The sequence below is a fragment of the Diabrotica virgifera genome, chromosome 3 (assembly GCF_917563875.1).
Source record: "Diabrotica virgifera virgifera chromosome 3, PGI_DIABVI_V3a".
NCBI classification, from domain to species: domain Eukaryota; kingdom Metazoa; phylum Arthropoda; class Insecta; order Coleoptera; family Chrysomelidae; genus Diabrotica; species Diabrotica virgifera.
In genome coordinates this window covers 167,653,033-167,797,211 of record NC_065445.1, presented here as the reverse complement: position 1 = coordinate 167,797,211, position 144,179 = coordinate 167,653,033, and the positions used below count along the sequence as shown (strand labels likewise).

Here is a 144,179-nt window from a genome sequence, read left to right as displayed (position 1 = left end):
GATCAAAATAGTCAAAAGAAAAAAAAAACCTCTTAAAAATTACTAAAAGACATTACTATAAATAGGGAAAAGGAGGGAAAATAAACAATTGGGTAAAAAAAAGGTTAACGAGATTGGCTAAAATTGATTACAGACATACATTTGTACTATGTATAAATTTGATTAGACAATCATATACTCTTTTGTCATTAGTAGCCAATAGGTTATTTATTTGGTACGGAGGAAATATTTGCAGCGTTTGCAAGCTGCTTAAAAGAGTTCCTGTATGCTGAATATATTTGGAACAGTTAAAAAAGATATGATTAAGATCTCCTTGTTCTTGACATGTTTCACATAAGTCTGAATTGTAAATTTTGATTTTAGCAAGATGAGTAGGATAACAAGCATGACCAAATCTCAATCTTATTAAGGTTGTTATATATTTACGGATGTTACTAAATTTCTTAAACCATCTCGAATTTGGAATTTGTGGTTGTATATAAATATATTGTGTTGTTGAATGGTTACAAAAAGTTTGCCAATAAGTTTTCCAACGATCTATTTGATTTCTTTTAGAGATACAAAAAGTGTCAGGAATACAAATTCTCTCCTCTGGTACAATTTCAGCTGAAGAGGTTATTGCAGCTTTAGCTAAAGAATCAACATGCTCATTATATTTTATACCAACATGAGCTTTTACCCAAATAAAATTAGTAGTTTTATTTTTATTTTTAAGCTTGACAAGCATGTTCTTAATTTGGTAAATGAAAGGATTAGAATTATAATTGGGTAATTTTGAATTTTTGAGAGATAATAAAACTGACAATGAATCGGATATTATTAACACTGAATTATTGTTTAAACTATCGAAATATATCAAGGATTCAAGAATTGCAATTGCTTCTGCACTAAAAATTGAGCAATTAGAAGGTAATTTGAACATTTTTTCTGTTGACTTAGATGGAATGTAGAAAGCACATCCGGTCCCTTCCGATGTTTTGGATGCATCTGTATAGATTACAGTTGCTTTGGGCCATTTGTCTATACAGGAATTCAAGATGCATGAATCTAATAATGAACTATTATAATATGTAGGTATATGTATATCAGGTTCATAAAAAAATGCGAAATAGTCGTTAGTATCAAGGTTGTTGATATTGTTGATATACTTATTGTTGAACATGGTTCTAAAGGCTGTACACAGGGTTGGTGTATTTTTATGAGTCCAGTAACTGTTTGTTAGATCATCTGTGTTTAGTGAGCTTATGCTAGAATATAATGAATTATTGATACATGCAATTTTCACAACAAATTTTTCACTCAGATAATCTCTTCTAAAATTCAAGGGAGGTTCTAAAGCTTCAACATGCAATGGTGCTATTGGAGTAGACTTCATTGCTCCCATACAGATACGTAGAACAGTACGTTGAAATACATCAATTTTATTTAAAATTTGTTTACTTGCTGATCCATAAAGTATACATCCATAGTCCAGAATAGATCTGATGTAAGATTTGTAAAATAGTAAAGCTGTTTCTACATCAGCTCCCCACCAAGTTTTAGAAATGGATTTTAAAAAGTTTAGACCTTTATTGCTTTTGTCAAGCATATACTCGATGTGTAATTTCCAAGTTAGCTTTTGATCTAGAAACATGCCTAGATACTTTATTGACTTGCAGAAATTTAAAGTTTGGCCATTTAATAAAATAGTATTTGTGTTAGGAATATTATGTTGTGAAAAAATACACACATTAGATTTACTAGTGGATAAATTAAAACCATTTTCACAAAACCATTTTGAGAAATATTCATGTAATTTTCTTAAGATTGTAAGGGAGGGTTCATATTTTGTCCTTTCTGTATATATGAGGAAGTCATCCGCATATTGGATTGTTTTGTAAGTAATACTTGGTGCATTAAGGCTATGAAAATCAGCCGTATACAAATTAAAAAGAAAAGGGCTTAAGACTGATCCCTGAGGTAATCCCCAACTATTATAACGTGGTCCAAGAAGTTCATTTTTATGGTTTCTAACGTATAGGCGTCTATCAGTGTAGAAATTAAGAATAGTTTGTGCTAGTTTTATGGGTATTTGAAACTGATTGATCATTTTGTCTTTTAATCGAGGTAAACACACACTGTCATAAGCGCCTTCTATATCTAGTGATAAAGTAGGCAAATAATTATTTCTAGAAAAATTACCCTGTATGTCCGCTACAAGTGTAGCTAAAGCATCTAAAGCTCCACATCCTCGTCTGTATCCAAATTGATTGTTTGGTAGTAACTTTTTAGTATGGACCCACCATTCTAGTCTGTTTTTTAACATACGTTCCAAAGTTTTAAATACACACGAAAAAAGAGAAATGGGTCGATAAGATTCGGCTGAATTTGGATCTTTTGTAGGCTTTAGAATCGGAATAACAATTATGTCTTTAAAAATATTTACGTCAGAATTGTCTTGAACTATACGATTAAAAAGGTCCAATAGAAAATGTTTTGTTACTTCTGGAAGGTTTAAAAGCATGGAGTATTTGATATGATCGTATCCTGGACTATTATCTTTACGATTATTTATAGCGAAAATTAGTTCATTGTAAGTAAAAGGTTTTAAGAGAAAATGATTTTTATCAGCTGGGGTTGATGCTATGGAGCTGGGAATTATTTGAGGGTTCGCAGTTGGGGGTGCAACTTTAATAAGAAAGTCATCCATCCATTTCTGATCTAAAGATTTTATGTTTGATAGCGGTTTTCTGTAAAGTTTTTTAGCTTGATTCCAAAGAGTTGTAGCGGATGTATTTTTATTGAGCGAAGAGACCCATTCAATCCAATGCTTTTTGGCTATACTTTTTAATGTTTTTTTGGTTCTAGCTGCAATCTCCTGATATTGAACATAATTTTCAAAATTACTTTTTTTCTTGTAATTTATTAGAGCCAATTTTCGTTGTTTGATAATATTGTCACAATCAATATTCCACCAAGGGGGTGGGTGCCTTTTACATTTATAAGGTTTATATTGGGGTATAGCTGCTCCCGCAGCCGTATTTATATTATTTATGAAGAAGGAGTACTTATCAATTAGATTATCCGAGTGAAAATTGTTTGTATCGTGTAAATTTTGAATAGTAGAGGTATATAACGCCCAATTGGCTTTTTTAATATTCCATTTATTTTTAGGAGATATTTCATTTTCATTAATTGCAAAAAGAAGTTCTATAGATATGACATAGTGATTTGATCCTAGAGTGTCAGGAATGACATTCCAAGATGTCTTGTTAACCAATTCAGGTGAACAAAAAGTTACATCGACAGCCGAATCTTGTTGATCAGGACGTCTCAAAATTGTAGGTTCGCCATTATTTAAAACTGTTAAATTTAAATCATCTGCGACATTTATAAGTTGTGACCCTATGGTATCATTATTACGACAACCCCATATAGAGTGGTGTGCATTAAAGTCACCACCTATAATTAAAGGACCCTCAAATTGTTCAAAAATTTTAGTCCAATCGTCATATTTTGTTTGTATTTTTGGAGGTTTATAAATAGATAAAAAATTTAACAATAAAGTTCCATATTTAACTTGGATAGCACACACTAAAATATTTTCCTTGTAATTTATATTGATTTTATGTTCAACAAAACGAAGAGATTTGTGTACAAAAATTGCCACACCAGCGTAGCCATCGTTTCTGTCATTGCGGACTATATTGTAACCACTAAAACTATATTTTTGATTTCTTTTGAACCAAGTTTCACTTATAATAGCAATGTCAATATTTTTATCATAAAGAAATTGTACCAGACTATTTTTGTTAGCTATAGCAGAACGTGCATTCCATTGCATTATATTTAAATTGCGTGTTTTGGGCATTTTATTGGTTTTTCAAAGTATCCTCCAATACCTGTTCTATGCTACTTGTAATTAATTTAATATCAATAGGTTGTCTATTGTTACTTGAAAGAATTTTATTTAAAAAATCCACGATAAAAATGGATAGGTTGCTAGCTATACTACTCTTCTTGGTTTCCAAACAAGCGTAGTTTGGTTTATTTGAATTTATCGGCAAAGGTTGTGAAGGTCCAAAGGAGAATGGAAATAATGGTTCATGGATAGGTGACTGGATAGTGGGAGAGTTTGATTTTCTCTTCTTTTTCATTGGAGGACTAAAGCTTACAGGATTGGGTTGGGAAAGGAAATTATTTTGATTGCAATTGGTATTTTTAGGAATTTGATTAGGTTGTGATAATGACATACGATGGTTGTTAGGAAGAACAGGAAAATTTTGGTCATAATTTGTTAGCGGTGAAAAAGAGTTGTGATTTACTAGACTGGATAAGGAGTTTTCAGAAATTTCTTTAGCTTCTTTAAAGGAGGTTTTTTGCTGTATCATTATATTTTTAATTTTTTTTTGATTATCGTAAGAGGGACACTTTTTTGAGATAGAAACATGATCTTTGCTTTTACAGTGTATACAAAAAGTTAAATTTTTATCACAATTATGTTTATCGTCTTTAATTTCTCCACAATTGATACACTTTTCTTCAGTACTGTTACACTGCTTAGATACATGCCCAAATTTAAAACATTTGAAGCATTGGATCACTCTTCCTACAAATTGTTCGACAGGAAAAAAGACTCTATTAAAAGCTACTCGATCAGGTAAAATATTCCCCTCAAAAGTAACAACAATAGTTTTTTTTGGTACAAATTCAACTGTTCTGTCTTCTTTTTGGACTTTTCTATTTAATCTGTAGATATTAGTGACGCGTGAGTGTGATTCTATATTTTCCATAAGATAGTTGATATCGTAACGAGTATCAACATCTCTTACTAACCCTTTAATTTCAAGTAAGTGATTTGGAATAAATGCTTTTAAATTTTCTGACTTTAGGAGGGGATGTTTAACTAAATTATTTGCTTCTAATAATGATTTTAATAAAACCTTAATCCGGTTTCGGCCTATACTCTTAATTTCCAAAATATTATTAAGTTTAAATTTTTTAAAAAGGATATGGGCAACTGTCATTGCATGCAATTTTCCTACATTATTTTCAGTGCTTTCTATGTATACCCAAATATTTTGTACATTGTACTTATCTGAAAGAATATTGAAAGTTTTCGGTTCCAACTGCTTTGTTTTCTGGAGGTTACTATCACTTGGATTATTACTAGTAACACTTGAAATTAAAATACTGTTATCCATATCAGCATCTGTCGTCACAAAAGACGTCGGTTGTGTAGTTTTGTCCCCCATCGGGGACCGATATTTATTAGTTGTCAGAATACACTTGTCTTCTTAATTAACTTTTCACTAAAATTTTAAAGTTTACCTATATAAATAGGTATACAATTTTATTCACTGACAAAAACTGTTACTTTTTCAACTCGTATGAAAGTTTAAATAATACTTTTTGAGCTAAAAATGTTAATTTTTACTAAGAGTAGATTTTACTTCGTACTATCAGTTTGAAGTTTAAAACGTCAATGTTATTTCACGTTGAAATATATGATTTGAAATTTGGATTTGGAAAAACATATCTTTGGTTTTATGAGTCATAAAAATAACTTTTTTTAAAACATACTTTTTCAGACCTTTTCACATGGTGTATTTTGTTTTTATTTGTGAAGGTTAAAACAGAGTAGAATATTTACTTGTTAACAACCGAAAAAGGGTAATTCAGTTTGCACAAATTATTTATAAATGAACAATTATGAATGAAAATGGTTTTTTCAAAACATAAAACTATGATACCCTACGAAGAGAGTGGGATCAAAGCATCCCTTCTAAATATTGATAAAGCGCCTCTACTGCCATTTAAAAATGAGCTTTGTTCTCTGAAATGTGATAAACAAATATATAATTGTTTAAAAACTACTCGACAGATCTTTTGCGCGTATTATAGTATAGTATGTAACTACATAAAACTCATATTGTGAAATATGTTTAAAATATTTATATTGTTCACTTTAATAAGTATAAACAATTAAAAAATTCTTATTTTCGAGTTTAATTTTCAATAAGTTTATTGTTTATAAACATTTTTTAATTTAGAAAATTACATGTTAAAATAACTTCAAGAGAATCGTGTGTTTTGAACAATGCGTAGTTTTTTCACAATATTCAAATGAGTGAAAACCGTCACACTTTTTTGCTTAAATTTAATAAAAAGAAAGTGACGCAGTAAAAATTTCGGTACCCACGGGATGGTACGCCTTTTCTATTGACTTCTCCCAGATGTTCCATTTGAAAAATAGCGGCCAGTAATTTTTCGATTTTTAAATGCTTCGTTTCCTGTAGTATAATGAATTACTTTTACTAGCATAACCTCAAAGTTCATTTAGTTGAAATTAAATAACACAATTGTCGTATCATTAAAAAAAACTTGTCTAACAATAACAAGATTTTGGACTGTGAAGTGAGAGTAAACAATACAATATAATATTTATGTTATATATGTAGTAATGTCCCTATGAAATGGGAGTTAAACATCGTCGCCTCTTGATAATTCATACTATATCCGCAACACCTGAAGTTGGCGTTAACGTTTTCCCGTTGGCAAAAACTCTGGTGTTAACGTTGGCGTTGACGTTGCTTGGAGATAACAAAGGCAATGGCAATGGCGGTGGCAAAGAAAATATCTATGTTCTTGTCGTTGACCTTAACGATGACCTTCTCCCTGAAAGATTTAACACAAGGCCAGGCATTCTAAGACGGAAAATAGGTATTTTTGATAATAAATAAATATTTATTAATCCGGCACCTGCCACGTGGGGTGCTACCAGCACCCCATAACCTATTTTTATCAAATATTTGGTATTTCAAGTTTGCATACCGTGCTGTGCGTCATAGTAGCTTTCTATAATAGTATATAGCATAGATGTATTAGCGTTTGAAGTGGTTATTTAGTGTCATTCTGAAGTTCTAAAGTCGAAATGGGGTGTCATCATCTGGGTGTCATTTTTTTATTGAAATAACTGATTTAAATTATTAATATAGACTCTATACTCACTAAATCTTATTTTTTTTTAGATATTTTACTTCATTTCATTTATTATGGCTTGGTACTTGCTAATTTGCTTATAACACCTTTTTCATTTTATTTTTTAACTTTTATAACATATTAGTGGCTAATAAGTCAATAAAACATGTTTTTTTATATTCTTGTGTTACTCAACACATTATTGTGTTTTTTAAACAAGTAGATCATAGAAAATTTTTAAGGGGTGCTGTGAGCACCCCACGTGGCAGTTGACGCCTTGCAAGGCCACGTGACAGGTGCCGGGTTAATAAAGATTTTTGATGTAACTATGTTCTTAATTAAGGTTTTCTTACTAAACATAATCATATAATTAACAAACTTCGATTCCTAATTAGAAAGTCAACGAGTACACACGTTGTCGCTTTATCGTTTGCTGTAGGTAGATATTTCTGATATCTACGAGTTTTTTTTTTTCTTATTACTAGTTTGTACTAATTACCATGTAAACACAAAGAAATATGTGATATTTACGAACAATTCAGTGTTGTTTTTTAAAAAACTGTGCATCGTAAACTACATTAATTGAACAATCTGATTATCCAGTGGCGTAACATCATACCAGGTAACTGTTATTTTTTTTATCACTTTATCCACAGAGTCCTACTAGGACGTCTGTTGCATTAATAAAATTTACGTGTAGTGGTTTTGGCATCCAGGACCACTCACAAAAATGACCTCAAATAACTCTCAAATAAATTTACAAACTAACGTAACAATGAATAAGTCTTATGTCGCCGCAACCTTAACTAAACCTGCACCTCCATCGTTTCCTCATAAAAATCAAGCCCTTGTCTTACATGCACTTCCAAATGTCGTTCTGTTTGAGTATATAAAAGCTATAGGTGACATTGTTACCCCCAAGAATATTACCTTTGCATCTCGAATTTCTAATAATCGTATTTGTATTTATTTAACCTCCGTTGCAGTAGTCGACGAACTTCTGAGTACCCACCAAAGTATTACCATAAACTCAATAGTTGTCCCTATCAGACGACTTATTACTCCAGCTAAACGTATCCTCATATCAAATGTATCGCCCACAATACCGCACCTTATAATAGAAAAAGCACTTAAAGATATCGGATTACAAATAGCTTCTCCTGTATCATTCGTGAAATGTGGCTCACTTAGTGATGATTATGCCCACATAATGAGCTTCCGAAGAGTCTCTTATGTTATTCCTGATAACGAAAACTTTTCAATTCAAACCTCTATCTTAATAACTTACGACAACACGCCAAATAGAATATTTGTGTCTACTGACAAATTAGAATGCTTCTTATGCAAACAAGCTGGCCATACTGCTGACGCTTGTACAAATGCTCCAATCACAGTAACTCATACCGAACTTTCTACACCCGCTACCCCCGTATCTCTTCCCACCGATATATTATCTCCAACGGAAAGCAGTCATATTGAAACTAATTTACTAAATGCAACTTCTTCCGAAATTCCAAGTACTTCAACACAAACTGACATTACAGAGTCACCACCCCTCCTAACACACGGCCATAAAAGACCCATATCTACTGACAGCAATGCAAGCACCCCACTTCAAATTTCTCCGGTCGCTACACCGGATCTAACTAACAACCAAATGCCTCCACCCTTGCTTGTCAAAACTAATACTCCCTGTAAACGCAAAAAGAAAAAATCCAAAACAACAATAACAGAAGAACATAAACTAACAGTCAGTTCACTTAATGCAGTTCAAGGCATCTACAAAAATAATTCATCGGAACTAACTCTTACCGAAACTCAGTTTACAGCTTTCCTAGAAATTACATATGGCATCCCAGATCCACTTAAAGAAGCTCTTAATTTCACTTCTAACATTGAAGGATTACTAAACGATTTATCACTTCTCCATTCAAAATCAACTGAGAGGTCTTTTAAAAACCGCATTACTAGACTACAAAAAAAAATTAACCGACAACTTAATCCTGATGACAATGACAATATGAGTGCCTCGTCTGACTACCAAACTGAAGATGAAACCACCTTTCCTATTTCTGAACAAGCTCTTCCATCTTCACAGTTTTCTACCTCTCAATCTAACTAAAACTCGCTTTCAAAATAATTCAATGGAATTGCGATGGATTTTTTCCTCGCTTGGAAAGAATCCAGCAATTAGTTGCCGAAGAACAACCTGAAATCATATGTTTACAAGAAACTAATTCCAAATTATCCAAACTTCCTAAACTAAAAAATTTTGAAGACTATCACTATGTTCGAACTGACTGCAATAGAGCCAGTGGTGGAACCTCAATTTTTGTTTCCAGCGAACTATTTTCATCTCACTTCTCTCTCACCACCGAACTTGAGGCTATCGCCATAACCGTATGGTGTCCAAATAAGCTCACTATTTGTAGTGTATATATTCCACCCAACCACTCACTAAAGGAAATTGAACTTCTAGACCTTATTTATCAGCTTCCTACACCGTACATTCTAGTAGGCGATTTTAATGCTCATAATTCTATGTGGGGATCCAATCACACGTCAAATAAAGGCAAAACTATCGAGAATGTAATTAACTGTACAGGCTCTTGCATATTAAATACAGGTTCTAATACACATTTAAATTTTTCCTCTGGGACGTTTTCTTCGATAGATCTTAGCTTTAGTGATCCCAAATCTGCACCTTTACTAACTTGGAAAGTCTCTGATGACCTTTATGATAGCAATCATTATCCTATCCTTATATCATCCAATATTCCCAATACTGAACAAACTCTGCCCAGAAGCTACTGGCGACTTAAAAATGCTGACTGGACAAGTTATACATCCCAAACAGATATCGCATTTCCTTCTCTCATACTATCAGATAATATTGATAAGAACATATCATTAATCACAGACATCATACCTTCAGCTGCCAATTTGCACATTGGCAAAAGTACTATGTCACATAAACAAAAAAGAGTTCCTTGGTGGAATACCTCATGCCAAAGCTCTGTAGAACAACATAAAGTGGCACTAAAAAATTATCGAAAAAATAAAAACCCCGAAAATCTCACAACATTAAAAAAAGCTAGAGCCAAGTCACGGTTCATTATAAAACAAAGTAAAAAATCTTCTTGGAAAAACTATGTATCTTCTATTAACGAAAATACCAATCCTACTGATCTCTGGAAAAAAATACGCCAAATCCAAGGCATCAATACAAACACTAAAATCTCTAGTCTTATCTCAAATAATATTACTATCAGTGATAATCAAGAAATTGGCGAAACCCTAGCAAAACACTTCGATACAAAATTTAAAAGCAAAATAAATTCTTCTTTACTTGAGCCATTAGTCAACACCCTTCCTCCATGCTCTTCCGAAACAGTTAAGGATATTACTTATCTGAATTCGGCGTTCTCTTACGCAGAACTTACCTCGGTCATTAACACTTTCAAAAACACTGCTTCTGGCCCCGACGATATTCCCTATATCTTTATAAAAAAACTATCCAACTTAGGTCTCCTTAAACTTCTTGAAATGTTTAATTTAATCTGGTCATCCAACAAATTTCCCAACCAGTGGCGAACCTCAATTATAATACCCATTAAAAAACCTAACATAGCTCGCTCGTCACCCAGTGCTTATAGACCAATATCACTCACTTGCACCATGTGCAAAATCTTAGAAAAAATGATTAACAAAAGACTTATATGGTTCTTCAACAAATATAACATAATTCCCAAAGAACAGTCAGGTTTCCGACGAAATCGCTCGACTCAAGATAATCTAATACTTCTCCAAAGTCATATTTCTGATGCTTTCAACAAAAGTCAGGAAGTCGTCGCTGCTATATTTGATATCGAAGGCGCCTTTGATACTATTAGCAGGCAATCTATACTGAACAAACTAACCCTTTATAATATTAAGGGCAACATATTCAATTTTATACAAAATTTCTTATCACTTCGATCGTTTAGAGTGTCTGTCAATGGTATTTTTTCATCAGTTCACACTCAAACCGATGGGGTACCACAAGGATCAGTATTAAGCCCAACTCTTTTTAATCTAGCAATAAGTGATTTATGCTCTAATATACTTTCCCCCATTAGACATGTCTTATATGCAGACGATCTAATAATTTACTGCCACGGACGATCTATCTCTACAACTTCTAAGCTCATTCAATCCGCAGTAGATACCCTCATTAAGAAAACAAGCTCCATAGGCTTATCATTATCATATACAAAATCAAAAATAATAAAATTTAGTAGACGACCACCATCACCATCTCCTAGTATTACGATTGACAAAGCTTATCTTCCCTCTGTCAGAGAATGTAAAATACTCGGTTTAACGTTTGACTCACGACTTACCTGGAAGCAACATATATTAGAAATAAAAGGTGAAGCTCACAAAAGACTAAATATTATCAAAACTCTTTCACACTATCAATGGGGTGCAGATGAAAATTCTCTTCTGAAGATATATAGATCTGTTATTCGTTCCAAACTGGATTATGGTTCTTACATATACATCTCTGCTCCTAAAACATATCTTAACCTCCTAAATTCAATACATAACACAGCTCTCCGCATTTGTATAGGAGCTTTCCGATCTAGTCCCGTAGAGAACTTATATTGTGAAGCAAATGAACCCCCTCTTTGGATTAGACGGGAGCAGCTGCTGCTATCCTACGCAGTATCTGTTTCTTCAAATCCCTCTAACCCAGTATATCCTCTTTTTGTATCATCCGCGAATAAACTGCATGACCACTCTAAATTACCTTCGATAAAACCCGTCCCACTAATTTTGGCGCAGTTACTTGATGACATTTCTCTATCACAAATAATTCCACTTCTCTCAACCCCTTATCCTCCTTGGTCTATAGTCATTCCACATATTAACACATCACTCTCAAGATACGATAAATTTACAACTCCGAGGGAACTCATTAGGAACAGTTTTAAAGAAATAATCTCTACAAAGAAATACGACTTAGTTCTATATACTGACGCTTCAAAAAATGATACAGGGGTAGGCTGTTCTGTTACGTCACATAATCTTATCACGGCATCCCTTATCCCCCCTTTTTGTAGCGTTCATACTGGCGAATTATTCAGCATACTTCAAGCTATCAAAAACATTTCTCTATCAAATAAGCAAGTTGCTATATGCACAGACTCTCTAGCCTCAATCCAGCCTATCCAAAACATATTCACTGATCATCCTATCGTCCAAAAGATCCATGACCATTACCAACGTATCCTTTCCCAAAATATAACAGTTACTCTGATCTGGCTACCATCTCATATTGGGATAGAAGGTAATGAGCTTGCAGACCACCATGCCAAGATTGCCTCAACATCATCTGTTATCACCGATAACATCCAAATTAGCAAGGATTTAAAAGCTTACATTAAAAGAAGAACAAGAGTCCGATGGCAACAACACTGGGACACCAACTGCTCAGCTTTACATCAAATTCAACCGCTAATCGATAGTCCTCCTATTTTTGGACCTACAAGTTTGTCTAGAAGAGATCTTGTCGTGGCAAGACGACTCCGTATCGGGCATACAAAATTAACACATGGTTACCTAATGTCATCCAGCAACCGACCTAATTGTGAAAGCTGTCAATCAACTTCATGTAAGCGGAAACAAACATATAGACTACTTTTTTCCCAAAAAAACAGTGGAGTAAAAACTAAATAACGTAAAAGATAACACGGTAAAATATATAAATGATTTGGAAAAGAATCCACCAAATTACATAGTTTGCAAAATTCATAAAGAATTGGAATAAAAAGTATATCCCAGAGGAATGCCGACGAAATGAATTCACACGCTCAGAAATTGAAATATTTATCATTAAAAACAATATTGATGTTTTGCTAGTTGCACAATGCACAGACACACTTTACGGTTACTTTAAGATTATACAGCCCATGGGGGAACTGTATGTATAGTACGTAATGGTAAGTAGCATGATAAACTGGACGGTTATAATAAGAAATCTATTGCATCGATCGCATTAGAAAGTAATCAAAAAACACCGATAATAGTCGTAGTATATTTTTCTTTTTCTTCCTTTGCCATCAAAACTCTGGATAGGTCTTTGCCTGTCTGACTATGCCATATTTTCAGATTTCTCTTCTGCCCTTCTTCTCCATTGTCTTATGTTCTTGGTTTTCAGGTCGCTCTCCACGTCATCAAATCATCTCGTTCTGGGCTGTTTTTTTTTTGCCTTCCTATTGGCTTCAACTGTAATATTTTCTTTCTTATTTTTGCATGGTCTTGTCTCTGGATATGTCCCAGCCATGACAGTCTTTGACTTTTTACAAGTGTTACAATATCATACCTTCATTCAATGCATTAACCTCGTCGTTTATCCTGATTCTACATGTGCCGTCGTCCTTGTGCACTGGTCATACACTTTTATCAATATCCGTAATATATTGCCCAAGTAAATTCCACAATAAAAAAAATGAATACAAAAGCTATATCAAAACGCCCAGAAAAAAAAACCATAACCAGCGGAGAAATTTACCCCGAGAATTCACTGTGTGGTTCCTGATTGACAAACATAAAACCACAGAACTGATGCTCACTATCACCAATAACAGTATAAACTTGATAGCAACAAGTGAACCTGCATCATCATAATTAATTAGCCAATCTCGTCCACTGCGAACATAGATCTCCCTCAGTTCTCAGAAGATATATGTGTAGGAACAAGATCCATAGTCCAGGTCCAGATAATGGCCTATAAATAGCTAGGTCATGAGATTCGCATAGAAAAAAATAACCAAACCGTTGAGCTACCCCGTCCTATACGACTGACTTTGGCAGACTTCGGCAAGCTAAACCATATTTTCAAATCGTCTGATATATCTTCAAAGAAAAACCTTTAATCAGTGTGTTTTGCCAGTGTTGATTTACAGAGCGGAAATGTTAACAATGACAAAGAGAACAGTGCAAAATATTCCTGTGTCTCAAAGGGCGATGTAGCGTGCTATGTTGGGCATCTCACTACGAGACAAGATCCCAAACAGCCAGCTACTACATCTATCAGGAATGGCTGATGCAGTAGAGAGAATATGGTAGGGGAGCAAAGCAGGGAGAATATCGAGCGTTATGAAGACCTACTGGGTTGTGATTATTAGGTCCTAAAACCAAAAATAGTCAAGTAAAATTTTTCATTTTAGTAGGGACTTTTCATTTTTTAATTTAATTTTCCATTTCTAACAATCATTTTTTCCGATTATAGCGCCATCTATCCATAATTCGAAAAAATGTCTCGAATAAAGTTGCTTATTTTTACGTAAAGAATAGAAATCTGCAATAAAAATTTGGGGTCCCATTTAAGATTTTTAAGTAACCCCCCACCCCACCTCCTTGGGGGGTCGTGTTTGGTACCATTCGAAAGATTTTTCAAAAACATTTTGAAAGTATATTTTGCAGTTTTTCGATCTGATGTTCAATTTGCGAAATATCGCGGGGTTTGCATTAAAAATTTTAAATTTACCCCCACCCCTCTCCGTGGGGGGTCGTGTTTAGTACCATTCGATAGATTTTTGAAAAATATTGAAGACGTATTTTTTAGTTTTTCGATCTGACGTTCGTTTCGCGAAATATTCGTTTTTTTTTTGTGAAACTTTTTGACTCACCCATTTCCTTACGCCCCGCTCAAATCGTCAGATTTTTTAAATATACACTCTTTTGCATGTACTTAACCCACTTTATCTTAATCTGACAATTTCGAGCATTTTTAGGGATAGATTTTTTTTTCGGGCCCCCCTTAACGAACTTCCCTGTATTAAGAGCCAAATATGGTAGAGGTACATCTGCAGGGTACCAGGTTTCTCCCCATATGATAACCTGACGCGCTCGATTATCTGCAAAAATCCTCGCTTGGGCTCCCGTACTAATAGCAACACTGGAATGGAATTAGGCAGGTCACTTGGCTCGAATGTCAGATAACAGATGGACAAAGCGGATAGTGGAATGGAGACCTAGAGATGATGCCTACTGAGGCAGAGGTCGTCCACTAACATGTTGGATTGATGATTTAAAACCTTGTCATAGGAATTGGATGCAAGTGGCACCATATCGAAATAGATGAAAAATTATGAGGGAGATTTATGCCAAGCAGTGGACAAGCGAAGATTAAATCATGACTCAATTGCCAATTTAATTTTAAAACGTTAAATTACTTTCAGTAAAATAGTCATTTTTTTAGATATTTTATCACGAAGCAAAATTATTTATCAAGTCGTTAATTTCTTGTAATTTTAAAACATTCAAAGTTTGGCAGTCTCAATATAGACCAGGGCATTTAGCACTAAAAACACCCGAATAAATAAATTTTTAAATACAGCCCCTAGAGACTTGCAGTTTTTTGTGTTATGTTCAGGATGACGTCAGGAAAAAAGTCTAATATTCAAAAATGGGTGGAAATGCATAATTGCACTGAAAAGTGCATAAAATGCATCCAAAATTGCATAAATTTAAAAATAAAGTCAAAATCATTATACTGAGGAACAAAATTTATTATTTGGGGGGTTTTTGGGGTCACTGAATACGATTACGCCATCAGAACTGATCCCCGGATCACCTGGTGCCCAAGGTCACGGCAAGAGACGTCATCTTCTGGAGTTTCGATGGGTTTCGGCATTAAATCGATGCAAACGGATTACTCATGGGTTTTAGGGGTCGCTAAATGCGAATATGATATCAGAATTGACCTCCAGATTACCTGGTGCCCAGGGTCGCTACTAAGGCACGTCGTCTTAGGACAGACCTTAGGATCACCTGGTGCCCAAGGCCACTGTAAAGGACGTCATCTTTTGGAGTTTCGAGGGCTTTCGGTATCAAATTGATGCAAATGGATTACTGAGGGGTTCTTGAGGTCGTTAATACGAATATGCCATTAGAACCGAATCCCAGAGAACCTGGTGCCCAAGGTTATTGCTAGGGGCATCATCTTCTGGAGCTTCGAGAGTCTTCGGTACTAAATTGATTCAAACGGATTACTCATAGGTTTTTGGGTTTGCTGAACGCGAATAAGTCATCAGATCTCACCCTCGGAGTACCTGGTGCCTAATGCAGGTCATCTACTGTAGTTCCGAGGAATTTCGGCATTCAATTGATACAAACGGATTACTTACTAATCGGATTTTGGCGTTGTTGAACACGATTGCGTCATCAGAACAGACATCAGAGCACCTGGTACCTAGGGTACGTCATCTTCTGTAGTTTCGATGGTTTTCGGTACTAAATTAGTGCAAACGGATTACTCTTGAGTTTTTGGGGTTGCTGAATATGAATATGCCATCAGACCCAACCCACAAAGCATCTGGTGCTTAAGGCAGGTCAGCTTCTGGAGTGTTTTTGGTACTAAATTGATGAAAACGGATTACTCATGGGTTTCTCAAGTACCTGAACACGAAAACGCCATCAGAACAGACACCGAAGCACCTGGTGCCTAAAGCACGTTATTTTTTGGAGTCTCGAGAGTTTTAGGTACTAAATTGATGAAAAATGGATTACTTTTTGGTTTTGGGGTTGTTGAACACGAATATGGCTTACATGAGGAATTCTGGAGTATCTAGTGATTACTGTAATCACTAATAATGTCAACGCATAATAAAACTCATGTAAAAAAATTAAATAGATCAACATAGTAGAGTTCGTATTCCGTAAACCCAAAAACCCATGAGCAATTCATTTACATCAATTTAGTGCCAACATTTTTCTAAACTCCATAAGATGATATACCTTAGGCACCAGGTGCTCCGGTGTTTCTTCTGACGGCGTATTTGTCGTCAGTAACCCCAAAAACCCATGAGTAATCCGTTTGAATCTATTTAACCTTTAACTACACGCGCTGGCGTATTTTGTACGCCAGATATAAGAATTCTACTACAAAATATGTTTAAAAATTTAATTTTTGACCTTGTTTATCTCTCTAACCTATCACTCGAATGTGCTTTACAATTTGGTTTTAGTTTCGTTATAATCGGCGTTCTGGGAATATCGTAATTTACAGTTTATTGTTTGTTGTTTCCGGAGGTAGACAATATACGCCACGATTATATTAATATAAGTAGTAAGTAAGTACATATTTCCATTGTTTTTTAGTCATTGTGGCACAAAATATATTTTTCTTTATAAACAATACTTTTTCTCCTGTAAAAAATCACATTTCAAAAAATTTTTTATTAGTAATTTTATTTATTATGGAATCCAGTTATTCCATGATTCCAGTTATAAATCCCAATTGGCTTACTGAGAAGGAACTTCAAGTATTCACTGATGCCGAATAAGGTTTATAACAAACAACTAAGTGTATTTTTTCAAAAAAAAAATAAATATCCGCTGTTTTATGTGTATTTCCTTGTGGCGTATAAAGTACGCCACGCGTGTAGTTACGTTATAACTTGATGCGCGGGTAGTTAAAGGTTAATGCCGAAAATACTCGAAACTCCAGAGGATAACCTGTCTTAGGCCCAGATGCTCAGGTGTCACTTGTGATGGCTTATTTGTGTTAAGCAAACCCAAAAAACCCGTGAGTAATCTGTTTGCATCAATTGAGTACCTAAAACTTTCGAAACTCCAGAAGATGACGTGCCTTAGGCACCAAGTACTCCGGTGTTTGTTCTGATGGGGTATTCATGTTTAGCACCCCCAAAAACCTATAAGTAATCTGTTTTCATCAATATAGTACCAAAAACCTCGCCTAGTGGATGACGCCCCTTGCAGTGACCCTGGGCACCAGGTTCTACGATGGTCTGTTTTGATGGCATGTTAGTGTTTACCGACTTCAAAAATCCCCGAGTAATTTATTTTCATCAATTTATGCCGAAATTCCTTAAAACTTCAGAGGATGACGTCCCTTGGGCACCAGGTGCACAGGGATTGTTTGTAATGGTATATTCGTGTTTAGCGACCTCAAAAACCCTCCAGTAATCCATTTGCATCAATTAAATGTCGAAAGCCCTCGAAATCCCAGAAGATGATGTGCCCTAGTAGCGACCCTGAGCACCAGGTATTCCCAAGTTCAATTATGATGGCATATTCGTGTTTAGCGACCCAAAAAACCCGCAAGTAATCCGTTTGCATCAATTTAATACCGAAAGCACTCGAAACTCCAGAAAATGACGTCCAGAAGAGCGACCTTGGGCACCAGGTAATCCGGTGGTCTATTCTGATGGCATATTCGTGTTTGGCCACTTCAAAAACCCCCCGAGTAATCCCTTTGCGCCAATTTAATACCGAAAGCCCTCGACAGTCCCTAAGATAACCCTTGCAGTGATCTTGGGCACCAGGTGATCCAGAGGTCTGTTCTGATGGCATCTTCGTGTTTAACCACCTCAAAAACCCCCGAGTAGTCCAGTTACATCAATTTAGTGCCGAAATCCCTCGAAACTCCAGAAGATGACGTGCCTTAGTAGCGACCCTGGGCACCAGGTATTCCGGAGGTCAATTCTGATGGCATATCAGCACTTAGTGACTCCTAAAACCCGTGAGTAATCCGTTTGCATCGATTTAATGCCGAAAACAATCGAAACTCCAGAAGATGACGTCTCTTGCACTGACCTTGGGCACCAGGTGATCCGGGTGTCAGTTCTGATTGCGTAATCGTATTCAGTGACCCCAAAAACCTCCCAAATAATAAATTGTGTTCCTTAGTATACTGATTTTTACTTTATTTTTATATTTATGCAATTTTGGATGCATTTTATGCACTTTACATGCAATTACGCATTTCCACCCATTTTTGAATAGTAGACTTTTTTCCTGACATCATCCTGAACATAGTGCAAAAAACTGCAAATCTCTATGTGCTGTATTTAAAAATTTATTTATTTTGTGCTAAATGCCCTGGTCTAATAGGATTTCTGCTTCGTTATCAGTTAATATTGACCTTCAGATACTTTCTTTTACTTCTCAAGTAGTTACAAACTAAAAATAGACCTAGTTGGTTTGGTAGGTATGGTTTGTTCAACAGTAAATGGTTTGAGTTGAATTAGTGCGGTCGTAAATATTATTAAATTTATCTGACCTGGCCCATTGTTAAGACCCACCCGGAGCGATAAGCCACCGAGGTAGACAGAGTTGGTCTTTTGCAATTAACACTGACTAGACGGTACTCCCATAATAAAGCCTAAAATAAATTTTACCTGAAACCGGGCCTTTTATACTATTATCGGTTAACCCGGGCTGTTTATAGTGGTAACTAATTGAACTTAACCATTTACTGTTTAACATATCATAGCTTTTCTGATTTTATCGCTTAGTTTTCCGATCACATTTTTATTAATTGACTATACTAAAATCACAATCAAGATGCAGTAGAAATAAACAAACCCAGACACGTTAACTGTTACAAGGAGCACTCCTAAATCATAATTTACAATGTATAAAATTTGTAAATCATCATTTGTGATTTATAATGTATATACATAATACATTGTAAATCATGATTCAGGAGTGCTCCTTGTAACAGTTAACGAGTCTCGGTTTGTTTACTTCTACTGTATCTTGATTGTGAATGTAGTATAGCTTGAATTTGTAGAAAATTTGGATTATTAATTTGATTCATCTACTAAGATAAAGAAAATTTTTTTGGCGTATTCATTTGGTGTATTAAGATTCATAATTAATTATTATTTTGAATTTCGAAAGGCGTTTCATTTATTAGTTTAAAATTCGTTAATGTTATAGAAATATTTAAGATTAAATTGATTTATTTTTATTTATGGATTTAATTGTGTTTTCTAATTAAGGGCTGTTTAAAGAAAAACATTTTGGGTTCTAACTTTGAGTTCAGAAAACTGAACTACTTATAATACAGTGGTTATAAATATACAGATAATTACAGTTGGCAACCACCCAAAGTATTCAATTGCTGCAATTCACCATTAGGATCTACCATTTGACGCCTCCCGAAGGAGATCTTGAGTTGTAAATATACTTGGACAGCCCCGCAAGAGGCCTGAAGACTACCAGCTAAGTTTGTCAGCAGAGACAGATTATGTTTACATAAATAACTTCACAAATGCTAAAATGTAGGTCTTGAATTGTGACTAATAAAATGAGAAAAATCATTTATACCGAAGTTCATTCCTTTTAGTGATAGTGTACAGTATGCACAAGAGTGCAGAGAAGTAGAATATATACAACCAATCTCTTTATGCTCACGAAACAAATGTCTCATTTATCTGGCTCCCATCGCACATTGGCCTTGACGGTAACGAAACTGCTGATCACCATTCTAAAGAAGAGGTTACTTCATCAATTAGCCAAATAATCCAAACAATGATCCAACTAAGCAAAGACCTTAAAACTGAGTTTAAAAAGTAAATTCTAGAATCTCGGTAAACTCGTTGGGATAACTGTGACAGAGCCTTACACAGAGTTAGTCTTAATATCCTCACCCGCAACGAATCACGAGTAATAAGAAGACTAAGAGTTGGATACACAAGACTGACACATGGATACCTAATGTCCACCAATAATTAACGTCCGACATATCAAATAAGAGATCCTAAAAAAGCTCTTGAGGGTGAAATAGCTGGAATAAAGGTGAACGGAATTCCCATTAACAACATTAGAAATGCGGACGTCACTGTCATCTTAGCCGAAAATATTGAAGATCTTCAGAGACTGGTGAACAGAATAGCGATATATAACCAAGAATACGGTCTAACAATCAACATCAAAAAGACAAAATTTATAAGAATATGTAAAACTCAAAGACATAACGAGAATCTCCTCATAAACGGAACTAATGTCGAACGAATGGACCAATATGCATATCTTGGAACAATGAGCAACTCCACAAATTATTACTTCCAAGAGAATAAAATTGGAATAGAAAAGGCCAGAGCGAATTTTAATAAGATGAAAAAAGTGCTCTGCACAAGAGATCTAAAACTAGAGCTGAGAGTAAGGTTGGCTAGGTGCTACGTTTTCTCGACTTTGTTTTACGGAATGGAAGCTTGGACCTTGAATACGCCATCAGTGAAAAAACTGGAATCATTCGAGTTGTGAGTGTATAGAAGAATTCTGAAAATATCATGGACAGAACACGTCACAAACAAGGAGGTTCTGAGAAAGGTGAATAAAGAAATGGAAGTCTTAGATACAATAAAAACCAGAAAATTTGAATATCTCGGACACAGTACACATGGAGAGAGATCCAACTTGTTCCAAGTCATTATGCAGGGAAAGATTCAAGAAAGGAGAAGCATAGGGAGACGCAGAATATGGTGGCTGCGCAACCTGAGAGAATGGTACGGATGTACATAAAATGAACTTTTCAGAGCAGCCGTCTCCAAAGTCCGAATAGCTATGATGATTGCCGACCTCCGTCGCGGAGATGGCACTTAAAGAAGAACATGTCAAAAGTGCAATACAACCTCACAGTCAACCATTATTTTAACAGACTGCAAAATGTACACCAGATACGCCAGCAAACAAAACATGAAGACATCTCTTGACGATATCCTAAACGATACAACTGATTTCTCCAAAGTGCTACAATTCCTGAAAGATATTAATCTCTTTAATAAAATTTAATAGCTAATATCTAATTTGTAAAAAATTGTTATTTTGTAATCTGTAATAATTGTATAAATCAACTACTGTAACAAATGGCCTTAGTTGTCGAGGCATTTAAGCTAAATAAAAAAAGTTTAAAAGTTTGACATACATTGTAATTGGGCTTTGCCCCTTAATAAATAAATAAATTAATTAATTAATTTTATATGACTTATTCAAATTGACAATTCAGACATATTAAACATTTTAAAGTAGACGATTTTAAAATGATATTGCCAATATTGCCAATATCAGTTGCGTTCTTGGGACGACTTATTGGAAGATAGTTCATTCGATTACATGAAATCAGCTTTAACTTAAGGATATCCTTCAGAAAAATCATAGCATGTGATTTGTCTTTAAAACGACATGCAATAGTGACATAGGTCTGGATCCCGCATACCAAAAAAAGTTGATTAATAGCAAGCTGAAAATTTGTTAATAGCTTAAGCGTGTCTAGTCAGACAAACTTTGATGGACGGGAGCACTGGAACAGGGGAAGTTTTATTTGTGGAACAGGATAAAAATTTGGAACGTCAGATTACGAAAAGGTTCCATGTATTTTGTCGGACCGAACTTCCAATTGATTTGTTAGCCTTTCATTAAACTCATGCAAAAATTAGACTGTTATTTATTTATTTATCGTATGGCATAGATACAACAAGAACACATAATTTTAAAAAAAAGTATATAAAACACTACATGAAGTATCACAAACGAACATCTAATGTATTAATATACTGTAAAACATTTTCGGTCGCATTCAGGAACTCATCGAAAACTCCAGGGTATCGCCTTCGGGGGCATTCCTCAATAATGTGGCGGATGGTCTGCCGTTGCGCACCACAATCACACTCAGGAGTAAGGGCCTTTCCCCATCTATGCAAGCTGTCAGCACATCTACCGGTCCCTGTCCTTATTCTGTTCAGCGCCGTCCATGTATTGCGGGGCAGTTCAAAGCCTGGCGGTTTCTGATCGATACAGGCCATTTGGTGTGATTCCTGTGGTGAGTCGCTCTCCCATTGTCTTCTCCAAGCGTTGGTGAGGTCGAAATGTTCCTGATGTAGGGAGGTGGCCCTTAACAATGGGGGATATCTGGAGCGCAGTCTTTTCATTTCGATATCAAGCTTATCATGGTGGATGGGTAGTTGATGGTTAGCCTCGATTTTTCGATATTCTCTGAGAAGAGAATGACTTCTTCTTAGTTTAGGCGGTGGAATGTGACTCAGAATGGGAAGCCAATAGTTCGGTGTTGGTCGAATTGTACCTGAGATCATTCGCATTGTCTGGTTTAATTGGGTGTCAATGATCTTCGTGTGTTTGCTATTGAGCCATACCGGCGAAGCATATTCAGCCGCCGAGTATACGAGTCCGAGAGCGGATGATCTGAGTACGGAGGCTGAGGACCCCCATGTGGTGCCACATAGCTTTTGGATTATATTATTTCGCGTCTTCAGTTTTTCTGCCGTTCTTTGTAGGTGTTCCTTAAAACTTAAGGTTCTGTCAAGAGTCACTCCAAGATATTTTGGTGTTGAGTTATGAGCGAGTAGTCTGTTTTCAAAGTGAACGGAGAGTTTTTTGTTGGCTTGGGCATTATTAAGATGGAAACAGCACACTTCAGTTTTCGTTGCATTGGGCCGTAGCCTCCATTTGCGAAAATATTCACCCATAACAGCAAGGTCATCCGTCAGTATTGTCTCTGTAACATTCATGTTATTATGTCTTGCTGCAATGGCCCAATCGTCAGCGTACCCAAATTTCTGCGAAGTTGTCCTAGGTAGGTCCGCGATGTATAAATTAAAGAGTAAGGGTGCCAAAACAGATCCCTGTGGCAGTCCATTGCTGAGCTTCATTTGGACACTTCTTAAGTTGCCCATTGTGACGTGAAAAGGTCTGTCGGTGAGCATGCTATCAATGAGTTTGGTTACCTTTTGGCACGGGATGGCACGGATCAGTTTAGACGGGATTAGACTGTTATTTATCACCAACGGGCATTTTAATTAGTCCGACACGTAGAACATGTCAAATGACAGGAATTATGACAGATGATAAATATAGCAGTCTGTTTTTTTGCATGAGAGTTGAATCAGGGCCCACGCAAGGCTGATTGGCGCCCGCTTGCGGGCCATATTTTAGCGCCCTTTAATTCAAATGTTGTTATGCGATTTTCATTTGTTTTCGAGATACGGGGTGGTAAAATTTTTCTTACAAACTGACGATTTATTTATTGCTCTAAAACCGGTTGAGGTGTGCAAATGAAATTTGGCGGGTTTTAAGACATAGTTGTTGAACATGTTTTGACACGCAATTAAGAATTTTATATTCGCCATTGGCGCGCGTACGGGTAATAGTCTAAAATTTTTGAAACAAAAAAAAATAGTACGCCACTGAGATATTTCAAATTAAAAATTATTTTTTAATTCCCTGTTCAATTTCTGACAAACAATCTATCTTCATGTTTGTTCATAGAGCGCTTCGTTTTCATGCAAAAAATAAAATATCTTAACGCTTACAAAATATTCGAAATAAGTTTCTACACATTCATAATATAATATGTAGAAACTTCGTCGAAAACTTTGTAAGCGTTAAGATGTTTTATTTTTTGCATAAAAACTAAGCGTCGCATGCGAAAAGGGAAGATAGATTTTTTGTCACAAATTAAACGAAGAATTCAAGAAAGATTTTGAATTTGAAATTTTTTTTATTTTTATCTTTAAAAAATTTAAGATTATTACCCGTACGCGCGCCAATGGTGAATATAAAATTCTTGTTATATGTCATAACATGCGCAATAACTATTAGTCTAGGCGCCAGATTGGTCACCGTGTCCTTTTCAATTCTAATGGACAAACTCAACGGTTTCTTATAGATTTTTGGCTGCTGATTACGAAATTTAAGGGTGGATTTCGATCCGAGTGGTCAAAAAATTGTTATAAACAATTTAATTGTTTATAAGGCTCTGGCTCATAAACTAAAAGAGACAAAAAAAATGTTTCAAATAAAATTTGTTCCTTACTAAAAAACAAAGAAAAAAACTTTTATTAATCTTAAATTCAACAATTATAACTCAAGATATTGTAAAATTAGTGCACAATGCAAATTGAAAATTGCAAAAGAAGTATTTTTCGAAGCTCTATCAATCGTAACTTGGATTCTACGCACAAAAATGAGCCTTAGAAGGTCTCATTTTAAAGCTTAATTGATAGGTTTCCAAACAAAGTTTGTTAAATTACTTTATCTTCATTTGTTTTAAAGTTATACCCGTTTGAAGTTTTAATTTTCTTTAAAAAATTGTACATTAATTTGTTTATAAGGTTTTCAAGCAAATTTGAGCTATAAACATTTATACTTTAATTAACAATAATGATAGAAGAAATCAAAAGGAACATTTTGAGCTTACGAAAATGTTCTTCACTTTATTTTTGGCCAAGATATCGATATTTTAATAGCGCAAGCTCTGAGGCGCAAGATCGGCTCACAGCGTAAAGTTGTTCTGAAGCTATTTCCTTGTGGCATTAATTATTCTAAACGGGAAATAAGCCACAATTTAACTGAAAAATGATTTTATTAACGTTTCCACGTCCAAATCAGACGTCGTTGTCAAAATACAAAATATTAATAAACTAAACAAAAATGTTGTTGCTTAGAAAAACATTATTTGCTAATATTAGCAAATTATTGCTAATAATTTAATTTAATCTGACTCAAAAGACTTTAAAATAATATTGCCAATATTTATGAGTTGCGTTCCTGGGACGACTTTACTAAAAGATAGTTCATTAAATCTTAAATGAAAAATTTGATTTAGGGTTAGTTTCATGTAATCGAATGAACTATCTTTCAGTAATGTCGTCCCAGGAACGCCACTTATAAATGTTGGCAATATCATTTTAAACTACTTTAAAATGTATATGTCTGAATTCAGTCAGATTAAATTAAATTATTAGAACAATTTTTTAATAAGCATCAACATTTTTGTTTAATTTAATAATATTTTTTATTTTGACAACGACGTTCAATTTGGACGTCAAAACGTTAATAAAATAATTTTTTAGTTAAATTGTGTCTTATTTTCCATTTAGAATAATTAATGCCGCAACTAAATAGCTTTAGAACAACTTTACGCTCTGAGTCGATCTTGTGCCTCAGAGCTTGTGCTTTTAAAGTATCGACATTATCGATATCTTGGCCAAAAATAAAGTTACAAACATTTTAGTAAGCTCGAAATGTTTCTTTTGAGTTCTTCTATCATTATTGTTAATTAAAGTATAAATGTTTATAGCTCAAATTGCTTGAAACCCTTATAAACAAATTAATGTACAATTTTTTTAAGCAATTTAAAATTTCAAACGGGTTTTACCTTAAAACAAATGAAGATAAAGTAATTTAATAAACTTTTTTTGGAAGACCATTAATAGGCCTTTAAAATGAGATCTTCTAAGGCTCATTTTTATGCGGAAAAGTCGAGTTACGATCAACAAAGCTTCGAAAAATACTTATTTTCTAGAATGAAATACAGAATGAAATACTACATTATTACTGAGGCCGAAAGTCCCTGAAAACTTCTATAATGTTTGTTTTAATAAATAATTACAGGGGTGAAAATAAAAGAGAAAATTTAGTGTGATTTTTAATAATTGCAAACATTTAATTCAAAAGAAACTTTTTATTTATTTTAAGGTACTGTCGGCCCTCGGCAATAGCGTTACCGTTCATTCTGCGTTAAAATTTTTTAAAAATACTATTAGTTTTCTCAGGATTCGAATAAAATGAATACATTTAAAACACATTGAAAATTTTGACAGGCGACATTTTGCGCCTTTCCCGTTAAATTTTTTGCAACATGCTCCCTGCATATTAAATTAAAAATTTACATTTAAGTAAATAAACAATAATATTTTGTCATTTCAAAGTTTCCAAACAAATTTTATACAGGGTGTCTACATAACTAGGAACCATATGGGAAACTGTTTTATTATTGATTTTACGAGAAAAATTTATTCTTCATAAAAAGTTCTGCATTGTCTAGAACTCAGAATGCAACCATCAAATGTCAAATTTTATGAATCTTATATTAGGTATGTCAAAAAATATGAATTTCAGTCAATAGCAAAGTACGTTTAGTTTTCACAATATTGAAAAGTTAATTATTTATATGGGAAATAAGCCACAATTAAAATGAAAAAAATAATTTTATTAACGTTTCGACGCCCAAATCGGGTGCCGTTGTCAAAATACAAAATATTACTAAAATAAACTAAAGTGTTGTTGCTAAGCAAAAAAAAAATTCTTCTAATAATTTATTTAATCTCACTCATTTATATTGGCAATTCAGACATATATTATACATTTTAAAGTAGAAGACTTTAAAATGATATTGCCAATATTTATGAGTTGCGTTCCTGGGACGACTTACTGAAAGATAGTTCATTCGATTAAATGTAAATATTGGCAATATCATTTTAAAGTCTTCTACTTTAAAATGTATAATATATGTCTGAATTGCCAATATAAATGAGTGAGATTAAATAAATTATTAGAAGAATTTTTTTTTGCTTAGCAACAACACTTTAGTTTATTTTAGTAATATTTTGTATTTTAACAACGGCACCCGATTTGGGCGTCGAAACGTTAATAAAATTATTTTTTTCATTTTAATTGTGGCTTATTTCCCATATAAATAATTAATCATAAAAATGCCACAAGGAAATAGCTTCAGAACAACATTGAAAAGTTTTTATGAAAAGTTGTTCGGCATTAAAAACTATAGGTTTGTTCTAGCAAACAGTCAAACTAGTCAGAAACCGTCAGCAAACAGTTGGTCAGTGAGAGAACATAATATACAGTGCGGTGGAATAAGTGTTGCCCCCCTGTTAATTTGTTCATTTTAAGAATATAAGCAAAACGCTCGGACAGGTCGATTTTTAAACTAACAATAGTATGTTATAGCATCAACGTTTCGAACTTTACGCGGTCCCTCTTCAGGTGACAGGCATAACTTTGATTTTTTTAAATGGTAAACTACATCATGTGACACCTCATCTAACAGCTTTTAAAATACTGATTTCAAAAATGTATAATACTTTAATCCTTTTTGAGATCGCAGGCCCAAAATTTCGGTCGAACTCTTTTTAAACGCATTTATTTTTTTCGAATTCTGAGAAAACTAATAAGTATTTTTGAAAAATTTAAACGCAGAATGAAAGATCAGATTATTACCGAGGGCTGATAGTCCCTTAGAATAAACAAAAAGTTTCTTTTGAATGATATATTTGAAATTAAAAATCACACTAAATTTTCTCTTTTTTTCACCACCGTGACTTATTAAAATAAACATTATAGGAGTTCTCAGGGATTTTGGACCATCGAGAATACTGTAGTATTTCATTCTGCGTTTAAATTTTTCAAAAATATTTATTGGTTTTTTCAGGATTCGAAAAAAATGATTGCATTTAGAAATAATTCGACCGAAATGTTTCGCCTACCCTCTCAAACAGCATTAAAGTATTATCCATTTTTGAACTTAGTATTTAAGAGCTTTTAAATGAGGTGTCACATGATGTACTTTCCCATTTAAAAAAATCAAAGTTATGGCTGTCACCTGAAGAAGGATGACGTAAAGTTCGAAACGTTGATGCTATAATATACTATGGTTAGTTTAAAAATCGACCTGTCCAAGCGTTTTGCTTATATTCTTAAAATAAACAAGTTAACAGGGGGGTCGAACACTTATTCCACCGCACTGTATGTAGTCACCAGTGCTATCCCCTCTACTCGCGCTGGTCGACTATTCGCTGATGGTTTCAAACCGTTTGAAACTGATGCTAGAACAAACCTAATGTTTCTATATGTAATTACATCCTTCTAATTGAAATATATTGTGATCTAGAAAGGCACTTTACTTTTGATCGAAACTCATATTTTTTTACATAGGTAGGTATATCTCATATAAAATTGAAAAAAATTGATACGATTTGATGGTTGCAGCTTAGATTTAGACCATGCAAAGCTTTTTAGAAAGAACTTTTTATTGTATATTAATAATTGTACTTTTCAACAACGCCCTTTTCATTTGTTAGAAATAATGTGATAAGTCTTTTATTATTATTAATTAATTAATCAATAACAATAAAAGAGCTATCGCATTATTCGTAATAAATGAAAAGGGCGTTGGGTATCTGTAATTTGAGAAAAAAATTTCAATTAAAAGGATGTAATTGCATATTAAAACATAGTTTTTAATTAATTTCAAACAACTTTTCATAATAATAATTTTCGATATTATGAAATATAAAGTACTCTTGATCGAAATTCATATTTCTGATACTCATAAGATTTACACAATTTTATATTTGGTTGCATTTTAGTTTTTAGACTGTGCAAAGCATTTCATGAAGAATCAATTTTTTTCGTAAAATTAATAATAAAAAAGTTTCCCATATGGTTCCAAATTACGCAGACACAATGTCTTAAGTATTTTCTTTTTTTTTTCAAAATAAATTGTAAATTGTGGATTTTATTAGAGGAAACCCGGTTATAACTATTTAAAATAAATTATTATTATTCTATGCTATGCAATGATTATGATACTTACCATTTTCACAATTAACTTAACTTCCACACCACTTAAAATAACAACAAATAAAAAAGATTGTTCAATATTTTTTACACGAAAACAAAAGTTTAAAATCAGGGCAGAAGAAACCCAACGGATATTGCAATAATAGTCGTAGGTAATTATTAAACTAATATAAAATAAAATTTTAAACGTTTCACTGCAGGCAACCACCTGTTCACCAATAACAGTAAATAATGTTTGTGCCTAATAAACGCATAGACGAGAAGGAAAAAGATACTCAAATCAAATACATAATCATAATTCATAGAGTATTTGATGGATTCGACCGTTACTTGATGGAAGTTCATTTTATCTCACAATAAAACACTGAAAAACGTTTGTTTTCTATACTTCCACAAAATTTATTACAACTATGTTATTACTACAGCTGTTTCGGCAAAGTGCCTTTCTCAAGTGATATATTTTACAATGTGTTTGCCTTTTTAGTAATGTGTTGCAATGTGTTGTAGTAATAACATAGTTGTAATAAATTTTGTGGAAGTATAGAAAACAAACGTTTTTCAGTGTTTTATTGTGACATAGAGTATTTGTTTACTTAAGGGTAATTATCATAAATTCGAGTAAAAGATTCACTTTATACGAGTAAAACTTCTTGATCTAGCAAGTTGTGTTTTTGTTGGAGTAAAACTCTTAAGTTGCGTTTTATGGGTGTTAATTATTTATGTTTCTACTCGTCAAATTGTATGCCAAGCGTAATTCAAAGATAAAAATTAGGAAGGAAGAACAAAATGTAATTTTGTATTTTGTATTTTGACGTAGTAAGTTCAACATTTCAGGGCGGAAATAATTATTTTTTCAATAATAACACAATCTTTGATTTTCGAAATTTCTCTAGCTGTTCATGTAATAATTAAAACTGTAGGTATATAAAAATGATTATTTCATTTAAAATAAATATTTCTTATTTACCAAACCTTCGGTTTGGCGCCCCTTTGGGGTTACGCCCGCGTGCACCGCACGCGTTGCACGCCCGCTTACGGGGGCCATGAGTTGAATCATCATCATGGCTTATTCACTCCTAGCGGAGTGTTTACCGCCCTTTTGGGCTCTCTGATTTATTTGTGGCGGAGAATCAGTCAGCTGTTGTCTTTTACTTTTTATTATTATAGCAGCGTGTGTGACTTGGCCCTGTCTACAATTTTCATCCATTCTTTCCGTTCCATACAAACCTTCTTCCAATTGTAGATTCTCAGCTTCTTTATGTCTCCTAAGACTTGATCTCCCCATCTTGTTTTGGGTCTTCCCTTTGGTCTCTTTGTTGTTGGCCTCCAGCCAGTTATTCGCTTTAGCGTAGAGTCTGGGTTAGCTCTTTCTCTGTGTCCCAGCCACCCGAGCCTTTGCGCTTCCACGAACTTGATTATGTCTTCACCCTGGATGACTTCTTTAATTTCTTCATTGGTTAATCTTCTAAATTCGCCTCCACTTATCCTCACCGGTCCCATTATTCGACAAATTATCTTTCTCTCTAAGATTTTTAACCTCATTTCATCTTTTTGTGTTAGGCACATCGTCTCTGCACCATAGGTGATCACTGGCCTGATTGCAGTCTTGTAAATTTTTAATTTGGTTGTTCTACTAATGTGTTTCTCTTTCAAAAATTTTTGGTAGTTCCAGTAGGTTTTATTACCCGTGTAAGGAAAGTTGAAGGGTTGGTATACAATTAACCCTTATAGTCCTTATTTAAATAATTACTGCTTCATCTGCTACAACATACTTTATTTACAAGTCTTTGAAGTGTATTATAAACAATAACATTATATCAGCCAAACCATGTCGCAATTCTACGTACAATAATATAATTCATTCTCTCGTGTTTTGTCGTCTATTTTATATTTTATTCTTAACTCAAAACAACACGTCTTATGGGTTCACCTGAGTTCAATGTCACTTCACTAATACATATCTTATTTATAAGGTTATTTAAAATTAACTTAAAATATATTATTCTATATAGATTGTCCTAATGATATTACACCCGGTAGGATGCGTTCATTTATTTCATCCGTTCTATCGTTTCTGTCATTCACCATCACTCTCAAGTATTTGAAACGGTGTACTCTTTCAAATGTATATGCACCAAGCTTGATTTATTCCTCGATATTCGTATCCTCTCTTGAGCACTTGAGGTATTTCGTTTTGCTTTGGTTTATTACTAGCCCTCTCTTCTTTGCTTCTTTATCTAGTATTAATATTATATTCTGCATGGTTTTTAAATCTCTAGTAACCAGTGCAATTGCATAATTTTATATCCGCATAATTTTGGCTGCTCTTACTGCCCCCTCTATGGCAATGTTAAATAATGTTGTTGACAGGGAGTCTCCCTGTCTGACACTTACCTCCATTTGTACTTCATCTGACGGGCCTTCCCTTGTTATGATTCGTGCCTTGGATTCCTTCATCGTCATTTTCGTGAGACTTACTAGTTTTTCTTGAATGCCTAGTTGAATCATATCATTAATTAGCTACTCCCTTATTACACTGTCAAAGGCTTGATTGTAGTCAATAAACAGTGTATGTAGATCTATTCCGTGCTCGTAACTTTTTTCGACGATTTGCGTTACAATGTGTAATGTAAATTGCGTCTTTTGTTGACTTACCTTCTCTGAATCCATGTTGGTATTCACCTATTTTGGTTCTCGTTTCTTTTTCTATTCTTTGTCTGAACAAATTAGTTAATATTTTGTACATTGTATTTAATAGCGTGATTTCCCTGTAGTTAGTGCATTTCGTCTGGTTGCCTTTTTTATGGATGGGTATTATCAGACCGCAATTCCAGTCGTTTAGCATGCGTTCTTCTTCCCATATTCGTTCTATCAGCTTGTGGATTCTGTGTGCTAGTTACTCTCTCCCTTTCTTGAAGAACTCAGTTAAAATGTCATCTGGTCCTGCTGCTTTCCTTGTCTTTAATCTGTTTATGGTCGCCAATACTTCGTTGTATGAGGGTGGCTCTGATTGTTCTTCACTCTTATTTTCTGTTTGTTCTTCATTTTCTGCATTTTCAGCATCGTCTGTCTTTTTGAACAATTCGAGATAGTGTGTTTCCCATTCCTTTTTTCCAATATTTGCCGGTATCTTTCTTTTGCCAACTCTTCCATTTTGCCTGGTCTTAGAAGTGTTTTGATATTACACGTTCCTATTCTTATTTTTCTGTTATTGTTTTTTATTTTATTTTTTTTTGTTTTGTTTTTGCGTATTTTCTTACAAAATATTTTCATGTCCGTATTCATTGCCCACTTCGTTATATTGTCGCCGTCTTTTGTTATATTTTCTGTTAGTTTTTTGACGCCATTTTTATCAATTTTCCGCGTGGATCTATATTATCAGATAGGAGAGGTCTGTCGTTTATTGTGCTAGCGTTACCCTTCTTCTCTTCAGGTTTCTTCCAGTAATTTACATCCATGCCTTCTATTTGCTCCAGTGAGAACAGTTCACCATTTATCCATAATTTGTTGTATTTTAATGCGGCCATTATACATACAAGGAAATGTGGAAGGCCGAAGATCACGAGGAAGATCCCCAACAAGATGGATCTATCAGATTACAGGAATATGCAAAAGACCTATACATGAGTTAAAAGAAATGACCAGAGACAGAGATCTTTGGAGACGGACAATACACGACATCACGTCGACCACTACACTCCCTCCGGGTGGTCAGGATTGAAGAGAGAGAGAATGCGGCTGTGTGTCCTTCCTGGCGTACCATTTTCATGTGATGGAAAAGATGCTTCCTTTCTTGTAGTATTTTTTTCGGGAAGTCCTTATTGATATAGGTTTTTAGCAGCTTTCAGAATTTCGATTCTCGTAGCTTCCTTTTTCATTTCTAATATGATGGGTCTGGGTACATTTTGGGGATCACCTTGTCTGCCTATTCTTCTCATCTCTACCAGTCCTTCATCTAGGTTTGTTTGTACGCCGATTTTTTCCATTATCAACTTTATCTTATTTATCATCTCTTGTTCGCTTTATGTTTGGTTTTCTGCGAGCCCCTGTATTACTATGTTTTTTGTTCTAGCTTGTCTTTCCAGTATTTCGATTCTAATTTCTTGTTCCATGATTTTAGTTCTCATTGCTTTGTTATATGCTTTCAACTGCTCGTTTTTTTATTTAATTTTTCCAGGTCTACTTGCATTTTATCTATTTTACTTTCCACTCTTACATTTCTTTCATTCATTTTCTCTAATTTTTCTGATATCTGCTCCAATGTACCGCGGTAACGGTGTCTGCCCAATCAACTTGTCGGAGCGTCAATGAGAGTTGAATAAAAGGGTAATAAATTAGTTGGAAGTTCTGTCCGACAAAATACATGGAACGTTTTCGTAGTCTGACGTTCCAAATTTTTAACCTGTTCCACAATTAAAACTTCCCATGTTCCAGTTTTCCCATCCAACAAAGTTTGTCCGACTAGACACCCTTAAGCTATTAACAAATTTTCAGCTAATCAACTTTTTTTGGTACGCGGAATCCAGGCCTAACAGTAAAATTCTCGTGATTTCATAGTAAATCACCAGAATAATACCAAGAAAAAACCTCATGATACTATCCCGGCATGGTAAATATTTGGTCTTACATTCAATTTACTGTCAAACTTAAGGGCATGGGCGCAAAATGTCGCCTGTCAAAATGTTCAATGGGTTTTAAATGTATTCATTTTTTCGAATCCTGAGAGAACTAATAAATATTTTTCAAAAATTTAAACGCATAGTGAAAGATTACATTAATACTGAGGGACGAAACTCTCTGAAAACTATAATGTTTATTTTTAACAATTACAAGGGTGAAAATAAACGAGAAAATTTAGTGTGATTTTTAATTGCAAATATTTGATTCAAAAGAAATTTATCATTTATTCTAAGGGACTTTCTGCCCTCGGTAATAAAGTAATTTTTCATTCTGCCTTTAAATTTTTCAAAAATACTCATTAGTTTTCTCAGGATTCGAAAAAAAATAAATATATTGAACACTGAACTCTGATTTTGTATGTATTTTATTTTAAAATATAAATGACGTATGCTCGATATGGAACTTAAAATGAATATTATAATATTATACTGGGTTGGGATAAAGTATGGAACCAAGCAAATAGCTTTGAAACAAAAAGAACAATAGGTATTTATGAAACTTTGCATGCAAGTAAAGTGACGCAAAAGACATTTGTTGCCATATTTTTTGTGACTACTCCACTTCCGGTTTCCCCGGAAATACCCTTAACGTATTTAATTTAAATGGGATACCCTGTATATTTTTGCTAATTTTAAAAGAACTTCTTATTTTTAATTCATACATACCAAATTTGGTAGAAAAAATTTGTTAAAAAGTGTCTGTAGATAATTTTTTGTATTAGTAGGAAATGAATGAGTACCATCTATACTGTAGAGTAAAATTGTTGTTTGCATGCACCGCATGACTTATACTTATTTGAATTTAGTATAGTAGGTAAAAATGTTACTGAACTAATTGACAGAAATAAGTTGTATTAAAAATGGTTCATTTAAGTGAAACATATCGTATTGGAATATTAACGATAATCGGTTCTGGTGAATTTTCATTTTTTGGAAGTGCATTTTCCAAATCGATGGATTTGACGTAAATAATTCATAGAGTGGCCCGCTCGTTCTCCGGACCTCAAACCGTTAGATTTTTTTCTTTGGAGTTATCTAAAATCACGTGTTTACGTTAGGCGACCAACATGCTTGCAAGATTTGAGACAAAGAATAATTGATAAATGTGAATACGTGGAAAAATCTTGCAAAAAGTGACGAATTTATTTATAGGCTTGCACGTTGTCAGAAGGTGAACAGCAAACATTTTCAATATTTGAAATTTTTTTTTTATTTTTAATATCATTGGTCTTACGTAAATAAATTAACCTATTTTTTAACTGTAAAGAGATTTATTTCTTGTTTTAATAGATTTTTCTTCCAAACTTTGTATGTATGAATTAAAAATAACAAGTTCTTTTAAAATCTGCAAAAATATACAGGGTGTCCCATTAAAAGTAAATAAGTTAAGGGTATTTCCGGTAAAACCGGAAGTGGAATAGTAACAAAAAATATGACATCAGATGCCTTTTGCGTCACTGTCCTTCATGCAAAGTTTCATAAATATTGTTCTTTTCGTTTCAAAGATATTTGCTTGGTTCCATACCTTATCCCAACTCTGTATAATATGTAGGTACAGTATGGTGCAAATGAAAGGAATAAATTCGTTATTTCGTAAACCGGTCACTTTAAGGAAAGATCCCGAAACAGGTCAATTTTTATTTTTAAATTACAAAATTTTGGAATAGATGTCATACTAGTGACGTCACCCATGTGGGCATGATGACGTAATCGATGATTTTTTAAATGAGAATAGGGGTCGTCTGCTAGCTCATTTGAAAAGTTATTCAATTCTCTACTCAGTAATATAAATATTTACATAATTATTGTGTCCAATAAAATGTTTAATTTAATTATTTGGCGAAAAAAGAAGAATGTATGTAATTTATTTAATTCAAAATACATTTTACTGCTGTCGGAAATCATACAAAAATGTTTATATTACAAATAAACAATTAAATGCTTTTCGCTTAAATTAATTATATGTTCAAACTTTCAAGTGGCTGGCGGGAGCTGGCTTGGACATTGAATTGAATCGAAAAGCAATATTTATTTCTGAAATAAACATTTTTTCTGATTTAGGCAAACAGTAAAATGTATTTTGAGTTAAATAAATTACATACTTTCTTATTTTTTTTTTGTCAAATAATTTAATTAAAATTGTTGTTGGACAAATAATTTTACAGATAGTTATGTAAATATTTATACTACTGAATAGAGAATTGAATGACCTTTCAAATGAGCTAGCCCACGACCCCTATTCCCATTAAAAAAGCATCGATTACGTCATCACGCCCAGATGGATGACGTCACGAGTATGACATATGCCAACAAATCATAATTTAAAAATAAAAATCGACTTTTTTCGGGATTTTTTCTTAAAGTCACCGGTTAACGAAATAACTAATTTATTCCTTTCATTTGCACCATACTGTATATCAATTTTTAATATTAATGAGTCAGACATAGTTAAATTATTAGAAGAATTTTTTTCACCGAGCAAAAAAAACAAAATTTCTTTTTTAATTATGTTTTGTATGTTGATAGCGTTTTCCGAAGAGGAAGTCAAGGTCAAAATAAACATATTTCAATCTTAAACCGTGGGTTATTTCCCAAATTAAATATATAAAACAATAATATAAGTCTAAATACGAAAAAGATATTTACAGCACAAACAATCATCATTTCGGGGCGTAAAATCCCGGCCTGACCCAAAAAATGTCAACATTTTTTACGTCATAAAAATCATATGTAGAGATAATATTATGGTATATAAAAAGAATAATTTGCCTATTTGCCTTAGTATATCTATTTTGTTTATTTTGAAGACTATTTCAAGATGAGGGTTGTGTCTGCAATAGTGGTGAGTTTGTTCGTTTAATTTTTGCTTAACATAAAAATAATAACATTTATTCGATATTCATTATTTTTTTTCATTAAATTTAACCATGTAGTCTTCGTCGGTAAATCCCGTCTCCCAACCGGCGGTTGGATATTATCAAAAATATCTTCACTCTATCTACCACTGCTCTGAAGAGTTCTATTAAACTGCACTTAAGCCAGTCCTTTAAATTTTTCAACCATGACATACGGTTTTCATACTCATTCTTGGTCTTATTTTTCTCTGCATTTTCAATTTTAGCATTTCATATCGCTGTCCCCTCATTATGTGTTCCAGATAATGTACATTTCTTATTTTTATTATGTTTGGTATTTCTCGTAATACTCCTGTCTTCATTTTCGTCTGTATCCATCCAATTCTAAGCCTCCTTTTGTAACACTACCATTTAAATTAATGAAGCTAATTTATGTGTTCTTACTTTAATGACCAGCTTTGAAGTCCATAATGTAGTGTAGAAAATACGTCATATTATATCAGAGATCTTCATCTCAGGTCTAATATAAGATCTCTATTAACATTTTTCAAACGCATTTCTTGCTGTTTCTATCCTGGCCTTTATTTCTGATGTTTCATAGTTATTTTTTGAAATCCAGGATTTCAGATATTTGTATTTTTCAATAGTTTTTATTGGTACATCTCCCAAATGTATATAAAAAAAATTGCTATTTACCAGATATTATTTACTTTCAAGTTTATCTCTAAATTACTATTCAACAGATAATTACTACAGTAACTAAAAATCGTGTTAGTGTCTATAATTTGTTTATTCTGAAGATTTTTTAAAAATAAGGAGTGTGTCTGCAATAGTCGTGATATTTTTTGTAAAATTTTTAACAAATATAAAAATACTAACCTTTATTCGATGCTAGTTCATTCTATTTTATTAACTTTACCTTTTTAGTCTTCTTATTTAAGTGCTGTCTCCCAATTTGAGGTTGGGCTATGATAAACGCTATATTAACTCTATCTGCGTCTGCTCTGAAGAGTTCTATTTACCTGCAATTCCGTTAAATTTTTCAAGCATGACATTTTCCTTCTTCCCATACCCTTCCTCATATTATCTTTCCCTGTATTATCAATTCCAGCATTTCATATGACTGTGCCCTCATTTCGTGTCCAAGATATGGTAACTCATTTTCTTTGTGTTTATTATTTCGTAGTGGTTGCCCATTCCTCGCAATACTTTTCTACGTTTTCTTCGGTGTTCATATTTTAAGCATCCTTCTGTAACACTACGGTCAAAATGACAAGCTTCTGTATGTGTTTTTGCGTGAGTGTTCAGCTTTCAAGTCCATATTCTTGTATCTAAAATACGTAATATCTGAGAGCTATTACTCTCAGTCCTAATCTAAGGCTTTTATAAATACTTGTAATTATTGTAATCCTGTATTGTAATTATTATTGTTATATTCTGACTCTTTGTGTGCTTTGTCCATAAAATTGTACAATTTTTAGTGACAATAAGGCATATTTTTATTTTATTCTAAGAGAAAGTTTCATACGCAGTTGTTGCTATCTCTATCCTGGCCCTTACTTCTGTTGTTTGATCGTTATTTTCTGAAATCCTGGTTTCCAGATTTTGTACTTTTTAACCCTTTCTATTGGTACATCTCCTAACAAATATCTGTTTATTTGCATATTTGTGTACTTTGCTATTATCATTTATAAGGCCCTTTTTTATCCAGTTTTAGTCCATATTCTAGTTGGAATATGGAGCAGTAGTAGTTGAAGTTGTTCAGCAGAGATTGACATAATCACGGTGCCAGCTGCATATCTTATGTTTTTAATAGTTTTTTTCGGAATTTCTTCACCTTCAGATAGTAACGAGTCAATATATTGGATGTATTCACTTATAATATGGATTCACATTCAATATATATCCCTGCCTAACTCCCCTCCCGATTTCAGTTTCTTATCTGCGATCTGTTGCAGTAAAATTTTGTGATTATTCTTAAGTCCTTTTTTTTATGTTTCTGTCTTTAGAATTTGGACTAATTTTTCATATCTTATCTTTTCATATCTTTGTGAACCCTCACCGACTATCATCTATTCCTTCTTTCAGTTTTTTATTTTTACTACCATGTATTGTTTTCAAGAATAATTTGAGAATGTGATTTGCAAATGATATTATTTTTCTGTATTCACTACAGTCTGTAGCGTCTGTATTCTTATAGTCCAGAAAGCCACTGCGCATCCACTAGGAAAAATATTCTGATTCGGATTTTTTGCACAATCTTACTCAAAAAGGACTCCTTTTAACAAATTTACATGTTGCCAGGACCAAAAGGTGGTCAAAAATTTTTTAAACCTTTTTTTTTGTTTTTTTCCTAAAATTATTTTTTTTGCATGAAAAAAAGTTTTTTTAGGTTTTTTGGATCATTCCAAACAGAAAATGTCTTTAGTGACTTTTCTCTAAAAATGAAAGTTTTTGACATATAAGCGATTAAAAATTGAAAAATTGCGAAATCAGCCAATTTAACCCTCAAAAACTATGTGAAAAACTGAAATTTTAAATGTTGCCAAGGTAGGTAGATATTCTTTAAACATCGATTGATGAAATCCCGAAGAGTTTTTTGCATACAATATTCAAAACTCCTTTGTTTTTTAATTGCTAATCAAGCGTGCGCGACACTATTTTCCACCGACAGTATGGTGCAAATGAAAGGAATAAATTCGTTATTTCGTAAACCGGCGACTTTAGTAACCGTTATTTCGTAAACCGGCGAAGTTATGATATTGTGGCATATATGGTATACTAGTGACGTCATCCATCTGGACGTGATGACGTAATCGATGATTTTTTTAAAGGAGAATAGGGGTCGTGTGCTAGCTCATTTGAAAGGTTTTTCAATTGTCTATTCAGTATTATAAACATTTACATAATTATTTATACAAGGTGTCCAAAATCTTTTTATTAAATTAAATATAAATAATTATGTAAATGTTTACATTACTGAATAGATCATTTGAAGAACCTTTCAAATGAGCTACTACACGACCCCCATTCTCATTTAAAAAAATCATCGATTACGTCATCACGCCCAGACGGATGACGTCACTAGTATACCATATATGCCACAATATCATAACTTAAAAATAAAAATCGACCTGTTTCGGGATTTTTTCTTAAAGTCGCCGGTTTACGAAATAACGAATTTATTCCTTTCATTTGCACCATACTGTCGGTGGAAAATAGTGTCGCGCACGCGACAAAGGAGTTTTGAATATTGTATTGCAAAAAACTCTTCGGGATTTCATCAATCGGTGTTTAACGAATATCTAACTACCAAGGCAACATTCAAATTTTTAGTTTTTCACATAGTCTTTGAGGGTTAAAAATGGCCCATTTCGCAATTTTTTAATTTTTAATCGCTCATATCTCAAAAACTATCATTTTTAGAGAAAAGTCTCTAAAGACCTTTGCTATTTGGAATTATCCAAAAAATCTAAAAAAACTTTTTTCCATGCAAAAAGAATAATTTAAGGAAAAAAACAAAAAAAAACAAAAAAAAACGTTTAAAAATTTTTTGACCACCTTTTGGTCCTGGCAACATGCAAAGTTGTTAAAAGGAGTTCTTTTTGAGTAAGATTGTGCAAAAAATCCGAATCAGAATAATTTTCCTAGCGGATGCGCAGTGGCTTTCTGGACTATTAGGGGTAACCATTGTTTCGTATACTTATATCATGTTTTGTATGTTGTATGTTGTGTTATATAAGTCTACTATAAGGTTTTATTATTACTTATGCATTTTAAGCTTTCTACTGGGATTTGGTCCAGACCTACACCGCTTTGCCATTATTACTGATTTTTTAGTACCATTTAATATTCTCTTAATATTTTTAAAATCGCACCATCTTCTACTTCTACTTCAAGCTGTTCTGTTCTATCCTCTGAAAAACTCATTGATGTATTATGTCCATCTCTATCTCGTTTATTGTTTGTTAGCATTCAACAGTAGTTTTTTAAATGCTTCGTTTCTTGTGGTATAATAAATTACTTTTACTAGCAGAGCACCAAAGCTCGTTCAGTTGCAATTAATAACACAATTGTAGTACCAAGCAAGGATGCATTTAGAGAAGCCTGTCTGACAAGATTCTAGATTGCGGACTCAGTATTAGGCTTGGATCCTGCGTGCCAAAAAAAGTTGATTAATAACAAGCTGAAAATTTGTTAGTACCTTAATCTAGTCGACAAACTTTGATGTACGGGGACACTGGAACAGGGGAAGTTTTAATTGTGGAACAGGTTACAGGTTTCGAAGAACGGGAGACTACGAGAACGTCCCATATATTTTGTCGGACAAAACTTCCAGTTGATTTGTTACCCTTGCATTAAACTCTCATGCGAAAATCAGACTGCTATTTACCACCAATATAATACCTGTCATTTGACATGTTCTACGTGTCGGACTTATTAAAATGCCCAACATATTTTTCGGGCAAACATTTTTTCATATACATATTATATAAAGTTTGCTATTGAATAAACTTTAAAACATCCTGCTGGTTTTCACATTCATAAACTTGTTAGGATAACCACACGGTTAGGATAATCACGTTCCACAATTAAAACTTCCCCTGTTCCAGTGTTCCCATACATCAAAGTTTGTCCGACTGGACACGGTTAAGCTATTAACAAAGGGTACCCCCCGTTAAGATAGGCAAAATGCCCTCACTCTCAGAATTCAATTTTTTTAATTTTTTTACGTTCTGTGTAATTAAAAAATGGGATAACGCGGATTTTTAGCTCGCCACCCCCCCTTACTCCTTCCCCCACAGCCAAAAACGTAGATTTTTAGATTTAATTTTTTTTAGTTGGGTTGCAATTGATTTAAAAATTTCAAAAAATTCACTCGTGTAGCTGAGGCTTTTACAAAACATGTCCATTTTTTATGGACCCTTAGATCGAGTGTACATAACCTCAAATTTTTTTAAAACTTTTTTAAAACCTATAACTTTTTTTTGGAGGGGGCTGCAGGTCCAATTTTTTTTGGATTTTGTGTATTCTATCAAAAGCTATCTCTCTGATTTTTTTCAGATTTTTCCGTCAGGTGCGCCATCTTGAAAAATCCGGAAAACTGTTTTTTAGGGGGTTTTTAGGGATTTTCTCCATTTTATAGACTGCAACATAGATCAAATCAAGGTTTTGTTAATAGATTATGTATAATTTGAAATAAATGAGTATTTTAGGATTATCAAAAATTGGGCAAAACACCTTTAAACCCCCCAAAAACCATGTTTTTTTAAGTTATGTAAGGGTTTTTGCGGGCTTAATGATATTTTTTGAGATCGATACAACCTGAATATTTTTTTTCATTTTTTACGTTATATGTGATTAAAAAATAAGACTAATAGCATTTTTAGCCCACCACCCCCTCCCCCTGCCCCCACAAAAACGTCAATTTTTCTATTTTTTTTTGTTTATAGTTGCAATTAATTTAAAATTTTTATGAGCCTTCTACAAAACATACCTATTTTTATAGACCCGTGTAGGTCGAGTGTACAATACATATAATTTAATTCCTTTTTTATTTTTCTAAAACGTATTTTTGACTTCCAATCGATATTTTTTTAAAACTTCCAATGAATATTGTACATCTCTCTCTCGCGGACAGCCGCTTTAATACATGCTTAGCGCTCATTTTTAATTATTTAAAATAATAGTTAGTAATAAAATAATGACAAAAATTTCTTTAGGCTATTGCAGAGGGGGCTTTAAACTTTGAGTTGGTTACTTTATGACTTTCATAATAATAATTTTTAATCGAGTTATTAAGCCTTGCAAATGTCCATTTTCGCGTTTTTCAAATTTGAAATTGCATGTAACTCGACAACAGTCAATTTTATAGAAAAATCACAAGATACCTTTTTTGCTCAGCTTGATCCAGAGAATCTAAAACAAATTTGTCCGAAATGAAAAAATTGATTTTTTTAATTCGTTTAAAAAAATGTTTAAACAACTTTCCGACCGCGGTACTGCCTGGCACCTTGTGGATTTGTTATAAGGACCTGCTTTTGAGTAAGTTGGTGCAAAAAATTAATCGGAATAATTTACCTAACGGGACAAGCATACAGCGTGGACTATTTGCATTATGAGCATATTAAATTTTAAATCTTGTTCTGAAGCTATTTCTTTGTGGCATTTTTGTAATTAACTATTCTAAATGGGAAATAAGCCATAATTTACCTAAAAAATTATTTTATTTTCCATCTGTAACGCGATAGAGAGAACTCGATAATCTGTGACGCACTGAAAAAATGGTTTGGGACGATCTATATAAATAAGTCAGATTAAATTAAATTATTAGAAGATTTTTTTACCAAGCAACATTTTTGTTTAATTTATTAATATTTTGTATTTTGACAACGACGTTCCATGTGGACGTCGTAACGTTAATAAAATCATTTTTTAATGATAAGAGCTGAGGCTTTTACAGAACATCTATTTTTATGGACCCGAAGGTCGAGTGTACATATTATAACCTCATTTTTTTTGTTTTTTAATAGGTACGTATAACTTTTTTTGGCGATGGCTGCTAATTTTTTTTTTGTGTTTAGTGTATTTTACAAACCATCTACGTTTGGCTCATAATACAAATAGTCCACGCTGTATGCTTGTCCCGTTAGGTAAATTATTCCGATTAATTTTTTGCACAAACTTACTCAAAAACAGGTCCTTATAACAAATACACAAGGTGCCAGGCAGTACCGCGGTCGGAAAGTTGTTTAAACATTTTTTTAAACGAATTCAAAAAATCAATTTTTTCACTTCGGACAAATTTGTTTTAGATTCTCTGGATCAAGCTGAGCAAAAAAGGTATCTTGTGATTTTTCTATAAAATTGACTGTTGCCGAGTTACATGCAATTTCAAATTTAAAAAACGCGAAAATGGCCATTTTCAAGGCTTAATAACTCGATTAAAAATTATTATTATGAAAGTTATAAAGTGACCAACTCAAAGTTTAAAGCCCCCCTGCAATAGAATAAAGAAATTTTTCTCATTATTTTATTACTATTATTTTTAATAATTAAAAATGAGCGCTAAGCATGTATTGAAGCTGCCGTCCGCGAGAGAGAGAGAGATGTACAATATTCATTGGACGTTGTAAAAAAATATCGATTGGAATTCAAAAATACGTTTTAAAAAAATAAAAAAGGAATTTTGAGGTTATATGTATTGTACACTCGACCTACACGGGTCTATAATAATAGGTATGTTTTGTAGAAGCCTCATAAAATTTTTGAATTAATTGCAACTTTAAACAAAAAAAAAATAGAAAAATTTATGTTTTTGTGGGGGCAGGGGGAGGAGGTGGTGGGCTAAAAATGCGATTAGTCTTATTTTTTAATCACATATAACTTGAAAAAATGAAAAAGAATATTCAGGCTGCATCGATCTCAAAAAATATCATTAAGCCCGCAAAAACCCTTACATAACTTAAAAAAACATGGTTTTTGGGGGGTTTAAAGGTGTTTTGCCCAATTTGTGATAATCCTAAAATACTAATTTATTTCAAATTATACATAATCTATTAACAAAACCTTGAGTTGATCTATGTTGCAGTCTATAAAATGAAGAAAATCCCTAAAAACCCCCTAAAAAAACAGTTTTCCGGATTTTTCAAGATGGCGCACCTGACGGAAAAATCTGAAAAAAATTAGAAAGATAGCTTTTGATAGAATACATAAAATCCAAAAAAAATTGGACCTGCAGCCCCCTCCAAAAAAAAGTTATAGGTTTTAAAAAACTTTAAAAAAAATTTGAGGTTATGTACACTTGATCTAAGGGTCCATGAAAAATGGACATGTTTTGTAAAAGCCTCAGCTATACGTGTGAATTTTTTGAAATTTTTATATCAATTGCAACCCAACTAAAAAAAATTAAATCTGAAAATCTACGTTTTTGGTTGTGGGGGGAGGAGTAAGGGGGGGTGGCGAGCTAAAAATCCGCGTTATCCCATTTTTTAATTGCACATAACTTAAAAAAATTAAAAAAATTGAATTCTGAGAGTGAGGGCATTTTGCCTATCTTAACGGGGGGTACCCTTTTTAGCTTGCTATTAATCAACTTTTTTTGGTACGCCGGTTCCAGGCCTATATAGAACAATACAATATAGGTTGTGAAGTTACTCCATAAAGTGGGAGTTAAACATTTACTTTTGTTCTAGGCATTCCTCTGCGTCGTGCTTTTGATAATCCAAACTATATCCGCAGCACCTGCGCCCATTCCTGGGGGTGGCGGTGGCGGTGGCTGTGGTGGTGGCGGTGGAGGTGGCAGTGGCGGTGGCGGTGGCGGTGGCGGCTGTGGCGGTGGAGGTGGAGGTGGCCGCCGATAATTAAAATAGCTAATTTTAGATGTGGACTCCATAAATTTGTATATTTTATCTATCCTTATTGTATACTGTAAAATATTTGGCAATTAGAGTGTATATTTCTATTTATTTGCTATTATATTATGGATAATACTCTACGTATTACAGTAGATACATAGTACGTATTACAGTAGATAGATAGTATACCTCTATGATAAATTGAAAAAAATATTTTACTAATAAAGGTTTTTTATTGTAGAGAACTGTTTTTTTATTTTTTTACTAAAATTGTAGTTTTTTTACTAAAAATAATCATATAACAAAATTCATGTAAGCGGTGTCAAACATAATATAGACTACTTTTTTCCAAAAAGACGCCCCATCGTGCCGGTGGCGATAGAGATGGCAACGGCGCGGTGGTGGTGGTTGGTGACGGAGTTGGCAAATAAGAACAAAAATAATGATTTCTATTGAAAATAATAAAAACTGTTCTTAACAATTTTTAGACTTTTGCAATTTTACATGTGGACTCTACAAAATTGTATATTTTATCTATCTTTATTTTATATTGCAAAATGTTTTTGTAATGAGAGTATCTTTTTCTATTTATTTGAAATAATGAGTAATACAATACACTAAGTATTTTAGTATGTAATAAATAAAAACAAATATACCTACTAATACAGATTTTTAAGTTGTAGAGGACTAAGGCAGTTTTCTTACTAAAAATAGTATCATTTAAATAACAGAATTCATGCAAGGGGAATCAAAAAGATATAGACTAGTTTTTCCAAAAAAGGGAATCAAGTTAATACAAACAGCTTAAAGATAACATGGAAAATGCGTAAATTGTTTCTAAAAGAATCCAGTAAAACTACTTAACTTGCAAAATTCATAAATATTTGCAACAAAAAGCATATCCATGAGGAATGCCAACAAAATGAATGCATACGCTCATGAAATGAAAACATTTATCATTAAAACCCATACTGATATTTTAATCGTTGCCGAGACACACTTTATTACGATTACTTTAAGGTAATACAGCCCATTTAGGGGAAACTGTAATTATTATAACAAGAATAAAATACCGCTAAACGTCGTAAAAATGAGTGGCGCCCACAATATTCCAGATACAAAAGAGCTGATAATGAAAAGAGCTGAATGTATTTTCATTCTGATGGAAAATAAAATTCTAGTATTATTTTGAAAGACTTTTCCATAACATTTGCTAAATTTGACGCGACACTAAAGAGTAACTTTGAAACAGTTTGCATTTTGAAGCCCTTGTGGCGCGTTTTACTTCAAATCTAGCAATTGCTGCTATGAAAAAATCTTTCAAAATAAAACTAGAATTTAATCGTTTAAAACGTACTGTGGTATGCTGCTTCGACTTATTCATCATTGTAATTCTATTAATCCCAAACTATCTGGTAACAACATCCTATGAATTATCTAATGCTCTGGATATACTCATTAAACAATCACAACAAAAATCTTTTTTGAAGCCTTTCACAAAACAAACAAGTCTTTTTAGATAAAACTTTGAAAATCCTTAATTTGAATCCTTTTCTAGATAAATACTAATGATACTTTAAGAATAGGACGAAGATTGCAAAATTCAAGCTTAGCGTATTCAAAAAATCATACAATACTTTTGTCTGGCTCACATATATTTTCCAAAATATTTTTTAGGCATGAGCATGTAGCATTACTGCAAGGTGGTCCACAACTCTTATTATCATTAATTAGGGAAAGTATTGGCCTATAAATGCAAGAAATTTAGTTAAATAATCTTATCACACATGCATTAAGTGCTATCGTTCCAAGCCGATAGCAGCAGCCACTATCACTGCGCTTCTCCCTTCCTCTCGTATATCTCCTGTTGACCCTTTTTATATTACCTACAGGAATAAATTACGCAGTACTAATTAACATTTTGGATTAAAAAGGTAGAAGATCCAAAGCTCACAAATATTACATTTTCTTATTTATTTGTTTCAGAGTGAAGGCAATTCCCGTTAAATTAGTATCATTTCTAAATACTGAAGCTTCGCTTGCACCATTTTGTCGATTTGTCGCCCGTTGTGGCCAATTTATACATGTTTATTCCGATAATGAAACTAATTTTGTAGGAGCCAATTCCGAACTTCACGAGTTGGCTGGTTTACTACAAAATGCTTCTTCAGATATCACATCTAGAATCAATAATGAATCACTGTCGTGCGATTCTCTGCCTCCCAATTCATCTAACTTTGGTGGATTATGAGATGCTGGTGTAAAAGCTGTTAAATTTCATTGAAAACGTGTTTTATTCAATAACTTTCTTACATTTGAAGGGTACTGCATTATACTGTACTTACACAATTAGCGTAATCCCTGAATTCCCGACTCTTATATCCTATAACCGATGATGCAGATGATTTGACTATGCTCACCGTCACCTCTACAAATTTTTGGATAACGCAGCTACATCATTAGTACATTCTTTCACGGTTTTTGCTGTAAATTTTAAAGAACCGCTTGGAATGACATGAAATTTGGCATACGCATATCTAACATGTCAAAGAAAAAAAGTGATGTGACAACAAAATAACCACGTTTTTAGACGGTTGTTCGCAAATAACTCAAAACGTAAGCATTTTGTCAAAAAAAATATTCTTAGCAAAACTATAGCCTATAAAAAAGTGAAAACAACGGTGTATATATTAGGTCTCTATACCTAGCAAAAGCAGCGTTATAGCTAATGAAAAATAGGTTGATATTCGAAAAATTTCAAATAGAATAATTCAATGTGAAATATCCAAATAATGAAGCATTCTTGGGGAAAACACAATTTTTAAAGTGTTTATAAAAAGCTTTATTTCTGTTTTTATAAAAAAAATTTCTAATATTAAATGTAAGCAAGTTACGCTCAAAATAAAGTTGGTTCCTTTTGTTTTGGTAAAAAAAAACAGGAAGATCACCCCCAATTAGCAACTTAAATGAAATTAATCGTTACCGCTTCACAAGTTACTTTACTTATGTTGTGTTTATATGATCTGTAAGTTTTACCTATTCAAAGTGCTTATTTTTGAAAAAATTTGGTTTTAAAATAAAAATATTAAAAATTTATGCTTTTTTTCAAAATAACTTAAAAATTATTAGATATACCAAAAATATTATACAATAAAAATAGTCGGCTTTACTTTTCTGAATATTATTTTGTATTTTTTTGTTTTTCTGTAAGACAAAAATTGGTTAATATCCGGTGTTTCTAAATTTGCATACACTCGTGATAAGTAAATCGTTCAAGCTCTTTTAACTACAGCTCTTTCAAAAATAAGGATTTTGAACCAATGAAATTTACAGATCATATGATCAATACATACGCGAGTAAAAAACTTGTGAAGTGGTAACAATTAAGTTCATTTGAAATGCTAATTAGGGGGTGATTTTCCCGATTTCTTAACAAAAAAGGGACCAATTTTATTTTGAGCGTAACTGGTTCCTTTTTGATGCTAAATTTTTTTTTTAAATAAAAATAAGCATTTTTTAAACACTTTAAAAATGTTAAAATGATTTCTCCCCAAAAAGTGCTTTGTTTTTTGGTTATGACACGTTAAAATATTCGATTTGGAATTTGACGAATATGCACCTATTTTTCACTAGCTATAACTCTGCTTTTACTAGGTATAGTAACCTAATTTATCTACACCATGTTTTTCACTTTTTTACGTGCTCTATTTTTGATAAGAATTTTTTTTTTGACAAAATACTTACTTTTTGAATTATTTGCGAAAAACCATCCGAAAACGTGGAAATTTTGTAGAAAAATTAACATATTCACTCGCACATAACTCGAAGAGTATTAACTTGATGAAAAAACTTTATAGAACAAAAGTTGCTTAGAATTAGTCATTTTATCCATATCCGGACTTATTTCGAACATATATTTTTCACCCCGAAAAGGGGGTGAAACTCACCCCTAGGGCAAAAGCACACATCGGCACAATGTCACTTTTTTCTTTGACTTATTAGCTATGTGTATGCCAAAGTTCATGTCATTCCAAGCGGTTCTTGGTGCCCTTTACCCAATATTTTACCTTTAAAGAACGTACAAGATCCTGACATTACCGACATACCGCTGAACCGCCTTTCAAAGTTTCAGTATATGCATTTATTAATTATATATTTTGTATCATATACTTAATTATTAAATTAAAAGTAGTTAAAATAAAGTAAGCAATCGGTCTATCTAAAAATAAATATCATCTACAGTCCGTTAGTTAGTTTCCTGCACACATTCAGTTTCCAAATATAAAATGGAAATACCTTTCCAGGTGGAAATACACTCCAGGGAGATATGGTGAGATCCTCGCCGGCATCCGAAGTATGAGGGCCACACTTGGTATACCCATCTGTATACCAGTTTTGCTAATAAGAGAATCAATATTTGTTCAGAGAGCCACGAGACCTTAAGTGTTTAAAAAATCCAAGGATAACCTCCTGGCTTATATGGGATGCCGCGAAGAGCTTAACACCCTGGCGGAACATAACGACGTATCGCCGAAACAGTTCACTACGCTTTTGGAATATATTATGTAAAAGGGAAAAACTGACCGACAAGGGCATAAAAACAAACGTAGAAAAAAGCTTAGTCATCTTAATTATGCAGATGATATTGTACTAATAGGAGATAGGATAAATGAGGACAAAGAACTTTTAAATCAGCTCTACCTTTTCCCGCTAGAAGGGAGATTGAAAATAAATATATCTAAAACCCAGATTATGACAAATCTTGTAGTCAGCGAAGATATGTATACACGTAGGAACCAGATCCGCAGACAAGGTAATGGCCTATAAATACCTAGGGCATGAGATTCGCATAGGAAAAGATAACCAAACCGTTGAGTCTCTGTCGTATAAGACTAACTTTGGCAGCCTTCGGCATGCTGAACCATACTTTAAAATCGTCTGACACACCTTGAAAGAAAAACCTTTAATCAGTGTGTTTTTCCAGTGTTGACTTACGGGACGGAAACGTTGACCATAATAAGAAAAATGGTACAAAAGATCAGTTTGTCTCAAAGGGCGATGCAGCGTGCTATGTTGGGCGTTTCACTACGAGACAAGATCACAAACCGCCAGCTACTATATCTTGAAGGAGAGGCTGATGCAGTAGAGAGAATAGCAACACTGAAATATAACTGGGCAGGTCACATAATAATAATAATAATGGCGTTTATTGCCCAACAGTTATCCATTTGTAGAGCAAATTTTAGAATGATTTTTGTAACAGCACATACGAATAAAAATACTGATGTAAAGAAAAATAAAAAATACTAAAATAAAGAAACAGAAAAAATGAAATACATAGGTTCATAACTGACTTTCACATATTTAAAATATGGTCGGCCTCATATAGTGCCTAAGTCCAAAAATAAGCAAAAATGAGATTTTTGCGCCATCTGATTAATATTTATGGTACGCATACATAGCAAGACAAAAAAGATCAAAAAGTCAATAGATGTCGCTATAACCACAAAGAAGAATTCTACCCAACTCCACGGCGTTGGGTGAATCACATGAAACTTGCCAAAGTCCATCATTTTCATTGAGGTTAGATGTACTTTTGCTGCGCTGCTGTATTATATCTTCAAGAAAAGTATTATAAGCTAACATATCTTCATGGAAATAGTATAAACTTATTGAAGGTAAGTTCAATTTGATCATATTATTATAGTTTTTGTGTTAACTACATTTCATAAGCATTATCATCCTTAAAACCCCGCATTTGTTTTTCTTGTGGGACTTAAGCATTTTTCACAGTTTATTTTTGGCGACGTTTTATGGAGCTACGCATATTTATTCATGATTTTTGTTATTAAATGTGCCTCACTCCAAAATGTTTCCTTATTTCAAAAATGAAAGTTGCCTAACTCCATTTTTAAAGTAATATTTTAAAAATAGATATATCTTTATGAGAAGGCTGACCGACACTATTCTAAGTAACTGTGTCAAATAAGAAAAAGTTTTAAGTCAAAATCATTCTTTAAATCAGTTTTTTTCGTCTCATGTAAAATTTGTTAATTTGGACTTAGGCACTTTTCATATGAGGCCGACGATATGTGCTCGTGATTTATTTTTTCACATTCGCTGCACGTGAATATATTACAAACACCAAACACCTACTAATTTATTAGCATTACGGGACATTAGATTTATTGGTGATTTATACAAAATATTAGTTTGCGCTCTTTTACATAAAAAGATATCATTTAGTTGTCTGAATGCTAATCTAGGAACCCATATATTAATTTGTGAAAGTAACTTAGCACAATCTACCTTATTGTTTAACAATTTATGACAAAGTCAAACTGATTGAGCAAGTTCAAGTAATTACAATCTCTAGCAGGATAAACTCCTGCCAGTTTAAAGCTTAAAAGTTTTAAAAATTTCTTTTGGACTTTCTCAATAGTGGATGCATATTGAATTTATATTGGGATCTAAATAATTGATCCATATTCTAATTTCGGTCTTATCGAACTATAATAAATACAATGAAGTTAATACAAATGGGTTATGAAAATTTTTGCAATTACGAATAACAAATCCATACTTACGATATGCAGCATTGACAATTACATCGATGTGTTCGTTAAAAGTAAGCTGGGAATCAAAATAAATTCCTAAATCATCCAGTCCTGAAATTTCAGGTATAAAATTCGAAATACTTTGAGCTCCACAACTTTTATAGTTTTGAGAAGAAACATTGTAAATTTAAATAATAAACCGAAATATATAGAAGCAGTGTACAGTGATCTGTTAATAGCTGTAAATACAGTTTCAAAATTTGCAGTAGTTTAATTACAAGCATTGTTTTTATGTACATACGAAGAACATTATTTATATTTCGTATTTATTAATTATTTAAAAACTAGTTTCAACTATTGGCATTATCTTGCTAATTGCTAGACTGACTATTTACTTTTAAATAAACAGAGTCGGACCTACCCAAATTAACATTATTGAAATGAAAGTTCAATTTAGATTTAAAAAAAGATAGAAGATTAAATTTGACAAAATGGCAGGTGGTACTTCTGACTACAGGGGTCCATCAATTAATCCCGATCAGCAAAACATTACTTATTCTACCATCACTAAGCAACAACCATTAATAAAATTTCTAACAAAAACCAGGCCATAACTTTACCGGCAGTAGACGGAATAAGAACAGAAGAGTACACCTTTGCAGTAGGAACTATAGTCCATCCAAAAAATGTACTGTTAACTAAAAAATTTGTACTCATCCAAAATGTCAAACGGAAGAATATGCTATCTTTCAAGCATACAAGTCGTAGATGATTTTCAAAGTCAACATAGCGAAATTAAAATTGGAGAACATACAATCAAAGCACGTAAACTAATTACACCCGCTAACAGATTAGTTCTATCCCAACTATGTCCATCTATACCCCATAACATAACCGAACAGTCTTCAATCAATCTTGGTTTTAAATTAATGTCTCCGATTTCATTCCTTAGAGCTGGAATACAAGACTCGCAATACAGCCATGTACTTAGTTTTCTAAGACAAGTTTATTTTGCACCTACAGACAATTTTACTGTACCCGACTCCGTCCTAATCGATTTTGAAAATATTTCGTACCGAATTTTTCTTTCCCATAAACTAACTTGTTACAAATGCTACCAAACTGGTCACGTTTCCTCGGACTGTACCTCAAATCCCTCTTATCCACAAAATACTCAAAAGCCCCAAACGGAGGAAAATTTTCTTCCACAAATACCACCTACTAGCCCCGAACAAAATCAAATTACACATGTAAATGACAATTCTCACTCGGAAGTGTCATCCCCAACTTGCTCCACTCCTACAGACTCTATCCCAACGGATTTCACGAAACCAAAACCAGTGCCAATTAAAAAGAAGAAAAAAATTATCAAATTAGACAAATCCACTTCAGAAACTACTAATATTAAGTCATTATTACAACGAGTCAAACAATTTATCCATGATGCATCACCACCATATGTACTAAATTACACCCAATTACTAGCATTCCTAGAAGACGTTCACGGTTCTTCCACCCCAGTAGAACTGGCCCTAGAATACACACAGGATATAAACGGGTTGGGACATATGCTAACTGAAATATATCCCATGTTGAACGAAAGAGCAATTAAATCTAGAATTACAAGAATCAAGAAAAAACTACTTAGTAAAATAAACCAAGATTTTAGTATTCAGGATGACACCTCTGAAGATACTGATGCATCACAGGAAAATACTCCTTCCAACGATAAATAAAAAAAAGTTAACAAAATGGTTATTATCCAGTGGAACATTCAATCCGTATTCCCACATATCGAAATGCTACAGCTTTTAATTACAGAATCACATCCAAAAGTTGTGTTCTTACAAGAGACACATTTCACAACAAATAAAAAATACTTATTAAAACAATATGAGGCCTACCATAAAATTAGAACAAACGCTGGTAAAGCTAGTGGCGGCGTATCCATTTATGTTAATTCACATTTGGAATCAGAGGAAATCCCTATACAATCAGAATTAGAGGTTGTAGCAGTTAAAATAAAATCTTCAACACAATATTCTGTATGCAATGTATATATTCCATCAGATACCCAAATCACTGCCAAACAACTCGAAATGTTAACTGAACAAATTCCAAAACCTAGAATAATAGTAGGAGACTTTAATGTACATAGTACAACATGGGGATGTCTATCTACAGATAAAAGAGGTGATACTATAGAAAGATTTTTAAGCTTAACCGACTTTGTCTTGCTTAACTGAGGGGAAAAAACTCGATTTAACTCAATTACTGGTAAGCATTCCGCTATCGATTTCTCTATGTGCGAAAGCTCGCTAGCTCCAAATTTACACTGGGAAGTACTACATCGTACTTATGGTAGCGATCACTGGCCTATATTAATAAAAAACTACGCATCAGATAAAAATTTTGTTTATGATAGAAATTTTAGAGTTAAACTTAATAATAATTTTTCAAGTTCGTATACCCAAGATAACGGAACTCCCCAATGATCAACACTTAAGTGTAACACTTTCCTTGATTGCAATGAATGAAGTTGTTGATAACGTTAATGCTCCTGTCCAAATTGGTTTATATGCAGATGATCTTGTTCTTCATGTAAGCAATACAAATAGCCAGATAGCTGCAACTATTCTGCAAGAGTCCATCAAATCTTTAGAAAAGTGGTCAGAGAGAACAGGTCTTCGTTTTTCTACAAACAAAACAAAAGCAATATGTTTTTCAAGAAACAAACAAAAAAGCTGGCCAAAATTAACACTATATAATCAAACTTTGCAGTATGTAGAAGAACATCGATTTTTTAGAATGATATTAGATACAAAACTCACTTGGAAAACCCACATTAAAAAAATTAAAAAATCTTGCATGCAAAATATGAACATTCTCAAAGTATTAGCCAATCATAATTGGGGAGCTGATACCACACAATTACTAAATATATATAAAACACAGATTTGTAGAAAGCTGGATTAAGGATCAATAGTCTACAGTTCAGCTAAAGATAGTTTATTAAAGCAATTGGACATCATACAAAATACCGCATTAAGGCTTGCACTAAATCCCTATATTTTGTAATTTTTATTTTCTTTAAGTTTATTAGAGTTTATTTATATTTTTCTCGCAATATCTTCATTTTCAACCGTAATCTTAATTGACCTATTTTTTGACTTATCGACAGTACCCAGTCTAACAATACTCATATGAATGTTTGACAGCTCTGGAGATAATGAAGTTAGTATACGTTTTTTTTCCTTGGGTTTGTATGACTGCGGACCTTGGAGTCCATTCGCCCATCTAACCGATTTTGCTCATTCTTACATAAATTTCAACTACTCTATTTAAAACATGCTACATCAGTATTATAGATGATAACGCTTTCGGTCAACGTATATCCCTCGGGCCAAAGGCCCTCGGTATATACACCATTGACCTCAAGCGTTATTATCCTGATCATACCGTTGGTACTTTAATAACTATTATCTGACCTATTCATATTGACAATTCACACATATACATTTTAAAGTAGACGACTAAAATGATATTGCCAATATTTATGAGTTGCGTTCCTGGGACAACTTATTGGGAGATAATTCATTCGATTACATAAAATATTTTATCTGAAGAATAATTCAGAAATATCATAGCCTGTGACTTGTCTTTAAAACGACATGAAATAATGACAATAAAATTCTCGTGTTAGTGATTCCATAGTAAATCACGAGGAAAAAAAAACAGAAAAAAGACCTCATGACACTATCCCGACATGGTAAGTATGTGGTCTTACATTCAGTTTACTCTCATAATTAACACTATATTTATTAATGATGTATCCTCGATATGGTATTCGAAATGTATAATATATGTCTCAGTTTTCAATATGAATGAGTCAGAAAAAAATATTTAAATTATTAGAATAATTTTTTTCACCAAGCAAAAAAAAAACAAAATTTGTTTTTTTGTTTTGTTTTTGTAATGAACTATTTTAAATGGGAAATAAGCCACAATTTTACCAAAAAAATGAATTTATTAACGTTTCGACGCTCAAGTCGGGTGTCGCTGTGAAAATACAAAATAATACTAAATAAACAAAAATGTTATTGCTTAGAAAAAGATTCTTCTAATAATTTATTTAATCTGACTCTTTTATATCGGCAATTCATGCATGTATTATACATTTTAAAGTAGAAGACTTTAATATGATATTGCCAATATTGATGAGTTGCGTTCCTGGGACGACTTTACAAAAAGATAGTTTATTCGATTACATGAAATCAACCCCAACTCAAGAATATCCGCCACAAAAAATCATAGCATGTGATCTGTCTTTAAAAAGACAACAAATGCAACGATGGCAGTAAAATTCTGGCGCTAGAGATTCCATAGTAAATCACGAGGGAAAACCAGGAAAAAACCCTCGTGATACTATCCCGACATCGTAAGTATTTGGACTTACATTTAGTTTACTCTCAAAACTAATACCAAATTCTGACTTTAATGTATGTATGCTATTTTAAATTATAAATAATATTAATAATACATAGATATTATGTAAATAAAACTAAAATATAAAATATGTACTAACTCGATATGTTAATGACTTACTAATAGTGGTATTTTCTTTCTATTGACTTCCTCTTTTAGTATGGGTAACCACATCCTACTGCATTCTACCGAGGAATTTGCGACACAATTGTTTTCATTTAGCATAATTAGAGCCGCTTCTTTGATTTTTCTCTTTTTACTATCTGTTTCTTTCAGGACTATACTTGAATCTCTCCACTGAACTCTATGTTCATTATCCCATGCGTGTTGACATATTTGAGATCTATCAAATTCTCTATATTTAATATAAGACTGATATTCACTTATTCTAACGTCTAATGGTCTTGATGTTTCACCTAAATAAAATTGTTCGCATTCACAAGGTTTTTTATAAATACAATTCTTTCTTCTTTCTTGTTCATTGTTAGGTTTAGTTTTAGATAGAATAGATCTCAATGTGTTTGTTGTTTTGAATGTTGTTGAAAAGTTGAATTTATTTCCTATTTTTTTAAGTTTCTCGGAAAGTCCTTTTATATATGGTATTGATATTTTCCTCGTATTATTTCTTGTGGATGTTATAGGATCCCGTTCTAAGTTGTTCTGTTCCATTCGATCGAATCTTGACAATTCCTTTTTTATAAACGATAAAGGATAATAATTTTTTAATAAAACAGATGTTAACAAATGTTTTCCTTCTAAAAATGAATTTTCGTTAGAACAAGTAATTTTGGCTCTATAATGATTCCCTTTTTAACGTTGATGTTGTGATTTGATTTGTAATTGAGATATCTGTTAGTGTGTGTTGGTTTCCTATACACTTGAGTCTCATATCCAGTATCGTTCTTTGAGACTAAAACATCGAGGAAAGGTAGAGTGTTATTACATTCCTTTTCCATTGTAAATTTTATTGTCTCTTCTTGATCGTTTATAATATTTAGGAATGTATCCAACAATTCTTATCTATGACGCCATATTGAAAACACATCATCTACATATCTCCAACATACTGTGGGTTTTAAATTTTGTTTAGAAATGATATTAGTTTCGAAATCCTCCATAAATATATTATCCAATAATGGAGATAAAGAACAGCCCATTGCTAGACCAAAATTTTGTTTATAGAATTCATTATTTAGTTGAAAATAGGTATTATTAGTAAATAATGTCAATAACTCCATTATAGCTGATACATTTAGTCTTGTCCTAGTTGTCAACGTATTATCATTCTCTAATTTCGTTTTGATTATGTTTAAAGTTTTATCTAATGGCACATTTAGTCCTGTCGCCAGGGGGGGTACAACGGCCTCGTTAATTCAGATGGACTTAACCAAGTTTTTTTTATGTATTTTGACCCGTAGAACACGAATTTTTTGGGTAACAGTTGATCCGGATGTCGATAAGATTGTTATAGACCAAGAACTTGAGGAATCAAATAACAGCGATTTTTGGCAAAACAAAACAATATTTTGTATTTTTTGGGTCATTTTAAGCAAAAAATATTTCTACAAGTTTTTTAGTAGGATGCACAGTTTTCGAGATAAACGCGGTTGAACTTTCAAAAAATCGAAAAACTGCAATTTTTAAACCCGAATAACTTTTGATTAAAAAATAAAATAGCAATTCTGCTTAGCGCCTTTGAAAGTTCAAGTCATATTATGTCGGTTTTGATTATTTGCATTGCTAAAAATTTATTGTGTTATTGTTAAACAAAGCTACAAACAACTAGTGCGTGAGTGATGTTTCTATGATTTCTCATTTAAAATCGAACGAATAGGTAGAATAGGTACTAGTGCAATCAAGACTATTTCTACGTTACATGCGTTAAAACGCATGTAAAAGCACGGGAAACCGTACGTGTTTATAGCTTTGTTAAACAATAAAAAAATAAATTTTTACCAATGCAAATAATCAAAACCGATATAATTTGACTTAAACTTTCAAATGCGGTAAGCAGACTTGCTATTTTATTTTTTAATCAAAAGTTATTCGGGTTCAAAAATTGCAATTTTTCGATTTTTTTAAAGTTCAACCGCGTTTATCTCGAAAACTGTGCATCCTACGAAAAAACTTGTAGAAATATTTTTTACTTAAAATGGCCCAAAAAATACAAAATATTGTTTTGTTTTGCCAAAAATCGCTGTTATTTGATTCCTCAAGTTCTTGGTCTATAACAATCTTATCGACATCCGGATCAACTGTTACCCAAAAAATTCGTGTTCTACGGGTCAAAATACATAAAAAAAACTTGAGTAAGTCCATCTGAATTAACGAGGCCGTTGTACCCCCCCTGGCGACAGGACTAATTTGTAAATAAACTGTTTATGTCAAAACTTACTAAAACATTATTTGGATTAAATTCAATATTTGATAATTTGTTTAAAATATGTTGTGTATTTTTTATAAATGTGTCATTATTATTTGCAAATGGTTTTATAATGTTTAATAAAAATTTTGAAAGTTCACTACAAGGAGAATTAATGGTACTACAAATGGGTCTAAGTGGAATATTCGCTTTATGAATTTTCGGTACTCCATAAAAATGTGGTGTCTTACTGTATAGGCTATTGATTATGTACTATAGAAAGGAACTACAACGTAAACGCGGTTTTATTATTTCATATGGTCAATGAATCTCTATATATGAAAAAACCGTGGAGTGCTACCATTTAAGGGGGTGCGTTTTTGAGAAATGGGTGAATTAGTCTCTGGGCACAAGTTACATTAGGGTTCTATGCTCTTTTGGTACAAACACGTCTATATAAAAATTGTTCCTGGTTAAATTTCCTATGTAATGGTAACTTTTTAAAGTCAAAGATACTTTGTTTTACAAAAATATATTCAAAAGAAAAAGCACAAAAAACACAAGAGAAATTTTGTTTTTTGTCCTATAACTTTTGTCCACGGGGATATAGGTATAGACATTGCTTTAAATAAAAAAAACTTACCTATTTTTTCTTTAAAATGATGTTTGGCAGATGTCATTACGATTTATAGTTTTCGAAATATGATTTTTCAAAGTTCGCCACTCACAGCAATTTTGGGTAATTTTCCTTGTTATTTCGCAAATATTGTTCTGTAACTTTTTTCTACGTAACTTTAGGCATATGCAATGGTAAATGTAAAAGGAATAGAAATCAATTACCTTTAAAATGTTTTACTGTATAATGTTGTACGACTTCTTTTAAACAGGTTATCTTTTTCAAGATTTTATACTTTTAATGAGTTTTTATATTTTTTACGATTATTGTTTAAATTTCCCATTATAACTTTTTTTCTACATTTAGGTATATATTATATAATAAAAAATGAAGCTTATTCTGTTTACTTTAAAATGGTGTATTATAAAAAATTCTAGGATTATTTTTGAATAAGATATATGCTTTTTCAAAATGTAATAAGTACTTGCAACGATTTTTGATTTTAGGATTATTTTTTAAATTTCTCATTATAACTTTTTTATGTGATTGTGTGTTATGATTGAATCTTATTTTTTATAGGTAATACTTTGGATCCACTTAACTCGGCCGGGCAAACTTCAAAATATGGATTAATTCCAATATTTACTGTGAAAGTTCCTGCACCAAAAGTTTTGTTTGAAAAAATAGCATGTAAATGTACCAAAGGATGAACAAGAAACTGCGGTTGTAGGAAGATAGGAATTAGTTGTTCAATATTCTGCAAAGGGTGCATGTGCATGGGTACTAATTGTGGGAACTTTAAGATAACTGAGGTGTCAGAGGAAGATATTGAAGCTAATTCTAACGAAGAGATGGACTTTGATTTTGAAAATTTTGTAAATGTCAACGTTTAAATAATTTTAACTAAAGTGATGTTTTCTAAGACTAATGTTTATGTAATTTTTGTAAAAGAAATAATTTTAAATAATACGGGTAAAAAAATATCAAAGAATCACTCGGTTTCCAGTATTTAAATACAGATGATACACCATTTTAAAGAACAGAAAGTAAGCCCTCTTTATTGAGCAATATATAGTATATTCATGTACAAGAAAAAAGTTATAATGAGAAATTTAAAAAATAATCGTTAAAAATGTAAAAAATAATATTTTTTTATATTACGTATTAGTATATATTAAGGTATATATTAGTTATATAGTATATATAATATAATATTATATTATATGTTATATAATAATATTATTTTATTTTTATGTTATACCTATTATAAAGTCGTTAAAAGTATAAAACCTTGAAAAACCATAATCTCTTAAAAAAAGTCGTACAACGTTATACAGTAGACCATTTTAAAGGTAATTGATATATATTCCTATTACATGTACCACTGCATTTACCTAAAGTTACGTATAAAAAAGTTACAGAACAATATTTGCGAAATAACCAGGAAAATTGCCCAAAATTGCTGTGAGTGGAGAAATTTGAAAAATCATATTTCGAAAACTGTAAATTCTAATTACCTCTACTAAACAATATTTTAAAGAAAAAATATGTAGGTTTTTTTTTCTGTAAAGCAATGTCTATACCTATATCCTCGTAGACAAAAGTTATGGGACAAAAAATAAAATTTCTCTCTTTTGGGTTTCTTTGTGCTTTTTATTTTGAATATATTTTTGTAAAAAAAAGTATCATTGACTTTAAAAAGTGATATTTAGATAGGAAATTTAACCAGGAATAATTTTTATGTAGATATATTTGTACCAAAAGTGCATAGAACTCACCCTAATGTAACCTGTGCCCAGGGACTAATTCACCCATTTCTCAAAAACGCACCCCTTTAAATGGTAGCACTCCGCGGTTTTTTCATATAAAGATGTCCATTGACCATACAAAATAATAAAACCCCGTTAACGTTGTAGTTCCTTTTAGCTATCTTATTTTGAATATAATCAATAGCCTATGTAATGAGGTGTCATTAATTTTATTTGATAGTACGTTAGATCATTTTTAAATTTGAATAACGTTTTGTTTTTGATAACGTTTTTCGAAGAGGAAGTCGAAAGGTCAAACTAAAAATATTTTAAACTTAATCTGTGGGTTCTTTCCCAAATAAAATATGTAAAACAATCATATCAGTCTAAATACGAAAAATATATCTACAACACAAAAAAAAATCATCATTTCATCATTCCGGGGCGTAAAATCCCGGCTTTACTAAAAAGATGTCAACATATTATTCGTCATAAAAATCTCATGTAGATAATATTAATAGTATATAAAAAGAATAATTTGTCTATTTGCCTCATCAGTGTATACATTTTGTTTATTTTGAAGTCTATTTCAAGATGAGGGTTGTGTCTGCAATTGTGGTGAGTTTGATCGTTTAATTTTCGATTAACATAAAAATAATAACATTTATTAAAAGCTATATCCTTTTTTTATTAAATTTATCAATTTAGTCTTGTTCTTTAAATGCCATCTCCCAATCGGATGTTAGGAGATATCTTCACTTTATCTATCACTGCTGTGAAGAGTTCTATTGAACTGCCTTTAAACCAGTCCTTTAAATTTTTTAACTATGGCAGCCTTCCTTTTCATACTCCTTCCTGGTCTTAATTTTCTCTGTATTATCAATTTTAGCATTTCATATCGCTCTCCCCTCGTTATGTGTACGTTTGTTATTATTATTGTGTTTATTATTTCTCTCAATACTTCCGTCTTCGTTTTCTTCTGTGTCCATCCCATTCTAAGCATCCTTCTGTAACACCACGATTCAAATGAATGCAGCTTATTTATGTGATCTTGCTTGATCCTCTTAGTGTCCAGCTTTCAAGTCCATATTGTAGTGTCGAAAATACGTAATATATCAAAGTGTTTACTCTCAGGTCTAATGCAAGATCTGTATAAACATTTTCAAACGCATTTCTTACTGTTGCTATCCTGGCCTTTATTTCTTTTGTTTGATCGGTATTTTCTGAAATAAAGGTTTTCAGATATTTTATTATTCAACACTTTGTATTGGTACAGCATCTCCCGAAGGTATATAACAAAAAAATAAAAATTTGCCTATTTACCGGATATTCCTTATTTTCAAGTTTATCGCTAAATTATTATTCAATGAATATTACAAAAATCGTGTTAGTGTCCATAATTTGTTTATTGTGAAGATCTTTTAAAAATGAGCAGTGATATTTTTGATAAACATAAAAATACTAATATTTGTTCGATGCTTCGTCATCTCATTTTATTAACTTTATCCTTTTAGTATCCTTCTTTAAGTGATATCTCCCAATCGGAGGTTGGATATGATAACCACTATCTTTACTACATCTACCGCTGCTCTAAAGAGTTCTATTGACCTGCATTTAACCAGTCCGTTAAATTTTTCAACCATGGCATTTTCCTTCTTCCCATACTCCTTCCTCCTCTTATCTTTCCCTGAAGCATCAATTTCAGCATTTCATATGAGTGTGCCCTCATTAGGTTTCCAAGATATGGCAATTTTCCCATTTCCTTTTGTATCTATTATTTCGTATTCTTTACTCGCAATACTTTTCTAGGATTTCTTCGGTGTTCATGCTATTATAAGCATCCTTCTGTAACACCACAGTTCAAATGACTATAGCTTATTTATGTGTTTTTGCTGCATATGTATATAGTGTTCAGCATTTAAGTCCATATTGTAGTATCAAAAATACGTAAGCTCTTACTCTCAGTTGTAATCTAAGGTCTTTATGAATACTTTAAATTGTAATCGTTTATTTTAATTGTTATTGTTATTTTCTGACTCTTTGTAAAATTTGTCCATAAAATTGTGCCATTTTTAGTGACAAAACAGTTTTTTCGGGATTTCTTCATCTTCACATGTTTCTTTAAAAATGGAGTCACTATATTGGATATATTTACTTATATGGATTCACATTGAATATATCCCTGCCTAACTCCCCTCCCGATTTCAATTTTTGAACTGCGATCTGTGGCAGTAAAATTTTATTTTTCTTAAATCCCTTTTTGTATGATTTTGTCTTTAGAATTTGGACTAACTAACTGTTCATATCTTTTCATTTTTCTTTCTGAACCCAAACCGACTGTCACATATTCCTGCTTTTAGTGTTTTATTTATGTATGTATTGTTTTCAAAAGTAATTTACGAACATTATTTATTATAAATGATATTATTGTTCTGTATTCACTACAGTCTTTAGCGTCTGTATTTTAGGGACAGCGCAAAAAGTGAATAGTAACAATTATTCTTTTGGTACAAATATGTCTTGTTTTGTATGTTGTGGTATACATGTCTACTAAGGTTTTATCATTTAGGAATTTTAGTTGTCTTACTGGGATTTGGTCTGGAACACTGCTTTGCCATTTTTGCTGTTTTTATAATACCATTTTAATATTCTCTTATTTGTGAAATCGCACCGTCTTCTACTTCTACTTCCATCTGTTGTGTTCTATCCTCTCTGAAAATTCATTGATATAGTATGTCCATCTCCATCTATTTTCGATGCGAAAATCAGTCTGCTATTTACCACCAATATAATTACTAGGGAGCGGATTTATATGCGATCAATTTTGATGAAATATGCGCATATATATGCAGTAAAAAATTACGAAATATGCGCAAGATATGCACGAAAATTCAAAACATGCGCATTTCGAGAAACCACAAATTTCTGTTCTATTCTCTTCTTTTGTAGGGGGCGGGGGGGGGGGGGCAATCTTATTTATTATCTTTCAAATAAAATTATTATTTTTTATATATGCAATTTATTCACATTTTTTACAAAAACTGATACCAATAGTTACCTATTTAAAATAAAACAACAATATCCCTATATATATCTTCGATTATAATTCACTACAAAGTGTTTTTCCAAATTTTTTTCGAGGAAACATTTTCTTTGATTAGATATAATATTTTTATAACTTGAGAAACTCCTTTCAACATCAACAGAAGTAATTGGGGCGTATTTAAAATAACTTGTTAAAGCCGAAAATTCTGCACCAAAATCAATTTCAAAATTTCCATTAAAAATTTCGCATATGTCCTCCAAAGTTTTAAAGCCGTTTAAAGACGGGATCTGATCTAAAGCATGAATATTTCAATTTCCTTTAGAAAATCGTAAAACTATGGTTAAAAGTGTAAATTCTCTTAACAATAGGGGATTTAAAAGAATCACCAGAATTCTAGGTACCTACTAAATTGTGATACAAATTGTACTAAATATAATAAAAGTAAATAAAATTCGGATTTCTCGGTAAACCATCCTTCATTATTTTAACATCCTACAATAACGACGTACTATGAGCACTATAAGTACTTTGTGTAAAGATCGGGTATTTTCTAAGAAAAAATGAAAAGGCAGTGAATGAACCGTCTCTCTTCAGGTAGTTCTCGAATTAATAGATACGACAGCCTGTGCGGGGAAATATTTTGTGTCGAATTAAAAATTTTAAATTTTTTTTGGACTTAAATGTTTTTAAATATGCACAAAATATGCATGTTTCTTTAAAAATATGCAAAATTTAGTAAAGTTCTCAAATATGCGAAATATGCATGCAATATGCATTTAGCATAAAATCCGCTCCCTAATAATTACTGTCATTTGACATGTTCTACGTGTCGGACTTATTAATATGCCCAACATATTAGTCGGGCAAACATGTAACCTGTTCCTTAATAAAAATGTCCCCTGTTCCAGTGTTCCCGTACATTAAAGTTTGTCCGACTAGACACCGTTAAGCTATTAACAAATTTTCAGCTTGTTATTAATCATCAACTTTATTTTGGTACGCGGGATCCAGGCCTATATAAAATAATACAATATAGGTTGTGAAGTTACTCCATAAAGTGGGAGTTAAACATTTACTTTTGTTCTAGGTATTCCTCTGCGTCGTCCTTTTGATAATTCAAACTATATCCGCGGCACCTGCGCCCATTCCTGGGGGTGGCGGTGGCGGAGGCTGTGGTGGCGGTGGCGGCGGTGGCAGTGGTGGTGGCGGTGGCGGCGGCGGCTGTGGCGGTGGAGGTGGCGGTGGCCGCTAACGTATAATTAAAATACCTAATTTTACATGTGGAAGCTTAAAATTGTATATTTTATCTATCTTTATTGTATATTGTAAAATTGTATAGTTATTGTATATTGTAAAATGTTTTGCAATTAGAGTATTTATTCCTATTTTTTGATATTATGAATAATACTCTATTACAGTAGTACCTATGTGATAAATTTAAAACGAATATTGTATCAATAAAGTTTTTTTTTGTAGAAGATTGTAGTTTCCTTACAAAAAATAATCATATGTATATTTAACAAAATTATTCATGTAAGCGGAATCAAACATACAGGGTTGGACATTAGTGTGACAAATTCCAATTACTGCTTTGTCGTAAGGGATACAAAAAAAAGTTGTTGAGGTAAAAGTTGAAGTACAGATAGGACCATAATTTGAAAATATTTTTAAATATACAGGGCCACCCGTATTTCGTATTGGCAGGGTGACACAAACTTATGTATTTTTTTAATGGAACACCCTGTATATTTTTAAATTTTTGGATTTTTCTCGATGTCTTATTTCATAAAATATAGGGTTTTGTAACTTTATACGAAGTAGTTTAAAAGATAATTACGTTTTTTGGATAACTTCGTTAACATCGACAAATTAACATCCTGTAGAATTGTAGCGATTTGACATCAAAATTTCTATTTATGTTCAAACGATTTTTAATATAGTCTACTATTGTTAAAAATTATTAATATAGCGAAATGTTTAATTTTAGTATACAGGGTTGTTCGACACTCGGAATTAGTATTTTCGGAGTTTTGTTAAAAGGAACACCCTATATTTTAGTATTGTAATGGGATAATATATAATGGTACTTTTTATTTCTTAAGTAATCCCTATACCAAAGTACTTTAATTTCTGAGTTATTCGTGATTCTTTAAGCCAAACATTAATTGCAACAAAAATAATTTTTCGATAAAAACACAGTTTAATCTAGACTGATCCTTAATTTATTAATATTGGATGACATATCAAACACCTACGTACCTAGTTAAGCTTGTTGGTGCGTAAAATATTAATAAAAACATAAAATATTCTACCTAGTTGGCTATGACGCTAAATTTGCTTAAACATTTGTTATTATACTATTTTTATAGTTCCAGCTGTTTTTTTTTACCATATCTAATATGAATTTTTTCTAATGAGGAACTCATTAATATCGTTTTTGTGCTAGAACTGTATAACAAAAATGTGCTACTAGCAATAAGAATTTATCTTCAGCAATTCCCTGATTGACGACAACCAAGAAGAGAAACTTTTGACAGTTTACTAGAACAGTTTCAAGGACTGGTCACTTAGATTACAAGAAAAAACTGATCGAACAAAAAGTATTGTAAATTAATAAAATTAATTAAATAATATAATCCTTAGTGTTACTAAGGATCTACATGTTAGTACTACTGTTCTTATAATCTAAGTGCCGAGTCTGTTGAAACCGTTTTAGTATACTTTCAAAAGTTTCTCTTCTTGGTTGTCGTCTATCAGGGAATTGCTGATGATAAATTCTTATTACTACTAGCAAATTTTTTTATATTCTCCGAGTACAAATCCATATTAATCAGTTCCTCATTGAAAATATTCGTATTAGTAATGGTAACGAAGCTACTCAAAATATAACAATAGTATAATGTCAAATGTTTAAGCAAATGTTGTGTCATAGCCAACTAGGTAGAATATTGTATGTTTTTATTAATATTTTACGCACCAGCAAGCTTAACTACGTGGGTATTTTAATATTTCCTTTAATATTAATAAATTAAGGATCAGTCTAGATTAGTCTGTATTTTTTTTTCGAAAAATTATTTGTGAATAAATATTTTCACGGCCACCTAATAAAATTTCACGTAATTTTTGTTGCAATTAATGTTTGGCTTAAAGAATCACCAATAACTCACAAATTAAAGCATTTTGGTATAGGTAATGCTTAAGTAATAAAAAAGTACCATAAAATATCATCACATTACAATACTAAATAAAATACAGGGTGTTCCATTTAAGAAAACTCCGAAAATACTCATTCCGAGTTTCGATCAACCCTGTATATTAAAATTATTATACATTTCGCTATATTAATATTGTTTGACACTAATAGACTATATTAAAAATCGTTTGAACATAAATCGAAATTTTGATGTCAAATCGCTACAATTCTACAGGGTGTGAATATTGTCACGAAATTAAAAAATCAGGTCTAGGAACGTCAGGAAACAGTAAAAAAAAAACAGGAAACAAAAAAAAACCGAAATTATCTTTTAAACTACCTCGTATAATATTACAAAACCCTATATTTTATGAAAGAAGGCATCGAGGAAAATCCAAAAGTGTAAAAATACACAAGGTGTTCCATTAAAAAAAACATAAGTTTGTGTCACCCTGTCAATACGTATATTTGAAAATATTTTTAAATTATGGTCCTATCTGTACCCCAAGCATCAATAAATTAAACATGGTTTTTCTTGCTTGGTGAAAAAAGTTCTTGTAATAATTTATATTTTATCTGACTCATTCATACTGACAAGTCAGACATATTATTATACATTTTAAAGAAGAAGACATTACAATGAATTTGCCAAATTTATGAGTTGCATTTCTGGGACGACTTTAATGGAAGATAGGTCATTCGATTACGTGCAATCAACTTTAACTGAAGAATATGTGTCAGAGATCATAGCATGTGATTTCTTAAAAAAACATGCAATGCTGATATTAAAATCCTTGTGTTAGTGATTCCATAGTAAATCACGAGGCAAACGCCAGGGAAAACCCCATGATACTAACCCGATATGATAAGTATTTGGTTTTACATTCAGTTTACTATCAAAATAAACACCAAACTCTGATTTTATGTGTAGTCCTGTCGCCAGGGGGGGTACAACGGCCTCCTTAATTCAGATGGACTTACCCAAGTTTTTTTTATATATTTTGACCCGCAGAATACGAATTTTTTGGGTAACAGTTGATCCGGATGTCGATAAGATTGTTATAGACAAAGAACTTGAGGAATTACATAACAGCGATTTCTCGCAAAACAAAACATCTTTTTGTATTTTTTGGGTCATTTTAAGCAAAAAATATTCCTACAAGTTTTTTCGTAGAATGCATAGTTTTCGAGATAACCGCGGTTGAACTTTCAAAAAATCGAAAAATTGTAATTTTTGAACCCGAATAACTTTTGATTAAAAAATAAAGTAGCAATTCTGCTTACCGCATTTGAAAGTTTAAATCAAATTATATCGGTTTTGATTATTTGCATTGCTAGAAATTTATTATTTTATTGTTAAACAAAGCTATAAACACCTAGTATGTGAGTGATGTTTTCAATGATTTCTCATTTAAAATCGAACGAGTAGGTAGAGTAGCTACGAGTGCAAGCGAGGCAATTTCTACGTAGCATGCGTTAAAACGCATGTATTAGGCACGGGAAACACTATGTGTTTATAGATTAGTTTAACAATAAAAAAATAAATTTATAGCAATGCAAATAATCAAAACCGATATAATTTGACTTAAACTTTTAAATGCGGTAAGCAGAATTGCTACTTTATTTTTTAATCAAAAGTTATTCGGGTTCAAAAATTGCAATTTTTCGATTTTTTTAAAGTTCAGCCGCGGTTATCTCGAAAAGTATGCATTCTACGAAAAAACTTGTAGGAATATTTTTTGCTTAAAATGACCCAAAAAATACAAAAAGATGTTTTGTTTTGCGAGAAATCGCTGTTATGTAATTCCTCAAGTTCTTTGTCTATAGCAATCTTATCGACATCCGGATCAACTGTTACCCAAAAAATTCGTATTCTACGGGTCAAAATATATAAAAAAAACTTGGGTAAGTCCATCTGAATTAAGGAGGCCGTTGTACCCCCCCTGGCGACAGGACTAGTGTACGTATTTTATTTTAAAATATAAATGATATATCGATGGCCTAGCGTGCAAATGTGCTAAGTGCTAATTTGTTGGTTTTCCAATAATTGAAAATTAAGCTTTTAAATCTTATTAAAATTATAGTTTTTATCACGTACCTATTAATAATTGCTCACATATTTTGTGACATCTGAAGACCTTTTGTAAGTTCTAAAGAGCCTTAAAATGTTAGCGGGTCCCGAAATAATAATAATAATAATAATAATTGTGGCTGTTACTTAACACCTTTGTAGTACCAAAACATTTTTTTAAGGAAGTTAATACCACATTGAAAAAAATAATTATTTTTATTGACACAAATACAAAAAATAATACTCTATCAAAGGCAAAGTAAAAAATCCTATACTAATATTTTTATCGGATATTTATAGAGAATTGTCTAATCTGAAATAGACTCTTCATTTCGACTTGGAATATTGTTGGTTGACACTGGAATGTCTTTTATAAACTGGGAGTATTCATCGGGAATAACTTTAGAATTTAAAAGATATTACAAATATTTTTTCTTTTTATGTGAAACTGGTAGTCTTGTCAAATACTTTTGGTTTAGTTCAAGGTTTTACAATTTACTTCTATTTCTTCAAAATTTTCTTGAGATAAACAGTATTTATATTGTATTATAGATGCTTTCTCTTTGTCAAATCTCAACCATTTAATATTTAGCCCATTCACTTTTTCTTTTTTTTTGTGTTCATGGTTGTGTTAAAAATATAATTATTTACCAGGTTATAGTAAATCAAAAAATCATTAAATTTCATTTTTTCCACAATGTATTGTCTTGGTCTTATTCTAGAGGCCGGAACTAGCATACACCACTCGCGAGTTGAGTAAATTTTTCTATGGCGCTTAGCTCGTTCAATCGTGACATGCATTAAGTCGGCCTCCAGATAGGAATGTCCCGAGTCCATGAACTTCAGGTCAACAATTTTTAGGTGGTTGATGTGACTTACTGCATACAACATTGCAGCCGCAACATTTTTATTTCTGTTTTGGCCGCTACAGGTATCTGAAAATGATGCAACGTGACAAATTGTATCAGGTAAGCTTTTGAGGTATTTCAAAAGGCAAGTACCTATCTCTGCACTACCTTTATTTCCATGGGTCTCATCCCAGATGAAACAATACCCATCCAACGTAGCGGCATCATAGGTTGTGAAGTTATATACATTAAGTTTATGTCTATAATAAATTTGACTGTCTCCTGCATGTGGTATAGGTAAGATCGCCTGAAGGTCAAAACTAATGGAGCGAAAAGTTTTGCCATGTTCGTTTGCAGCCCTCTTTTTATCTTCGGATTTCATAGTCATCGGTTCTTGTTCTCTTTTTTTGTGTTTGTTATACTCTTCTGTTAGCGGTTCTTTGTTTGTGGCCTGATGGTATGCATTGCATTGTGAGCACTGATCCTTTTTTGGAACATGAAATCATGAAAAGTCAATGCTGGCTCAAACTCATGAAATATTTTTCTGGGGTTGCACATTGATTTTCAAGAGCATTTTTTAATATGCGAATGGTTCTGGAACTCATTATCACTAATTAAACTGCTAACAATCAAGACCACTATTTTTCTTAACGTTTACCGACAAATTTGACGTAATCTAACCTTACATTTAATTGTGTTTGGTGTAGCACAAATGTGTTAACTAATTAACTCTGAAGGTTTCACGAATTTCGATTAGTAGTACAAATGTTCTAAGTGCACTTGACACATAAGTTGTAGAAACCTGCAGGTGCGTAGTACTTATTCCTTTTGAAAGATGGCGCTAGAAAAAAATATGGACATATTTTACTTACCACATGTGTTTGCAAGATAATAATGTCTTAGGCGGTTTAGGTGTGCCAAATAACACGTTTTGACTATAATTGGCACTTAGCACCTTTGTACGCTAGACCATCGATATCCTCGATATGCTATTGACTTACTATTTATTTGATAATCTACTTTAAAACGCATAATTATGTCTGAAATTGTCAATTTGAATTAGTCAGATAAAATTAAATTACTAGAAGAATTTTTTTCACCAAGCAACAAAGAATTTTTTTAAAATTTATTAGGTAATCTTCTGTATTTTGATAACGTCTTACGAGATGGGTCAAAATAATCATATTTCAAACTTATATTGTGGGGTATTTCCCAAATAAAATATTAAAAACAATCATATCAGTCTAAATACGAAAAAGGTACTTATAGGCGAGTGGAAGCAACCCCTAAAATTACGTTATACCGACAACGAAAATCAACGTTAAGGTGAATGACCAATTTTGGTGATTATTTATGTTTTCGAGGTCGCTGAATAAAAATATGAAGTTTATTTTTATCTAGAGTTGGCAGAACATGCTCAAAAATCAAATTTTATGCAAAAAAGCGAAAAATCAATTTTGATGATTTTTCAAATTTACCTCGCTGCATCTTTAGTCACTGGAAATATTTCTTTTGAAAATTTTACTCTGTCATCTTTGAAGTATTTAAATAACAATGAGATTTGTCCAAAATGTATAAACACATTGAAAGAGGAGTCGTTAATTTTTAAACATTTTGTCGCCAGACTTCGTTAGTTTCATATTTACTTAAAAAACTTGAGTGAGAAACTTTTTGTTTATAATTTTCACTGACACAGCAATAAAACATAATTCATGAAGGAGTTTTCTGGAAAATTTTAAGTCACAATATGCAATAGGAAAAAAAGGTATGTGACTTTATTGACGAGCGGCACACCCCAAAACCGCTTATTTCTCGAGATTCTGACCACGGTGTGGTGAATGGTTAATTTTGATCATACTCTATGTTTTTGATGGTGCTGAAAACGAAAATTAGGTCTATTTTGAATTTTAAGTGGGGGAACATTGTAAAAATCGCAATTTTATCCTAAAAATAAACAAAAACGAAAAATTTTTGCGTTTAAGTCGCTACAACTCTGTTCCATTTGAATATTTTGTCCTGAAATTTTTATGGTAATATATTTCTAACCTTTCTGAAGACAATGGGACATGTTTCAATCTTTCTGTTTTATTATAATAAAAGTTACAAATTGTTTAAAGTAAAAGGTGCAGATTCCGGAATTGCAAAGTTTAATCGCAAAAATGACAAAACTTCAGATTTAACTTTTTAATTAAGTGTATGTTAAATGTTGAAATATAAAGTACAAAGAACAAAATGTTTTATAGAAAAAAAAAAAAAAAATTGGTGCAACTTTTAATTTTAAGAAAAACGTAATTCCATTTTTTTTATTTTTAGGGTACCTAAATGGCGATTTTGACAATGTTCCCCATATAAAATTCAAAATAAACCTCATTTTCGTTTTCAGCACTACCAAAAACATAAAGTATGATCAGAATTAGCCATTCACCACACCGTAGTCAGTATCTCGAGAAATAAGCATTTTTTAGGGGAGCGCCACTCGTCTATAAATTCACATAACTTTTTTCCCATTGCATATCTTGACTTGAAATTTTCCAGAAAACTTCTTCATGAGTTATGTTTTAATGCAGTGTTGATCAAAATTTTAAACTAAACATTTTGTCACCCAACTTTTTTAAATAAACACGAAACTAACAAAATCTAACGACAAACTGTTTAAAAATTAACAACTTCTCATTTAATTTGTTTAAACATCTCGGACAAACCGCATTGTTATCTAAATTTTTCAAAGATGGCAAAGTAAAATTTTCAAAAGGAAATATTGACAGTGACCAAAGATACAGCTAGTTAAAGTTGAAAAACCATCAAAATTGAATTAAATTCATAGATAAAAGTAAATTATTAGAAGAATTGTTTTCACCAAGCAACAAAGAATTTTTCTATAAATTTATTAGGTAATCTTCTGTATTTTGATAACGTCTTACGAGATGGGTCAAAATAATCATATTTCAAACTTATATTGTGGGGTATTTCCCAAATAAAATATTAAAAACAATCATATCAGTCTAAATACGAAAAAGGTACTTATAGGTGAGCGGAAGCAACCCCTAAAATTACGTTATACCGACCACGAAAATCAACTTTAAGGTGAATGACCAATTTTTGTGATTCTTTATGTTTTCGAGGTCGCTGAATATAAATATGAATTTTATTTTTATCTAGAGTTGGCGGAACATGTTCAAAAATCAAATTTTATGCAAAAATGCGAAACATCAATTTTTATGATTTTTCAAATTTACCTCGCTGTATCTTTAGTCACTGTAAATATTTCTTTTGAAAATTTTACTCCGTCATCTTTGAAGTATTTAAATAACAATGAGATTTGTCCAAAATGTATAAACACATTAAAAGAGGAGTCGTTAATTTTTAAACATGTTGTCGTCAGATTTCGTTAGTTTCATATTTACTTAAAAATGTTGAGTGACAAACTTTTTAGTTTATAATTTTCTCTAAGCCCGTCCGCACATGGAGCGACGCTCAAAGCACTCGGCTCGATTCAAATCGCGTAGATTTCTCCCTGCCACTCAAGTTCCTTCGTTGTGGCATTGGGCTCCGTACACGGAGAGGCGTTTACGATTGCAAAATCTCCTCGTCTTGTACGACTCTCGTCTCTTGCGATCCGTAGTGCACGAGAAAGTTCGAGTGAGACGCACGTTTTTAGTCATAATAGGTAGTTTATTTTATTTGTTTCCTTCGTTTTTTGTTGTTTTTTGCGCTGAATGAAATTTTACTTTTATTTAAAAATCGGTGCATGTTATGTTCATTGATTGTAGTACTACCTACTAACTTTGTGGAAATATATTGTTTGTAATATAAAATTCTGAAAACATTGAACATTTGTTTCTAGATGTTTATTATAAAATTCGTTGGGGAAATAGAACCCTCAATTATATAATGCTCATTGTATACAAATGATACTAAAAATGTAACAATACCGTACTTTTTACAGATCTAAATAGTCGTTTGGGTTGATAAATAAAAAAGATGTGAGCAAACTGAATCGACTAGTGTGCGGAGAGCAATCGCTTTTGCCGCAGGGTTCGTACAAGACGAGCAAGACGCGCGAACCTCGAGACCTGTTTTCATGAAGAAGTTTTCTGAAACCGCTTATTTCCCGAGATACTGACCACGGTGTGGTGAATGATTAATTTTGATCATACTCTATGTTTTTGATGGTGCTGAAAACGAAAATTAGGTTTATTTTGAATTTTACGTGGGAGAACATTGTCAAAATCGCAATTTTATCCTAAAAATAAACAAAAATGAAATCACATTTTTTTGCGTTTAAGTCGCTACAACTCTGTTCCATTTTAATATTTTTTCCTGAAATTTTTATGGTAATATATTTCTAACCTTTCTGAAGACAATGGGACCTGTTTCAATCTTTCTGTCTTCTTATAATAAAAGTTATAAATTGTTTAAAGTAAAAGGTGCAGATTCCGGAATTGCAAAGTTTAATCGCAAAAATGACAAAACTTCAAATTTAGCTTTTTAATTAAGTTTATGTTAAAATATAAAGTACAAAGAACAAAATGATTTATAGGAAAAAAATGGTACAACTTTTAATTTTAAGAAAAACGTGATTCCATTTTTTTTTTATTTCCAGGGTACCTAAAATGGCGATTTTGACAATGTTCCCCATATAAAATTCAAAATAAACCTCATTTTCGTTTTTAGCACTATCAAAAACATGAATTATGATCAGAATTAGCCATTCACCACACCGTGGACGGTATCTCGAGAAATAAGCAGTTTTTAGGGGAGCGCCACTCGTCTATAAAGTCACATAACTTTTTTCCTATTGCATATTTTGACTTGAAATTTTCCAGAAAACTTCTTCATGACTTATGTTTTAACGCAGTGTTGATTAATAATATATTATTCAACGAGCATGTAATGATGGCTATTACTCACGATGATGAAGTTAGCTTAAATTTGTTACTACTGTCAGTGAATCTAATAAATAGGAAATGGCTGTTGTCGGTGGACGTATTTCATATATATAGTTATAATGTATATTTACATTTAACTATATATAATATAATAATATAACTATACATAATGTGTTATACCATATTTAACACAATAGGTATAACTTGAAAAATAAACACAATATTAGTTATAAATTATAATTAACACAAACAAAATGCACTAATGTCACTGTCACTAAAATAAATGATAAACGTCAAAATTTTTAGTAAAAAAGATATACTTAAACGTAAAAAATATACTGACTGATTGTTACAGTTAAAATTCCTTTAAAAATTTTTTGAAGTTAATTATTGATATATATTACAATAATTATTGTATTAAATAAACAAGTTTAAGTAATTTTATTTGCAGTTTATATACGATTAATATTAAAAGTAGCATACGCCACTTGAATCTAACTTCAGCCCGTGAGTAATGACCCGGGAGTAACTTCAGCCCGTGAGTAATGAATTATTACTCACGGGTGCAGTAATGGATGCTATTATCTATGAAAAAATAGCGAATAATGAGCATGTTATTAAACGGTCGTAGAAAAAATTTTAAACTAAACATTTTGTCACCCAACTTTTTTAAGTAAACATGAAACTAACAAAATCTGACGACAAATTGTTTAAAAATTAACAACTTCTCATTTAATTTGTTTAAACATCTCGGACAAATCGCATTGTTATCTACATTTTTCAAAGATGGCAAAGTAAAATTTTCAAAAGGAAATATTTACAGTGACCTAAGATACAGTGAGTCAAATTTGAAAAACCATCAAAATTGTTTTTTTCGCATTTTTGCATAAAATTTGATTTTTGAACTTGTTCCATCAATTATAGAGAAAAATAAACATCATATTCGGATTTAGCGACGTCGAAAACATAAATAACAGTTAATTTCTAAATCTTAAATAACATTAGGTAAAAATTATGAAGAAAAAAAATTGAATATACAATCATTGGATACTATAGAGACGTACAACTTATTATTACAACAACTATTATTTATTAATTATAATGATTAATTATCAATCACTGAATTTTGAATAACAGGTAGAGATTATAAAGACAAAAGATCATATTGTGCTAAATAATTGAATGTCTTTCAACAAACTAATTAGGTTACGAAGTTGATCGGACGAGTTTAAAATATCTTTAATAGGTTTGTCAGTCAAACCTAGCAAAGTTGCCTGACCCAGTCAAGTCTAGCAAACAGTCAAACTAGCCAGAAACCGTCAGCAAACAGTTGGTCAGAGAGAGAACATAATACAGTCACCAGTGCTATCCCCTCTACTCGCGCTGGTCCGCTATTCGCTGATGGTTTCAAACCGTTTGAAACTGATGCTAGAACAAACCTAATATTTGACTTAAGTTTATGTCGATTTCTCTGCGTCACATAGTGAGGACACTTAGTAAGGATGTGTTTCACGCTTAAAACACTAAAGCAAGTTTGACAATTAGGCTTCGGTTCAGACTTCATTAAGTATTCGTGTGTGTATCGGGTATGTCCAATTCTCAACCTTCTAATGACTGCTATTTATTTTCTAGTCATAGTTGGGAGTTTAAATATATTGACAGTCTGCCGGATCTCGTGTAATGTGATTTTGATTGTGTTCCAGTGGATTTGCCAAAAGATATGTTGTTGCTGCTTAAACATCTGCTTCAAATCACTACAGATTTGAACATATTCTTTTGAGTGCTGACCATTTAGGGTAGAGGCTAGTTTGACGACGTGATCTGCTTTTTCATTACCGGGGATACCGATATGGGATGGTATCCAGATGATAGTAACAACTACGCCTTGAGAAGCAAGTGTACTATAGATGTTATGGGTTTCGTGAACTAAAGGATGTTGAATATTGAACATATAAACTTTTTATGGATAATATTTTTTTTTATTAAACACAAGCTGTGTTTAGACTACTGAAATCTGGTCATCAGTTGACCAATTATCTGTTCGTCTTTAACTTATACTACTAAATGATACATAATCTAAGATCTTAACCCTATGGTGTCCTCTTGTGTGTGTGTGTAGTTTTATTTTATGACTAGGGACATAATCCATTAGCCTATTCTGTTTTGATAAATAATTCAAGTTTTTTTTTTAACAACTGTTATAGAGAGAACCCGTAACAACAATATAGATCTAATCTTATCTTGACTTATACATATATTTTTTATCTAGTACATAGCTACATATATTTATTTTTTTTATTTATCAAATTCTATTTATTATTTTTTTTTATTTTTTATTATTTTTTTTATATTTTTTTTATTTTTTTTTATTATTTTTATTTTTTTTTCTATTTTTTTAATTATCTTTTTTTTTTCACGGGAAAGAAAAGGATAGCATAAGGTTGGGTTATTACATACGCCTAGGGGTCCATCAAGGCGAGTTGCACAAAACAAAATTAGACCACGGATAGAAAGGGTAACAACTGGGTTAAAACAAAGGACTTATATCACTAACGTTTTACAATTTAAATAAATTTTTCCATTTACAAATTTAATTTCATTTCACGTATGTGGCGAAAAATTATTTCATATATATGCAAGTTGTTGGATTTTATTAAATTTAATAAATTAAAAGGTAGCATAATAGGAATATTTTCACTATTGATATACCCATATATTTTTTTTACAAATTGGTTTATGCAACGTGCATTTAATGAGCAATTTAAGACTAAAAGCTCAATTGAGCCTTCTTCGCCACATTCGCAAAGTGGAGTTTCAGCCAAATTAATTTTAAATTTATGTAACGGAGACAGAGAATGGTTGAATCTTATTCTAGATAGTATCCTAATCATGTCTTTATTGAAATTTGAGTTATTAAACCACGTAGAGGACTGTATTCTTGGTTTCACGCCTTTATAATATAATCCCTTGTTGGACAAATTGTACATTGTTTGCCATGAATTGATCATTTTTTTTCCTTAAATGAGAAATTAGATCCTCAATTACACATTTATATTCTGATTCTTTAGATGGTTCATTATATTTGGCAATTTTGTCTACTATTTCATTGTTTATTAATCCACAATGAGCTTTTATCCAACAAAACATTATATTAGATTCTCTTAATTTTAGTGTACCCACCAGATTTATAATTTCAGACAAAACATAGTTAAATCCAATATTATTACAGTAAGAGCTATTTTGAATTTTTTGTATTGAACTTTTACTATCAGAGAATATGACGTAATTAGCTTTAGTTCCTGTCAAATTACTAATATATTTAACTGCTTCTAATATTGCTATTAATTCAGCGGTGTATATCGAGGTGTTAATATTTAGATCAACTACTGTACTAAATTTTCGATCTGGATCGTAAAAAGCCGAAGTAACCTTTAGATCCGATTTAGATGCATCCGAATAAATATATGAATAATTAGGAAACATAGATTTTATGTCAGCTTGGAACATGCTATTCCGGATATATTGTGGAAATTCTGAGTAGTCTCTAAGATAACCTACTTTTATGTTGTCCAAGTGTTCTAATTTTATTTTAAAACATGGTAATTCTCTCGAACTGGAAATGTCCTTACTATGTTGTATGCTTACGTATTTGTATGATTCGATAATAGGTATTGTAGGCTTTTTTTTCCAATATTCCTTAACTAGATCACAAATACTGAGGTCAAAGCATTTTTGTACTATAGGACTTTTTTTTGCAAACATTTTTAATAAAAACTTCTCAGTTAAGTATTCTCTTCTGAAATTTAGTGGAGGTTCATTACATTCTACATTTAAATTTGAAATGGGTGTACTCTTAAGTGCACCTATACTGATTCTTAAGAATTTATTTACTAGCCTATCTAATTTTTGCAGGTGAGTCTTCGCTGCTTGACTATAAAAAATTGACCCATAGTCTATTATTGATCGAATATAGGCTTTATAAAAGGTAAGCGTAACATTAGGATCAGCACCCCAACTTGTATGACACACTGATCTTATTGCATTTAGTCCTTTTTCTGTTTTTGTTAGTAAGCGGTCTATGTGTTGTTTCCATAATAACTTCCTATCTATTACCATACCCAAATAATTAATGGATGATTGAACCTCAAAATTAACGTTATTGAACACTATAAATTGTGGTAGTCTCTGTTTTTTGGAGAATATACATGCTTGAGTTTTCTTTGTAGAGATGTTTAGTCCTATGTTAAAGTAATAATCTTCTATTGTCGAAAACATTTCACTCATTATATTGATACCTTGATCGATTTCAACTTTAGATACATACATACACACATCGTCAGCAAACTGTAGAACGTTTCCTCTTTTATTAAATTGTTTATGTAAGTCTGAGGTATAAATGAGATATAGTAGAGGACTAAGGATGCTTCCTTGCGGTAATCCAACATTAGAAACTCTTGGATCCAATAATTCATTGTTGATTTGAAGTTGTAGATTCCTATTTGAGTATAATTGTATTATTTTTTTACCAAATTCACTGGGTATTCCTATTCTCTCCATTTGTTGGTAAAGGATATTTAATTTGATATTATCATATGCAGCTTCTACATCTATGAATACCGATACCAGGGATTTACGTTCCGAAAAGGATATATTAATATCTAGAATAAGGTTAGCTATATTTTCTGATGTTGATCTTAGTTTACGAAACCCATATTGTGTATCACTAATTTTGTTATTTTTCTCTAACCAGAATTCGAGTCTTCTCTTTACCATCCGTTCGAATGTTTTTAAAATACACGATCCTAACGAAATTCCTCGCTTCAAATCACTACGGATTTGAACATGTTCTTTTGAGTGCTGACCATTTAGGGTAGAGGCTAGTTTGGCGACGTGATCTGCTTTTTCATTACCGGGGATACCGATATGGGATGGTATCCAGATGATAGTAACAACTACGCCTTGAGAAGCAAGTGTAATATAGATGTTATGGATTTCGTGAACTAAAGGATGTTGAATATTGAACGTATAAACTTTTTATGGATAATGGTGATGATAAGGAATCTGTGCATATTGCTTGATTTTTACTATCGATTTCTAAGGATTTAAAAGCTTCTAATATCGCGTATAATTCTCCAGTATATACGCTGCATACATCTGGTAATAAAAATGATTTTATAGTCTTATCAACTGTGGTAACAGCACATCCAGTTCCTATTTCACTTTTGGAAGCATCTGTGTATAAGATTTTTTGGAATTGGTTGTTCCCTATGATTTCTTTAAAGTATTGTCTTATTACAATGCTCGGAGTTTCGTGTTTGTTGTAGGCCAACAAAGAAGTATTTAAATGGAGGATTGATCTGCTCCAAGGAGGGGTAGTTGGAATTGGATATGGAAGTGTTTTGGTAAGATCGATGGGATTTCTTAAGGTTGATTTCTGGATTTCAATAATTGATTGGATCGTTTTCGGTAAATCCGAGAGAGGTTTTGAATTTATTAGACTATAGACGGGGTTAGATGGATTTGCGGATACTGTAGCAAAGTAAGATTGTAGGAGATAATCTCTTCGAATCCAGCGGAGTGGTTCATTAGCCTCGCAATAAAGGCTCTCTACAGGACTGGATTTGAAGGCGCCTAAACAGAGACGAATGGAAGTATTATGCACAGAGGTTATGGCTCTATAGACATTGAGTAAAATACTTTCGTCTGCACCCCAAGAATACTGTGACAGTGCCTTGATTATGTTAAGCCTCTTCATGGTATCTCCTTTTAGTTTGTTAATATGCTCTTTCCAAGTTAGTCTACTATCGAAAATTAAACCAAGTATTTTGTAGTGGGTTACAGTTTGTAATGGAATCTCGTTGAGATATACAATAGGATTTTGGTTAAAAGGTCTTCTGCTAAATCGAATTAATTTTGATTTGGAAGGTGATAGTATTAATCCTGTCTTTTTAGCCCATTCGATAAGTTGATTTACGGCGGTTTGCAGTACTTTACATGTGGCGGTTGTATTTTTTCCTTGACAATATAGAATAAGATCATCCGCATACATTACATATTTGACTGGCTGACAAACACTCGAACAGATGTCATTTATTGCGAGTATAAACAAGGTGGTACTGAGTACGGCACCTTGTGGGACTCCATTATTTTGCGGGTATGTTGCAGATATTTTACCGTTTACTTTTACCTTGAAAGTTATTTTTTTTTAAAGTTTTGTATGAAGAAATAAATATTTCCTGTAATATTGTATTGAAGAAGCTTTTGAAGAATGGCTGGTCGTGAAATGTTATCGAAGGCTTCTTCTATATTAAACGCGGTTGCGATAACATCTTGTTTATTCAAAAAGGCGGTAGGTATTTGTGTTTGCAGTAACACTAAATTATCAAGTGTAGAACGGTGGCGTCTAAAGCCAGATTGGGCTTCGTTAATTATAACATATTTTTCTAGAAGCCAGGTTAATCTTGAGTTAATGATTTTCTCGAGAAGTTTGCATGACGAGCAGGTCAGTGAAATTTACCTATATGCTTTTGGCAGATTGGAAGGCTGATCGGGTTTTTTTTATTGGTATGATGATTGATTCGGACCATATGCGAGGAAATTTCTTAGTAAGCCATATTTTTTCGTACAGATTTAAAAGTTTTGCAAGGCTGGATTCAGATAAATTTTTTAAAAATATGTATGGAATATTATCTGGCCCGGCAGTGGAGTTTTTACAAGACGCTAGAGCTACTGTTAATTCTTCTAGTGTAAAAGGGAGATTGATAGCGGCTATATCATGTCTACTAATTTGAGGAGTGTGAGAAGTTAACGAATTTTGCTCATTTAGACTTTGGTTATGCTCGAGTTTATATCTAAATTTCAGTGCAAAACTTTCAGCCATAATATGCAAAATTGTTTGGTTATCTGTAATTACTTTTCCTTCCCGTGTAATTGCTGGGATTTTTGGTGAAGATTTCTGTCTTTCATTTGTCTTATTTTTGTCCACACTTGTGTTGGAGAAGTATCACTGGTAAGAGTCGAAACAAAATTTTGCCAGGGATCTTTCTTAGTTTTTTTAACAATATATTTAGCTTTAGCTTTTAGTCTTTTGAAGCAAATCAGGTTTTCATGACTTCTCTTTCTTCGTTATCTGTTAAGAGCAGTTGTACATTATTGTACTATTTGTTCGCATTCTGGATTCCACCATGGTACAGCCTTTTTAGAGGGGCATATTGATATTTTTTGGACATGAGTTCCTGCAGCCATGATAATGCAATTATTAGAAAGAGTTATTGTCTCGTCAATATCTTCAGACTCTTGTACTAATGAGAGTAGGTTTTCGGCACTACTTTTAAAATGATTCCAGTCTGCTTTAGCAATATTCCACTTAGTGACGGTGTAATGTTTTTTATGACTATTTGTTATGATTATCGGGAAATGATTACTATCGTATAGGCTATCTAACGTATACCATGAGAGTGAAACAGATAACTTGGGATCACATATACTTAAGTCAACAGACGAGTAACTTCCTGATGCGATATTAAAATATGTGTTAGCTCCACCGTTCATCAAACAAGTATTATTGCAATTCAATACGGTATCTATGATGTTTCCTCTTCCGAATGTTTTCCTGGAGCCCCACATAGTATTATGGGCGTTGAAGTCTCCGACTAGTATAAATGGGCTAGGTAGTTGGCGTACTAAATCATCTAACTCGATTTCAGTGAGGTTATAGTTAGGTGGAATATAAATACTGCATATAGTTACTTATAAATACATATATTATAAGACTAAGTTTTCACTCTAATGGCATATAAAACAACATAATTCTATTCTACACCCCACCAGAATAAAAACAATTTGAACCTTCTCTGGTTACACCTTCGAGGCTTCTACAATATGCAAGCCATACGGATGCTGAGACTAAGGAAGATGAGGGAATTCTACAATTTACAATTCACGTCCCATCTGCTCAGCACGGTAAAGTTCCAACGAGAATGGTTCCCTTCGTACTCCAATCAGAGTAAATGTAAATCAAAAATGAATAATAATTTTCAATTTCGTTGCAAAACGAAAATACAGCCGAACCATATTCTAGTCCAATCAGAGAGTGCATCAAGCACCTCTACCGGTTTCGAAACTTATTAGTCTCTCATCAGGAGGCACATATGCTGCTCTCCCTGATCCAACCAAAACAAAACCCCAGCGTGCAGTCCCGGATTGCAACGAACGAAATGGCATAGATGCCCTAGCGGCAACTGCTACAAGAAGACTAAGTTTTCACTCTAATGGCATATAAAACAACATAATGCTATTCTACACCCCACCAGAATGAAAACAATGGGAACCTTCTCTGGTTACACCTCCGAGGCTTCTACAATATGCAAGCCATACGGATGCTGAGACTAAGAAAGATGAGGGAATTCTACAATTTACAATTCACGTCCCATCTGCTCAACGCGGTAAAGTTGCAACGATAATGGTTCCCTTCGTACTCCAATCAGAGTAAATGTAAATCAAAAACGAATAACCATTTTCCCTCATCTTCCTTAGTCTCAGCATCTGTATGGCTTGCATATTGTAGAAGCCTCGGAGGTGTAACCAGAGAAGGTTCCCATTGTTTTCATTCTGGTGGGGTGTAGAATAGCATTATGTTGTTTTATATACCATTAGAGTAAAAACTTATTCTTGTTGTAGCAGTTGCCGCTAGGGCATCTATGCCATTTCGTTCGTTGCAATCCGGGACTGCACGCGGGTTTTGTTTTGGTTGGATCAGGGAGAGCAGCATATGTGCCTCCTGATGAGAGACTAATAAGTTTCGAAACCGGTAGAGGTGCTTGATGCACTCTCTGATTTGACTAGAATATGGTTCAGCTGTATTTTCGTTTTGCAACGAAATTGAAAATGGTTATTCATTTTTGATTTACATTTACTCTGATTGGAGTACGAAGGGAACCATTCTCGTTGGAACTTTACCGCGCTGAGCAGATGGGACGTGAATTGTAAATTGTAGAATTCCCTCATCTTCCTTAGTATCAGCATCTGTATGGCTTGCATATTGTAGAAGCCTCGGAGGTGTAACCAGAGAAGGTTCCCATTGTTTTCATTCTGGTGGGGTGTAGAATAGCATTATGTTGTTTTATATGCCATTAGAGTGAAAACTTAGTCTTGTTGTAGCAGTTGCCGCTAGGGCATCTATGCCATTTCGTTCGTTGCAATCCGGGACTGCACGCTGGGGTTTTGTTTTGGTTGGATCAGGGAAAGCAGCATATGTGCCTCCTGATGAGAGACTAATAAGTTTCGAAACCGGTAGAGGTACTTGATGCACTCTCTGATTGGACTAGAATATTGTTCAGCTGTATTTTCGTTTTGCAACGAAATTGAAAATGGTTATTCATTTTTACATATATTATACTATTAATATTAGTAATTTTTGAAAATTTAACTTTAAAAATTTAATATCCTAACTTAAAATTCATTTAACCTATACATGGCTTTTTAGTAATTTTCAATTTTTTAATTAATTTTAATTATTATTTACGAATATAGAGGTCGCTTAAGATTAAGGTACCTTCTTTATCATTTTAATAAATGACAGTCTTCCTCAGCTGTTGACGTGGGCTCAAAATGGTTTGACTCAGCCATGTTGTCTTTTTAATATATAAAAGAATTTCGATGTGATTTATTCATTTTAAGGGGTTGTTATACCCGATATTTGTGGCTTTTGCCCAGTATCCATGTATTTTATTGTGTCGTTTAGCAATATTGCTCTTCTATGAAGGTTTTATAAGAGGACGTAAGTTTTTCACTCATTTTTTATATAAAAAAATCTTATCTTAAATGTCCTTTTAGGAAGCTCTGATGATGGCACGTTATGTGCTGAAAGTACTTAGCTGATAATAAAACATTTTTTACACACTATCAAAAGTTTTTTGAGAACATACACCTGTTTGCCCTTTTGACCTACTTAGAAGTGTGTACAAGTCTTACAGTCTTTTCCTAGTTAAGGAAGAGTCTGAGAGATAATAGTTATCATTATTGGTTGATTGAGATGCTGTACTTTCCGTTTCTGTGTTGTCTACATTTAACTGTTTTTTAATTTTCTTAGAGACTCTTGCGAATCTATTTTTCGCTGTTCTGTCTTCAAGTGAGGGGTATATTTTTGACATATCGTCAAGGAGTGCCTGGACATTTTGAGTGAACTCCTGTGCTTCGTGCAAGGGGTTATCACTGCCGAATGTATTTTCAAGTAAGGCTAGGAAATTTTCAACAGGAAGGGAAAATGAGTCTGGATTTTCTTGAAAAAGATTTTGGATAGTGCGAGTTGTGGAATTAGTTAATTTAGACTTATCGGAGGAGTCTTTCTTAGATCTTTTGGCTTTATGCTTAGTGGGAACGATTACATCTGATGTGGGCATTTCATTGGTTTTAGTGGGTGTATTTTTAGAAGTTTGTGTTTCTAAAGAGCTTGTATCACTGATGTCAGAACGACTTCGTTTCTGACTGGTGGATGGGGAAAGAAAATCATTATTTGGGGTTATGAAAGTAATGGGAACATCGACTGTATTTATTTGTTGACTAAGATCTAGATTATTTGTTGGGTTTGAAAGTGTGTCATTATTTGATATTGGGGAAGTGGGATTGGGTTCAGTAGGGAACGATTGTTCATTTAGGGAAGGATTTCTAGGAGGATTTTGACAGTTATTTGCTGTGTGACCTTATTGTTTGCATAAAAAACAAACCATTTTATCTGTAGAGAGAAATATCGTGTGAGAGTTGTTGTCAAAAGGGATTATTATTGAAGTTTGGAGCTCAAAGTTTTCTGTGGATGGAGTGACATATACTTGTCTTCTGAAACTCATAATATGAGTAAATACATCACCGGGATTCCAGCTTTTAGATATGAGACTGGTGAAGCGAGTTATAGACCTAGATCCTTGAGATGTTTTTCTATGATGTCGTGTGGGATTGATGGGCAAACGCCGGAGATTATAAGCCTTTAACTGGGGTTACTAGTCTCCGTACTGGTAGTTCAACAGTATTTATTTTAATTGTATGATGTTCAGTTATAATTTGATCGACGAGTTCAGAATTTGTGAGGTAGATACAGATTCTGTTATTGGAAATTCTTGAGGTGAAGCAGATGTTTTTCGGATTAACAATATGGCCTTGACAAGACGAGTAGTACTAAATTTGGTTCTGCATGAATTAAAATTGCTTCGGTCTTCTTGGGATACTTCGGACGCGGTTTAGTCATAGTAGCAGTTGCATATGAACTAGTAAGATTACTGGAAGAATTGGGTTCAGACATGGTGTTGCTAACAGTGGGGGAGCATTGATTTAAATTGTTACTCATGTAGTCAAAAGTAACTTGAATTTGTTTATATTAATGCATTGAATGTCTGGAAATAAGTGATAACCTTGGATACATCACAGCAATACTGGTTGCCTAACCTTTGGCGTACGTTCGGACGGAATAGCAAGAGTGAAAAACTATTGACATCTGTCAGATAACTTATTCGCTATTAGTTGTCAGTTTTTGATTTTTGCTGGAAAAACCTTATCAAACCTAATTTAATTTGAAAACAGTTGTTAATTTTTGTTAATTTTTTGTTTATCGCTGATAGGAAGTCCAGGTCCGCTGGGATGAACAGCCTCGGCTTCTTTTCGCAGTGAATTCTCTTGTGATCTTTGTTGTGTTTGACGTTTGATTTTTTGGAAGACAATTAGAAATAGACAAATCTGTGACTATCGTTCGCGGGGATAAGACTTTTCGCCGCGAGTTGCTCCAAAATTAACAAAACTTGTTGTGCACGTGCCTCTGGTAAGTTGAGCATTGTTTACAACTATTGTTTTTGCTTTTGATCGATTTTGTATTTGCTTTTGATTGATTCAGATTTTGACTTAAGTTTAATTTTATTGAATTTTTGCTACTGTTTGTTGGACTTGTAGTTTCTTATTATGGGTGACGCCGGGGGGACCTCCCCCCCTGACATTCCACCTGATAAAGGCGGTACAACGACATTAAATGACAATATGATAAAAACACCAACAATTAAATACTCGCAATATGATAATGGTCCATTTTTTGTGTACTTGGAGTCCACTGAAAAAGTGGGATTCAACATTGGTAAAGTCAACAACATTAACATAGCTAGGGATTTCTTTAACTTGAGCTTAACAGATCTAAAAGGGATTAAAAATAAAGGTCTAAATAGGGTATGTATTGAATTCATAAATGCCACATCTGCTAACAGATTTGTAGATAATAAGACACTTTTAGAAAAGGGCTATAAAATTTTCATACCATACAACTTTGTTACGCGTAAAGGCATTGTACGACAGATAGATATATACATTAAAGAAGATGAGCTACTGAAATGCTGCAAAGCATATCAGGGTGTAGAAATACTAAATGCTAGACGTCTCACCAGAAAGGCTATTCAGAAAGACAATGTATCATACGAACCGACAGCTACAGTGCTCCTTACCTTTAGAGGGGTCAGATTACCGCGATCCATACAATTTTATGGACTAGAAAGACTAGTTAATGTATATGTGCCCCCAGTAACACAATGTTGCAAGTGCCTTCGCTTTGGCCATACGAGAAATAATTGTAAAAGTAAAGAAAAATGCTTTAACTGTGGAGAGGAAAAGCACTCGGAAGAAACACAAAATTTTACATGCATTACAAAGTGTTTTTACTGTAAACAAGAACATAGGTCTACGTCAAAATTGTGTCCGGAATATAATAGACAAAAAAATATCAAAGAAATTATGGCATTTGAAAACATAACATATTATGATCCAAACGAAATAGGGAAAAAGCACTATGAAGTAAAAGGAGAGTACTATATTAATAAAGCTGAATTTCCACTTGTACGGGGAAACAAAACACTGGCAGATAATCCAGAGGTATATACTGAACCCTCAGAAAGAAGAACCCAACATTCTACAGCCAATACAACTAAAAGAACTTACCAACAAGCCTTGACTAACAACCCAAATAAAAAAAGAATAATCCAAAAGGGTTATGACAAAAAAGCTCATGAAGAATATCTAAACTTCCCCAATGGACAGCCAACAAGGCAGAAATCTTCACAGTCTATAACTTTCAGTCCACATTATGAATCTAACACACATTAGCCTATTAGTGCACTTAAAAATTCTAACAAAATTTCATTAACTCAAGATGAGGAAATGAAACAAATTATCAATTGTCTTTCAAACACTTCTGAAAATAATAGAAATACAATAAGAAATTTCCTTTGGCAAAACACCAGACCAGGACCATCTTCAATGGACCTGGCTGACTTATCTGACAACTAAAAACACAATAATGAACAAATTTAAAATAATACAATGGAATCTACGGAGCATCAATTCTAATAGAACAAATTTAATGAACTTAGTAGCGCAGGAAAATCCAGATGTACTTTTACTAAATGAGACCTGGTTAAAAAACACTAAACAATTTACAGTTAAATCTTATAAAATTATTCGAGCTGATAGGGACGACGGCTATGGAGGAGTGGCAATAGCCATTAGAAATAATATTTTACATGATAATGTCAAAATTGTTAGTACACAAAATATCCAATACATAATTGTTAAAATAGGTGAAGTATATACAGTACGTAAATCGTTCAACTGGACATAGGGAATATACATTGAGAGAATTGTGGCAACTGCGCTAACCTGTGTTAGTGGAAGCTTCTGTTCGAGTACGAGTTTTTGGTACAATAGAGCTGTTAGAACGAATAGAATGAGTGATTTTTGAAGCAAGGCTGTCCATAAATAAATAAAAAACAAAGTTTATTATTAATGAGTTAATAATTTTACTTTAATTTTTAAAATCTTTTTATTTAAAAACTAATTTTAAAACTAAACTGGTTTCCCGTTCCCTTAGGCTGAAAATATTTAGCTACTGCATTGTCATAATTTTGACGTTTATTTGTGTCAGTCGAAATAATTTTGAGGTTAATATTGTCATCGAGGGAGCTCAGTTGCCACAATTATCTCAATATAATACAATGTATGTATTTATATACCTAAATATATACAATGTATGTTCCCTATGTCCAGCTGAACGATTTACGTACTGTATAAAAACAGTGTACAGCAATTCTGATATTCATGTAAATCATGAACTGCTGTCTGACATATATAATAACTCACCATCAAATAAAACCATTATAATGGGAGATCTTAATGCACACCATCCTATTTGGGACAAATGCCCAACCAACAGAGGTGGGAAAATTATTTCTGAGTTCATAATGGGCAATGACATGATGATAATGAACGACGGATCCCCAACTCTCCTTCAAAATCCCAATAATCACTTGAGTGCAGTAGACTTAACAATAGTAAATAGTGATCTAGCCTTAAAACCAACATGGTACACCCTTTCAGACTGCGGTAATAGCAATCACTTTCCTACAGTCCTAGAAGTGAACATGAAAAACAACAACAGCTTTACAAACATCCATCTCGGCAGTTACAGAACAAGAAATTTTAATAAAGCAAACTGGGAACTATTCTACAACAACATAGCAAATCAACTTGAGGCGCAGGACGTAGTCACCTACAATGTTTGGAGTAATATTATCAACAAGGCAGCTGAAAATGCTATACCATATAAAAACTGTGGGACAACTCAGAAGACAGGAAATCCATGGTGGGACGAGGAATGTGCAGAATGGATAAGAGAAAGAAAAGCCTCTATAGAAAAATTCAACAATGCCCCAACCCTAGAAAACTACATTAATGTAAAAAGAATAACAGCACAAACAAGGAAGAGGCTTAACAACTAGAAAAAAGAAAAATTCAGAACTTTTTGTGCATCACTAAATAGAGAAACCAACAGTAGTTACGTCTGGCAAAAAATTAAAAAATTCTCAAATACAAATAATAAAACAAAATGTCAAAATTATGCAGACCATCTCAAGCAAGACATTTTAAATAAAATGTCTTCAGTGGACATTGACCCAAACTTCGAAATATTGGAAATAAATGAAGATAACACCAGTCCCCCTTTCAACATTCATGAATTTAATTGGGCCATAAACAATAAAAAATCATCAGCCCCAGGTATGGATGACATATCCTATCTAATGATTAAAAACCTTCCTTTTAGAATGAAGCATTTACTGATAAACATATTTAATAATATATTAAAAGGTGGGCAGCTGCCACAGGATTGGAAAAACTTCAACATCATACCAATCTTAAAGCCACATAAACAACCCACATCACCTGAGAGTTTTAGACCAATTATACTCTCCTCATGCGTAGCTAAAACTATGGAAATCATCATCAAAAATCGTTTGGACCACACTATTGAAAACAAAAACCTTTTCAGCAAAAGCCAAACAGGTTTTCGTAAAGGGAAAGGAATAAATGACAACATTGCATACTTGTCAACTTATGTATATAATGCCTTTACACTATCAGAATCAGTAATAGCAGTTTTCCTGGATAAAAAATCAGCATACGATAATATCAAAATTTACAAATTATATCAGAAAATGAACAACATTCAAATTCCTATAGACCTGAACAATGTAATTCACAAATTAATTCAAAATATACTGATATATACCAGAGGCAATGATGGATCTTTCATTGGACCTATAACTGCAACCAAGGGCCTTCCACAAGGTTCACCCTTAAGCACAATTCTATTTAATATATATAGCTGATTTGTTTAATACTCCCTTGGGGAGATGTAAAATAATGGGATATGCAGATGACCTAGTTGTATTCATAAAAGGCGTAAATGTAGAATATATGGGACAAAGCATCAACATGGCACTTAATAATATACAAGAATTCCTAATAGGTCATGGACTACCCCTTTCACTGGAAAAGTGTGAGGCAATATGGTTCACAAAGGGATACAGGAGAAACACCCCACCTGTTATCCAAATTAATGGACATCAAATTAATTATAAACCACAAGTGAAATACCTTGGGATTTCACTTGTGGTCAACACCTCAAATGGGATACACACATAACAAATAATATCATAAAAGCAAAAAAATCCCTCAATGTATTAAGAGCTATAAGCAGAGTATGGTGGGGAGCTGACCCGTGCACCCTTTTGATGGCATTTCAGGGACTTGTGAGATCCCACTTAGACTTCGGTTGGCTCTTTATAAAACCAGCCAATAAATCAATCCTAAATAAACTGGATTCAATCTGTTTTGAAGGTGTTAGAATAGCTCTTGGTTGTATAAAGTCAACTCCACATGCAGCACTATTAGCAGAGGCAAACTTACTAGAACCAGAACAAAGAAGGAAACTATTAACCATAGGGCTCTTGAAGAAAATTATATGTATTAGAAACCACCCTCTAACCAAATTAATCTCAAATACCAGAAGAATATTAATAAATAGACCAGCCTTTTGGAGAGATAAAAATACGCCCTATTTGATAGCAGGTTTGGCTGAATTCATGCAATATCTCAAGGACATTTATAAGTCAAACAACTTCCCTTGTTATGAAGTCCCTTATAATACACTGTGTAGTATAGTGAAGACAGTCCCATTGAGTCTAAAAAAATGATCCCATGATCAAAAAACAATTCTTAATAAACACAGAAAAATATAAAGCAACCCATACCTTTATATTCACTGATGCATCGAAGAAAGATCTTACAATAGGGTTTGGAATCAGTATACCAGATATCAACATCAAATACAGCTCAAAGTTACCAAATCACCTCTCCATATGTAAGGCGGAGATTATAGGAATCTATGAGGCAATTAAATTAGCACTTAGAAAAAACTTATTCAGAATAATAATTTTTTCGGGTTCCAGCAGTGCAATTGAAAAAATCAGCAGTTGTTCAGTCAAAAATATATCAGAGTTTTGGCCTATTGAAACAAAAAGACTTATAGTTCATGCAACTGAAAATGGCTTTGACATCAGATTAGCATGGATACCAGGACATTCAAATATCCCGGGTAACGAAGAAGCTGACACTCTAGCTAGCTAATATAGGAAGAAATTTGAACATACCAATGGAACAACCTAATTAGAATCAAAGAGCATCAATACCGAAAAGTACAACCTACGTTTCCTAAAAATAAATAGTTTGCTATTCTTCCATTCATAGATCGAAGACACATCACTACAATTATTAGATTACGTACAGGGCACTGTCTAACAAAAGAAAACTTGCATAGGATGAACCTGACAGACAATCCCTATTGCGAATGTGGGAAAATAGAAAATCTTAATCACATATTTTTTGAATGCCCTATTAACTCCATTCCAAACTGGGATATCTACAATTTTTTCGCCAATAAAGGACTTCCTACCCCGATAACAATATATTCAATTTTACATAACGTAGATGAAGAATCAATAAGAGCAATTATGAGGTTTCTTAGCATAAACAGAATAAAATTATAATGCTCAACTAGCTACAACTTATTTATAATTTACGCTTATTACTAATAGATTATGTTTATTATTGTACCTTGTACAAAAAGTAAATATTTAGTCAAAGTTATCACCATAGCCAATTTACTTCAAAAGAGATCAAGAAGTAGACATATTCGGTGGGACCGACATGGTCATGAGCCAGTCAACGTCGTGACCACCAACCTGATCGAGCTGGCCAAATTGCATAAAGCAAGGCCAATAACCAAGCAAGCAAGCAAGCAACTATTGACAGTTTGACACTGAATGTGTTTAAGTTGAAAGATTATTAAGTGAAAAATCTCTTACTGAACGAAGTTACGGCTTGTTCTTGATGATTTACACGTAACACAATTGTTATTAGTCACTATTTCGCGAAAACTAATTTTAATTTACTACTAAATAAACTAGTATTTACAGTAATAATTACAAAATTTCGGCACCAATTTACAGATCGATACATACACGTTATGACGTTAGTTTGACAGTAAAAATAATATTTATTATTCGATGTTACATCCTTTCTTTTTTCTTTTTATTAAATTAGTCTATTTAGTCTTCTTCTTTAAGTGGCATCTCCCAATCTCAGGTTGGATATCATCACCAATATCTTTACTATATCTGCCGCTGCTTTGAAGAGTTCTACTGAACTGCATTTACGAGTAAGTGCATATTAAGTCCATATTTTAGTAGCGAGAATACGTAATACCTCAGAGCTCTTATTCTCAGTTTTAATTTATAGTCTTCATGAGTACTTCTTGTCATTGTAATTATAAACGTTTATTGTAGTAATTGTTATTGTTATTTTCTGACTCTTTGTAAGATTTTTTGTCCATAAAATTGTACAATTTTCAGCGACAATAAAGCATATTTTTTATATTCTATTCTTAGAGAATGATCTGGACACGTTGCGATAATGAAGGACGGAAGATGTATTCGCAAACTAGTAGAATGGAGATCAAGAGCCGATAAACGTAGCAGAGGAAGACCACGAACACGATGCCAAGACGACTTACGAAAGACAACAAAAAACTGGATACAGAAAGCACAAGATAGAACACTTTTGAGAAAATCAGGGGAGGCCAATGTCCAGCAGTGGATTGAGAGAGAGCCTGATGATGATGATGATGATGATGATGATTCTAAGAGAATTTTTCACACGCATTTGTTGCTATTTGTATCCTGGCCAGTGGCGTACGGAGCACGGTTGCGCGGGTTCCGTGGAACCAGGGCCCGGTGACGCACTTTTTGCTTATTTTGTTTCTAATTTGATGGGGACATTTTGAACTACATAAGTACACACTAGGAAATGTAACCAAATGTAGAAAATGCCTAATAAATTTTAATGCAGATAATAAATTTTTTAAATTTTTGTGCAGATACTTATAAATAAAAACAAAACATGCTTATTCATCAAAAAAATTGAAAACAAAATTTATTTAAAAAATACAGGGAACACTTTTGTAAGGTTCCTTACCAGTTTTACCTGCTTACCGAAATCCTTGTTTCAACACTTGTTTCGAGACTAACCGCTGGAGCCTGCCTACACGTGCTAATTCAAACACTTACATTTTTTTAAAAATAGCTTAACACGATATATGAGTTGTAGGTAAACTACAAAGTTGCAGAAATTCGGAAACTGAGATATTCAATGCAAGTTTATACTGTGGGTCATAAAAGCAATCCCAATACAATAAAAGGCTCTATGCTCGATATACTCTTGTTTATAGCACCCTCATCCTTAAGCTTATACTTTTAAGTAATCCTTAACTCAAAATAAATTATAAATGTAGACCATATTGGTGAGGATAATAAGGATAAAAATATAGACACTAATTTCTTTTTAATAAAATTTAGTTGTTTGATAAATGATATCAATCCCACCGTCATCCAAGATTTCTTTGTGATATTTTTTTATTTAAGAGTTTTATTTCCCTAGAGGTTTGTATATAATCATTTAACTTATTTATAAATGTATCCTATAGAATTTGAGAATCTATTTTGTTGATACAAATTTCATTCAAATGTTCATTCTTTAAAAGCTGTTTTAATTTTCCGATATTAAGGTTTTTAATTATGACTGGATATCTAGATGTAGAAAATTTTTTAGTTTCATTATTTATAAAAACGGCAGGCATAAAATGATCAGTCATGTCATTATAAAACACGATCGAATTATTAATAACTTGCTGTTTTAATATACCATTGCTTTAAACAATGTTTTTACATCAATAGTAAGTGGCTAAGTTACGATCAAAATAATGTTATTTTTTTTGGTTGGTAAAAAAATTATGAAAATCACCCTCTAATTAGTATCCGAATGGAATTAATCGGTACCGCTTCACAAATTAATTTACTTATGAATTGTTTATATGTAAGATTCGTTGGTTCAAAGTGCTTATTTTGGAAAAGGCTCTAGGTAAATTGGCATAAACGAGTCACTAATTGGACCGCGTTATGTAATAATGGATTAAGCGCCAAAATGTAGTTTTGAGATAAATCGGTTTAAAGATTTTAAATTTGTTTTTGGTACTATTTCTAAAATATAGTACTGACATGTTTCATATTTAATATATTAATGCAAATGTAAATAGACTTTTACATGTGTTTAAAATTTTTTAAAAATAATTTAAATTTTAAATGTTATTCGATCAAATGTCGCTTAATTCGTTAATGATTTTTTAAGATATGCATGAGTTAAGATCCGAATAACGGATTAAGAGACATATTTGGCGCTTAATCTGATGTTACCTGACAAAGGATGTCTTTTAATTCGATATCTTAAACGTTAGTAAATATGTTATGTTTGGTAATAAAGAATTAACCGACTATTCGTGGCGCTTGATTCGTTATTACACTTAAAAAGATGCGGATGTTTGTTTATGACAATGGATTATGTACCATTATTGGCGTTTAGTTCGATATTACAAATCCTAGTGTGAGATTTTTTTAATAAAATAAAAAATGTCGCTTAATACAGGCATTTAAAAACAGCTTTTTTTAAATTTTTTTTACAAAAATCATATTTTTATACATAGATTTGCACCCTAGCTGCAAGATGGCACTATTATCTCGATTTTGGACTTTTGGCGGTTAATCCGTTATTACATAACGTGGTCCAATTACGAGTGTATGCAAATTTTGAACAGCCATATCTTATATAACCAATTTTTTTCTTCAGAACATTAAAAGGTCCAAAATATTCATAATAGCAAAACTACACACACCGGCAAAATTAGCCGAACACGTTAAAAATGGGACATGTTTGATGTCTCGTATTTCATAAACCGGTGGTCCGATTTGAGTGGTTCTTTTAGTATGTTATAGCCCTATTATTTAAGAATATCGTTGTAATAATATTGTTGCTAGACAGGTAAATACCATTTTATACCGGGTGTACAAATCATACTGTGTTTTTTTCTTAAAGTTTGAAACACCCTGTGGAATATTATAGCATATGTAAAATATTAGAATTAATACTCGATTGTAGACTTAGGCTTGCTTAACATTTTCCTTTTCGATTCATTTACTTATGTGAGTTAATAAAAAAGTTATGTGCGTTAACAACTATCCATGTTTTTCGTCAATAAATCCTCATAGTGGGGGGGGGGGGGAAAGTATACTAAATTTGCAGTTACTCGAGCGTTATGGGGACCTATTGGATTGTGAAGAGTATATGTGCTAAAATCAGAAAAAGGTTAAGTTAAGTTTTCCATAAAGTGGGGGACTTTTCATTTTTTAATTTAATTTTCCATTTGAAAACAATCATTTTTCTCCGATTATAGCGCTATCTATCCATAATCCGAAAAAATATGTCGAAAAAAGTTGCTTATTTTTACGTAAAGAATCCAAATCTGCAATAAAAATTGGGGGCTCCTATTTAAGATTTTAAATTAAATCCCCCACCCCACTTCCGTGGGGGCTCGTGACACCCCACGGAGAGGGGTGGGGGATAAATTAAAAATTATAAATACGAAACCTGCGATATTTTGCGAAATGAACATCATATCGTAAAACTGCAAAATACACCTAATCAATATTTTTCAAAAATCTACCGAATGGCACCAAACACGACCCCCCACGGAGGTGGGGTGGGGGTTACATTAAAATATTAAATAGGAGCCCCCAATTTTTATTGCAGATTTGTATCCTTGACGTAAAAATAAGCAACTTTTATTCGCAACATTTTTTCCTATTATGGATAAATGGCGCTATAATCGGAAAAAACGATTGGTGGAAATGGAAAATAAAATTGAAAAATGGAGAGTCCCACACTTTATGGAAAACCAAACTTAACTTTTTTTGGTTGTAGCACCCACTCTTCACAATCCACTCCAGGTCCCAAGAACGCTCGAGTAATTGCAAATTTAGCATGCTTTTCTCCCCTACTATGAGGATTTATTGATAAAAACATGGTTAGTTTGTTAAAGCACATAACTTTTTTATTTTCCAACATAAGCAAATAAATCAAAAAAGAAAATGTTAAGAAAGCATAATTCTACAATCGAGTTTTAATTTTAATATTTTATATATGCTGGAATATTCCACAGGGTGTTCCGAACTTTAAGAAAAAAACACAGTATGCTTGTTACACCCGGTATAAAATGACATTTACCTATCTAGCAACAATATTATTACACCGATATTCTTAAATAATAAGGCTATAACATACTAAAAGAATCACTCAAATCGGACCACTTGTTTATGAAATACGAGACATCAAACATGTCCCATTTTTAACGTGTTCGGCTAATTTTGCCGGTGTGTGTATATCTTTTTACTAGTTGAGATTTTTGGTATCACCAATTATTTTTTAGCCCTTAAAAAAATTAAAATAAAAAATTAATCTAAACCAATTTTTTTTAAATGAACACTTTGAACCGATAACTTACAGTTATATAAAAACATATAAGTTAAGTAACTTGTGAAGCGGTAACGATTAATTTCATTTGGGATGCTAAAAAGGGGACCAACTTTATTTTGAGCGTTACATACTTAATATTAATGCTAGAAACTTAAAAAAGAAAACAAAAATAATGCTATTTTAAAAAAGTTGTCATGAGGTTTTCCCGAAACGTGCTTCATTTTTTAGTTATTTCACGTTGAAATATATGATTTGAAATTTGGGTTTGAAAAAAAAATATCTTTGGTTTTATGAGTCATAAAAATAACTTTTTTTAAAACATATTTTGTCAGACCTTTTCACATGGTGTATTTTGTTTTTATTTGTGAAGGTTAAAACAGAGTATAATATTCACTTGTTAACAACCGAAAAAGGGTAATTCAATTTGCACAAATTATTTATAAATGAACAATTATGAATAAAAATGGTTTTTTCAAAACATAAAACTATGAGACCCTACGAAGAGAGTGGGATCAAAGCATCCCTTCTAAATATTGATAAAGCGCCTGCACTGCCATTTAAAAATGAGCTTTTTTCTCTGAAATGTGATAAACAAATATATAATTGTTTAAAAACTACCCGACAGATCTTTTGCGCGTATTATAGTATAGTATGTAACTACATAAACTCATATTGTGAAATATGTTTAAAATATTTATATTGTTCATCTTAATAAGTATAAAAAATTAAAAAATTCTTATTTTCGAGTTTTTTCAATAAGTTTATTGTTTATAAACATTTTCTAATTTAGAAAATAACATGTTAAAATAACTTCAAGAGAATCGTGTGTTTTGAACAATGCGTAGTTTTTTCACAATATTCAAATGAATGAAAAACGTCACACTTTTTTGCTTAAATTTTAATAAAAAGAAAGTGACGCAGTAAAAATTTCGATACCCACGGGATGGTACACCTTTTCTATTGACTTCTCCCAGATGTTCCAGTTGAAAAATAGCAGCCAGTAATTTTTCGATTTTTAAATGCTTCGTTTCCTGTAGTATAATGAATTACTTTTACTAGCATAACCTCAAAGCTCATTTAGTTGAAATTAAATAACACAATTGTCGTATCATTAAAAAAACTTGTCTAACAACTAACAAGATTTTGGACTGTGAAGTGAGAGTAAACAATACAATATAATATTTATGTTATATATGTAGTAATCTCCCTATGAAATGGGAGTTAAACATCGTCGCCTCTTGATAATTCATACTATATCCGCAACACCTGAAGTTGGCGTTAACTTTTTCCCGTTGGCAAAAACTCTGGTGTTAACGTTGGCGATAACAAAGGCAATGGCAATGGCGGTGGCAAAGAAAATATCTATGTTCTTGTCGTTGACCTTAACGATGACCTTCTCCCTGAAAAATTTAACACAAGGCCAGGCATTCTAAGACGGAAAATAGGTATTTTTGATAATAAATAAATATTTATTAACCCGGCATCTGCCACGTGGGGTGCTACCAGCACCCCATAACATATTTTTATCAAATATTTGGTATTTCAAGTTTGCATACCGTGCTGTGCGTCATAGTAGCTTTCTATAATAGTATATAGCATAGATGTATTAGCGTTTGAAGTGGTTATTTAGTGTCATTCTGAACTTGTAGCTCTAAAGTCGAAATGGGGTGTCATCATCTGGGTGTCATTTACATTTTTTTATTGAAATAACTGATTTAAATTATTAATATAGACTCTGTACTCACTAAATCTTTTTTTTTTAGATATTTTACTTCATTTCATTTATTATGGCTTGGTACTTGCTAATTTGGTTATAACTAGGGAGCGGATTTATATGCGATCAATTTTGATGAAATATACGCATATATATGCAGTAAAAAATTACGAAATATGCGCAAGATATGCACAAAAATTCAAAAAATGCAAAAAATTTTCTGTTCTATTCTATTCTAGGGGGTTCTTTTATAGGGGGGGGGGGCAATCTTATTTATTATATTTCAAATAAAATCATTATTTTTTATACATGCAATTAAATCACATTTTTTATAAAAACTGATACCAATAGTTACGTATTTAAAATAAAACAACAATATCACTATACATATATATTCGATTATAATTCAGCACAATGTGTTTTCCCAAATTTTTTACGAGGAAACATTTTTCTTTGAATTTTATAACTTGAAAAACTCCTTTCAACATCAACAGAAGTAATTCAGGCGTACTTAAAATAACTTGTTAAAGCCGAAAATTCTACACCGAAACTCGTAAAACTATGGCTGTCTATGGTTAAAGGTGTAAATTCTCTTAACAATAGGGGATTTAAAAGAATCACTAGAATTATAAGTACCTACTAAATTGGGATACAAATTGTATTAAATATAATAAAAGTAAATAAAATTCGGATTTCCCGGTATATCATCCTTCATCATTTTAACATCCTACAATCATTTTATAACGGCGTACTATAAGAACTATAAGTACCTACTATGTGTAAAGATCAGGTATTTTCTAAAAAAACATTAAAAAGCAGTGAATGAGCCGTCTCTCTTCAGGTAGTTCTCGAATTAATAGAAGAGCCTGTGCGGGGAAATATTTTGTGTCGAATTAAAACATTTTTTTGGATCTAAATGTTTTTAAATAGGCACAAAATATGCATGTTTCTTTAAAAATATGCAAAATTTAGTAAAGTTATCAAATATGCGAAATATGCATGCAATATGCATTTAGCATAAAATCCGCTCCCTAGTTATAACACCTTTTTCATTTTATTTTTTAACTTTTATAACATATTAGTGACTAATAAGTCAATAAATCATGTTTTTTTTATATTCTTGTGTTACTCAACACATTATTTTGTTTTTTAAACAAGTAGATCACAGAAAATTTTTAAGGGGTGCTGTGAGCACCCCACGTGGCAGTTGACGCCTTGCAAGGCCACGTGGCAGGTGCCGGGTTAATAAAGATTTTTGATGTAACTATGTTCTTAATTGTGGTTTTCTTACTAAACATAATCATATAATTAACAAACTTCATGTAAGCGGAAACAAACATATAGACTACTTTTTTCCCAAAAAAACAGTGGAGTAAAAACAAAATAACGTAAAAGATAACACGGTAAAATATATAAATTATTTGGAAAAGAATCCACCAAATTACATAGTTTGCAAAATTCATAAAGAATTGGAATAAAAAGCAAATCCCAGAGGAATGCCGACGAAATGAATTCACACGCTCAGAAATTGAAATATTTATCATTAAAAACAATATTGATGTTTTGCTAGTTGCACAATGCACAGACACACTTTACGGTTACTTTAAGATTATACAGCCCATGGGGGAACTGTATGTATATAGACAAGGCGGAAACGGCGGGTTCGTTGGGAAAAATATTCCCATGAGATATTTTTGCATAATCACATTCGTGAAACATCCCAGAATAAGGTTCAAGAAGTCGCCCACGAGAAAAGTGGGCCAATTTTTTTTTAACAATTTTTTTTTAATCAAATTGCAAAAATCAATATTTTGGCCCGGACTAATTTTTGTTTAGTTTTTTTGGACCATTCTGGACAAAAAAGGTCTCTTATAATTTTTCTCTAAAGTTGACCTTTTTCGAGTTATAAGCAAGTTAAAATTTGAAAAACGCGAAAATGGCCATTTTTAAGGCTTAATAACTCGCTCAAAAGTTATTATTTTGAAAGTCAGAAAGTGACTAAATCAAAGTTTAAAGTCGCCGTTACATGATCCTGAAGAAATCTGTGTCATTAATTTACTACTAAGCTGTTATTTTTAATTAATAACAATGAGTGGTTGTATCGTATTGACCCTGCTGTAAATGTGAGTGCGAGTAAGATGCACAATTGGACTGCTGGAATTGCTTCTCTCTCGCACTCAGCATTTACAGCCCCGCACACGTGCATGGCGCTTATTATTATTACTTAAAAATAACAGCTTAGTAATGAAATAATGACAAAAATTTCTTCAGGATCTTGTAGGGGAGGCTTTAAACTTTGATTTAGTCACTTTCTGACTTTCATAATAATAACTTTTAACCGAGTAATTAAGCCTTGAAAATCGCCATTTTTCGTTTTTTTCAATTTTAAATTGATTGTAAGTCGAAAACGATCAACTTTAGAGAAAAATTATAAGAGACCTTTCTTGTCCAGAATGGTCCAAAAAATTAAATAAAAAATTGTTCGGGCCAAAAATATTGATTCTTGCAATTTGATTAAAAAAAAATTGTTAAAAAAAAATTGGCCCACTTTTCACTTGGGCGACTTCTTGAACCTTATTCTGGGATGCCTCACTAATGTGATTATGCAAAAAAATCTCATGGGAATATTTTTCCCTTCGAACCCGCCGTTTTCGCCTTGTCTAATAGTACGTAATGTTAAGTAGCATGATAAACTGGAAGGTTATAAGAAGAAATCTATTGCATCGGTCGCATTAGAAAGTAATAAAAAAACAACGATAATAGTCGTAGTATATTTTTCTTTTCTTCCTTTGCCATCAAAACTCTGGATAGGTCTTTGCCTGTCTGGCTATGCCATATTTTCAGATTTCTCTTCTGCCCTTCTTCTCCATTGTCTTATGTTCTTGGTTTTCAGGTCGCTCTCCACGTCATCAAATCATCTCGTTCTGGGCTGTTTTTTTTGCCTTCCTATTGGCTTCAACTGTAATATTTTCTTTCTTATTTTTGCATGGTCTTGTCTCTGGACATGTCCCAGCCATGACAGTTTTTGACTTTTTACAAGTGTTACAATATCATAACCTTCATTCAATGCATTAACCTCGTCGTTTATCCTGATTCTACATGTGCCGTCGTCCTTGTGCACTGGTCATACACTTTTATCAATATCCGTAATATATTGCCCAAGTAAATTCAACAATAAAAAATGAATACAAAAGCTATATCAAAACGCTCAGAAAAAAGAACCATAACCAGCGGAGAAATTTACCCCGAGAATTCACTATGTGGTTCCTGATTGACAAACATAAAACCACAGAACTGATGCTCACTATCACCAATAACAGTATAAACTTGATAGCAACAAGTGAACCTGCATCATCATAATTAATTAGCCAATCGCGTCCACTGCGAACATAGATCTCCCTCAGTTCTCAGAAGATATATGTGTAGGAACAAGATCCATAGTCCAGGTCCAGATAATGGCCTATAAATAGCTAGGTCATGAGATTCGCATAGAAAAAGATAACCAAACCGTTGAGCTACTCCGTCCTATACGACTGACTTGGGCAGACTTCGGCAAGCTAAACCATATTTTCAAATCGTCTGACATACCTTCAAAGAAAAACCTTTAATCAGTGTGTTTTGCCAGTGTTGATTTACGGAGCGGAAATGTTAACCATGACAAGGAGAACAGTGGTAAATATTCCTGTGTCTTAAAGGGCGATGTAGCGTGCTATGTTGGGCATCTCACTACGAGACAAGATCCCAAACAGCCAGCTACTACATCTATCAGGAATGGCTGATGCAGTAGAGAGAATATGGTAGAGGAGCAAAGCAGGGAGAATATCGAGCGTTATGGGGACCTACTGGGTTGTGATTATTAGGTCCTAAAACCAAAAATAGTTAAGTAAAACTTTTCATTTTAGTGGGGACTTTCCATTTTTTAATTTGATTTTCCATTTCCAACTATCATTTTTTGCGATTATAGCGCCATCTATCCATAATTCGAAAAAATGTCTCGAATAAAGTTGCTTATTTTTACGTAAAGAATAGAAATCTGCAATAAAAATTTGGGGTCCCATTTAAGATTTTAAAGTAACCCTCCACCCCACCTCCGTGGGGGGTCGTGTTTGGTACCATTCGAAAGATTTTTCAAAAACATTTTGAAAGTATATTTTGCAGTTTTTCGATCTGATGTTCAATATGCGAAATATCGCGGGGTTTGCATTAAAAATTTTAAATTTACCCCCCACCCCTCTCCGTGGGGGTCGTGTTTAGTACCACTCGATAGATTTTTGAAAAATATTGAAGACGTATTTTTTAGTTTTTCGATCTGACGTTCGTTTCGCGAAATATTCGTTTTTTTTTGTGAAACTTTTGACTCACCCATTTCCTTACGCCCGGCTCAAATCGTCAGATTTTTTAAATATACACTCTTTTGCATGTACTTAACTTACTTTATCTTAATCTGACAATTTCGAGTATTTTTAGGGATAGATTTTTTTTCGGGCCCCCCTTAACGAACTTCCCTGTGTTAAGAGCCAAATATGGTAGAGTTACATCAGCAGGGTACCAGGTTTCTCCCCATATGATAACCCGATGTGCTCGATTAACTGCAAAAATCCTCGCTTGGGCTCCCCTACTAATAGCAACACTGGAATGGAATTTGGCAGGTCACATGGCTCGAATGTCAGATAACAGATGGACAAAGCGGATAGTGGAATGGAGACCTAGAGATGATGCCTACTGAGGCAGAGGTCGTCCACTAACATGTTGGATTGATGATTTAAAACCTTGTCATAGGAATTGGATGCAAGTGGCACCATATCGAAATAGATGAAAAATTATGAGGGAGATTTATGCCCAGCAGTGGACAAGCGAGGATTAAATGATGAGTCAATTGCCAATTTCATTTTAAAACGTTAAATTACTTCCAGTAAAATAGTCATTTTTTAGATATTTGATCACGAAGCAAAATTATTTATCAAGTCGTTAATTTCTTGTAATTTTAAAACATTCAAAGTTTGGCAGTCTCAATATAGACCAGGGAATTTAGCACTAAAAACACCCGAATAAATAAATTTTTAAATACAGCACCTAGAGACTTGCAGTTTTTTGCGTTATGTTCAGGATGACGTCAGGAAAAAAGTCTACTATTCAAAAATGGGTGGAAATGCATAATTGCACTGAAAAGTGCATAAAATGCATCCAAAATTGCATAAATATAAAAATAAAGTCAAAATCATTATACTAAGGAACAAAATTTATTATTTGGGGGGTTTTTGGGGTCACTGAATACGATTACGCCATCAGAACTGATCCCCGGATCACCTGGTGCCCAAGGTCACGGCAAGAGACGTCATCTTCTGGAGTTTCGATGGGTTTCGGCATTAAATCGATGCAAACGGATTACTCATGGGTTTTAGGGGTCGCTAAATGCAAATATGATATCAGAATTGACCTCCGGAGTACCTGGTGCCCAGGGTCGCTACTAAGGCACGTCGTCTTAGGACAGACCTTAGGATTACCTGGTGCCCAAGGCCACTGTAAAGGACGTCATCTTTTGGAGTTTCGAGGGCTTTCGGTATCAAATTGATGCAAATGGATTACTGAGGGGTTCTTGAGGTCGCTAAATACGAATATGCCATTAGAACCGAATCCCAGAGAACCTGGTGCCCAAGGTTATTGCTAGGGGCATCATCTTCTGGAGCTTCGAGAGTCTTCGGTACTAAATTGATTCAAACGGATTACTCATAGGTTTTTGGGTTTGCTGAACGCGAATAAGTCATCAGATCTCACCCTCGGAGTACCTGGTGCCTAATGCAGGTCATCTTCTGTAGTTCCGAGGATTTTCGGCATTCAATTGATACAAACGGATTACTTACTAATCGGATTTTGGCGTTGTTGAACACGATTGTGTCATCAGAACAGACATAAGGGCACCTGGTACCTAGGGTACGTCATCTTCTGTAGTTTCGATGGTTTTCGGTACTAAATTAGTGCAAACGGATTACTCTTGAGTTTTTGGGGTTGCTGAATATGAATATGCCATCAGACCCAACCCACACAGCATCTGGTGCTTAAGGCAGGTCAGCTTCTGGAGTGTTTTTGGTACTAAATTGATGAAAACGGATTATTCATGGGTTTCTCAAGTACCTGAACACGAAAACGCCATCAGAACAGACACCGAAGCACCTGGTGCCTAAAGCACGTTATCTTTTGGAGTTTCGAGAGTTTTAGGTACTAAATTGATGAAAAATGGATTACTTTTTGGTTTTGGGGTTGTTGAACACGAATATGGCTTACATGAGGAATTCTGGAGTATCTAGTGATTACGGTAATCACTAATAATGTCAACGCATAATAAAACTCATGTAAAAAAATTAAATAGATCAACATAGTCGAGTTCCTATTCCGTAAACCCAAAAACCCATGAGCAATTCATTTACATCAATTTAGTGCCAAAATTTTTCTAAACTCCATAAGATGATATACCTTAGGCACCAGGTGCTCCGGTGTTTCTTCTGACGGCGTATTTGTCGTCAGCAACCCCAAAAACCCATGAGTAATCCGTTTGAATCTATTTAACCTTTAACTACACGCGCTGGCGTATTTTGTACGCCAGATATAAGAATTCTACTACAAAATATGTTTAAAAATTTAATTTTTGACCTTGTTTATCTCTCTAACCTATCACTCGAATGTGCTTTACAATTTGGTTTTAGTTTCGTTATAATCGGCGTTCTGGGAATATCGTAATTTACAGTTTATTGTTTGTTGTTTCCGGAGGTAGACAATATACGCCACGATTATATTAATTTAAGTAGTAATGTAAGTACATATTTCGATTGTTTTTTAGTCATTGTGGCACAAAATACATTTTTCTTTATAAACAATACTTTTTCTCCTGTAAAAAATCACATTCCAAAAAATTTTTTATTAGTAATTTTATTTATCATCGAATCCAGTTATTCCATGATTCCAGTTATAAATCCCAATTGGCTTACTGAGAAGGAACTTCAAGTATTCACTGATGCCGAATAAGGTTTATAACAAACAACTAAGTGTATTTAAAAAAAAATTAAATATCCGCTGTTTTAAGTGTATTTTCTTGTGGCGTATAAAGCACGCCACGCGTGTAGTTACGTTATAACTTGATGCGCGGGTAGTTAAAGGTTAATGCCGAAAATACTCGAAACTCCAGAGGATAACCTGTCTTATGCCCAGATGCTCCAGTGTCTCTTGTGATGGCGTATTTGTGTTAAGCAACCCCAAAAACCCGTGAGTAATCTGTTTGCATCAATTGAGTACCTAAAACTTTCGAAACTCCAGAAGATGACGTGCCTTAGGCACCAAGTACTCCGGTGTTTGTTCTGATGGGGTATTCATGTTCAGCACCCCCAAGAACCTATAAGCAATCTGTTTTCATCAATATAGTACCAAAAACCTCGCCTAGCGGATGACGCCCCTTGCAGTGACCCTGGTCACCAGGTTCTACGATGGTCTCTTTTGATGGCATGTTAGTGTTTACCGACTTCAAAAACCCCCGAGTAATTTATTTTCATCAATTTATGCCGAAATTCCTTAAAACTTCAGAAGATGACGTCCCTTGGGCACCAGGTGCACAGGGGTTGTTTGTAATGGTATATTCGTGTTTAGCGACCTCAGAAACCCTCCAGTAATCCATTTGCATCAATTAAATGTCGAAAGCCCTCGAAACCCCAGAAGATGACGTGCCCTAGTAGCGACCCTGAGTACCAGGTATTCCCAAGTTCAATTATGATGGCATATTCGTGTTAAGCGACCCCAAAAACCCGCAAGTAATCCGTTTGCATCAATTTAATACCGAAAGCACTCGAAACTCCAGAAGATGACGTCCAGAAGAGCGACCTTGGGCACCAGGTAATCCGGTGGTCTATTCTGATGGCATATTCGTGTTTGGCCACCTCAAAAACCCCCAGTAATCCGTTTGCACCAATTTAATACCGAAAGCCCTCGATAGTCCATAAGATAACCCTTGCAGTGACCTTAGGCACCAGGTGATCCAGAGGTCTATTCTGATGGCATCTTCGTGTTTAACCACCTCAAAAACTCCCGAGTAGTCCAGTTACATCAATTTAGTGCCGAAATCCCTCGAAACTCCAGAAGATGACGTGTCTTAGTAGCGACCCTGGGCACCAGGTACTCCGGAGGTCAATTCTGATGGCATATCAGCACTTAGTGACTCCTAAAACCCGTGAGTAATCCGTTTGCATCGATTTAATGCCGAAAACCATCGAAACTCCAGAAGATGACGTCTCTTGCACTGACCTTGGGGACCAGGTTATCCGGGTGTCAGGTCTGATTGCGTAATCGTATTCAGTGACCCCAAATAATAAATTGTGTTCCTTAGTATACCGATTTTTACTTTATTTTTATATTTATGCAATTTTTGATGCATTTTATGCACTTTACAGTGCAATTATGCATTTCCACCCATTTTTGAATAGTAGACTTTTTTCCTGACATCATCCTGAACTTAGTGCAAAAAACTGCGAATCTCTATGTGCTGTATTTAAAAATTTATTAATTTTGTGGTAACTGCCCTGGTCTAATAGGATTTCTGCTTCGTTATCAGTTAATATTGACCTTCAGATACTTTCTTTTACTTCTCAAGTAGTTACAAACTAAAAATAGACCTAGTTGGTTTGGTAGGTATGGTTTGTTCAACAGTAAATGGTTTGAGTTGAATTAGTGCGGTCGTAAATATTATTAAATTTATCTGACCTGGCCCATTGTTAAGACCCACCCGGAGCGATAAGCCACCGAGGTAGACAGAGTTGGTCTTTTGCAATTAACACTGACTAGACGGTACTCCCATAATAAAGCCTAAAATAAATTTTACCTGAAACCGGGCCTTTTATACTATTATCGGTTAATCCGGGCTGTTTATAGTGGTAACTAATTGAACTTAACCATTTACTGTTTAACATACCATAGCTTTTCTGATTTTATCGCTTAGTTTTCCGATCACATTTTTATTAATTGACTATACTAAAATCACAATCAAGATGCAGTAGAAATAAACAAACCCAGACACGTTAACTGTTACAAGGAGCACTCCTGAATCATAATTTACAATGTATAAAATTTGTAAATCATCATTTGTGATTTATAATGTATATACATAATACATTGTAAATCATGATTCAGGAGTGCTCCTTGTAACAGTTAACGAGTCTCGGTTTGTTTACTTCTACTGTATCTTGATTGTGAATGTAGTATAGCTTGAATTTGTAGAAAATTTGGATTATTAATTTGATTCATCTACTAAGATAAAAAACATTTTTTTGGCGTATTAATTTGGTGTATTAAGATTCATAATTAATTATAATTTTTAATTTTAAAAGGCGTTTCATTTATTAGTTTAAAATATAGAAATATTTAAGATTAAATTGATTTATTTTTATTTATTGATTTAATTGTGTTTTCTAATTAAGGGCTGTTTAAAGAAAAACATTTCGATGGCTTAACTTGTACAACTCCGTTTTTTAAAACTTTACAGGAACACAAAAAAACTTCTTAAAATCACAGAATTGGTATATTGGGTAACTCCACAATTCACATAGTAAATAGTTACGTTAAAAATGGACAACTCCATCATCAACATATCGATGGCTTAGTGTGAAAACCTCGTATCTCATTTTTTTTTTCAAAAATGACATTTTGGTGGTTTTAGGTTGAAAACCTTTTATCTCACGATTTACAACTGTTACAAAAAATCCAAATACACCAGACTATTTTCTACAGCCGAAAAAAGAAACCACGTATATTAATTGCTCTCTTGATTAAGTGTGAATACCACGTATATTTATAACCAAGAATTTGGTACTTAATTTGGAGTGTTTGTTTAAGAAATTCGACTTGGGGAAATGTTTTTTTGTGGACAACAAAAGGTAATCCGCCATATAGAAACATTTTATAAACCTTAAATCAAAAGATTTGTACTGTATCAACCTAGTATTTGGAGGTGTGCAATAAGCTATGAAAAATGAAAACCTCGTAAATAATCATAAACACAACCTCATTTTAGATGAAAAACACGTATATCAAGATATACGAGGTTATCATAGTTACTGGGGCAAAGGCTCTATATACTGCAAGGATATTTATGTGTTTTTCATAGTTAATATTTGTATTTTCAATTTAATAGCAACATTTAACACTTTCAGCTCTGGGCCAAGATCAGATATTTGTCTCAATGTGCTCAAATTAAAATACGCAACAGTAGTTTTTGTTTTTAGATTATATTATGCAGAAAATCAGTTTTTTGCCTCTCCTGTAAAATTGTAATTTAATGAGATACGAGGTTTTCACACTAAGCCATCGATATTATGTTATAACTACGATATTTCTCACAAAAAGTTATATTATTTCATTAAAACTACTTACCGCCACTCTTATACACTGTATCGTTATCAAATCAGCTTTATTTTATCTGTTAATTCTAAAAAAGACCGCGCACTTAAAACGTTGCACTTTGTTACTCACCGTCAAGTACAAATAAACTGGCGGTTGACTTTGGAGTTAGCCACGTTTCGGTGTTGTTATTCTAGTGTTAGTAGTTGACCGTTTTACGTGTTTGCCGTTTTCTCCGTAATTTTAAAAACTAGGGAGATATTTTATTGAACATAATGTGAGAGACAACTAGTCGCAGTCAACAACGCCAAAACCTGTATTTCGGTAAAAAATGGAGTTAGCCGATTTGCAAGTTAAGCCATCGATTTGGGTTCTAACTTTGAGTTCAGAAAACTGAACTACTTATAATACAGTGGTTATAAATATACAGATAATTACAGTTGGCATCCACCCAGAGTATTCAATTGCTGCAATTCACCATTAGGATCTACCACCTGCCGCCTCCCGAAGGAGATCTTGAGTTGTAAATATACTTGGACAGCCCCGCAAGAGGCCTGAAGACTACCAGCTAAGTTTCTCCTAAACATAATCTGTTTCTGCCTGTCAGCAGAGACAGATTATGTTTACATAAATAACTTCACAAATACTAAAATGTAGGTCTTGAATTGTGACTAATAAAATTAGAAAAATCATTTATACCGAAGTTCATTCCTTTTAGTGATAGTGTACAGTATGCACAAGAGTGCAGAGAAGTAGAATATATACAACCAATCTCTTTATGCTCAAGAAACAAATGTCTCATTTATCTGTCTCCCATCGCACATTGGCCTTGACGGTAACGAAACTGCTGATCACCATTCTAAAGAAGAGGTTACTTCATCAATTAGACAAATAATCCAAACAATAATCCAACTAAGCATAGACCTTAAAACTGAGTTTAAAAAGTAAATTCTAGAATCTCGGTAAACTCGTTGGGATAACTGTGACAGAGCCTTACACAGAGTTAGTCTTAATATCCTCACCCGCAACGAATCACGAGTAATAAGAAGACTAAGAGTTGGATACACAAGACGACACATGGATATCTAATGTCCACCAATAATTAACGTCCGACATATCAAATAAGAGATCCTAAAAAAGCTCTTGAGGGTGAAATAGCTGGAATAAAGGTGAACGGAATTCCCATTAACAACATTAGAAATGCGGACGTCACTGTCATCTTAGCCGAAAATATTGAAGATCTTCAGAGACTGGTGAACAGAATAGCGATATATAACAAAGAATAGGGTCTAACAATGAACATCAAAAAGACAAAATTTATGAGAATATGTAAAACTCAAAGACATAACGAGAATCTCCTCATAAACGGAACTAATGTCGAACGAGTGGACCAATATGCATATCTTGGAACAATGAGCAACTCTACAAATGATTACTTCCAGGAGAATAAAATTAGAATAGAAAAGGCTAGAGCGAATTTTAATAAGATGAAAAAAGTGCTCTGCACAAGAGATCTAACACTAGAGCTGAGAGTAAGGTTGGCTAGGTGCTACGTTCTCTCGACTTTGTTTTACGGAATGGAAGCTTGGACCTTGAATGCGCCATCAATGAAAAAACTGGAATCATTCGAGTTGTGAGTGTATAGAAGAATTCTGAAAATATCATGGACAGAACACGTCACAAACAAGGAGGTTCTGAGAAAGGTGAATAAAGAAATGGAAGTCTTAGATACAATAAAAACCAGAAAATTTGAATATCTCGGACACAGTACACATGGAGAGAGATCCAACTTGTTCCAAGTCATTATGCAGGGAAAGATTCAAGAAAGGAGAAGCATAGGGAGACGCAGAATATGGTGCCTGCGCAACCTGAGAGAATGGTACGGATGTACATAAAATGAACTTTTCAGAGCAGCCGTCTCCAAAGTCCGAATAGCTATGATGATTGCCGACCTCCGTCGCGGAGATGGCACTTAAAGAAGAACATGTCAAAAGTGCAATACAACCTCACAGTAAACCATTATTTTAACAGACTGCAAAATGTACACCAGATACGCCAGCAAACACAACATGAAGATATCTCTTGACGATATCCTAAACGATACAACTGATTTCTCCAAAGTGCTACAATTCTTGAAAGATATTAATCTCTTTAATAAAATTTAATAGCTAATATCTAATTTGTAAAGAATTGTTATTTTGTAATCTGTAAAAATTGTATAAATCAACTACTGTAACAAATGGCCTTAGTTGTCGAGGCATTTAAGCTAAATAAAAAAAGTTTAAAAGTTTGACATACATTGTAATTGGGCTTTGCCCCTTAATAAATAAATAAATTAATTAATTTTATATGACTTATTCAAATTGACAATTCAGACATATTAAACATTTTAAAGTAGACGATTTTAAAATGATATTGCCAATATTGCCAATATCAGTTGCGTTCTTGGGACGACTTATTGGAAGATAGTTCATTCGATTACATGAAATCAGCTTTAACTTAAGGATATCCTTCAGAAAAATCATAGCATGTGATTTGTCTTTAAAACGACATGCAATAATGACATAGGTCTGGATCCCGCATACAAAAAAAATTGATTAATAGCAAGCTGAAAATTTGTTAATAGCTTAAGCGTGTCTAGTCAGACAAACTTTGATGGACGGGAACACTGGAACAGTGGAAGTTTTATTTGTGGAACAGGATAAAAATTTGGAACGTCAGATTACGAAAACGTTCCATGTATTTTGTCGGACCGAACTTCCAATTGATTTGTTAGCCTTTCATTAAACTCATGCAAAAATCAGACTGGTATTTATCACCAACGGGCATTTTAATAAGTCCGACACGTAGAACATGTCAAATGACAGGAATTATGACAGATGATAAATATAGCAGTCTGTTTTTTTGCATGAGAGTTGAATCAGGGCCCACGCAAGGCTGATTGGCGCCCGCTTGCGGGCCATATTTTAGCGCCCTTTAACTCAAATGTTGTTATGCGATTTTCATTTGTTTTCGAGATACGGGGTGGTAAAATTTTTCTTACAAACTGACGATTTATTTATTGCTCTAAAACCGGTTGAGGTGTGCAAATGAAATTTGGCGGGTTTTAAGACATAGTTGGTGCACATGTTTTGACACGCAATTAAGAATTTTATATTCACCATTGGCGCGCGTACGGGTAATAGTCTAAAATTTTTTAAACAAAAAAAATAGTACGCCACTGAGATATTTCAAATTAAAAATTATTTTTTAATTCCCTGTTCAATTTCTGATAAACAATCTATCTTCATGTTTGTTCATACAGCGCTTCGTTGTCATGCAAAAAATAAAATATCTCAACGCTTACAAAATATTCGAAATAAGTTTCTACACATTCATAATATATGTAGAAACTTCGTCGAAAACTTTGTAAGCGTTAAGATGTTTTATTTTTTCCATGAAAACGAAGCGTCGCATGAGAAAAGGGAAGATAGATTTTTTGTCACAAATTAAACGAAGAATTCAAGAAAGATTTTGAATTTGAAATTTTTTCTTATTTTTATCTTTAAAAAATTTAAGACTATTACCCGTACGCGCGCCAATGGTGAATATAAAATTCTTAGTTGTATGTCATAACATGCGCAATAACTATTAGTCTAGGCGCCAGATTGGTCACCGTGTCCTTTTCAATTCTGATGGACAAACTCAACGGTTTCTTATAGATTTTTGGCTGCTGATTACGAATTTTAAGGGTGGATTTCGATCCGAGTGGGCAAAAAATTGTTATAAACAATTTAATTGTTTATAAATTGTTTATAATGCTCTGGCTCATAAACTAAAAGAGACAAAAAAAATGTTTCAAATAAAATTTGTTCCTTACTAAAAAACGAAGAAAAAAACTTTTATCAATCTTAAATTCAACAATTATAACTCAAGATATTGTAAAATTAGTGCAAAATGCAAATTGAAAATTGCAAAAGAAGTATTTTTCGAAGCTCTATCAATCGTAACTTGGATTCTACGCACAAAAATGAGCCTTAGAAGGTCTCATTTTAAAGCTAAATTGATAGGTTTCCAAACAAAGTTTGTTAAATTATTTTATCTTCATTTTTTTTTTAAAGTTATACGCGTTTGAAGTTTTAATTTTAATAGACGTCGTTGTCAAAATACAAAATATTAATAAACTAAACAAAAATGTTGTTGCTTAGAAAAACATTATTTGCTAATATTAGCAAATTATTGCTAATAATTTAATTTAATCTGACTCAAAAGACTTTAAAATAAAATTGCCAATATTTATGATTTGCGTTGCTGGGACGACTTTACTAAAAGATAGTTCATTAAATCTTAAATGAAAAATTTGAGTTAGGGTTAGTTTCATGTAATCGAATGAACTATCTTTCAGTAATGTCGTCCCAGGAACGCCACTTATAAATGTTGGCAATATCATTTTAAACTACTTTAAAATGTATATGTCTGAATTCAGTCAGATTAAATTTAATTATTAGAAGAATTTTTTAATAAGCATCAACATTTTTGTTTAATTCATTAATATTTTTTATTTTGACAACGACGTTCGATTTCGACGTCAAAACGTTAATAAAATAATTTTTTAGTTAAACTGTGTCTTATTTTCCATTTAGAATAATTAATGCCGCAACTAAATAGCTTTAGAACAACTTTACGATGTGAGTCGATCTTGTGCCTTAGAGCTTGCGCTATTAAAGTATCGACATTATCGATATCTTGGCCAAAAATAAAGTTACAAACATTTTAGTAAGCTCGAAATGTTTTTTTTTGAGTTCTTCTATCATTATTGTTAATTAAAATATAAATGTTTATAACTCAAATTGCTTGAAACCCTTATAAACAAATTAATGTACAATTTTTTAAAGCAAATTAAAACTTCAAACGGGTTTTACTTTAAAACAAATGAAGATAAAGTAATTTAATAAACTTTTTTTGGAAGACCATTAATAGGCCTTTAAAATGAGATCTTCTAAGGCTCATTTTTATGCGGAAAAGTCGAGTTACGATCAATAAAGCTTCAAAAAATACTTATTTTTTTTTTTTACAAAAACAACAAATTTTATTTGAAACATTTTTTTCTATATCTTTTAGTTTATCAGCCAGATCCTTATAAAAAATTTATAAACAATTAAATTGTTTATAACAATTTTTTGACCACACGGATCGAAATCCACCCTCGAAATTCGTAATCAACAGCCAAAAATCCATAAGAAACCGTTGAGTCTGTCCATCAGAATTGAAAAGGACACGGTGACCTCTATTTGGCGCCTAGACTATATGTCTTAAATCCCACCAAATTTCATTTGCACACCTCAACCGGTTTTAGAGCAATAAATAAATCGTCAGTTTGTAAGAAAAATTTTAACACCCCGTATCTTGGAAGCAAATGAAAATCGAATAACATGAGTTATTTTTGATTATTTTTACGTATATTATGCAGTATATACTCACCCTGTATAAAACTAATAAATATTTTTGAAAAATTTAAACCCAGAATGAAATACTACATTACTACTGAGGCCGAAAGTCCCTGAAAACTTCTATAATGTTTGTTTTAATAAATAATTACAGGGGTGAAAATAAAAGAGAAAATTTAGTGTGATTTTTAATAATTGCAAACATTTAATTCAAAAGAAACTTTTTATTTATGTTAAGGTACTGTCGGCCCTCAACAATAGCGTTACCGTTCATTCTGCGTTAAAATTTTTTAAAAATACTATTAGTTTTCTCAGGATTCGAATAAAATGAATACATTTAAAACACATTAAAAATTTTGACAGGCGACATTTTGCGCCCTTCCCGTTAAATTTTTTGCAACATGCTCCCTGCATATTAAATTCAAAATTTACATTTAAGCAAGCGCGGCTCCTCCTTAGGGTCAATTGGTCAATGACCCCCCTAAAATAATCTCATAAAAATACCAATTTTATTAAAAATATCTTTTATCTAAAACTTCACTCTGAAATATAAAATTCTCTCTCAGCAGTCTGCATTGGCAAAACAAATATAATAGATATAATAACGTCGCGCCTCGCGCTATACACAAGCCCGTGGCTGGGCCGTATTTTAAATTGTCTATATACAGTTCTTATGGCTTATGGACAAATGCATGTAAAATAGAAAAGAGACGGCAGATAGCAATTTCGTGGGCGAGAGTGGGAGTGACCTTTCCGTCGTATACCTCTAGTAGAGTCGACGGCCTCACGTTTAGTTAGTTACCGTCTGCTGACCGCACTTCACGGCAGGTCTATATCGATCGCGGCGTATTTGCGTAATTTATTTTGTTTTGTTGGATTTTTTTGTGATTGTAACAAAAACAAGATGAGTGTTGTTGACGAAATAATTGCCTTAAAATCTGCTGGAACACTAAATTATGAACGGCGGCTTGAGAAAAAAGAAAGTGGTCGACCAAAACCAAACATGAATTTAAAACAAACAACAAAGGATAGGGGTAAGGACATTCAAAGATATTTTAAAGAATCAATGTACAATTTGTGTGATTGGATTTGTGGCTGCAGTGTGAGAAATGCATTTTTTTGCTATCCGTGTTTACTGTTTTCGAATGACGCTGTATGGGCGAAAAATGGAGTAACTGACATTAAGCATTTAAAAGTGAAAATTACAAAACATGCCTCTTCAACTACTCATATAAATTCATCAATGAGTTACGCAAGTTTAGGACGTGTTAACATAAGACAGCAACTTGATAGTGTATATCGTAAATCTGTGCATGACTTTAATGAATTGGTATCTAAAAATAGGTATATTTTAAACAAACTAATCGACTGTGTAAAATTTTGTGGAGTTTTCGAAATTGCATTGCGCGGTCATGACGAAAGTGACAGCTCCAATAATCGTGGAATTTTTCTGGGCCTTATCGATTTTGTTTCTGAACTGGATTTAATGTTTAAAGAACACATTGAAAAAAGTACAGTATTTAAAGGAACATCGAAAACAATTCAGAACGATATTTTAGAATCAATGTTAGCCATTGTGCATACTCATATCATGAAGGAGATTGGCCAGACAAATTTTGTGGCCATTCAAGTAGATGAGACCACAGACAGCTCCAATAAAACGCAGATGATTATCATATTGCGATATGTATTAACTGGTATTGTACATGAAAGATTTTGGAAATTTGTTAACCCCCTAGGTACTACAGCACAACATTTAACTAATGTAATATTGGAAGAACTTCAATTATTAAAAATTAATGAAGCACCTGAAAAATTGATTGCCCAAAGTTACGATGGTGCATCAGTCATGAGCGGTAAACTGGGAGGAGTACAAACAAAAATTAAAGAAATATACCCAAATGCACACTTCATTCACTGCTATGCCCATCAATTTAATCTTATCCTCCAAAAAGCGGCGAGTCAACACAAACCGATAAAAATATTTTTTGCAAATTTACACGGATTTTCGTCCTTTTTCGGCCGATCTCCAAAACGTACGATGGTTCTGGATAGAGTGGTTAAAGTAAGGCTACCTAAAGCTGCGCCTACTCGATGGGCTTTCAATACAAAATGTGTTGAAATTGTATACACTTATAAAGATGATTTAAAATCTTGCTTAGAGGAAATTATTGATGAGGAGCAAGATGGTAACAATATAAATCAAGCAACTGGTTTAAAAAGACATTTGGAAGATGAGCATTTTTTATTTTGGTTAAATTTTTTCCATAAAATAATGCCCCATGTTGATATATTGTTTAAACAATTGCAAATGCGAGACATTGATGTTATATCTGTCAAAAATTGTATCCTGTCTTTTAACAACAATATCCAAATAATTAGAAATACTATTTTGGAATCAGAAGTACCAAGCACATCAACAGCAAAAAAAAGAAAAACTACTGCAGAGGATCCAAAGCGACGAACTGCACTTGAAATTTGTGATATTATTATATCTGAAATAAATCACAGGTTTAGTTTCAATGATCATCTCATGATTTCACAGTTATTCTACATAGAGAAATTTGAAGCATACACTACCAACTTTCCGCAAAATATTTTAAAAATGGTGACGGCTAATTATCCCACAGTGAATATTTCCAAACTAAAATCGGAACTTGAAGTCTTATATTGTCGTGAGGATTTTCGCAATAGTGCTGGTGCAGTAGCCATACTTCAGCTTTTTATTAACATGAATTTGTCTGAAACATTTTCTGAAGCAGTGAAGTTATTAAATATTTTGTGCACACTCCCTATGACAACCGTGGAAAGTGAGAGATGTTTTTCTACTTTAAAAAGAGTAAAAACATTCCTGCGTAATACGATGGGACAACCTAGACTTAGTGCCTTGTCTATGCTGAGCATCGAGAAAACGCTTGTCAAGAGCATTCCAAATTTCAATGAGAAGGTCATAGACTATTTTGCAGAACTAAAGGATAGAAGAATTGACTTAAAATATAAAAATATTTAAAGTAAGTTTCGTTTTAATAAATTTACAATTTATTATACTATAAATATTCCTATCTATATATCAGTCAATAACCTGTTCATACCATTTTTCCTATATTTTTTAAAAGATTTACTCTAAAAAAAGACAAATTTAATTTTCGGAAAACTAGGGTAAATAGTATTGAGTTTTATCTAAGTCTGTATTTTTTATCTAAAATATAAATGCTAAAAGATCTTTTAAATACTTTAAAAAATCAACAGTTTGAAGTTTTCAAACCAAAATGACCCCCCTGAAGATTGACCCACGAGCCGCCGCTGCATTTAAGTAAATAAACAATAATATTTTGTCAAATCAAAGTTTCCAAACAAATTTTATACAGGGTGTCTACATAACTAGGAACCATATGGGAAACTGTTTTATTATTAATTTTACGAGAAAAAGTTATTCTTCATAAAAAGTTCTGCATTGTCTAGAACTCAGAATTCAACCATCAAATGTCAAATTTTATGAATCTTATATTAGGTATGTCAAAAAATATGAATTTCAGTCAAGAGCAAAGTACGTTTAGTTTTCACAATATTGAAAAGTTTTTATGAAAAGTTGTTCGGCATTAAAAACTAGAGGTTTGTTCTAGCAAACAGTCAAACTAGTCAGAAACCGTCAGCAAACAGTTGGTCAGTGAGAGAACATAATATACAGTGCGGTGGAATATGCCCCCCCTGTTAACTTGTTCATTTTAAGAATATAAGCAAAACGCTCGGACAGGTCGATTTTTAAACCAACCATAGTATATTATAACATCAACGTTTCGAACTTTACGAGATCCCTCTTCAGGTGACAGGCATAACTTTGATTTTTTTAAATGGTAAAGTACATCATGTGACACCTCATTTAACAGATTTTAAAATACTGATTTCAAAAATGTATAATACTTTAATCCTTTTTGAGATCGCAGGCCCAAAATTTCGGTCGAACTATTATTAAACGCATTTATTTTTTTCGAATTCTGAGAAAACTAATAAGTATTTTTGAAAAATTTAAACGCAGAATGAAAGATTAGATTATTACCGAGGGCTGACAGTCCCTTAGAATAAACAAAAAGTTTCTTTTAAATGATATATTTGAAATTAAAATTCACACTAAATTTTCTCTTTTTTCCACCACCGTGACTTATTAAAATAAACATTATAGGAGTTCTCAGGGATTTTGGACCATCGAGAATACTGTAAGATTTCATTCTGCGTTTAAATTTTTCAAAAATATTTATTGGTTTTTTCAGGATTCGAAAAAAATGATTGCATTTAGAAAGAATTCGACTGAAATTTTTCGCCTACGCTCTCAAACAGGATTAAAGTATTATCCATTTTTGAACTCAGTATTTTAAGAGCTTTTAAATGAGGTGTCACATGATGTACTTTCCCATTTAAAAAAAAATCAAAGTTATGGCTGTCACCTGAAGAAGGATCGCGTAAAGTTCGAAACGTTGATGCTATAATATACTATGGTTCGTTTAAAAATCGACCTGTCCGAGCGTTTTGCTTATGTTTTTAAAATAAACAAGTTAACAGGGGGGTCCAACACTTATTCCACCGCACTGTATGTAGTCACCAGTGCTATCCCCTCTACTCGCGCTGGTCGACTATTCGCTGATGGTTTCAAACCGTTTGAAACTGATGCTAGAACAAACCTAATGTTTCTATATGTAATTACATCCTTCTAATTGAAATATATTGTGATCTAGAAAGGTACTTTACTTTTGATCGAAACTCATATTTTTTTACATAGGTAGGTATATCTCATATAAAATTGAAAAAAATTGATAGGATTTGATGGTTGCATCTTAGATTTAGACCATGCAAAGCTTTTTAGAAAGAACTTTTTATTGTATATTAATAATTGTACTTTTCAACAACGCCCTTTTCATTTATTAGAAATAATGTGATAAGTCTTTTATTATTATTAATTAATTAATCAATAACAATAAAAAAGCTATGGCATTATTCGTAATAAATGAAAAGGGCGTTGGGTATCTGTATTTTGAGAAAAAAATTTCAATTAAAAGGATGTAATTGCATATTAAAACATAGTTTTTAATTAATTCCAAACAACTTTTCATAATAATAATTTTCGATATTATGAAATATAAGGTACTCTTGATCGAAATTCATATTTCTGATACTCATAAGATTTACACAATTTTATATTTGGTTGCATTTTAGTTTTTAGACTGTGCAAAGCATTTCATGAAGAATCAATTTTTTCCGTAAAATTAATAATAAAAAAGTTTCCCATATGGTTCCAAATTACGCAGACACAATGTCTTAAGTATTTTCTTTTTTTTTTCAAAATAAATTGTAAATTGTGGATTTTATTAGTGGAAACCCGATTATAACTATTTAAAATAAATTACTATTATTCTATGCTATGCAATGATTATGATACTTACCATTTTCACAATTAACTTAACTTCCACACCACTTAAAATAACAACAAATAAAAAAGATTGTTCAATATTTTTTACACGAAAACAAAAGTTTAAAATCAGGGCAGAAGAAACCCAAAGGATATTGCAATAATAGTCGTACGTAATTATTAAACTAATATAAAATAAAATTTTAAACGTTTCACTGCAGGAAACCACCTGTTCACCAGTAACAGTAAATAATGTTTGTGCCTAATAAACGCATAGACGAGAAGGAAAAAGATACTCAAGTCAAATACATAATCATAATTCATAGAGTATTTGTTTACTTAAGGGTAATTATCATAAATTCGAGTAAAAGATTCACTTTATACGAGTAAAACTTCTTGATCTAGCAAGTTGTGTTTTTGTTGGAGTAAAACTGTTAAGTTGCATTTTATGGGTGTTAATTATTTATGTTTCTACTCGTCAAATTATATGCCAAGCGTAATTCAATCTAATTCAAAGATAAAAATTAGGAAGGAAGAACAAAATGTAATTTTGTATTTTGTATTTTTGACGTAGTAAGTTCAACATTTCAGGGCGGAAATAATTATTTTTTTCAGTAATAACACAATATTTGATTTTCGAAATTTCTCTAACTGTTCATGTAATAATTAAAATTGTAGGTATATAAAAATGATTATTTCATTTAAAAAAAATATTTCTTATTTACCAAACCTTCGGTTTGACGCCCCTTTGGGGTTACGCCCACGTGCACCGCACGCGTTGCACGCCCGCTTACGGGGGCCCTGAGTTGAATCATCATCATGGCTTATTCACTCCTGGCGGAGTGTTTACCGCCCTTTTGGGCTCTCTGATTTATTTGTTGCGGAGAATCAGTCAGCTGTTGTCTTTTCACTTTTTATTATTATAGCAGCGTGTGTGACTTGGCCCTGTCTACAATTTTCATCCATTCTTTCCGTTCCATACAAACCTTCTTCCAATTGTAGATTCTCAGCTTCTTTATGTCTCCTAAGACTTGATCTCTCCATCTTGTTTTGAGTCTTCCCTTTGGTCTCTTTGTTGTTGGTCTCCAGCCAGTTATTCGCTTTAGCGTAGAGTCTGGGTTAGCTCTTTCTCTGTGTCCCAGCCACCTGAGCCTTTGCGCTTTCACGAACTTGATTATGTCTTCACCCTTGATGACTTCTTTAATTTCTTCATTGGTTAATCTTCTAAATTCGCCTCCACTTATCCTCACCGGTCCCATTATTCGACAAATTATCTTTCTCTCTAAGATTTTTAACCTCATTTCATCTTTTTGTGTTAGGCACATCGTCTCTGCACCATAGGTGATCACTGGCCTGATTGCAGTCTTGTAAATTTTTAATTTGGTTGTCCTACTAATGTGTTTTTCTTTCAAGAATTTTTGGTAGTTCCAGTAGGTTTTATTACCCAGTAGGATGCGTTCATTTATTTCATCCGTTCTATCGTTTCTGTTATTCACCATCACTCTCAAGTATTTGAAACGGTGTACTCTTTCAAATGTATATGCACCAAGCTTGATTTATTCCTCGATATTCGTATTCTCTCTTGAGCACTTGAGGTATTTCGTTTTGCTTTGGTTTATTACTAGCCCTTTCTTCTTTGCTTCTTTATCTAGTACTAATATTATATTCTGCATGGTTTTTAAATCTCTAGTAACCAGTGCAATATCGTCCGCATACGCTATTGCATAATTGTATATCCGCATAATTTTGGCTGCTCTTATTGCCCCCTCTATGGCAATATTAAATAATGTTGTTGCCAGGGAGTCTCCCTGTCTGACACTTACCTCCATTGGTACTTCATCTGACGGGCCTTCCCTTGTTAAGATTCGTGCCTTGGATTCCTTCATCGTCATTTTCGTGAGACTTACTAGTTTTTCTTGAATGCCTAGTTGAATCATATCATTAATTAGCTCCTCCCTTATTACACTGTCAAAGGCTTGATTGTAGTCAATAAACAGTGTATGTAGATCTATTCCGTGCTCGTAACTTTTTTCGACGATTTGCGTTACAATGTGTAATGTGAATTGCGTCTTTTGTTGACTTACCTTCTCTGAATCAATGTTGGTATTCACCTATTTTGGTTCTCGTTTCTTTTTCTATTCTTTGTCTGAACAAATTAGTTAATATTTTGTACATTGTATTTAATAGCGTGATTTCCCTGTAGTTAGTGCATTTCGTCTGGTCGTCTTTTTTATGGATGGGTATTATCAGACCGCAATTCCAGTCGTTTGGCATGCGTTCTTCTTCCCATATTCGTTCTATCAGCTTGTGGATTCTGTGTGCTAGTTACTCTCTCCCTTTCTTGAAGAACTCAGTTAAAATGTCGTCTGGTCCTGCTGCTTTCCTTGTCTTTAATCTGTTTATGGTTGCCAATACTTCGTTGTATGAGGGTAGCTCTGATTGTTCTTCATTCTTATTTTCTGTTTGTTCTTCATTTTCTGCATTTTCAGCATCGTCTTTCTTTTTGAACAATTCGATATAGTGTGTTTCCCATTCCTTTTTTCCAATATTTGCCGGTATCTTTCTTTTGCCAACTCTTCCATTTTGCCTGGTCTTAGAAGTGTTTTGATATTACACGTTCCTATTCTTATTTTTCTGTTATTGTTTTTTATTTTATTTTTGTTTTGTTTTGTTTTGTTTTTGCGTATTCTCTTACAAAATATTTTCATGTCCGTATTCATTGCCAACTTCGTTATATTGTCGCCGTCTTTTGTTATATTTTCTGTTAGTTTTTTGACGCCATTTTTATCAATTTTCCGCGTGGACCTATATTATCAGATAGGAGAGATCTGTCGTTTATTGTGCTAGCGTTACCCTTCTTCTCTTCAGGTTTCTTCCAGTAATTTACATCCATGCCTTCTATTTGCTCCAGTGAGAACAGTTCACCATTTATCCATAATTTGTTGTATTTTAATGCGGCCATTATACATACAAGGAAATGTGGAAGGCCGAAGATCACGAGGAAGATCCCCAACAAGATGGATCTATCAGATTACAGGAATATGCAAAAGACCTATGCATGAGTTAAAAGAAATGACCAGAGACAGAGATCTTTGGAGACGGACAATACACGACATCACGTCGACCACTACACTCCCTCCGGGTGGTCAGGATTGAAGAGAGAGAGAGAATGCGGCTGTGTGTCCTTCCTGGCGTACCATTTTCATGTGATGGAGAAGATGCTTCCTTTCTTGTAGTATTTTTTTCGAGAAGTCCTTATTGATATATAGATTTTAGTTCCTCTTAGGTTTTTAGCAGCTTTCAGAATTTCGATTCTCGTAGCTTCCTTTTTCATTTCTAATATGATGGGTCTGGGTACATTTTGGGGATCACCTTGTCTGCCTATTCTTCTCATCTCTACCAGTCCTTCATCTAGGTTTGTTTGTACGCCGATTTTTTCCATTATCAACTTTATCTTATTTATCATCTCTTGTTCGCTTTATGTTTGGTTTTCTGCGAACTATGTTTTTTTGTTCTAGCTTGTCTTTCCAGTATTTCGATTCTAACTTTTTGTTCCGTGATTTTAGTTCTCATTGCTTTGTTATATGCTTTCAACTGCTCGTTTTTTTATTTAATTTATCCAGGTCTACTTGCATTTTATCTATTTTACTTTCCACTCTTACATTTCTTTCATCCATTTTCTCTAATTTTTCTGATATCTGCTCAAATGTACCGCGGTAAGGGTGTCTGCCCAATCAACTTGTCGAAGCGTCAATGAGAGTTGAATAAAAGGGTAATAAATCAGTTGGAAGTTCTGTCCGACAAAATACATGGAACGTTTTCGTAGTCTGACGTTTCAAATTTTTAACCTGTTCTACAATTAAAACTTTCCCTGTTCCAGTTTTCCCGTCCATTAAAGTTTGTCCGACTTAGACATCCTTAAGCTACTAACAAATTTTCAGCTTTCTGTTAATCAACTTTTTTTTGGTACGCGGGATCCAGGCCTAACAGTAAAATTCTCGTGATTTCATAGTAAATCACGAGAATAAAACCAGGAAAAATCCTCATGATACTATCCCGGTATGGTAAATATTTGGTCTTACATTCAGTTTACTGCCAAACATGGGCATGGGCGCAAAATGTCGCCTGTCAAAATGTTCAATGGGTTTTAAATGTATTAATTTTTTCGAATCCTGAGAGAACTAATAAATATTTTTGAAAAATTTAAACGCATAATGAAAGATTACATTACTACTAAGGGCCGAAAACCTCTGAAAACTATAATGTTTATTTTTAAAAGTTCAAGGGTGAAAATAAACCAGAAAATTTAGTGTGATTTTTAATTGCAAATATTTGATTCAAAAAAAATTTTCATTTATTCTAAGGGATTTTCAGCCCTCGGTAATAAAGTAATCTTTCATTCTGCCTTTAAATTTTTCAATAATACGCATTAGTTTTCTCAGGATTCGAAAAAAATAAATATATTTAAAACACATTGAAAATTTTGACAGGCGTCCAAATTTTGCATTTTGCACCGTTCCCTTAAGGGTATACAGTAGCGCGTCATCAATTTAACGTCGGGTGATAGTATCATACCTTTTTTCGTAAGGTCTGCGAAACTTTGGCAACAGTGCTTCGGAATTGTTTGACATAACTTGAATGTGATATTAACTTATAGGCGCACTAAATGGAAGTAATAGAAAACAATTTTGTTATAAGTAAATAAATATTTATAAAAATAAACCAAATGGGTAAAATTTTATGTTAACATAGGTATTTGCACGAAATACCTAATAATAATAAATAATCATTTCTTTGTGAAGCGAAACAAGAGCCGTCTTATTTTATTTAGTTCATAGAGCGCCAAAGGCACTTTAACTTTATATACTCGCATTAGAATTCGAAATATTTTTACGTAAAATATACTTATAACATAACTATATAACTAAAACTCACAATTAACAATAATCTATTTTTTCAACTAGGCTAACAACTTAGTTCTATTACACAAAAATATAATAAATTAACTATACGCTGTGAGCTCGTACGTAGAGGGGATATTTACAAATTCGCGAGCGCCAGTAGTGACAAGTCTGTAAACCTTTACCGGAAATTTGACATAAATGTCAAAGTGATTAATTTAAAATTAAAATTAAAAACATTAATTATAAAAAATATTAGTTGGTCAAAGCTGTGGTATATATTTTTAACTTAAATATACTTACGTTTTAAATACTGAATTTAAGTTTTTTTAATGTTCCGTAATATGTAATTATAAATCAATATATCAATCTTAGCGCCAACTACACGATAATTGTGAAAGTATCCGAAGTAAGAAATTCATATTTTATCAATAGAACGTCAAAATGATTAGCAAAATCTTAAAAAAATCGATTACAATTTCATTAATTTTTTGCGTTGTAAATATTAAGCGATAACAATTAAATAATAAATTTAAAAATTACCGGTGAAAGTTGAATTAGTAACCGCTAGGAGCGACACCAGCGTAGCTCAGAGCGTATACGCTGTGAGCTCGTAGGTAGAGGGGATAATTAAAAATTCGCGAGCGCCAGTAGTGACAAGTTTGTAAACCTTTACTGGAAATTTGCTTTTTGACGTTCTGCATTAAGAGTTGCATATTATAGCTTTTAAATGTCTCACGAAAGTTGTTGTATTAAAGAGTGTCGAAATACTGGTTACAATAGTAACTGTGTATTCTACAACTTTCCTGTCGCTAAGCATAAAGGTGATTCAACGACAAAAATGGATTGATGCAATTAGAAAAAAGTAAGTAAACACAATTTTAATTTTAAAACGGTAGAAAAATTTGAGCTAAGGGATCAGTTAGCACACTCTTGAATTTTGACGGTTTCAATTTTACAATTCAATCCTGAAACAAAATTTGAATGCGTGAAGATAACGACCAATCACAGCAAACGTAGGATGCCGTTAACTATCATTCATAAGTTAATATTTAAGAAGTATTATACTATAATTATATTAAATTATTATACTTTTTTGCAGAATAAATTTTTTCTAATATAAGTTGTCAACATAAACGTCAAAACGATAAGCAAAATCTTAAAAATAATCATAATGAATAATAAATTCTGTACTTACTGCTATTAATTATCGATAACAATCCAATTACTTCTTTACGTTGTAAATATTACACGATAAGGAATAAATAATAAGTTTGAAACAACTATTATTTGCTTTTCTACCGTCCTCTTTAAAATTCCGACCGAAATAGGAACACTAGTTAACCGTTAGATGGCGATAGCAGCCATACCAGGGAAACTCACAGAGTATAGGCAACACTTTTTTCTTTCCAGAAAATGTCTGGTAAAAGTTATACTAGTAATCCTGTAGGTAGGTGGCGATACCAGCGAAGCTCGGAGCGGATAAATAAACACTATACTTTCCTATCAAACAACAATAACAAAGATAACAGAACAGATAAGAGAAAATCTCATAGAGGTATATATTAACATAGAGTGAGCCTACACTCCGCGATTCCTGAATGGTTTGATCTTAAAGATCTCGTCGACTGGTTTGCAGTATCTCTTTCTAGCATATTGTATCGATAATCTATGATGACATTCAGTGTGAGTGTAGGCACGGAAGGGGAGGACTCCTGTCGCAGCTTTACTATGCGTAAGAGTGAAACAGCATTGATCCAAAGAAAAAAGATGGTGTCGTCACTTCGCTCTGAATGACAATCCGTCTATCATTATTTAAGTCTATGGAAAATCTGACGCAAGTTTGTCAAAATGACAGTGACCATTTCTCTATGTTGCCTAATTAGTTGTTAGTTATATGGTCGATTTCTTGTTAGAAATAAAAAATTTTAGTAGGTCCAAAATGACACAAAATCTAGGCATGGGATAAAAAAGTTTGTTTGAAGAAAGTGTATATTTTTGTTCGTTTTAATGGCGGTACTGGCTCGTTTTTTTAATATTGTATTTAATTACAGAGTAATTTCCACATACTAGTCTATTTCGCAAATTGGGCTCTATACCGTCATTCTTTATTATATTACGAATATATGTGCCAAATATATCGACAAAATATTCAAAATTACAGTCGAAACTTGGACCGCGTTTGTTGCCACCTGTTGATTGCTACTGTAGCCTCTTAACATTAAACTCTGATTTTGTATGTTTTTTATTTTAAAATATAAATGACATATGCTCGATATGGCATTTAAAATGTATATTAATTTTTAATATGAATGAGTCAGATATAATTAAATTATTAGAAGAATTTTTTTCACCGAGCAAAAAAAAACAAAATTTCTTTTCTTATTAATGTTTTGTATGTTGATAGCGTTTTCCCAAGAGGAAGTCAAGGTCAAAATAAACATATCTCAAACTTAAACTGTGGGCTATTTCCCAAATAAAATATAAAAAACAATAATATAAACACGAAAAAGATATTTACAGCAAAAAAATCATCATTTCATCATTTCGGGGCGTAAAATCCCGGCTTGACCCAAAAAGATGTCAACATTTTCTACGTCATAAAAATCATAATATGTAGAGATATTATAATGGTATATAATAAGAATAATTTGCCTATTTGCCTGAGTGTATCTATTTTGTTTATTTTGAAGACTGTTTCAAGATGAGGGTTGTGTCTGCAATAGTGGTGAGTTTGTTCGTTTAATTTTTGCTTAAGAGGATGGGTACGTATTTCCGGCTGTAATGCTATTCAAATGGGGATTCATTTTTTTCGAATCCTGAGAAAATTAATAAGAATTTTTGAAAAATTTAAACGCGGAATGAAAGATTACGTTATTAGCGAGGGCCGAAAGTCCCTGAGAACTTCTATAATGTTTATTTTAATAAGTTACAGGGGTGAAAATCTAAGAGAAAATTTAGTGTTATTTTTAATTTCAAATATCTTATTCAAAATAAGCTTTTTATTTAATCTAAGGGACTTTCTGCCCTCGGTAATAATTTAGTCTTTCATTCTGGGTTTAGATTTTTCAAAAATGTTTATTGGTTTTTTCAGGATTCGAAAAAAATGAACACAATGTCCGTGGTAATAATTTCCAAATCTATCTTTGTCATACAACGCACTCAGTCGAATAGAATATTGTCAGCATATTGTCAGTCAGACACTGACAATCAGTGTCAATTTTTTGGCATGAATTGGGAATATTTTGAGTTGTTGATTAGATAATATTGATATATAGTGTATTTAATAAATAATTGATTTAAGACGTGAACTTTAAAAAAGTTATTTATTGTGTATTATTTATGGAAGGTAGAAGCAGAGAATACATCAAGATATATTCTGTGGTCCAAGTATTTTGTTGTTAAAGATGTTCAAAATTGTAAGCGTTCCATAGTAACAATATATTATTAAAAAATTACTTTAACACTTTTCCTCTTTTCTCGATCGAGTATTAGTTTTTGTTGTAGGTACATATAAATTATTACAATCACTAAATACATAGTTAGTGAAAAAATTATCACATTTATTAACTGAATTAATAATTTGCAATTATACCAAAAATAACAGTTACCCAAGAACATTCAAAAGCCATATCTTTAAGTTAGTTATGACATTGTGAAGTAGAATGGCATTCAAGTAATATTTACATATCCATATCAGTGTGAATTTTACTACACGTAATTTGTCATGTAAAGACAGAAAAGGTAGGGATAGCCGTAAAATATTTGCGAATTATGTACCCATGGTCTTAACAATAACATTTATTCGATGCTATATTTTTTTTTTTTCATTAAATTTATCCATGTAGTCTTCGTCGTTAAAGCCGTCTCCCAACCGGAGCGGAGGTTGAATATTAGCAAAAATATCTTCACTCTATCTACCACTGCTCTGAAGAGTTCTATTAAACTGCACTTAAGCCAGCCCTTTAAATTTTTCAACCGTGACATACGGTTCTCATACTCATTCTTGGTCTTATTTTTCTCTGCATTTTCAAGTTTAGCATTTGATATCGCTGTCCCCTCATTATGTGTTCCAGATAATGTACATTTCTTATTTTTATTATGTTTGGTATTTCTCGTAATACGCCCGTCTTCGTTTTCGTCTGTATCCATCCCATTCTAAGCCTCCTTCGGTAACACTACGATTTAAATTAATGAAGCTAATTTATGTGTTCTTACTTTAATGGCCAGCTTTGAAGTCCATATTGTAGTGTAGAAAATACGTCATATTATATCAGAGATCTTCATCTCAGGTCTAATGTAAGATCATTATAAACATTTTTCAAACACATTTCTTACTGTTTCTATCCTGGCCTTTATTTCTGTTGTTTGATAGTTATTTTTTGAAATCCAGGTTTTCAGATATTTGTATTTTGAATACTTTTTATTGGTATATCTCACAAATGTATGTATATAAAAAAAATTTGCTTATTTACCAGATAATATTTATTTTCAAGTTTATCGCTAAATTACTATTCAACGAATAATTACTACAGTACCTAACTAAAATTCGTGTTAGTGTCTATAATTTGTTATTCTGAAGATTTTTTAAAAATGAGGACTGTGTCTGCAATAGTTGTGATATTTTTTGTAAAATTTTTGACAAATATAAAAATACCAACATTTATTCGATGCTAGTTCATTCTATTTTATTTGCTTTATCTTTTTAGTCTTCTTATTTAAGTGCTGTCTCCGAATCTGAGGTTGGATATGATAAACACTATATTAACTCTATCTGCGTCTGCTCTGAAGAGTTCTATTTACCTGCAAGTCCGTTAAATTTTTCAAGCATGACATTTTCCTTCTTCCCATACCCGTCCTCATATTATCTTTCCCTGTATTATCAATTTCAGGATTTCATATGACTGTGCCCTCATTTCGTGTCCATGGTAACTCATTTTCTTTGTGTTTATTATTTCGTAGTCGTTGCCCATTTCTCGCAACACTTTTCTACGTTTTCTTCGATGTTTAGTCCGTTCTTTAACGGTAAAATATTGCAAAACCTCTAAATTTTAAAGAACCGCCTGGATTGACATGAAATTTGGCATATACATAGCTAACAAGTCAAAGCAAAAAAGTGATATTGTCCCGATATGTGCTTTTGCCCTGGGGGTGGTTTTCACCCCCTCTCGGGGGTGAAAAAATATTCGTCCAAAGAAAGTCAGGAAATGGATAAACTGGCTAATTTTAAGTAAATTTTGTTCTATAGAGTTTTTTCACTAAGTCAATACTTTTCGAGTTATTTGGCAATGAATATGTTCATTTTTTCAACAAAATAACCACGCTTTTAGACGGTTTTTCGCAAATAACTCAAATAGTAAGTATTTTGTCGAAAAAAGATTCTTAGGAAAAATGTAGCCTGTAAAAAATAAAAAAAAATGGTGTATATATCACGTCTCTACACATAGTAAAAGCAGAGTTATAGCTAATGAAAAATAGGTTCATATTCGTCAAATTCCAAATGGAATATTTTAACGTGAAATAACCAAAAATGAAGCACATTTCGGGGAAAACTCATTACAATTTATTTAAAGTGTTTAAAAAAATCTTAATTTTTGTTTTATAAAAAAAATTTCTAGCATCAAAATTAAACAAGTTACGCTCAAAATAAAGTTAGTCCCTTTTGGTTTTGTTAAAAAAATCGAGAAAATCACCCCCTAATTAGTATCTTAAATGAACTTAATCTTTACGACTTCACAAGTTTCTTGACTCGTGTATATATTGTTTATATGATCTGTAAGTTTCATCGGTTCAAAGCCCTTATTATTGAAAGGGCTGTAGTTAAAAGGGGTTGAACGAGTCACTGATCATAAATGTATGCAAATTTAGAAACACCAAATCTTAATCAATTTTTGTCTAACATAAAAACAAAAAAAAAAAACATGATATTCAGAAAAGCAATTCTGACTTTTATTGTTTTTCGAGATTTTTGGTGTCTCTAACAATTTTTAAGTTATTTTGAAAAAAAGCATATTTTTCAAAATTTAAATTTTTAAAAAGTTTATTTTGAAACCAAATTTTTTCAAAAATAAGCACTTTGAATCGATGAAACTTACAGATCATATAAACACAACATAACTAAAATAATTTGTGAAGCGGTAATGATTAATTTCATTTAAGTTGCTAATTAGGGGGTGGTCTTCCCGATTTTTTTTTGCAAAAACAAAAGGGACCAACTTTATTTCGAGCGTAACTTGCTTAAATTTAATGCTAGAAACTTTTTGTAAAAACACAAATAAAGTTTTTTTAAACACTTTAAAAAAGTTATAACATGTTTTCCCCAAAAAGTGCTTAATTTTTTAAATATTTCACGTCAAAATATTCTATTTGAAATTTGGTGAATATGAATCTATTTTTCATTGGCTATAACTCTGGTTCTACGAGATCCAGAGACCTAACGCGTACAACATTTTTTTTTACTTTTTTACAGGCTATATTTTTGCTAAGGACGTTTTTTTCGACAAAATACTTACTTTTTGAGTTATTTGCGAAAAACCGTCCAAAAATGTGGTTATTTTGTTGAAAAATGAACATATTCACTCGCAAATAACTCGAAAAGTGTTGACTTGGCGAAAAAGCTCTATAGAACAAAAGTTACTTAAAATTAGTCAGTTTACCCATTTCCGGACTTATTTTGGACATATATTTTTTCACCCCCAAGAGGGGGTGAAAGTCACCCCCAGGGCAAAAGTACACATCGGCACAATATCACTTTTTTTCTTTGACATGTAAGCTATACGTATGCCAAATTTCATGTCAATCCAAGCGGTTCTTCAAAATTTAGAGCAAAAACCGTGAAAGAATGGACTAGTTCATGATATTTTAAGCATCCTTCTGTAACACTACATTTCAAATGACTAGCTTTCATATGTGTTTTTGCGTGAGTGTTCAGCTTTTAAATCCATATTGTAGTATCGAAAATACGTAATATCTCAGAACTATTAATCTCCTGTAATCAAACGTTTTTATAAATACTTGTAATTATTATAATCGCGTATTGTAATTATTATTGTCATTTTCCGAGTGTTTGTGAGCTTTGTCCATAAAATTGTACAATTTTTAGTGACAATTAGGCATATTTTTATTTTATTCTAAGAGAAATTTTCATAAGCAGTTGTTGCTATCTCTATCCTGGCCCTTACTTCTGTTGTTTGATCGTTATTTTCTGAAATCCAGGTTTCCAGATATTTGTACTTTTTAACCCTTTCTATTGATACATCTCCTAACCAATATCTGTTTATTTGTATATTTGTGTTCTTTGCTATTATCATTTATTAGGTCCTTTTTATCCATTTTAGTCCATATTCTAGTTGGAATATGGAGCAGTAGTAGTTGAAGTTGCAGTAGTAGCAGATATTGACATAATCACGGTGCCAGCTGCATATCTTATGTTTTTAATAGTTTTTCGGGATTTCTTCACCTTCAGATAGTACCGATTCTTTAAAAATGGATTCAATATATTGGATGTATTCACTTATAATATGGATTCACATTCAATATATCTCCTTGCCTAACTTCCCTCCCGATTTCAATTTCTTATCTACGATCTGTTGCAGTAAAATTTTGTGATTATTCTTAAGTCCTTTTTTATGTTTTTTGTCTTTAGAATTTGGACTAATTTTTTATATCTTATCTTTTCATATCTTTCTGAACCCACACTGACTATCATGTATTCCTTCTTTCAGTTTTTTATTTTTACTACCATGTATTGTTTTCAAGAATAATTTGAGAACGTGATTTGTAAATGATATTATTTTTCTGTATTCACTACAGTCTGTAGCGTCTGTATTTTTAGGGATAGCGTAAAAAGTGAATAGTAACCATCGTTTTGTATACTTATATCATATTTTGTATGTTGTGTTATACAAGTCTTCTATAAGGATTTATTATTATTTATGGATTTTAAGCTTTCTACTGGGATTTGGTCCAGACCTACCCCGCTTTGCCATTTTTACTGATTTTTTAGTACCATTTAATATTCTCTTAATATTTTTAAAATCGCACCATCTTCTACTTCAATCTGTTCTGTTCTATCCTCTCTGAAAAACTCATTGATGTATTATGTCCATCTCCATCTAGTTTATTGTTCGTTAGCATTCAACACTAGTTTTTTAAATGCTTCGTTTCTTGTATTATAATAAATTACTTTTATCGCCAACCGTCACTAAAGTCATTCATTATTGTACTCATTTGCCCTCATTTGCGGCAGTAAAGTAACAATTTATTGTACTGAAAGAATAATTTTACTTTACCTGCCGCGATTTATCAAATCAACCGAGATTGAATGTAAGTGGTCGATGGCAGTAATCGAATATCGAGTATTTGAGTGAACTTAAAATTTATTTACTTTAATTATTAAAAATATTGTACACAATTTGCGATATTATCAATTAAATTTATTTCGAAAAGTAAAATTCTGTAGTATTTTGTAATTATATTCATATAAAATAAATTAAAATTTCACCTATTTAGAAATTATTCAATATTGATAACTATCGTTTAAAAATCAAAAGCGCTCATCTTGCAAAAGTTATCTGTCATCACTGTCACGAAATTATTATGACGTCTAAAATTTTAAAAATTCTTAAATTGTAAATTGTAAGTAAGTGTTAAAACCAATATCAAATTGTTGGCGATAAAATTTTGTATGCACCACGTCAGTATAAACTCTTTATCGAACTCGTCTGTTATTCGCCTCACTCGCTTACGCTCTCTCTGCTCATAATATCGGACTCGTTCGATAAAGAGTAACTTTACTGACTTGGTACATAAATAACTATTACTAGCACAGCACCAAAGCTCGTTTAGTTGCAATTAATTACACAATTGTAGTACCAAGCAAAGATGCATTTAGAGAAGCCTGTCTGACAAGATTCTACACTGTGGACTCAGAGTACATAATAGATTATATACGTATTAGGCCTGGATCCCGAGTGCCAAAAAAAGTTGATTAATAACAAGCTGAAAATTTATTAGGTAGTACCTTAATCTAGTCGACAAACTTTGATGTACGGGAACACTGGAACAGGGGAAGTTTTACAGGTTTAGAAAAACGGGAGACTACGAGATCGTCTCATGTATTTTGTAGGACAGAACTTCTAGTTGATTTGTTACCCTTTCATTAAACTCTCATGCGAAAATCAGACTGCTGTTTATCATCATCAAAGTTTGTGTGACCGTTAACAAATTTTCAGCTTGCTATTAATCAACTTTTTTGGTACGCCGGTTCCAGGCCTATATAGAACAATATAATATAGGTTGTGAAGTTACTCCATAAAGTGGGAGTTAAACATTTACTTTTGTTCTAGGCATTCCTCTGCGTCGTCCTTTTGATAATCCAAACTATATCCGCAGCACCTGCGCCCGTTCCTGGGGGTGGCGGTGGCGGTGGCTGTGGTGGTGGCGGTGGAGGTGGCAGTGGCGGTGGCGGTGGCGGTGGCGGCTGTGGTGGTGGAGGTGGCGGTGGCCGCCGCTAATTAAAATAGCTAATTTTAGATGTGGACTCCATAAATTTGTATATTTTATCTATCTTTATTGTATACTGTAAAATGTTTGGCAATTAGAGTGTTTATTTCTATTTCTTTGCTATTATGGATAATACTCTAAGTATTACAGTAGGTACCTACCTATAATAAATAAAAAAAAATTTACTAATAAAGATTTTTTGTTATAGAGAACTGTAGTTTTTTTACTAAAAATAATCATATAACAAAATTCATGTAAGCGGTATCAAACATATAGACTACTTTTGTTCCCAAAAAGGCGACTCATCGTGCCGGTGGCGATAGCGATGGCAACGGCGGTGGTGGTGGTTGGTGACGAAGTTGGCAAATAAGAACAAAAACAATGATTTCTATTAAAAATGATAAAACTGTTCTTATAATCCAGAAAGCCACTGCCCATCCGCTAGGAAAAATATTCCGATTCCGATTTTTGCACAATCTTACTCAAAAAGGAGCCTTTTAACAAAAATTCATGTTGCCAGAACTAAAAATTGGGTCAAAAATTTTTTAAACGTTTTGTTTTTGTTTTTTTCCTAAAATTATTTTTTTGCATGGAACAAAGTTTTTTTAGGTTTTTTGGATCATTCCAAATAGAAAAAGTTGTAACGATCCGAAATAAGTATACCTTTAATTTAAGAATATTTATTCCTCTTTTAATTCACACCGATTACATGCATGACGTAATCATAATAATAAGTGGTCACCACGAGAAAACTTTTTAAATTCAATTTTCAAACGCAACAAATTCCATAACGAAAGTCATCTTTCTGATCATCCACCGACTAACTGTCACTGTCTAATAAATGATTTTAAAATTTACTTTTGCATACAATCTGGTTTCACACAATAATTTTGGTAAGTTTTCATTAAATATTTCCTTTCTTTTCGGTTTAATAATGGCTGTCCATAAAAAAAACGTTTGTCTTACGGTATAAGTTGTTACAGGTTTTGGAATGTGAAAAGTCACAAAAAGTACTGACTTTTTGGCCAGATTTTGCGAGGTAGCGTATTTTCTTAGGACGCTGTCGTTTTGATACGCCGTTAATTTGAGACCAATTCAATTTAAGACCGTTTCGTTTTGAGGCCTGTACGAAAGTCTTTTGTTTTGTGTGGTTTCCATGTTTCTTCTAGTTAGCTGAAAGATATGGTGGCGCTCGCTGATGATTGGAAAATAAGACCTGACACCGATCGTTGCAATATATATATTTTTTATTTGATTTTCATAGTTTGATCTGATAAACAGCATCACATCTCCAATAACATCCATAAGAATCCATCCCTATAATCTCTGAGACTAGAGCTACTGTGGTATTTATATGTGTTAGCTTCCTGCAGTGTGTTTCTCATTTTTTTTATCATTTTATTTGAGTGAAATCAATTTCATCACCAATCTATGAATCCACACTCCAGTGTTGCTGCACTTAACTTGACGCTCGAACGTGGGGCTTATTCTGTAGAGGTTTGTGATAGTGTTTTTTTTTAATTATAAGAACAGGTATACATAGAGATAACGAACAAACTAAATTTTTTTTCTTTCACTTTTTATTTTTTTTTTTCGATAACATAACACCTTAGTAAGTACCAGGAACAGCAACAAAGAACAATCTATTCAAATTTAGAAAAAATAGATATCTTGTTAATGATAAAAATGTTGGTTGCATTTTTTATGTAAACTGAATGATAGGAATAAATAATTCCAGTTTTTCCGATTGTTAGTGTTTGTTTGAATCTGTCAACAGAATACCTCCAAGGGTAAACTGTGGATTGTGTCCTAATGATTGAGTGATTTTGCCTTTTTAGTGTATGTTTTTTTTTCTCTGGACAACAGTGTCGTGTCTGGTCGCATATTAAATATTTTATTTTTGGCAGGTAATACCGAAGGCGTCGTGTGTTTGTAGTTGACTCAAATCTTTTGTCTGTCGGAAAGTTCTGAAAGTTCTTTTTGTGTGAATTTCCGGTTTAGAAAGAAAATTTCAAACATACCAAGGAGATCACGAAAATATTTATCTTGTGTCTTTGAGTCAAGTTACTACAAATTTATTTCCCCGATTGTGACTTAGTTTTTTTGTTTGCTGAATTGCACACTATCGTTTTTTCGACGACTTAAATATATTGATTTGGTTAAGAATTTTTTTTTCTTTTCTATCGAGATATTGTTAATTCTTTTAACGATAATATGGAGTCCTCTATTGTACCATATTTAAAGGTTGATGAGTTAGATTATGAACTTTTTATACGGGGAGTTAAAACTGCAAGGAGTGTTAGTGATAAAAAGACTATTCTTCGTAAACTTCTGTTAAAGAATTCTCCAATAGACATTGAAACCAATATTCTTCACTTTGACGATGAAAAGACAAGCATTGATAACACTTTAGCTGATATTACCAACCTTGATGAATTTAAAGGTGATGATAATGATTCTGTCTACCGTAGAGCTAAGGCTAGGTTGACCCATCTCGCTTATAAAATTGCTCGTCTTCCTAGTGTTTCAGCCGATGAAGTAGAATACAAAAATGAAGCTACTGCAAATTGCTTATTATATGAAGGTCAACTTGATGATAAGATTGTCTCTAGTCAACCATCCACTACCTTAGGTACTTCGATTAATCAGAACAATGTCGTTATCCCAACTCCAGTTGTACAGGTTTCTCATCCGATCAATCTTACTGATTGAAACATCAAATTCAATGGTGATCCAAAAAGTGTATTCTCTTTCCTTGAAAAAGTTAAAGACATCTCAGAATCTAGGAATGTTTCACAGGAACTACTTTTTCGTTCAGCTGTAGAATTATTTTCTGGCAGTGCTGCTACATGGTTTAGAAGCGTTCGTCATACCATCACGAATTGGCTCGACCTTACTGTTTTATTAAAAACTACATTTATACCGCATGAATATGACGAGGAATTATGGAGTCAGATCAAAACTAGGAAACAAAAGAGGAATGAATTTTTTGCTTTGTATTAAGCTCAAATTCTGCCCTTGTCAAAACGTCTGACTACCCCTCCTATTGAAAAAACTCTAGTTAAATATATGAGAGAGAATATTCTTTTAGAGTATATTCCCCTAATTGCTTTAACCGATACTAATACCATCGAGGAACTTTCAATAGTTATCAGAAAATTAGAAAATAATGCTCAGATTTCAAATGTTAAGAAAGAACCATCTTCTAATGTTGCTTTGGTTAGTTACCACCGTTAGACTAAACATTCTAATTTTAGGAATAAAAAATCTTCTCAAAATCAGGCTGAATCGAATCAGTCTTCTGAAAACCTTTCAAGTGGAAGTCCCAAAAATGTTATGTTTTAATTGTCAAAAACCGGGGCACATTTTCAGTGAGTGTAGACGAAAACATTGCGTTACTGTTATCGCTGTGGCAAAAAAGGTGTCACGATTCCAACATGCCTCAATAATTGTTCAAAAAACTAAAGAATTACACTACTGTGTTCGGTAGGTGTGTCTTTCGTAGGAGTAAAGAATCCGAAGGAAAATGTCTTTCTATTTCGACTAACAAAAATTTCGATTCAAATGAGTGGTCCAAATGGCTCAATAACGTTAAAATTTTTTTAAACCAACCAAAACCACAAATAACTCCAGTTATATATTCCAAACCGTGTGACAACCGACCATATCTAAAGGTACAAATATTTTCTCAGACTTTTACTCTACCACTACTTTTACTACCACTGTCGTAGGATCCCAGGGAATTGAATTTCTTCTAAAACATGACGTTCAGATCGCAATACCCAATCATAAGAGTGTATCGCTTGCCGATGGTTCTAGTCAAAAGGTAACTGGAATTGTAGATTTGCCGATAGTTGCTAATGGCTAGAGAGCGGAATATATGCAAAGTGCATATATTGCATATTTTCAGACAACAAACACAACATTGCATATTTAAGCTAAACACGATTTATTTTGCATATTTTAAAAATAAATTATATAAAAGTTTAAAATTTTCCTCTCTTAGTTGGAATTTTTTAACTTCGATATGAACGAGCTCGTTATTTATCGCTCATTATTATCTATCTGGACTTTCCCATTACTACCTGAATTTAACAATTATGGGTGTTCCCAGAAAAATATTATTTTATTAGCGTAATAAGTCGTGGTACCTACCTGCTGTTAAGGGTCTAATATTTATTTTGTCAGTTTCCGGCCAACATTTGTTTAAAGTAAACGTTGTATCGTATTTAGTGTTTTTGAAGTGATTGGTATATATTAAATTTAAATATGTCTACCATTCAAAAAAGTGCTTGGATAAAGTGTTTTCCCGAGTTAAAGCTAAGTGGAGACAAAGTATTTTGCAAGGCCTGTTCCAAAATCGTAAGTTACATTCATTTTCACATTTCATTTTTTAAATGAGGAACTGACAAACAAAAGCATCATGTTCCACAAAAGAAATTTTTCTGGAAAGAGTGTTTTTATTCGACAAATTCGCTTTTACTTCTATAAAGACGGACAAGACGTTTTTTACCAGATCTAATAAAGTCATTAGAACAAAGGAATTTACAATTAAGTGATTCGGTTAATCTCGTTAACACTTTTTCTGCTCATTGTCAAAAAATTCCCGGAAATACAGGGATTACAATTAGAAATAAATTAAAAAATGTTTTAGAAAAAAATGAGGGCTTCGATTTTTTGAGGAAAGTTGTACGTATTTTTGAAGGCAACTTTTCTGAAGATCTTACGACTAGGCAAATTAGTTTACTGCCTAAATTAAAATATTTCCTATAACATCAGTAGATGTAGAACGAACTTTTTTTGTGTCCAAACACGTTTTTAGTGATAGAAGGCAAAAGTTGCTAGTTGAAAATTTTGAAAAATATTTGATTATAAATTCATACTATAATTTAGATTCTTAATTTAATTATAATATCAGTTTTTGTGTGTCATTTCATTTGTTTTTATGTAAAAAATAAATATGTATTAAACATAAATGTAGGTTGAATTTTTTAAACATAAATGTTTATATTTAATATATTGTTTTATTTTTAAATATTTTTAATATGCATTTGCATATTTAGACAAATTTAGAAAAAATACCTGCATATTTGTAGTAGTAGTAAAAGTAATGCATATATATGCGCATATTTTGGTAATGTTGTGTTGCATATATTCCGCTCTCTGCTAATGGCGTATGTCACGTCATAAACTGTCTTATTGTTCCATCCTTACCTCTTACATTTATTCTTGGTAGCAATTTTATTTCGAAATTCTCTCTTTCGTTGAATTTTACTCAAAAGACTTGGAATGTAAAAAATCGAGTATGTTTAACATCATGTGATGAATCAGAAATGAATGAGTCTTTTGATTATTTGAGTTCTATTGAATCGTTAGATCCAGAAACGAAAAATCGTGCAGAAAAAGCTATACAGAGTTTCCAAGAAGTAGACAATAAAAATGGGATAGGTTTAACTAATAAGATCAAGATCACTATTGACACTGGTGATGCCAAACCATTTCGGAAACGTCCTTTCCCTATGTCCCCATATATGGCCAAAATTCTAAATGATGAATTGGACGAAATGTTAAAACTTAACGTCATGGAACCTTCTAATAGTCCATGGTGTTCCCCTGTGTTACTGGTCAAGAAGAAGACAGGCGAGTATAGATTTTGCTTTGATGGCAGAAATTTGAACGAAGTCACCCGTCATGACACTTATCCTTTGTCAAACATCGATCGTATTTTGTCTCTTTTAAGAAATGCTAGATATATCAGTTCCATCGATCTTAAAAAAGCTTTCTGGCAAATTCCCCTTGATAATGCTTCACATGAAAAAACCGCTTTCGCAGTAGTAGGTTCTAGACTTTTCCAATTTACAGTCATGCCTTTTGGCTTATGCAATTCTGCACAGACACAACAAAGACTAGTCGATCAAATTTTTGGTCCCGAATTCGAACCATATATCTTTATTTACATCGACGATATAATAGTTTGTTCAGCTATAGCCGAAGAGCATATAGCCCTCCTTCAAAAAGTGAAAGATAAACTCAAAGAGGCAAATCTTACCATCAATGTGGAAAAGTGTGAATTTTTTAAAACATCTCTTAAATATTTAGGTTACATCGTTGGCAATAATTCATTGAGATCTGATCCTGATAAGATAACTGCTATGGTCAATTATCCTCGTCCGACTAACACCACGGAAATAAAACGTTTCATTGGCTTGTGTTCTTGGTACCGACGTTTTATCAAAGATTTTTCGACACTTGTCTCTCCCATTAATGACTTACTTAAAGGTAAGAAGAAAAAGGAACTTATATCTTGGAATCCCGAATCTGAAAAAGCCTTTCTCTCTGTTAAAGAAGCTTTCATATCTTCTCCTGTTTTGGTACAACCTGATCTCTCCTGTCCGTTTACTGTTCAATGTGATGCTAGCAATACTGGTCTTGGTGCTGTTTTAACCCAAGAAATTGATGGCGGAGAAAAGGTAATCGCTTATGCAAGTCGTTCTTTAACTAAGCAGGAACGTAATTTTTCCACGACTGAGGAAGAGTGCTTAGCCGTGTTGTTTTCGGTTGAAAAATTTCGTCCTTATATTGATGAAGTCGAGTTTACTATCATAACTGATCATTACTCTCTTTTGTGGCTAACGAATCTTAAGAATCCGACAGCACGTTTATCTCGTTGGGCGATGCGTTTAAAACAGTTTGGTTTTAGAATTATACAACGAAAAGGAACTTCCCACAATGTACCGGATGCACTTAGCCGAACTCATGAACATTTTGAAATTGCCTATCTTGAGGTAGATACCGATCGTATCGATCCCTGGTTCGATAATCTGCGTTCTAAGATCCTTGATCATCCAGATGAATTTCCCCAATGGAAAGTCGAAGACGATCTCGTCTATAAATTCATACCGTCTTGTTTACCGTTTAATTCGAATATGTTTGAAAAAGTGGAAAATATTAGTGCCCAAACCTCAACGTCGTGATGTCATCAATTCATGCCATGAACCACCAACATGTGCACACCTCGGTGCTTACAAAACTCTTGCACGTATCCGAGAACGTTATTACTGGCCGAAGATGCGCCAAGACGTTGTGAAGTATGTTAGATCTTGTAAGACTTGCGGAGGGAGCTCAAAAAGCCCCTAATACTGCTAAAATTGGAAAAATGGGTCGTCAAAAACAAGCCGATTTTCCTTGGCAAATCATTGCTGTAGATTTAATAGGTCCTTTGACTCGTAGTAAAAGTGGCCACTCCTGGTTACTTGTAGTAGCTGATTGGTTTTCTAAATTTACTCTATTACATCCTTTGAGGCTTCGAATATTTGCAATTTTCTTGAAAATCAAGTTTTTCTCATGTTTGGAGTTTCTCAGCATCTTCTTTGTGATAATGCCCCTAATCTTAATTGTGAGATCATGAAAGATCTGTGTGATCGTTACAACTTTCAAAAAATATGGTTTTCCGCAGTCTATTCCCCTCAGGTTAATTTTGTCGAGAGAAGCAACCGTGTCATCGGAACTGCTATTCGTTGTTACGTAGAAAATCACTGTGACTGGGATAAAGAAATCCATAAGATTCGTCAGGCAATAAACACCGCCAAGCATGAAGTGACTCAATTCACTCCAGCTTTTTTAAATTTTGCTAGACATGTACCCATCTCCGTAAATTAATACGGTCGAATACCAAATGATCTTGTTGATTTGGAAGTTGTCCCAGGTGACCGTAAATCATATGCCTCTGAAGTTAAAGGTTTGTCTAAAGTTTTCCCTTTTGTACGCAAGAATATCACCAAAGCTTATGAGCGCAATGCGAAGACGTACAACCTGCGCAAGCGTGATGTCCAATTTAGTGTTGGAGATAAAGTATGGAGAAAGAATATGGCTCTCTCCAGTGCACCAAAACAATATATGGCAAAACTTGCTCCTAAATATGTGTTATGTACAATTGTGAAGAAATTTTCTCCTTTAATAAATGGTTTGAAAAATCCTGATGGATCTAATGCTGGCAAATGGCACATAAAGGATTTGAAAACAGACGACGAACCGAATTCGTCAGATACAGAATAAAAGAAATTTTTTCTTTATGTAATACTGTACCGAATGTATGTATAAACTTCTCCTGTTTTAATTACTTATTGCCAGTGTGTCCTTTGTGACCATTTTTATTTTGTAACGATTTTGTTTTTCTTTTGCCAAATACATCCAGACATCCAGGATCTGTCTTATCTGGTAATTGTGAGAGAAAAATTTTATAATTGTGTTGTTTTTGCTTTGAGTTCGGCAACCATACATAAAGCTGTCAGATGTGTATACTATATGCATGCTGGTCGTTTTTGGTTTATGCCTCCACTGTGTATCAGAATGTTAATGATATGTAGGTTATATATCATATATCTGTTGTGCAGTTTGTTTTAATCTTGGTGTGTATTGTTAACACACTACCTTTTTGTTCTGGTTGATGATGGATGTTAGTGTCGGTTCCATGAATATTGGTTAATGGTAAATTTCTGGCCGACATAACGTTTTGTAGTTAATACATCTAAATAGTCAACATGTGTGTTTTGTGATTTCTCTTTCCCTATAGAGAGATTTGATATACTCATGGGGTCACAAAAACAAAATGATGTATTAATAAATAATGTAGTTAATAGTAAATACAGGGTGCGCCAAACCTCTGGTCTTCTTTGATTACGGCTAAACTATGAGATATACAAAAAAATGTTTATAACAAAACTAATGTGTATCAAAGAGGTCTATAATTTAAAATTATTTTCAATTATACAGGGTGAGTCAGAACGACGGTATGAACCAAAGATGTATTTTTTTAAATGGAACACCCTGTATATTAAATCATTTTTGAATATATTATTTAAACATATGAAAAATTTGTATAAGGTCTTATAGGCCTAAAGTTAATAATTTTCAAAATATTTACATTTTTATTAAGAAAAATGGTAATATTTATAGAGTTGTGGATTATGTTTCCAAGGAAATAAAAATTTAGGTGATAGGTCAAAGTTTTTAAAATATAGTGTTATTTTTAAATAATTTAATATTTTTTACTTTTAGCCATAAAATATACAGTGTGATCACTATATGCAAATACAAAATTTTCTCATTTTTTTTAAATTATACAGTGGAACCTCGATAACCCGGATTAATCGGGACCGCGGCCGATCCGGGTTATCGAAAATCCGGGTTAGCCGGAGAATATAGTAAAAATTAATAAATAACCTCCATTATAATTACAAAAACATAAAACACATATGCACAGTACACATCTAAATTACGTATAGTTGTATAGAGTGTAGAGTTTTGTTCATTTCTTGGTAAAAAACTCAGTCATACTGTAGAGATGTACCGACACCATAATATGGTAGGTCTGGATCCCGCGTACGAAAAAAAAGTTGATAAATAGCAAGCTGAAAATTTGTTATTAGCTTAAGGGTGTCTAGTCGGACAAACATTAATATATGGGAACACTGGAACAGGGGAAGTTTTAACTGTGGAACAGGCTAAAAATTTGGAACGGTCAGACCACGAAAACGGCACATGTATTTTGTCCGACAGAACAGACTTAAACTCTCCGAACAGAGATTAAACTCTCATGCAAAAATCAGACTGCTATTTATCACCAAATTGGCGTTTTAATGAGTGGAACATGTAGAATATGTCAAATGACAGGAATTATGACAGGTGATAAATAGCAGTCTGATTTTTGCATGAGAGTTTA

The 144,179-nt window shown here is 32.8% G+C and overlaps 2 protein-coding genes across 4 annotated transcripts; both read left to right on the top strand.

The window, feature by feature from the left end:
* Positions 1-36,521: 36,521 nt before the first annotated feature.
* LOC126881382 (short stature homeobox protein 2-like) lies at positions 36,522-134,670 on the top strand. 3 transcript variants are annotated; one of them, XM_050645624.1, is made up of 2 exons: positions 36,522-36,675; positions 44,884-45,290. In XM_050645624.1, the coding sequence occupies exons 1-2, from the start codon at positions 36,652-36,654 to the stop codon at positions 45,049-45,051; spliced, it is 192 nt and encodes a 63-aa protein (XP_050501581.1). In that variant the 5' UTR covers positions 36,522-36,651; the 3' UTR covers positions 45,052-45,290. The 3 variants fall into 3 exon arrangements, with proteins under 3 accessions (XP_050501581.1, XP_050501580.1, XP_050501579.1); XM_050645623.1 differs by lacking the exon at positions 44,884-45,290 and adding an exon at positions 134,302-134,670 and having other exon boundaries at positions 36,567-36,675; XM_050645622.1 differs by lacking the exons at positions 36,522-36,675; positions 44,884-45,290 and adding exons at positions 127,571-127,682; positions 134,302-134,670.
* LOC126881384 (short stature homeobox protein 2-like) lies at positions 61,190-65,337 on the top strand. The gene is made up of 2 exons (XM_050645628.1): positions 61,190-61,431; positions 64,947-65,337. Exons 1-2 carry the CDS (start codon positions 61,408-61,410, stop codon positions 65,109-65,111), a joined length of 189 nt encoding a protein of 62 aa, XP_050501585.1. The 5' UTR covers positions 61,190-61,407; the 3' UTR covers positions 65,112-65,337.
* Positions 134,671-144,179: the final 9,509 nt, after the last annotated feature.

What these genes read in the sequence shown, in the direction of transcription:
- LOC126881382 (XM_050645623.1), top strand. Translation starts at nt 36,652, where the DNA reads ATGAGGGTTGTGTCTGCAATAGTG. An exon ending in GGGTTGTGTCTGCAATAGTG is followed by an intron (nt 36,676 to 134,301) that starts GTGAGTTTGTTC and finishes CTTTTGTTCTAG; the next exon opens with GCATTCCTCTGCGTCGTCCT.
- LOC126881384 (XM_050645628.1), top strand. Translation starts at nt 61,408, where the DNA reads ATGAGGGTTGTGTCTGCAATTGTG. An exon ending in GGGTTGTGTCTGCAATTGTG is followed by an intron (nt 61,432 to 64,946) that starts GTGAGTTTGATC and finishes CTTTTGTTCTAG; the next exon opens with GTATTCCTCTGCGTCGTCCT.